Below are 117564 nucleotides of genomic sequence, written 5' to 3'. Positions count from 1 at the left end.
GGGGAGAAGAGTGGGGAGTGAAAACATGAAGCCCCCACAGGCTTACTTGCAAAGCTATTTCAAGCCCGCAGCAAGAGCTCCAGCTCCATCTGTGCTTGACGCCCAGGCATGCCACGTACTGCAAGGGTGGGACTGGGGGTGGGGGTAGAACAGGACACCGAGGCACGAAGGATGAGAACAGAAGCTTCCAGAAGGAGCCTGGTGCCACCCCAAATTAACCAATGGACTGGACATGCACATAGTGATGGCCAGCAAACTCTGTCTAATTATCCTAGGCACTGACTTCTGACCTAAATGGTACAGAATTTGTCCCAGGATGCCACAGACAATTCATGACTGAGATTGTTTTTCCTCCAGGATAACATACAAGTTTTGGTCACTTATGTCAGCTGTCATGAGATAACTGTCCCATCCCCATGTGCCTGCACTTGGAGGTCACATTGCCAGAATATTTCACTACATTTTTTAGCTTCTGACCCTGGGAATAACTGAAAACACAATAAAAAGTCTGTCTAAGCTGGGCACCGGTGGCTCACACCTGTAATCCTAGCTACACAGGAGGCTAAGATCTAAGGATCAAGGTTCAAAACCATCCTGGCCAGGAAAGGCCATGAGACTCTTACCTCCAATAAACTACTCCAAAAAAGCCTGAAGTGGTGCTGTGGCTCGAGTGGTAGAATGCTAGCCTTGAACACAAAGGGACAGCAGCCAGGCCCTGAGTTCAAGCCCCAGGACCAGAAAAAAAAACAAAAAACAAAACATAAAATAAAACAAAAAACCTGTCTGCAGAAGCAGCATGCTTACTGTACAGACTCAGGGCCAAATGAGACCAGACTTTACCAACACTGATTTCCTTCCCTAACTCCCTCCTAAACAGAGCCCTGAAGTTACCCCTGGGATCTACTTGTCCACCAGAGGGGTAGGTATTGCCATGTGCTGTGGTTCTCACCTATAATCCTTTCTGGGAGGTGAAGATTTAGAGGATTATGATTCAAAGCCAACCCCGGCAAAAAGTTCATAAGCCCTCCCTATCTCAATTTGTAAAGACTGGGCACCCTGATACACACCTGTCACTAGAGCTACATTGAAAGCATAAATAGGACAATCATGGTCCAGGTCAGCCCAAGCATAAAAACCTAAGACCTCATTCAAAAAGATAACTAAACCCAAAAGGGCTTGGAGATATAGTTGTGGAAGGCCTGTCTAATGAGTGCAAAGCCCCAGTACTAGCCGGGTACTGGTAGCTCACACCTGTAATCCTAGCTACTCAGGAGGCTGAGATCTGAGAATCACAGTTCAAAGCCAGCCCAGGCAGGAAAGTCCATGAGACTCTTATCTCTAATAAACCACCAAAAAACCAGAAGTCTCACTCTGGCTCTAGTGGTAGAGCACTGGTCTTGAACCGAAGAGTTGAGGCACAGTGCCCAGGCCCAGAGTTCAAGACCTACAACCAACAAAACAACAACAGAAAAAAAAACAGTACTGCCAAAAGTAACAACAACAACAATAAAGCATATTATTAATGAAACATTATGTACTTGACACTTTCCTAAATTCTTTTCATTATTAATTCAAGAAATCTGTGCAACTCAATTAGACATTGTTTCCTCTGGCATGCAGATGAAGAAATGGAAGCATAGAGAGGTTAAACAACTTGCAGAAGGTCACACAGCTCTGGGTCATCTCAGCTCAAGTCTGAGTTCATAGCCACAGTGATTCTTCAGGAAGAAGAGACTAGAACCTCTCTGGCTCTTCAAATACCTCGCTCCAAGGAAGCATGAGGTACCCTAGAGTCTGTATTCTCTGCCTGTCCCCTCCACCAGAGAGGAGATATCTGGAAACTGTCCTCCTTTCTTTCCCCCTTCCTTCCTTCCTTCCTTTCCTTTATTTCCTTCTGTCCTTTCTCTTTTCGTTTCTTTCTCTCTCTTTCCTTCCTTTCTTCCTACCTCTTTCTTTCTTTCTTTCTTTCCTTCTTTCCCCAGTCATGGGGTTTGAACTCGCCTGGGCGCTGTCTCTGAGCTTTTTGCTCAAGGCTAGCACCCTACCACTTTGAGCCACAGTGCTGCTTCCTGTTTTCTGCAGGTTCATTGGAGATTAGAGTCTCATAAACTTTCCTACCAAGGCTGGTTTTGAACTGTAATCCTCAGATTTCAGCCTCCTGAGTAGCTAGAACTACAGGCATGCGCCACTAGCACCTGGCTTTTTCCCTCCCTCCTTCCCTCCCTCTCTCCCTCCCTCCTTCCCTCCCTCCCTCCCTCCCTCCCTTCCTTCCTTCCTTCCTTCCTTCCTTTCTCCCTCCCTCCCTCCCTCCCTTTACCTCTCTTTTCTTTCTTTCTTCCTTTCTTTCTTTCTTTCTTTCCTTCTTTCCCCAGTCATGGGGTTTGAACTCGCCTGGGCGCTGTCTCTGAGCTTTTTGCTCAAGGCTAGCACCCTACCACTTTGAGCCACAGTGCTGCTTCCTGTTTTCTGCAGGTTCATTGGAGATTAGAGTCTCATAAACTTTCCTACCAAGGCTGGTTTTGAACTGTAATCCTCAGATTTCAGCCTCCTGAGTAGCTAGAACTACAGGCATGCGCCACTAGCACCTGGCTTTTTCCCTCCCTCCTTCCCTCCCTCTCTCCCTCCCTCCTTCCCTCCCTCCCTCCCTCCCTCCCTCCCTTCCTTCCTTCCTTCCTTCCTTCCTTTCTCCCTCCCTCCCTCCCTCCCTTTACCTCTCTTTTCTTTCTTTCTTCCTTTCTTTCTTTCTTTCTTTCTTTCCTTCCTTCCTTCCTTCCTTTCTTTCTTTCTCTTTCTTCCTTCCTTCCTTTTTTGTGCTTAATTGGAGATAAGAGTCTCACAGACTTTCCTGCCCAGGCTATCTTGGAACCATGATCCTCCGATCTCAGCTTCTTGAGTAGCTAGGATTACAGGCATGAACCATAAGCATCCAGGAAATTTTCCTCTTTCTTTCAAGCAAAGGCAGCCAAGCATTCATTGGTGGCAAGAGGTTAGCAGCTGTCATTACTGACATGCGTATTAATCACATTACCATATATATTTTTTTTTGGTCAGTTGTGGGGGCTGAACTCTGGGTCTGGGCACTGTCCCTCAGCTCTTCAGCTAAGGCTAGTGCCCTACCACTTGAGTCACAGTGCCACTTCCGGCTTTTTTCTTCTTATGTGCTGCTGAGGAATCGAACCCAGGGCCTTATGCATGTGAGGCAAGAACTCTACCACTGAGCCAACTTTCCAGCCCAACATTACCAAATTAATTTTATGAATCATTATGTGGGCTCCCTGCTCACCCTGGTCAATCTTGGTCCCCAGTAGTTCTGAAACTCATCTCCCAGCTCTTCTGTCTGCCTCTCCACAGAACAAAGGTTTAGACTCCTCCTGAAGTCTAAGAAACCAAGCTGTGCAATTGCTACCCTAGCTACTCAGGAGGCTGAGATCTGAGGATCAAGGTTCAAAGCCAGCCTAGGCAGACAAATCTGAGACTCTTATTTATTTCTAATTAACCAGCAAAAAGCTGGATGTGAAAGTTGGCTCAAGAGGTAGAGTGCCAGCCTTGACCAGAAAAAGCTAAGAGAAAGCATAAAACCTTGAATGCAAGCCTCAGTACTAGCACCAAAACAAAAATAAAAACCAAGAAACCAGAGCTGAGCTTCCCCCTTCCCCCCCTCCTCACCCCCTTGGACCTGAGCCCTAACAGCAGAAGGGTAGAAGACAAAGAAATCCAGGAAGTAGAGAAGTAGTAAGGAGGAAATGCCATTTAACTCAAGAATCTGGTGGGGTTGAAGAACTTAATTTCCAACTCTCTCTCGGCTCCAGGGAGAAAATATTCTAAAGTAACACTGAGTGAATGAGGTTAGATGTTTCTGGATGCCAGAGATTTAAGAGAACACAGTCTCCCAGGAGGACTTAGAAAGTGGGCCAGTGATCTGTCTTTTCAGGCCAGGGTTTCTCAACTTCAGCTTCAATCTCAGCAGTCACTTCTAAAACAATTAAGGACCAGATAATTCTATAGGCAAGGCGACTGTCCTGTGCACTGTAGCAGGTGCAGGGCTGTCTTTGGTCTCTGTGCGTTAGCAGCACCTCCACCATTGATCTAGGCTGAGCAATGGCTGGAGGCAGGGGATGAATGGGCTGACTTCTGTGTGTGTGTGTGTGTGTGTGTGTGTGTGTGTGTGTGTGTGTGTGTCAGTGTGTCTGTGTGTCTGTGTTGGTACCAGGGCCTAAACTCAAGGCCTTGAACTCTTGCTCAGCTTTTTCACCCATGGCTAGTGCTCTACAACCTGAGCCACTCTTCTAGTCCAGCTTTTTTTGCTGGTTAATCAAAGGTGAAGTCTCTTGGACTTTTCTGCCCTGGTGGGCTTCAAACCATGATCCTCAATCTCATCCTCCTGAGTAGGTAGGATTACAAGACAGAGCCACTGGTGCCAGGCTTATATTTTGTTGGTGGTATTGGGGTTTGAACTCAGGTCCTGTTGATGCTCTACCACTTGAGCCATGTCGTTAGTCCAAGAGAACTAATTCCAGAATCCCAAGGTCAAACTCTACAAGAGGGTTGAACAAGATGCTGGGAATGGAAGGAAGGCAGGGAGAAGAGGGGAGACACCCAGGCCTCTCCAGCCCAGCTGCCAAATCACACAGCAAGGAACAGAGCCCCAGAGATAGGCACAGACCCAAGCTCCAGCACCTACAAGCTCTGTCATGCAAATCACTCACCCGGGGTGCATCCAGCAACTCCTCTGAAACAGATCTTCTAGGCTAAGGGAAGTTGAGGCCCAGGAAGAAAATTCCAGTGCCTAATCTTAGAAGCCCTCCAGTTTCTATGATTTTTCTGACTAGCATGGACTCAGAGCTCTATCACTTCCTGTGTGACTTTAGGCCACTCATTCTATCTTTCTTGTCTTTATTTATGTAACAGAACTAATAGTGCCAAACACATAGAAGTTTTGTATCCCTGGCTTCATTTCAATCCTTCTTCCAACTCTATGAGGTTCATATTAGCATTGTTACATTGGACCTGGATAGAATTCAATGTAAGCACTGGCTTAGCATGCATGAGGCCCTGGGTTTGAACCTCAGCATTGTAAAAATAAGTAAGTAAATAAATATTCCTACATTGTAACCAAAGAAATTGAGGAGCAAGAGATTAAGTAACTTTCCTTGGGTCACACAGCTAGAATTCAAGCCCAGGCCTGGTGACTCAAACATCACAGCTTCCTATCATAAATCATACAGTGCTTGGCACAGGTGTAGCAAGAATATCTCTGTCCTCAACTGCAAGTGGCAGGAAGTCAGTAATGACTTGTGTATAACTCAGTTTAATCCCAGTCAGTTTAAAATACTCCCTCCACAGCAGGATTTTGTCAGAAGGAATGTCACTAAGGGCAGAAGTAAAGCACTCAGCTTCCAGGTCATCTGCCTCTGGGCTATCCACTGTCCATCAGGTTATCCACACATGTAGATTACTACTGAGATGTCTTTGCTTGTGGCCTGGTGGCATTTTTGTTTGTTTGTTTTGCCTGTCCTGGGTCTTGAATTCAGGGCCTAGGCACTGTCCCCGAGCCTCTCTATGCTCAAGACTAGTATTCTACCACTTGAGCCACAGCACCACTTCTGGCTTTTTCTGAGTAGTTTATTGGAGATAAGAGTCTCAAGAACTTCCCTGCCTGGGCTGGCTTTGAACCATGATCCTCGATCTTAGCCTCCTGAGTAGCTATGAATACACCCAGCATTTTTTTTTCTTTCTCTACTTATACTCCCCCGCCCCCCAACCCCAATGCAATCATACCACCATTCATTCCTATTCTACTCCCCTCCCTCCAGGTACTGACCCCAGAAACTCAATAGAGTCCCTCTTGCTAGGACTCATGGTCACTCAAGATGTCTGTCCAGCAGCTAGGAGAAGCATCTTTTAAAGCTGGTCAGATAGACAGCACCCATACATACTGAGGAAATATTGTCATGAACTAGTTTAAACATGCTGAAGCAGGAAGTTAGCTAGGAGGATGGTCATTGCCAAGGACTGAAAGATCAGACCATGGAGCTTTTGGACCTAGCCAGGGGCTCCCCAGGATAGGCTCAGCAGTGTTGCCCAAGGGTTTGGGCTGGAACTCCTGTCTGTCTTTCAATGCTGTAATCCAGGGTCTCCTCAGAAGTGTGGAGGACCAGGAAGTAGATGCCAGATATACTATGGCCTGAGGGGCAAAGAGTCATTCCTGGGACTAGAAGCAGCAAATGCAACTCTAGCTATTACTTAGATGCTTCCTTATACCACACAGGTATGCACATGTGCATGTGCATTGCGTGTGTACGTGTGTGTGTGTGTGTGTGTGTGTGTGTGTGTACGTGACAGAGGCTCCTGCCTTTCCAATTAACCATTAAAAGGTAGGCGTGGCCTAGATCTGGGGTGAACAAGCTGGAATCTGCATTTTTAACAGCACACCCTAAATGATTATGATTTGGTGGCCAGTGCATCACACTCTGAAAAGGCTAATTCTATGTATCTTTTTTTTTTTTTTAATTCAGAGTTTTCGAGTGGAAAGTGGGACCTCTAGTCCCCTGGGAACTGGCTTTCAGGAGTGGGCCAGGAATGAGGGTGATCGGGGCATAGACCTGTGCCCCCTGGTGGTCAGAGATGAGAAATCAGTAGTGCAGCCAATGTTTTCTGGTCAACAGCACAAATGGGAGCAAATGAGAGTTTTTCTAGAATTCTATTCAGACAACCTTCTTTTTTTTTTTTTTTTTTTGCGGTTGAAGGCTTGAACTCAGGGCCTGGCCTGGGCTTTTTTGCTTAAGGCTGCGCTCTACCACTTTCTGCCACAAGACTACTTTTGGTTTTCTGGTGGTTAATTGGAGATGAGTCTCAAGGACTTTCCTGCCTGAGCTGGCTTTGGACCTTGATCCTCAGATCTCAGCCTCCTGAGTAGCTGTCATTAAAGGCATGAGCCACCAGCACCCTGCCAGCCAACTTTATTGAGATGACACTACAAGCCAGCATTGAGCCAGGGTCACTCACAATGCACTTGACAAAAACCAGACTTTAGGGGTCAGATTTTTTTTTTAAGTAATTGCTCAATTGTTTTCATTCACTGATACAAAGATTCAGGTCAAACTGAAGTTGGGTAAACCTTATATATGGATCCTATATATGGATATAATAAAGATGTAATAACCTCTTAGAATGATACCTGGCATGTGATAAAAGCTCAAAAAAACCCATAGAGACATACTTTGTGATTATATATGGTGAAGTATACAAGATTCATGCCAAACCAGTTATGTGATGGCACACGTCTGTAATTCCAATTACTTAGGAGAATGAGGTAGGAGGATCTTAGTCCAAAGGCAAAAGGCAGGCCAAGGCAAAAGCACAAGACCCTATCTGGAAAGCAAACTTAACAGCAAAAGAACTACAGGGGTGTTGCTCCAGTGGTAGAGCCCTTATCAGAAAGTCCAAGGCCCTGAGTTCAAAACTTCAGTATCACCAAAAGAAAAGAGAGGTATTAAGAGAATCTCCAATCAGTTTAAATTCATTTACCTTGAAAAGGACTGTGACAATTACCCAGTGTAATTGAAGGACAAGATCTGTTTTGGCTCTGAATCCTCTGATACGTGACCCACAGACATCAAAACAGATTAGTAAATGTTGAAAATTGATTTGGCAATGTCTGCTAAAAACTGAGCATATTGAATACTCAGCAATTCCATTCCTAGGAATATAACCTAAATAAAAGAATATACATTAGCCAGGCGCCGGTGGCTCATGCCTGTAATCCTAGCTATTCAGGAGGCTGAGATCTGAGGATCTTGGTTCAAAGCCAGCCTGGGCAGGAAAGCCTGTGAGACTCTTATCTCCAATAAAACCACTTGAAAACCGTAAGTGGCACTGTGGCTCAAGCAGTAGAGCGCTCACCTTGAGCTGAAGAGTGCAAGGACAGTGCCCAAGCCAGAGTTCAAGCCCCATGACCGACAAAAAAATAAATAAATAAATATATATATATATATATATATATATATGTTAGCCAAAACCTGTACAAAACTGTTCATAAGAATTCCATTCATAATAGCCCCAAAGTGAGAAAAATACCTGTAATTAACAACACTAGAATGGATTGTCCTAGACAGAATATGGTACAGTGATGAGAATAAACAATTGAATGTCAGTGATCATAGATAGAATACTTACTATACAAGGATGAGAACAAACAGCTGTATGTCAATGACATAAGTAAAGCTCACCAACATTACAAGAGAAAGAAGACAGACACTAAAGAGCATACACAGTACAATTCCAAGTATATAAAGTATAGAATGAGCTGGGCCCCAGTGGCTCACACCTGTAATCCTAGCTACTCAGGTACCTGAGATCAAGGATCACAGATCAAAGCCAACCCAGGCAGGAAAGTCCAAGAAACTCTTACCTCTAACTAATCATCAGAAAACTAGAAGTGCCACTGTGGCTCAAAGTGGTAAAGCACTAGCCTTGAGCAAAAAATGCTCAGGGACGGTAACCAGATCCTGAGTTTAAACCTCATGACTGACAAAATAAAATAAAATAAATACAGAATGGTTAACAGGGATTTATGCTGTTAGAAATGGAAGAGTAGGGGCTGGGAAGGTGGCTCAGTGGTAGAGTGCTTGCCTTGCATGCATGAGGCCCTGGGTTCAATTCCTCAGTACCACATAAGCAGAAAAAGTCAGGAGTGGTAGAGAGCTAGCCTTGAGCTGAAAAGCTGAGGGACAGAGCCCAGGCCCAGACTTCAGACCCCACGACCAGCAAACAAAACAAGAAATTGGAATAGTAGTTACCTTTCAGGCAGGAGCTTGAGGAGGTTTTAGGGATGGAGAGAGGTTGCCAATAATGGTGACAGTTGTACCAGTGTATCTGCTTTGTAAAAATTCTTGAGATGAATGGCTCAAAATCTCTACTTTGTGTGTGTATGTGTGTGTGTGTGTGTGTGTGTGTTCATGTGTGTGTGCGTGTGCATATGCCAGTCCTGAGGCTTGAACTCAGGGCCCAGCTCTGTCTGTAAGCTTTTTTGCTCGAGGCTAGCACTCTACCACTTGGGCTATTGCTTTACTTCCACATTTTTGGTGGCCAATTGGAGATAAAAGTCTCTCAGTCTTTCCTGCTTGGGCTGGCTTTGAATCACAATCCTCCTCCTGAGTAACTAGGATTATAGGTGCAAGCCATCGGTGGCCAGCTTTATTTGTACATTTTTAACAATATGTATGTTAGAATGCAAATGAGAAGTTTGCCTGAAAGTCCTTGGTTGCTCACTGTGATGTCTCAGGGCTCATTTATCCCATCTTGTATGGTTTCAGAGTCAGGAATTCACTGCCCCCTGAGGAGGAAAGATGTGGCCTCTGGTACAGGAGCTGGAACCAGATTTCCTACTCAAAGACAAAAACAAAAAGGCTGTCTTGTAGTTAAAACAGGTTATAGAATAATTATGCCCCTGACTGGGCAATGGAACACAGCAACAGGACTAGGGATTGGCCTGAAGTTTGTGAAAAGAAAAATCAGGCTTCCAAAACTGCCAAAGGCAGAAATAACACCTGAATACATATGAGATTTGCTGAGACATTAGAAAAAACAAACAAATAAATAGAAAATTAGTAAAAACTATTCAGAAGCGTAGAAACGCGCGCACACTGCGCGTGCATGTGTGTGTGTGTGTGTGTGGGTGGGTGTGGGTGTGGGTGTGTACATAATGTCAAAGAAAATGACCTGCAAAATTTACATGCATGGCCGGGCGCTGGTGGCTCACGCCTGTAATCCTAGCTACTCAGGAGGCTGAGATCTGAGGATCGCGGTTCAAAGCCAGCCCGGGCAGGAGAGACCGTGAGACTCCTATCTCCAATAAACCACCAGAAAACCAGAAGTGGCGCTGTAGCTCAAGTGGTAGAGCACTCGCCTTGAGCTGAAGAGCTGAGGGACAGCGCCCAGGCCCAGAGTTCAAGCCCCATGACCAACCAAAAAAAAAAAAAAAAAATTTACATGCATGTGTATCATATGGACTGTATGGTATATTCTTCCTTGTTTTTGTTTTTGTTTTTGCCAGTGTTGTGTTTTAACTTAGGGCTTCTTTCTTGCTCAGCTGGCTGCTCATGGCTGGCATTCTGTCCCCCTCACCACCTCCAGCCTGGCTTTTGCCTTGTTATTTTAGAGATGGAGTCTTGGGGACTTTTCTGCCCAGGCTGGCCTGGAACCTTGATTCTGTGATCTCAGCCTCCTGAGAAGCGAGGATTATAGGCATGTCAGTGACACTTGACTTACTTCCTTTTTTAAATATTTTTTAATTTTTTATTGTAAAGATACTATACAGAGGGTTACAGTTACATGAGTAAGGTAATGAGTACACTTCCTATTGAGCATTGTTACCCCCTCCATTGTTTCTTTTTTTTTTTTACAAAATAAAAACACTACACAATATAGTTTTGTAAGTAGGCAGTAAAAAATATCCAGGGCCTGGGGCTAGGAAGGTGGCTCAGTGGTAGAATGCTTGCCTCCCATGCATGAGGCCCTGAGTTCCACTCTTCAGTACCACATGAACAGAAAAAGCCGGAAGTTGTTCTGTGGCTCAAGTGGTAGAGTGCTAGCCTTGAGCTGAAGAGTTGATGGACAGCTCCCAAGCTGAGTTCAAGCTCCACTACTGCCTCCCCCATTATATATATTTATTATATATATATATATATGTGTGTGTGTGTGTGTGTGTGTGTGTGTGTATATATATATATATATATATATATATATATATATATATATATACAGGGCCAAACATATACTCCAGTTGTAGAGGACATTGGTTAAAGCCCTGGGTTCAATCCAGCAATGCAAATATATTCAAGTAAATTTATGTGCATAGGTATGCAAATATGGTAAACATTCACATGTTTACACATAAACACAGGAGGAAGAATATGTACCAACTTCTACAGAGGGAAAAAGGAGAATAAGTTTGCTATTGAGTGAAGTATATAGGAATTCTTTTTTTTTTTTTTTTTTGGTAATGGGGGCTTGAACTCTGGGCCTGGGTGCTGTCCTGAGCTCTTCAGATCTTCAAGCCAAGCACTCTACCATTTGAGCCATAACACCACTTCCAGTTCTAGTGGTTAATTGGAGATAAGAGTCTCACAGACTTCCTGCTCTGGCTGGCTTTGAACCTCGATCCTCATATCTCAGCCTCCTGAGTAGCTAGAATTATAGGTGTAAACCATTGGTGCCTGCTGAATTTTTACCTTTTTTGGGGGGGCGGGGGGGTGTCTGGTCGTGGGGCCTGAATTCTGGGCCTGGGCGCTGTCCCTCAGCTCTTCAGCTCAAGGCTAGCGCTCTACCACTTGAGCCACAGAGCCACTTCCGGCTTTTTTCTTTTTGCTTATGTGGTGCTGAGGAATCGAACCCAGGGCCTCAGGCATGCAAGGCAAGCACTACCACTGAGCCACCTTCCCAGCCCCTGAATTTTTACTTTTATCTCTTAAGTTTTGTGGGGTTTTTTTGGTTTGTTTGTTTTGTTTTGTTGCCAGTTCTGGGGCTTGCACTTTGGTCCTGGGTGCTGTCCCTGGGCTCCTTTTGGCTCAAGGCTAGCATTTTACGACTTGATCCACAGTGCTACTTGTGGCTTTTTCTGTGATTAATTGGAGATGAGAGTCTCCCAGTTTCCTGCCTAGGCTGGCTTCAATTTCAGCCTCATGAGTAACTAGGACTATAGATGTGAACCACTGGTGCCCAGCTATCCTTGTTTTCTTCAAAAGAAATTTTTAAAAAGATCTAAAGCAAATACAAAAAATGTTATTAACTCTTGTTAATTTGATCAGTAAGGCATGAGACTTATATTATTAGAGGCTGCTGAAGAGGTTCCTAATTGTTCTTCAGAAAGTCATAGGGAGCTTCTCTCTCTCTTTTCTCTCTCTCAGCCCCAGTTGCTACTGGAAAATACTGCGCAATCATGAAAACAATTAGCCTTAGAAGGAATTCAACCCTGAAGTCAGAATAGGATGGAAAAACCCAAATCACCAAAATATCACTGGATCCACCAAGCCCAAAGCTTACCTTACTGCATTTAAGGCAATTTGCATTGGGGTTTCTATTACTTGTAGCTAAGCTTACAGTAGCCAATGAATTTGTGTTGTTTTAAGTCATGTTTGTAGTATTTTGGTAGAAACTAATCAAAGCTAAAATCAAGGACATTTCCTAGAAGTCAGGGGAAAAAAAGATGAAGAATCCGTTTTTGGCTTTTGGATAAGATCAAGTATAGTATCTATTCTGACCAGTTGAATATCTAGTTTAATATCTGATACACCTTCTATCCAAAGCAATTTACTAAATGGGCTTTGGGAGCAAGGAGATAAAATAGAAACTTGCTCCATCTACTCACAAATTGACCTAGTATTGCAGAACCTCTAGGAATGGTGCCTCTTCTTCCACAGGAATTAAAAAAGAAACATGGGGTTGGAGGCATGGCTCAGTTGGTAGATTTCCAGCCAATGAGCAGAAGTGTCAGGTATTGAGTTTGAGTTCAGTTCCTGGACAAGGAAGAAAGGAAGGAAGGAAGGAAGGGAAGGAGGGAGGGAGGGAGGGAGGGAGAAAGGGAAGACAAAAGGACATAAAGTAGAGGAGAAATATAGTATTGCTGTATTAATTCAGGAGACCAATATCCAGCCAACACAAGTCACAAACAAAAAGAGGCATATTGAAAAGGGATGAAAAAATGATCAAAGAAATAATACAAAAAAGGATCAAAAGACACATATTCCCTTAGCACTGAAAGCGTCTACCAGATACCTAGAAGGAAAAAAGGATTTTCACTAATGCATAGCCACAGAAGCTTCCAGAAAGAAAAAAAATAGTCATACTAAGAACCAGGAAGCAAAATGGCCTCATACTTTCCCATAGCAGCAGCACAAAGAAAACAAGAGAAAATATGTTCAGAGTTCTGGAATTCTTCATCCAACCAAAGCTTTAATCACAGGACTCTACAAAAGTGCATTTTTAGATGTTTTCACTTCAAGTGCATCATTTACATGTACCATTTCTCAAGGCACTATTAGAGAATATCCTTTTTTTTTGTTATTGTTCATGAAGCTTGAACTTGGCTTGGGTACTGTCCTGGAGCTCTTCAGCTCAAGGCTAGCATTCTACCACTTGAGTCGGTGCCTGGCTAAGAGAACATCCTTTACTAAAACAAAGGGATGCAGTGCCAGGTGCCTGTGGCTCATGCCTGTAATCCTAGCTACTCAGGAGGCTGAGATCTGAGGATGGTGGTTCAAAGTCTGCCCGGGCAGGAAAGTCCCTGAGACTCCAAAAAACTACTCAGAAAACCAGAAGTGATACTGTGGCTCAAGTGGTGGAGCACTTGCCTTGATTTGAAGAGTTGAGGGACAGTGCCCAGGCCCAGAGTTCCAGCCTCACAACCTACAAACACACACATACACACACACACACACACACACACACACACACCCCAAAACAAAAAAAGGGACACTACAAAAGAAAAAACACAGGAACTGGGTGCTGGTGGCTCATGCCTGCAGTTCTTTGCCCAAGAGGATTACTGTTCAAAACTAGTCAAGGGAAGAAAGTCCATGAGACTCTTATTTCCATTTAACCACCAAAAAGTGAAAAATAGAGCTGTGGCTCAAGAGATAGAGTGCATCTTGAGACAAAAAGCTAAGGGAGAGAGCTCAGGTCTGGGGGCTGGCACTGGACACGAGAATAGAAAGAAGATCGGGGGGGGGGGGAGAATAGAAAGAAGATGGGGGGGGGGCCAGATTAGAGCTGAAAGATATGAGCTCACAGAACATTGTATTAAAGACTGCTATCTGCAGACCAAAGACAAGGCTTCAGATGAAACCAGGCTGAGGGCACCTTGATCTTGGATTTTCAGCTTCTGAACTTCAACAGAAGGGAAAAACCAGTCAAGGCAGAGTGTACCACTGGAGCTCCAGCGCCACTTCAGCTTTTTCTGTTCATGTGGTGCTGAGGAATCAAACCCAGGGCCTCATACAGGCAAGGTAAGCAATCTACCACTGAGCCACCTTCCCAGCCCCAAAATACTCAATTTCTATCTGAAATCAAAATCTGAGCCAAGTGTCTTATATTTTTCTTTGCTCCATTCGGTGACCCTACACGAGACACAGTTAGACTTCTCCACTCTTGTAGCCTGAGCAGAGTCCAACAGGACAAGTTTCATATAAAGACCTAGTTTTCTAAATATTTCAAGAGGAAATGAAGCCAGGTGCTGGTAGCTCATGCTTGTAATCCTAGCTACCAGGAAGCTGAGATCTGAGGATCACAGTTCAAAGCTAGCCCATATAAGAAAGTCTGTCAAGCCAGGCGCCAGTGGCCTGTAACCCTAGCTACTCAGGAGGCTGAGATCTGAGGATCGCAGTTTAAAGCCAGCCCAGGCAGGAAAGTCTGTGAGACTCATATCTCCAGTAAACTTGCCTTGAACTGAAGAGCTGAAGGACAGCACCCAAGCCCAGAGTTCAAGCCCCAGGACCAAAAAAAAAAAAAAAAAAAAGTCTGTCAGACATCATCTCCAATTAACCACCAGAAAACCAGAAATAGATCTGTGGCTCAAATGGTAGAGTCCTAGCCTTCAGCAAAACAGCTCAGTTACAGCTCTCAAGCCCTGAATTCAAGCCCCACAACCAAAAAAGAAAAGAAAAGGAAGGAAGGAAGGGAGGGAGGGAGGGAGGGAGGGAGGGAGGGAGGAAAAAAATGAGTTGCAGAACAGAAAATTTAAAGGCTAAATGAATTGAAATGCTTGTAGGAAACAGACATCAGAATCTGGCCAACAGCACCCCATCTCAGGCCCTTTTCAGGCTGGTATTCATTTTGCCTGAAAGCAGAGGAGTAGATGGCTCAGAAAGGGCCAGAGAGAACTGGAGGCTCAAGATGCCTCCCAAGTTCTCCCTCAGTGCTTGCCTTTTAAGCCAGGCCCCAGCTCTCCTGCCTATTTAAAGAAGTAGAAAGGGACAGAGCATAAAAGGCTCCCCAGAGGCAGGCCCTTGTGGGGGAGGGAGGCTGGCTGAACGCTGACTGGGTCCTTTGCTTTGTACCCATCCTGCTTATTCCCAAACAACAAAAGTGCTGCTCAGCCGCCTGGCTGGCCCCATTGTGTGCTCACCACAAAGTGCTGAGTCCAAGGGCTCCCCTGGCCCCATGACCTCACCTCTACTCCCTTTGCCTGGGCCCAAAGGCAAAGCCAAGGGGTCCATACCACCTGTACATTTCTATTGAGCCCTAGCCAACGTTGGCATGTGCCCTCATGTCAAGAAGCCCAAGAGTCAAACTGCCCACGTTACATTTGGCAGGTACTCATGATCACCTAATGTCAGTCATCTAAATCTAACAACTCATCCCACTGGACAGACAGCTGTTCCACAGCTTGGGCAATAACTGTGGTTCATAATCCATGTCCCCAGTGGACCTTCAGAAAACTAGACAAACAAGGACTAGGGCTTAGCTCAATAGTGGAGCATATGCCCAGTATACACTGAGCCTTAGGTTTAATTCCAGCACTGTAAAAATGAAAGAAAGATCCAGGTGCTGGTAGCTTACTCTTGTAACCCTAACTACTCAGGAGGCTGAGATATGAGGATTGTGGTTCAAAACCAGTCCAGGCAACAAAGTCCATGAGACTCTTATCTCCAGTAAACTGCCAGAAACCCAGAAGTTGCACTGTGGCTCAAGAGCACTAGCCTTGAGCTGAAGAGCTCAGGGACAGCACCCAGGCCCAGGATTCAAGCCCCATGACCGATGAAAGAAAGAAAAGAAAGAAAGAGAGAAAGAAAGAAAAAAATGAGAAAGAAAAGAAAACTAAACAAGGACTAAGGTTTAGCTCAGTAGTAGAGCATATGTCCAATATACACTGTGCCTTAGGTTCAATTCCAGCACTGTAAAAATGAAAGATCCAGGTGCTAGGGCTTACACTTATAATCCTAGTTACTCAGGAAGCTGAGATATGAGGATAGACGTTCAAAGCCAGACAGGAAAGGCCATGAAGCTCTTATCTCTAACTAACCACCAAAAAGCTTGTGGTAGAGGTATGGATGAAGTGATAAAGAGCCAGGAGAGCCAGCCTTGAGTGAAAAAAACACAGGGACAGCATTCAGGACCTGAGTTCAAGCACCATTACCAACACACACACATACACACACACACACACACACACAGAGAGAGAGAGAGAGAGGAAGGAAGGCTAGACTAATGAAATATGCAGCTACTATTAATGAAAAATATTAGAAAGAAAAAATAAATGAGGGCTGGGAAGGTGGCTCAGTGGTAGAGTGCTTGCCTTGCATGCATGAGGCCCTGGATTCAATTCCTCAGCACTACAAAAAGCTGGAAGTGGCACTGTGGCTCAAGTGGAGTGCTGGCCTTGAGCTGAAAAGCTGAGGGATAGCGCCTAAGCCCAGAGTTCAGGCCCATGACCAACAAAAAAGAATGTGATCTTTTCTGAGTTCAAAGACAAGTTTTTCTAAACTCATTGCTGCTTGCTCCTACTTGTTTCTCTGAGAATCTGGCACAAGATAGTATCTGATTTGACACAATCAATAAAGCAGTTCATTTCCTGAGCTCTCCTCTTTATCTTCTTTCTTCTGACAGCAATGGGTGAGGTAGGAATTATCACCCTACTTCATGTGTGAGAGTCAGATAAACAAACACACTAAAGTGGCTACTGGATTCCCTGGCATGGTTTTCTGCCTCTCAGAACCTAAGATTACTCATCTGTAAAATGGGTATTGCAATGATCTACCTTGTAGGGTGGTTGTGAGGATTGAAAAGACACTATTTGGCTCAGTCATTGCTCTGTGAGGGGTAGGTGTGATGAAAGGTGAACAGAAGAGATCTAAACCCAGTTTGGACAAAGAGATAACGTGATTCTCTTCCTACCCACTCCTTCAGCAAGCCTCGATCTAACTTTCATTGAAGGAGATGGGGTCTGGAGCTCTGAGGTCAATGATCAGTGTGGGCAGGTGAAGCAGCAGTTCCAATGTCAGAGAAGAAACCTCTAGAAGTTGGTTAAAGCCATATTGAGGTGTGTGTGTGTGTGTGTGTGTGTGTGTGTGTGTGTGTGTGTGTGTGTACGAGCACACATCCGTGCGCACACCTGTGTCAATATTGGGCTTGAACTCCAGATCTGGATTTTTTTTTTTCATCGTGGTGCTTGAACTCAGGGGCTTGAACTGTCCCTGAGCTTTTTCACTCAAGGCTGGCATTCTACCACTTAGAGCCACAGAGCCACTTCCAGTTTTCTGGTGGTTAATTGAAGATAAGAGTCTCATGGAATTTCCTGCCAGGGCTAGCTTTGAACTGTGATTCTCAGATCTCAGCCTCCTGAGTAGCTAGGATTACAGGTGTGAGTCATCAGTGTCATCAGTGCCAGAATGTCCCTGAGTTGTTTTTACTTTTTTTCTTTTTTTTTCTTTTTTTGCTTATGTGGTGCTGAGGAATCGAACCCAGGGCCTCATACATGCAAGGCAAGCGCTCTACCACTGAGCCACCTTCCCAGCCCCTGAGTTGTTTTTTCTTTGTTGTTTTTTTTCGGTCCTGGGGCTTGAACTCTGGGCTTGGGTGTTATCCCTCAGCAATTCAACTAAAGGTGAGTGCAATACTGCTTGAGCCACAGCCGCCACTTCTGGTTTTTAGTGGTTTATTGGAGATAAGAGTCTCATAGACTTTTCTGCCCGGGTTGGCTTTGAACCGTGATCCTCAGATCTCAGCCTCCTGTAGCTAGGATTACAGGCATGAGTCAACAGTGCCCAGCATCCCTGAGTTTTTATAAGAATATACCTTTTGGGGCTGGGAAGATGGCTCAGTGGTAAAGCGCTTGCCTTGTATACCTGAGGTCCTGGGTTCGATTCCTCAGCACCAGATAGCAGAAAAAGCCCGAAGTGGCGCTCTGGCTCAAGTGGTAGAGAGCTAGCCTTCAGCTGAAGAGCTGAGGGACAGCGCCCAGGCCCAGAGTTCAGGCCCCATGACTGGCAAAAAAAAAAAAAAAGAATATACCTTTTTTTTTTTTGGATCCGGTCGTGGGGCCTGAACTCTGGGTCTGGGCGCTGACCCTCAGCTCTTCAACTCAAGGCTAGTGCTCTACCACTTGAACCACAGCACCACTTCCGGCTTTCTGTTTATATGGTGCTGAGGAATCAAACCCAGGGCCTTATGCATGCAAGGCAAGCACTCTACAATTGAACCACCTTCCCAGCCTCCACTTCCAGCTTTTTTTGCTGGTAATTTGGAGATAGAGTTTCCTGGACTTTTCTGCCCAGTCTGGCTTTGTACCTCAGCTTTCGGCCCTAGGAGTATTTAAGATTATAGACATGAGCCACTGGGTAAAAATGGGGTAAAAGCCCCATTTGACAGCAAAAATTATAAATTACTTAAATAAGTCTACATTGTACCAGTAACCCAGTAGAGTGTAAAGCTCCCAAATAAAATGCTGATTTAAAGCGTGTGAAGAACAAGCAGACCCGTTGTAGCTGGTGTGAGCACCCATATTCAGCAGGGGGCTTAGAGGGAGCAGTAAGAACTATACTACAATTACCTCTGTGTTCCTAGAGTCACAAAGCCCATTCATTTATTGTTCATTCACACAAAATATATTTATCAAGCTAGCTAGGAGCTATGCTCAGGGTTGATATTAGAGCAATGAAGAAGAATAAGGAGGACTTGCCCTCACAGTGAATGGGAGCTAATCAAAGTAATTAAGTTTATTTTCAAAAATAATTTATTTTCATAGAAAATATATATTTTTAAAAGTTATATTAACATATATAACTTGAACAATGGAGGGATTAGAAAATATGTTCTTAAAAAAGAAAAAGAATACCTGACTTATGTAACTATAATCCCTCTGTATATCTCCTTCCTTCCTTCTCCTTCTTTCTTTCTTTCTTTTTTCTTTCTTCTTTCTTTCTTTCTTTCTTTTTTTGTGGGTCATGGGGCTTGAAATCAGCGCCTGGTGCTATCCCTGAGCTTTTTTTTTTTTTTTTGTCGGTCATGGGTCTTGAACTCTGGGCCTGGGCGCTGTCCCTCAGCTCTTCAGCTCAAGGCGAGCGCTCTACCACTTGAGCTACAGCGCCACTTCTGGTTTTCTGGTGGTTTATTGGAGATAGGAGTCTCACGGTCTTTCTTGCCCAGGCTGGCTTTGAACCGCGATCCTCAGATCTCAGCCTCCTGAGTAGCTAGGATTACAGGTGTGAGCCACCAGCGCCCTTCTTCCCTGAGCTTTTTTGCTGAAGGCCAGTGCTCTATCACTTTGAGCTGTAGCACCACTTCCTGCACATCACCTTTATTATAACAATAAAGTAATTTTTTTAAAAAAAGGAGGTTTGGATCAATAAAACTTTGACCTAAAAAAAAAAAAAAAAGAAACAAGGGGCTGGGAAGGTGGCTCAGTGGTAGAGTGCTTACCTTATATACATGAGGCCCTGGGTTCAATTCCTCAGCATTACATAAGCAGAAAAAGCTGGAAGTGGTGCTGTGGCTCTAGTGGTAGGGTGCTAGCCTTGAGCTGAAGAGCTGAGGGACAGCTCCCAGGCCCAGAGTTCAGGCACCACAACTGACAAAAAAGAAAGAAAGAAAGAAAGAAAAGAATAAAAGAAACAAGGAACAAGAAAAAGAAAAAAAGCCAGGTGCTGGTGGCTCACACCTATAATCCTAGCTACTTAGAAGGATGAAATCTGAGGATTTTGGTTCAAAGACAACTTGAGCACAAAAGTCCATGAGACTATTATCTCCAATTAACCACCAAAAAGCCAAAAGGGAAGCTGTATGTGGCTCAAGTGGTAAAGGAAAAAGCCAAATGAGAGTGAGAGACCCACAGGGTTCAAGTCCCAGTACTGGCACATACACAAAAAGAAATATGTTCTTGAGGTACAACGAGAGTACAGAAAAATATACTGTAAATTTTTTGTCCTGTACTTGAGTTCTAAGTGCTTTATTAGCCCCTCTTTGGAGTGTAATATATCTCATTCCTAAAGAAATTTCTACAGTATGATCAGTGTAGGAACTGGAGAAGTATAATCATGTTATGAAACTACCTAAGGACCATACTTAGCCCAGAGTTGGGGAGTGAATAGCCCAGGAATTAGGTAATGAATGAATGAACAGTTATCAAAGAACTGTTTCTCTACCCCAGTTTTTTGTTTTTTTTTTGATCCGGTCATGGGGCCTGAACTCTGGGCCTGGGCACTGTCCCTCAGCTCTTCAGCTCAAGGCTAGCACTCTACCACTTGAGCCACAGCGCCACTTCTGGCTTTTTTTTTCTGCTTATGTGGTGCTGAGGAATCGAACCCAGGGCCTCATGCATGCAAGGCAAGCACTCTACCACTGAGCCACCTTCCCAGCCCTCTACCCCACTTTTGAGGAGAAAAAATAGAAGGAAGAGAAAGAAAAGGAAAAGCCACATTCCATGAACAGCAACTGTTTCACCACTACCAGGGGGCTAAGCTGAACAAGGTCCCAGCAACTCAGTTTCTTGCTAGACATTAATTCAGACTTCGGCAATTAATCAAGGTGGCAGTAACATCCTTGAAGGAGTGGTATGCTGATCTTAGCATCAGACTTATACGCTTATTCTATCCAAATATGCACAAATATCAGACTTTGTCCCCTGTCTTTTGGTTCTGAGAGAGAGGGCTCTGCTGAAACTTGAGCCATAGGCTAGAGTAAAAACGGACTAGAAGAGCATTTTTTATTTTTTATTTTCTCTTTCATTCTCTCTCTCTCTCTTTCTCCCTCCCTCCTTTCCTCTCCTCTTTGTGTTGGTACTAGGGCTTGAACACAGGGCCTTGTGCTCTTCCTTAGTTTTTTCCACTCAAGGCTGGCACGAGACCACTTAAACACAGCTCCATTTCTGGGTAGTTTTTTTTTTTTTATGGTTTATTGGAAGTAAGAGTCTTGAGTTTGTCTTCCTGGGCTACCTTTGTACCTCAGTCCTCAGTTTTCAATATCCTAAGTAGCTAGGATTACAGATGTGAGCCACCAGTACCTGGCTTTAGGAGAACTTTCTTCCTGTCTCCAAGGTGCTGTATGATTTGCTAGCATCTGCTACTGGGAAGAGAGAGAGGTAAGGGATGAGAATCATGGACCTACATTATATGAGATAGGTCTACTCTTTATTGAGGTTGAGTGACTTGCCCAAAGTCACCCAACGAGGGGATCTGGACCCTCATCTGCCTGATTCAAAGTCCTCTCCACCCCCCTGCCCTCTTGCTTCTCTTAGTAGCTGTGACTTCAACAGTATATAGCATTGTCAGGGCCACTGGTGAGGCCCATAATCCCCAATCCTCAATTCTTACCAACTGCCCTAATTTATAGAGAGTAGTCATTTTGCCCTTTAGGGTACTAGGGGAACAGTTTCTTGGGCTTGTGAGGTTTTTCTCAAGCCTAAAACAATACTGGTGGCTCACGCCTGTAATCCTAGCTACTCAGGAGGCTGAGATCTGAGGATCGCGGTTCAAAGCCAGCCCGGGCAAGAGAGACCGTGAGACTCCTATCTCCAATAAACCACCAGAAAACCGGAAGTGGCGCTGTAGCTCAAGTGGTAGAGCGCTCGCTTTGAGCTGAAGAGTTGAGGGACAGCACCCAAGCCCAGAGTTCAAGCCCCACGACCGACAAAAAAAAACCAAAAACCATTGAAGGTTGGGGCTGGGAAGGTGGATCGGTGGTAGAGTGCTTGCCTTGCATGCATGAGGCTCTGGGTTCGATTCCTCAGCACAACATAAACAGAAAAAGCCAGAAGTGGTGCTGTGGCTCAAGTGATAGAGTGCTCTCCTTGAGCTGAAGAGCTGAGGGACAGCACCCAGGCCCAGAGTTCTGGCCCCACGACAGGCAAAACACATATACACACACACACATACACACACACACACACACACACACACACACACACACACACACACACACCACAGAAAGTTGATTAGTTCCAAATTTTTAAAAGCAAACTGTAACATTAAAATGAATATTTAATAAAATAGCTATAGTGAGATTCACGTCTCCTAGTTAATAGTAAGTGAATTCAGCTCTTAAATAGTCATATATAGCTATAGTAGAATAGAGTTTCAAGAACACAGTGAGCCATTTATCTTTTCTCAATGAAACTCAGAATTTTAATAATCCTTTCACTTAGAAAAAAACAACAAGAAATGTAAATCAGCTGCACATTGATGGCCCACACCTGTAGATACTCAGGAGGCTGAGATCTGAGTATCATGCTTCAAAGCCAGCTAGCCTGGGCAGACAAATCCAAGAAATTCTTATCTTCAATTAACCAGCAAAAAGCTGGAGGTGTGGTTCAAGTAGTAGTGTACCAGCCTTGAGCAAAAAAAAAAAAAAGGCTAAGCAAGAGCACAAAGCTCTGAGTTTAAACCCCAGAACTGGGAGGAAAAAGAAAAAAAAAAAGAAGAAAAAGAAATTAAGAAGCCAGGCTCTGCTGGCTCACACCTGTAATCCTAGATACTCAGGAGACTGAGATCTGAGGAATGCAATTCAAAGCCAGCCTGGGCATGAAAGTCCGTGAGACTCTTATTAACCACCAGAAAACAGGAAGTGGCACTGTGGCGCAAGTAGTAGAGTGCTCGCCTTGAGCTGAAGTGCTTGGGACAGCACCCAAGCACAGAATTCAAGGTATACGCCCAACAGCAACAACAACAACAAAAGAAAGAGAAAGAAGAAGAAGGAGAAGAAGGAGAAGAAGGAGAAGAAGGAGAAGAAGGAGAAGAAGGAGAAGAAGAAGAAGAAGAAGAAGAAGAAGAAGAAGAAGAAGAAGGAGAAATGTATATATGGAAATAAGGTTCATTTTGATATATTTGATAAGACCTCCCAAGATGTCATGAAAGTCCTGGGTGACTTGAGGATCTGGGAGAAGGACAGAGAACAAATATTCATTGCAAAGACCTCCTGTCCTCAGCAACCATTTCAGATGAATACCACATAGCCACGGCCTGCAATAGCCAGCCTAGCCCAAGCAGTGGGCCTCTCTGTACTTCTGTAACCCTGGTTTAAACAAAGGCCAGAGGGATGCCTGCCTAGTAGGCTGAGCCACCAAAGCTCTTGGGATCAAGGGAAACAAAGGGAGAGGGAAAGCAAAGTGCTGACCAGACCATCAACCATTGGTCATAGGACTATAAAGAGGGGATCCACAGAGGAAGTGGCACCAGATGGAGACCCAGACTGTGCAGCGGGAGCTGGGTGAGTAAGGCCTGGGAGTGTCCCTACCTTTGCCATTCTTCTCCTTCCCCTAAACAAATACATGCAGGAGAAGGCCCAGTTTTGCTGCCTAAAGGCCAGAGCCTTTGAAGGTAGTGGAGAAGAGTAGCGGACTCTGGGGGTAGGGGGAAGGAAGGTAGCCTCCTCTTGACATGGTAAGAAGAGTCACCTATATGGCAATAACCACTGCCCTGGAAACTATGACTGTGGGCAGGGGTAGCAAGAAAGGAGCAGATACTGGACACAGGGACAAGGTAAGAACAGCAGAAGCTTAGAATAGAAAGAAATATGAAGCTGGCATTGGTGGCTTATGCTTGTAAATCTTTGCTACTCAGGAGGCTGAAATCTGAGGATTGTAGTTCAAAGCCCATCTGGGTAGAGAAGCCCACGAGACTCTAATTAACTAAGAAAAAAAAAAAGCTGGAAATGGAGATGTGGCTCAAATGTGGCATGCTAGTCTTTAGGACAAAAGCTCAGAGACAGCATCTAAACCTTCCTGAATTCAAGCCCCAGGACGAAAGAAAGGAAGGAAGGAAGGAAGGAAGGAAGGAAGGAAGGAAGGAAGGAAGGAAGGAAGGAAGGAAGGAAGGAAGGAAGGAAGGGAGGGAGGGAGGGAGGGAGGGAGGGAAGGAAAGAAAAGAAAGGAGGAAAGGAAGGAAGGAAGGAAGGAAGGAAAGGGCTGGGAATGTGGCTTAGTGGTACAGTGCTTGCCTAGCATGCATGAGGCTCTTGGGTTCAATTCCTTGATACCGCATAAAAAAATAAATAAAATTTAAAAAAAGAAGGAAGGAGAAAGAAAAAAAAGAAAAAAGGAAGGAAGGAAGGAAAGAGAGAAAAAAAGAAATACAAGTTTACATCAACTAATTTCTGGGCCTGATACCAGCCAGGAGGAAGGGCCATGAGTATCTTTCCTGAATCAAGAAATCTGTGCACACCTGCCTTTCATTCTTCCTTCCCTTTCTCTTCCTTCCCCGTTCCTTTCCTCCTATCTTTCCTTGTTTTACTCATCCTACCATCTTTTTTTTTTTTTTTTTTTTTTTGGTCGTGGGGCTTGATCTCTGGGCCTGAGCACTGTCCCTCAGCTCTACAGCTCAGGGCTAGTGCTTTACCATTTAGGCTACATCGCCACTTCCGGTTTTCTGGTGGTTTATTGGAGATAAGAGTTTCACGGACTTTCCTGCCCAGGCTGGCTTTGAACCGAGATCCTCAGATCTCAGCCTCCTCAGCTAGGATTACAGGCGTGAGCCACCGGTGCCCGGCTCATCCTACCATTTTTAGGTCTGTTTAAGATGGTAGTTCACAAAACTTCCATGTCCATCAGAACCCACATCTGTAAAATGGAAATAATGATGGCATTCATCTCAAAGGCTTTTTGTGCATGTAAAACATTTAGAAAAGGGTCTGACCTAGAGTGAGTTATTATTATATGTTATTACTATACTTTTTTCTTCATTTTCCTTCAATAAATCTTTTTCAATATCGCCATTTCTATTTAAGTATGTAATGGGTATTCTATCAATCACCCAAAATTCCTGGGCCCTACCATTGAGGATCCTCAGCTAGGAGCTAGTCAGTAGGAACACAGATCAGCATTGTGATGAGTACTAAACAATCAGGGGAGAAAGAAAGTGGGTAGTTACAGGCTAGAGAGGACAGAAGAGTTTCAGGCGCAGCAAGGTAAAGACCAATTGGGGATTCTGGCATTGCTACCCATGTGACCAGTGTCATGAGGGGTCTTGAGAAGACAGTTGCCAAGGAGTTGAGATCATAGCTTGTACTTCAGTCAATGCTGTTACAGGCAAGCTAGAGGATAGAAAGTACATTTGTCAAGAGGTCATGATGCTTGTGCAGTACTTTACCTGCATTATTGTTTCTAATTATTAGAATGACTGCATGCAGAAGCTTTGCCAGTGGAAAACTTGCAGCTCAAGTAGTAAACCACAAGGTCCCATCAAAGTCTATTGGACTTTGGGCCTCTTTTCCTTTCCCTGTGCATTCTTGCCTCTCCTCCTACCTTAGAAGGCATATCACTGGTTTGTGTTCTGTCTTTCAGAAACTCTTCCAACCACCAAGATGGCTCAGACCAACCCTATGCCAGGGTCCTTGGGACCATGGAAGGTAAGCCCGTCCTGATCACATGGAAAATGGGAGACTAGGACAGCACATGGATGAGATGCTGTCTTAGAGCAGACACCAGGGTTGCACTTGCCATGAGATGAGATGTGAGCAATAAATATTAGTATAGAGGGGAAGGGTCTACCCCATTGACACTGTTGAAGAATCTGTCAGGATGGAAGGATAATCTGGAAGCCTGTCATAGGTGAGAAAGTAATAGTAATTTCCTTGGTTGATTCCCCTCCACACTGGTAAAATCATTTTATTTTATTTGTCGGTTGTGGAGCTTGAACTCTGGGCTTGGGTACTGTCCCTGTGCTCTTCAGCTCAAGGTGAGTTCTCTACCGCTTGAGCCATAGCACCACTTTCAGTTTTCTAGTGGTTTATTGGAGATAAGAGTCTCACAAACTTTCCTGCCCGGGCTGGCTTTGAACCATGATCTTCAGATCTCAGCCTCCTGAGTAGCTAGGATTACAGGTGTGAGCCACTGGCACCCGGCATAAAATCATTTTTAAAATAGAGAAACCCAAGAGGGAACTACACCAATGGACAAACTGAAGGCCCCAAAATGAAGAGGTTTAGTTCTAAGTCATAGGATCCAGGCATTGATTCTGACTGAAGTTGGTTAACTTGGGCAGAAGTGGCTGTTCTCCACGCCTTCCTCTGCTTCTCCAAAACACTTTACCTTCTACCTTGGTCACCTCTGAGGCTAGTTCCCAGCTTTTCAAATTGTCCTTTTGTCAGATTGAAGAGTCAAATTCTAATTAAAGAAGTACAAGAGGGTTGTGGCTGAATGTGGCTGAAGCTGCCAAGAAAAAAGTCCAGTTTCTGGGATACATATGCAGGAAGTTTGATGTAATTACAGCCCACAAGCCCTTTGTCCATTGGGCTGGTCATCATCCCTGGTGGCTATTTCTAGTATAAACCAATTCCCCCAGATCTTACCCCCTAGCCCAAGCATGCAGATACCACCAGCCAGTGGCATTAATTTGAACTCTTTTGTACCATTTATTCTGACTGAATGTCGGTATCAAGATTTTTGGAGCTAGGTGCCAGTGGCTCATGCCTGTAATCCTAGCTATTCAGGAGACTGAAAGCTGAGTTTGTAGTTTGAAGCCAGCCCAAGCAGGAAAGTCCTTGAGACTCTTCTCTCCAATTAATCACAGAAAAAGCCAGAAGTGGCACTGTGGATCATCTGGTAAAGTGCTAGCCTTGAAAAAAAGAAGCCCAAGGACAGCGCCCAGGCCCAGGCCCAGGCCCCACAAAAACAAAACAAAAGAAAAGAACAAAGACACCCAACCATTTCCCCTCCCCTCCCCCTACACACACACTTTGGACCACAACTGGTGATGGAAAACACAATGTAGATGTAAGTTAAGCTGTTAACTTAGTCTCTGCTCTTCTTGCTGTACCAGGTTCTACTTTTCTTGCCCTATTTAATCCCATTACAGATAACCATCTATGACCAGGAGAATTTCCAGGGCAAGAGGATGGAGTTCACCAGCTCCTGCCCAAACGTTGCTGAGCGCAGTTTTGATAATGTACGATCTCTCAAGGTGGAATGTGGCGCGTGAGTATGGACCTTGGCTAAACCTCAGCCTTCTGAATTCTAGGTCCCTTTAGATACATGGGTAGGGAAGGAGGAAGGAAGAAATGTTCCCTAGACATTAATCATTTTTTGGAGAAAATCCTGGAATAATCTCAAAATGAAATTACTATATGCATAATTTAGTAACTCAAAGCTAGAAAGGACATGAGGTTCTTCAGGATTCTTGGTATGAAACTTGGGAGTTAAAAAATGTAAATTCATACTGGGCATTGGTGGCTCACACCTTTAGAACCAGCTATTCATGAGGCTGAGATTTGTGGATCTTGGTTCAAAGCCAGCCCAGGCAGAAAAGTCCCTGAGACTCTTATCTCCAATTAACCATCAGAAGTGGCACTGTGACTCGAAGTGGTAGAGTGCTAGCCCTGACCAAAAGAGCTCAGGGACAGTGCCCTAAGTTCAAGCCCCAAGACTGACAAAAATAAATAAATAATATAAACAATATAATTTTAATTTATAATAAGTTTTAATTTGTAATAAATTCTAATTTATAATTTTTTTGCCCCTCCTGGGGCTTGAACTCAGGGCTTGGGCTTTGTCTCTGAGCCTCTCTGTGCTCAAGGCTAGTGCTCCACCACTTGAGCCCCAGCACCACTTCTGCTCTTTTTTTTTTTTTTTTTTGTCGGTCGTGGGGCTTGAACTCTGGGCCTGGGTGCTGTCCCTCAGCTCTTCAGCTCAAGGCGAGTGCTCTACCACTTGAGCTACAGCGCCACTTCTGGTTTTCTGGTGGTTTATTGGAGATAGGAGTCTCATGATCTCTCCTGCTCGGGCTGGCTTTGAACCGCGATCCTCAGATCTCAGCCTCCTGAGTAGCTAGGATTACAGGCGTGAGCCACCAGTGCCCGGCTTCTGCTTCTGCTCTTTTTGTTTATGTGGTACTGAAGGATTCATGCATGCTAGGCAAGCACTCTACCACTAAGCCACATTTTATTTTATTTTATTTTTATTTTTTTGGGGTCTGGTCATGGGGCCTGAACTCTGGGCCTGGGCGCTGTCCCTCAGCTCTTCAGCTCAAGGCTAGCACTCTACCACTTGAGCCACAGCACCACTTCCGGCTTTTTTCTTTTTGCTTATGAGGTGCTGAGGAATCGAACCCAGGGCCTCATGCATGCAAGGCAAGCGCTCTACCACTGAGCCACCTTCCCAGCCCCTCAGCCCCAATTTTAATTAATTAATTATTTTTTGGGGGGTCAGTTGTGGGGCTTGAACTCTGGGTCTGGGCACTGTCCCTCAGCTCTTCAGCTCAAGGCTAGCGCTCTACCACTTGAGCCATAGCACCACTTTCAGCTTTTTCTGTTTATGTGGTGCTGAGGAATTGAACCCAGGGCTTCATGCATGCAAGGCAAACACTCTGCCACTGAACCACCTTCCCAGCCCCCCCCCAATTTTAATTTATAATAAATAATACAAATCATTTAATAATAGATATAAATCTCTATGTGAATAAACATATATTGACATCTATGTATATCAAAATTCAACGGGGATGATGGTTTTTTCAGTAATCAGATCTGTGCATTTGGAACCCTGAGTTCAACAAAAAATATAGATGTATATGTAAGTACACACACACACACACACACATACACACACACAAAATTCAGTGGGGTGGGGCAGTGACTGTAATCAGATCTGTGCATTTGGAGCCTTAAGTCTACCTAGGATTCTTTCAGAACAGCCACAGAACCCTCTTGCCTATAGAAAACAGGTAAAGAGATAACTGTCATATAGCAGCCTCCCCCGGAGGTCATATAGGCTTTAAACACCATGAATGAACACAACTGTCTTTGGCAGCTGGATTGGTTATGAACATACCAGCTTCTGTGGACAACAGTTTGTTCTGGAAAGAGGAGAATACCCTCGCTGGGATGCCTGGAGCGGGAGCAATGCCTACCACATTGAGCGTCTCATGTCCTTCCGCCCCATCTGTTCGGCTGTGAGTTTGAAACTTGTTTCTGGGCACAGGGATGGGGCAAAAGAAGGTGCAAACTCTTCAATTATGCTGGATGTGGCAGGGAGGATGAAAGTACAAAAGAGAAAAAATTGTTCTTTTTCTTGAAGTCTGTCATTAATTGTACTCTACTAGATAGTATTTTCTTAAGCTGAAAGTATGGATTTTCTTACAGGTAGCAGGAAGCACATACTCAAGAGAACAGTCAAAAGTGCTATAGGACAACTAGTGGAAGACTTATCATGTAGTGCACAAAGGAAATCTTTGGCTAGTTAAATATCAATCTGTGATAATACACACAGAGAAATATGCCAGGCATGAAGGTGAGGAGATGATGGCAGGAAGATGGCAATCTATGTTGGAGGGACAGAGAAAGAGGAAACTCTGTGAGACTTTTTTTTTTTTTTCCGGTCCGGTTGTGATGCCTGAACTCTGGGCCTGGGCGCTGTCCTCAGCTGTTCAGCTCAAGGCTAGCGCTCTATCACTTGAGCCACAGCACCACTTCTGGCTTTTTTCTTTTTGCTTATGTGGTGCTGAGGAATCGAACCCAGGGCCTCAGGTATGCAAGGCAAGCGCTCTACCACTGAGCCACCTTCCCAGCCCCCTATCTGTAATTTCATAGCATTTTTTTCACTTAATGTATAACTGACATATAATAAAATGCAAAGTGTACACTTTCATCAGTTTTGAAAAATATACTCATTTAACCAACAACCTAACTGCATACAGAATAATGTCATCACTCCATAAAATCCTGATACTGTTTTCAAGTCAATTGCTCCCCCACTACTTTCTATCCAAGATATACCAATATTCTATACCAAGACTAATTTTGCCTTCTTACTTGATGTTATTTCCAACACATGTACATATATGTATGTTTTGCTTCTTGTATTGCTCTGTGAGGTATTTTTCCACATTAGATATTGTCACAAAATAATCAGTATTTTAATATTTTAACAGGATTGTTTTTCTTATAAAGAAATCTCTGCATTACCTGACTCTAACATATACTAGTTGCACAAAGGTGTTTCATTGTGACATTTCCACTCATGTATAAAATGGATCCTGAGTTACCTGAATCTTTTAATGGCTATGTACTTTCTTATAGACCAGAAAGTGTTTTAATCTTGAAAAATGTGTCATGAATCAAAAGATGATAACCTTAACAGTACTTTCTGAATTACAGAATCATAAGGAGTCTAAGATTACCATCTTTGAGAAAGAGAACTTCATTGGACGCCAGTGGGAGATCTGTGATGACTACCCTTCTTTGCAAGCCATGGGTTGGTTCAACAATGAAGTTGGTTCCATGAAGATACAATGTGGAGCGTAAGTTGAAAAACAGAGTTCAGGACTGGGAATGTGGCCTAGTGGTAGAGTGCTTGCTCCTAGTATGCATGAAGCCCTGGGTTGGATTCCTCAGTACCACATAAACTGAAAAAGCTAGAAGTGGTGCTCTGGCTCAAGTGGTAGAGTGTTAGCCTTGAGCACCTGAAGCTCAGGGACAGTGCCCAGGCCCTGAGTTCAAGCCCTAGCACTGGAGAAAGAAAGAAAAGTTAAGAAAGAAGAAGAAAGAAAGAAAGAAAGAAAGAAAGAAAGAAAGAAAGAAAGAAAGAAAGAAAGAAAGAAAGAAAGAAAGAAAGAAAGAAAGAAAGAAAGGAAGGAAGGAAGGAAGAAAAGGAAGGAAGGAAGGAAGGAAGGAAGGATGGGGGAAAGAAGAAAGAGGGAAGGAAGGAAGGAAGGAAACAAAGAAAGAAACAAAGAAAGAAAAAAGGAAGAAAGAAAAAGAAAGAGAAAAGAAAGAACAGAGTTCAAGTACATTTCAAGTTCCTATGGGTGTAAACCTTGTGAATATTAACACATTAAATTGTCATAGTATACCAGATTTCAAACACTGGCATTGTACTGGTTTGCTTATCACATTGTAGTTATTATTTTGAATCTCAAGTTGTGCCAACTAACACTTGTTAGATTCTTCTCCTAATGGAAGTATTTATGTAGAATAGTTTGCCTTTTCTTTTTTTCACTTTTCTTTTTAGTAGAAATGAGGTTTGAGCTCAGGACCTTGCATTTGTTAGGCATGAACTCTACCACATAACTCATGTTCCTATGGCTGGGGAGGTGGCTTAGTGGTAGAGTATTTGCCTAGCATTCACGAAGCCCTGGGTTGGATTCCTTAGTACCGCATTAACAGAAAAAGCTAGAAGTGGCGCTGTGGTTCGAGTGGTATAGTGCTGGCCTTCAGCAAAAGCAGCTCAGGGACCATGCCCAGGCCCTGAGTTCAAGCCCCAGGACTGGCAAAAAAAAAAAAAAAGCCGGGTACCGGTGGCTCACGCCTGTAATCCTAGGTATTTAGGAGGCTGAGATCTGAGGATTGTGGTTCAAAGCCAGCCCTAGCAGGACAGTCTGTGAAACTCTTATCTCCAATAAACCACCAGAAAACCAGAAGTGACGCCGTAGTTCAAGTGGTAAAGCGCTCGCCTTGGGCTGAAGAGCTGATGGACAGCGCTCAGGCCAAGTTCAAGCCCCATGACAGAAAAAAAATGTTCCTAGATCTTTTTGCTTTGCTTATGTTTCTGACCAAGCAAGCCAGGATTGTGATCCTTTTATCTGTGTAAGCTACATAGCTTATTGAGATAGAATCTTGTTTCCTTGAACTTGAGGGCTCTTGAATGGCTTTCTTACTCTACTACTTGAGCCACACTTCCAGTCTGGCATTTGCTAATTTCCTGCCATTGGCTTCAAACTGTGATCCTCCGATCTCAACCTCCTGCATAGTTAGGATTACAGGCATGATCCACTAGTGCCTAGTGGGATCTTCCATCCTCAAATCTGTCTTCTAAGTAGCTAGGATTACAGGCAAGAGCCACCAGTGCCTGGTTGGGATCTTTTTTGAAACCCTGTCTTGCCTCAAACCTCACTAATTCACCTCCCAAGTACCTGATAGGCAAGAGCCATCATGCCCAGTCACAAGGCTAACTAGTTGTAGCCTTACGATGTTCACAATGTCTGATATATACATATGGCTGTTTTCTAAGCATAAAAGCATGTTAATGAGGCCTAAGTTTTGGGATATTTACCAGGTTCCTAACTAATTTTTTTGTTATGAGCTGTTTTAATAAGCAATGTGCTTTCAATTTTCTAGCTGGGTTTGCTACCAGTATCCTGGATATCGTGGCTATCAGTATATCTTGGAATGTGACCATCATGGAGGAGATTATAAACATTGGAGAGAGTGGGGTTCTCATGCCCAGACTTCCCAGATCCAATCCATTCGCCGTATCCAACAGTAGTGGATTAAAAGCTCCAAGAGAATTCCTTGAGCATGAGACCTTGCTAAGCACTCTGTAGAGTTTTGTTCTGCTGAGGCACTGCTTCCAATGTTAGTTGCTGAAACCCATAATAAATGTCATTTAAAAAAACAAAACTTTGTGGACCGAATTGCACTTGTATGGTAAACATAAACTTCAGTAACTCTAATGCCCTCACCTTTTTTTGGAGGCCATGTCTCCCTATATGGTCCAGGCTGGCTGCTGGGGAGTGCACCACTCAGCCAAATTCAAATTGTTTTGTGTCCTTGCAAGTTACCAGGAGGAAAATTATTCCCCGTCTTCCCCTCCTCCCTTACCCTGGTCGTGGGCCTTTAACTCTGGGTCTGGGTGCTGTCCCTCAGCTCTTCAGCTCAAGGTGAGCTCTATACCACTTGAGCCACAGCCATTTCCGGGTTTCTGGTGGTTTTATGGAGATAAGTATCACAGACTTTTCCTGTCTGGGCTGGCTTTGAATCGCAATTCTCAGATCTCAGTCTCCTTGAGTAGTTAAGATTATAGGAATGAGCTACCAGTGCCTATTTAATTCCCCATCTTTTTTTTTTTGGTCGGTCATGGGGCTTGAACTCTGGGTTTGGGCGCTGTCCTTCAGCTCTTCAGCTCAGTGAGCGTTCTTCGGCTTGAGCTACAGCGCCACTTTCGGTTTTCTGGTGGCTTTTTGGAGATAGGAGTCTCCCGGAATTTCCTGCCCGGGCTGGCTTTGAACCTCGATCCTCACATCTCAGCCTCCTGCATAGCTAGGATTACAGGCGTGAGCCACCAGCACCTGGCTTTATTCCCCATCTTAAAAAGTACTCAATCTAAATATTACCAGTTTTGTTTTTTTTTTGTCAGTCGTGGGGCTTGAACTCTGGGCCTGGGCGCTATCTTTGCGCTCTTTAGCTCAAGGCGAGTTACTGCTTGAGTTACAGTGCCGCTTCTGGCTTTCTAGTGGTTTATTGGAGGTAAGAGGTTCACGGAGTTTCCTGCCCGGGCTGGCTTTGAACTGTGATCCTCAGATCCCAGCCTCCTGAGTAGCTAGATTACAGGCGTGAACCACAAGAACCAGGCTCAAATATTACGTTTCTATAGTAACTATTTATGTACCTTTTTTGTACAATTCCCTCCTTTGATCTTAGCAGTTATCCCTAACCTTAGCAATTAATGCTAAACAGGAAATTTCTCAACATGCCTATTGCCATACTATTTCCACAAAAGTTGCTTAAATGGTTAGCTCAACTTTGATTTTATATTTTAATTGCAAGAACTTAAGGATTAATATCCTCAAAAAAAAAAAAAAAAGCCAGACAAGCTGCTCTCATAGCTGTAAATACTGTAATAGCCTGTATGATAAAAAATAAAAGTGGGCTGGGTATGTGGCTCAGTGGTAGAACACTTGCCCAGAATGCATGAAGCCTTGGGTGTGATTCCTTAGAACCACATAAACAAAAAAAGCCGGAAGCGGTGCTGTGGCCCAAGTGATAAGAATGCTAGCCTTGAGCAAAGCAGCTCAGGAAGAGTGCCCAGACCCTGAGTTCAAGCCCCCAGGACTAACTAGCACCAAAAAAACAAAAACAAAAAACATAGTACAATTTACATTTAAGTCCTTTGTATATCTGATCCATTGGAGAAGTCATTTTCAATGTCATATTACAACAGTTTTCAGTAGACTTAAAGCACACACAAAAAATAACACAAGCACTTCATAAGCTTTAAAATTTTTTTATTCAACAATGTACACTTATTGTCTCTTAATTTGATCTACAAATCTCGTTTTTTTTCCTGATAAAATAAGGAAATCTGAGTATGGTTGTAGACTGTAATTTATATATTTAAAACACTGAACATTAAGACATCAATAAAGGAAGATCGTGTAGCTGATACTTCCTCATAATCCATGACATCAGAACAGCTATAGCAAATATCTAAGCATTTAGCAAAAGGGCAAATTTCTGGTCACTGTTCTTACATCTAAAAAAGAGCTATCTTTATTTATTTTTTTACTGGGCAAAACAACATTAAAAAGTATTTGAGGGGGCAAATGAAAAAAAAAAACAACCCTAACTGTAATCCACTAATTATCCTTTCCACAAATTAAGTAGTTAACCCAGCTCCCAAGTGCCTATGCACACTAGACAATTACTTTGCTCCTCCAGAACATTCTAATACTAAACATAAAGTGAACTACTGGCAGATGCTTAATAGTAGTCAAAGCCATTTAAGATAATGCCTTGCTACACTCCTCCATTTCTGCTTTTTAAGGCCTTGCATTCATTATGGGCCACCATTTGAATCTTGACTAGTACAGTTAGATACAGGAGGGTTCTGCCCAATTTTCAAAATCAACATATATCAAGAGCACACTTCATGAGATTAGAAACCATCTTCTATATATAGGAAAAGCTATAAAATGGAAATTTTATATCTAGGAGCATGGGGAAAATACCATTAGGAAGTCTTCTACTTAAAACTTATTAGCCTCTCTTACAAAGTTCCTAAAGAGATATACTAAGTATCTTTTAAAACATGATTTGACAAGACCTGGCCAATACATCTACACAACCTTGTAAGTACACATACATGTGAAGTAAAGCTATTTAGTACATGCAAACTGTAGCAACTGAACCAAATATGCCCAATTACTAAATTTTTTCTAATCACTTTGGGCAAATTTTTAATAAAATACACATTATCTTTAAAACAATCTGTGCTTTGATTTTTAACCAACTGAATGATACTGATATCAACATTCAGCAATTGAAAATTCATGCTAAAATAAAAAAAGGTTGGCCTACCTTTTAAACTAGCTTTTAAGACATACAAAATGTCACAAAGCTCCATGTGGCAAAGGTCTTTCCTTCATTTGTTTGAATTACTATTTTTCATAAAAGGAAAAAAAAAACTCAGGAAGAACATCCAATGGTTTGTAAAGCTGATAAAACTGCCCTGTTTCAAGAAAAGCCCTTAAAGAGATACAAGTCAAGCTCATTTAAACTGAACTTTTATTAAAATAGGTGCCAGTTTCCCTCTCTTCTAGTTCCACTGATGAGCTAGCCCAGAACTATAACTTTGAGCCATGTTTCTGAAGATGGTAAAGCTAAAAACAGTAAAATAATGATAGGTCACTTTTGGTAATGACACACGAATTAAACTTTCAAAATATGTGCATAGCTTTATTCGTCTACTTAGATCTAACCTCTTCACGGAGCTTCAGCGAAAGTGTGCAAAATGCATTTCTAAAACGTAATGCAAGCAAAGCTTTTCACATTTACACTGGCAGGAAATACAGAAAAACTAACAAGTCACATTAGGGAGAATTCAGATTTTTTTTCCTTTAATGACAAAATTGCACAGTTTATTATTTGAGACAATTGTTGCAGACATAAATATTTAAAAATTTCTAAGCAAGGTGCTTTAACAATAAAAAATTTTAAGTTAGAAAGAGCCAATAACTTGGATCAAAGCTCATACAGAATCCCAAATTAACATGGACTCCATCATCTCCCTAAATTTTGCAAACGCTTTTAATAACACTTTTTATAACACTAAAGGAGACAGCAAGCTGAAACTTTTTCAAAGCACACAAGAAATGGTGTTATCACATTATTTGAAGGTGCTGGGGAGAACGGGAAAGGGAGTGAAGAATTCTTTTTACTACTTCTCACTACAGAACAGCCACTAACAGGACTAAAAACAAAACAAAAAAACCCGAAAGTCAGTCACTTCCCTAGTTTGTAAAATAGTTCCAGTTTGAGAAGATCTGTAACTTTTGAACAGAGCACCAGTAGCGCAACAGAATGAGCTTTCCATACTGCATAAAAATTCGTGAGGTGGTGAGAACCATCAACTATTTCAGGCATTACTACATGGCCTTTCAATTTTTTTTCAATATACATGCAAGGCACATTGATATAAAAATAGATCTCTGGCCAACAAATATATTAAATAAGCAAATGAAAATTTTGGCTCTGCAATATTGGCAACATCAAAATATAACCAGATAACTTTGGACCACAAATCTTTCATATTCCTCCACCTCATCTGGTGTTCTCTCATTATTGTTCTATTATTTTGGGTTCCATCTCCTTCACGTTTGGGTATGTGCTTGAGAAATGACTTTTTCTTTTGTCAAGTAGCATTCTTAATATACTTAAGTTTATCACATTAAGTAAAAAATGCTAGAGAAGTAAAACATTTTGAAACTTTGAGTGTATGTAACTGGTACAGAACAGTATTAATTCTTCCTGCACACAAAACCTCCAGCTAATGTAAGTTAAATTGTCAATTGTTTTCTAAAAGATCAATAACAAGTCAATGATACTATTTTCTTTAGGTCATTCTTTCCAATTCTTTTTGAGAGGCAGAGAGGGAGTAATAGAAACAAAGCTAAGATTTAAAGTATTTTCAGTAGTAGAAGATATTTTAAGGCCAAAAAATGTGTTAAACAGAATTTTTATTTTCCCAAGTTATTGTCCTTCATAGACCAATACCAACGATGATTAGTTACTTGTACTAATTTCCTCCCAAAGGGCATTATAAACTTCATTTACTTTTGTTAGTGGCTGTGCTACAGAAAATGTATCAAAGCAAACTATGGTATATGTAATGTATACAGTAATGTAAAAAGTGCATCACATTCTTGATTTTCAGTTCTCATAGCAGCAGCAGGCTTAATCTAAGACAGAAAACAGTTGTTTTCATTCTAAAAATGCAACAATACCTAATGAAATGATTCAAGATCTTGAAAAGGATCCTCCTCTATAAAGGATAAATGACAACAGAATAAACAAGGGCCAAACTAAAAGCATTCAATCATATTTACATATTAAAACCACTTAACACCAGATCTTTACATCTAGCAAAAGAAATATATTTTAATAAAGCAGACTCTACTAAAGCAGTTATCCCTTTTATGAGCCTTTGTTTAGCACCTGAGGAAAAAAAGGGCTTATGGTAAACTATGTAATTTACCTCAAAAATTGGTTTGTTGATCTGTAGAGTACAATTTTGATAAACTTAAAGCAAAAACTGAACTAAAAAACCCCCAAAGCTATAGCTATTAAGGCTGTAGAAAAGGGATACTGCAGAATTATAAAATGGCTTTAGAACTGACGTAACAAAATTTTATGAGTAGGGAAGTCTGACTCAGCAATCACATCATGTATAGATTAGCTGTTCATTTCCAGCCTTTAACTGCTATTGGACATCCCAATGTAAAAGCAATATAACCTTGTTGACTCACTGGATGTTGATTACAGATGCTGGCATTCTTTAATTTAAAGCTGGCATTCTTTAACTACTTTAAGACCTTTCTTGAGCAGCAAAATAGTGTGAAATTTAACTCAGTAAAGCAGTGTTTTTGATCGGAGTCGACAGATTTATCATTCTTTAAACCAACTCAGGGTAGTCCTAGTTTTCATATACCTTAATAGCTTTTGGTTAGAAAATTTTTAAGATACCCAGAAGTCCAACTTTTTCACCATGAAATAATCCTACTTTGTCATTAAAAATAACATTGATTTTTAAGAAGTTAATCTATGTGGCTCTGACAAATTTAAAGCAGTACTTATGCTTCAACCTCATCCTCTGCCCTTTCAAAACATGAACTATTTTGAAAGGGAGATAAGCAAATCCTACCCTCTTTCCTTCAAAAATCTTTAATTATGGTAGGACTAATATACAACATCCTATCAGTTTACCTTGATGTATGTGGTATCAACATGCTTTATCATAGAAACTATTGTTCAGCGTATACATTTTCACCCCACAACAGTGTATCAGTTCTCCATGGGTAGCTATTAAGAAGGCTCAGGTATTGAGTATACATATCCAAGGGCCTAACTATACCCATAACCCTTGGAAATTTGACTTTTAACCAACTTCTCTGAAGAAAGCCTTGCAAGAATGATTCTTATTTGATGAAATTTAAAACTGAGTAAAGTCCTTTTTAGTTTCCTTGCCTGTGGCCATTTGGTATATAACATACAATGTCACACTAAATGGCTTTTTCTGTTTAAAGTTTACCATTACAAAAGAAAAATTAGAAGCAGAATGTTGAAAGCGATTACCTAAATCCCAGCACTCAGGCATTTAAGGCCAGCCTGAGATATACTGACTCTGTCCCCCCAAAAAGTTAAAGTCATTAGATGCCTCTGATATGGATTAGCAAGTTTAAACAGCCAAGTATGAAATAACTGCTGCTATGTCTTAACTTGTGAAGCATATTTTTATATTGTGGACAACTCCCATAGTTGCAGTTTACTTTCCTAAAATTTGTTATTTGAAAAAACAATGCAGCACTTTTCCTTTTATAAGTTTTTTGCAGATTGAGTGATGACTAGGTAAGCAGATGTTTAGGACAGCAAAATTCTAAAATGGAAATTCTCTTAACCTCTATTTAAAAACCAAAATAAGCTATCATTTCTTGTCTATCCTCTCAGAAAGTAGAGAAAGGCTATTAGAGATGTTGTAAATATACTTTATGTGAAGAAGAGGGAAAGACTGCAATTAACTTCAGCAAGGGGGGAGGATAGTGAATAAAGAGAAAGATAAATACACCCTGTCTTTTGTAGGGAAAGGAGATTCAAGACATCTACACAAAAGTGAGTGGTATGTGACACAAAAGCCTACAATCTTAAGACAAATTTAAAAAGAAATCTTCACCCATAATTAGTATCTTCATAGCTATTAAAAAAATAGGTCACAATTTAATTCTTAGTGCCATTTTTCAAATACTACCCCCTTTTAAGTATTTAAACCAACTGACTTTATTCTTGTAATGAAAACAAATGGCACAAAATAAATACAAGTTTCATTCTCTGAATACTAATGTCTTACACATTCATTTACTAATTCTTTATCTCCATTTGTCACACACGCGCACACACACACACACACACACACACCTGTTTCAGTCTTTTTAATAGAGGGATGTTAAAAACGCCCTCTAGACTGTATTTGGTTTATGCTACAGTACTAATACTCTGAGTTGAAGGAAAATTCTTTATACCAACAATTACATATTGTTATTTAAATGTGCTAAATTAATCACAGCTGAAGTTTAAAAAGCTTACACAAAAATAATCAGAAAACAGATCAACTCTTAAGATTTTTTTTTTAATAAGTGCTCTGTAAGGAATTGTGTGAGGACCTAAGGAGAAAGATTGCAACAAGTAGAGTTAAGTATAACCAAACAGCACAAAGGAGATTTGTCCCAAAGTCCTGCTTGTACCTAGGCAATTAAGTCCATTAAATCCAATGCCCCCAAAATACTGACAGTTAATATGATGGGGCACAAGGATTCCCAGAAAGTTAAGAAGCATTTCTAACTACTGTACACTTCTAACCATATCAAGAAAAATTCAGTGAAGAAATCAAAGTGAAATGTTGCATTGTTTCATGTAGAAGTGAGACTCAAATATCCTTTGGACAAACAGAGAAGGAATACATTCTCATTTAGGCTTCTCTGAACAAAAGAGTCCTGAGGGATATGGAAAGGGAAGTAAGAAAGTGAAAGCTTTCTAAAGGTTATGTAAATTTAACTGTTGCTTCTAAAATAAAAACCCAATTTGGGGGAGGTTTTTTTTTTTTTTGGATATATGTTCACTCACCTCCATTATGTCACAAACCCAGAGTTTCTTGTGAGTTGTGAGACAGAACTTTGAAGTTTCAGGCAAGCAAAATGGACACCGAAAAGGGGGGAAAGGGTAGGGATCTGGCCCTAAGGCGACAAGTGGTTACACAAGGCAATTGAACACACAGAAGAACTTTAAAACCTGTAAAACAAACTGGAGCCTTTTTTTCCTCTTTTAATCAAGGTTATTATCTTTTTTTAAAATTTTTTTTGAAATTTTTTATTAAAAAAAAAAAACACAAAACACAGACTTAATTCCACTTCAATATGTGGTATGTTGCATTTTCCAGTTTGTTCAATGCTTTAAAGCTCAAGGATGCCTCTGCTTTCAATTGTACATGGGCCTGAAGCATCCTAGCTTTTGGCAAGCAGGCAGGAGACTCAACAAAAATCAAAATAGGAACAAGGCAGACTAAATGCAGGGCACATCTGTAAACATATTATACATTGAAAAATTACAATATATCAGTAAAAGTGATACAGTTTACAGGTGAAATGAAAACTATCTGAAACTGGCCTACCACAAGTTTCTGAACCTGGACTGATACAATAAGTTATATATATATATATTATGTATAAAAAGTTTTGTTTACATCAAGTGGAATTGGCAATCCATGCTTATACTTTTTTTAAATCTAAGCAGGGCAGAAATCCAGACTAAAAAGATATTTTCTCTATGTTCAGCCCAACAACTTCTTTTGTAAATTACTTGTTAAAAGTCTCAATCAACAAGAAAACTCATCCATACTACAGTCGCTCAAAAACTAGACATTTCTTAAGCAAAATGATAGAGCAAAAAGTAGTTACTTTCTCTCCAAATATCAAGGGATCCAGTCTATTTTTATTAGAAGACTACAACTCTCTTTATATAAATGCCCTGCTATTTTACCAGTATTTGACATACATGGATATACTAATTTCTCTGCATGTATGTGTGTGATGTGATGCTATGTCAGGCCAGAAAACTTGTTATGTCACCAACATCACCCAATCTTAAAATTGGACCCTTAGTTTTTCTGTGCACACACATACACTCTCTCTCTCTCACACACACACACACACACAAAATTTATTTTTAGCATGCTATACACAAGCTGCAGTGCAACAGGATGGCAATGTGATGATAAGACAGGGCTAATGCTCTTCTCTGCCCAAAAGAAAATTTCCAAAATTTCACATTATTTTCCTTAAAAACCCATTTTGCTCTAATAATAAAATATATTTATTAAGATATAATTAGAAGCTAATAAGCTTAGAAGTATAATTTGCATGAAAACAGCTTCTATAAGCAGGGTTTATTACCTCCTTACTGGCTAAAAACATGAGAAGTTTTTCTGGGCTCTTTTCCTCTCCTTTTAGATTTTGCTCAGAAATTAAAGAGAATTTAAAGAAATGTACACAAATTTCTTAGATATTTGATGAAAAACAAGAAACTGCACATTTAGTGTTAAGAGACAGAGAGCAAGTCTGGAGCACCTACAGTTGAAAAGCAGAATATATTTTTGCTCCCAGTTACACAATTACATTAAAATATGGGCACAGGAGTACTTTTTCCATATCTAAGCCAATTGCTTGTTCTGCAACTTTTCTTTAAATGATACTCAATATATTCTTCAGTTGTTACCAAAGTTTAACATGTAACCAAAGCTAGTTAACTATGTATCCATCAACTATTCCAGAATTGTAGATAGAACTTGAAGCCCTCCCCTATCCCACCCCCCCAAAAGAAAAGAAAAGAAAAGAAAAGATAATATTTCCCCAACACCCCACAGAGGCTGCTTAACTTCTGGCAAGACATGCAAATTATATTCGCTAAAAAAAAATACACCCTGCAAACTTCAAGGCATTTATCCAGCATTCTAGCAGGGCTTAAAAGTAAAACCAAAAGATCAGGGAGGAGTAGGGGAAAATGTTGAATCATTCTGGGTTCCCCGTGATTAGTGTATCACTTTAGTCACAGAACAAAGACACAGAGATATTTTAAGTGGATTTGCCTTTCCAGTGGGTCACTTGTTGCCCAAAGTGATGACAGCAGGAACTTTAGAACCACGCTTGTTAAGTCTGTATTCATTAATCACTTGCATTCACACTTAAAAACAAAAACTAACAAAAGGAATAAAAACAAAAAACTATTCAGTACCGGAGATTAAATAACCATGTGTAGTCTCTTGAAATAAATTTGATTCCTTAAGAAGTCTAATTACTTTCAGTTGCCTTTTTTTTAAATAACTATATATATATATGTATATATATATATTTGTATATATTATCCTGTGATTCTACTTATGGTTCCTCTGCTGCGTTGAAGATCTAGGAGCATAAAAGCCTTGTGTCCCCCATGAACGGTGGCTCTAATGCTGCAGAAAGGTTACAAATAGGCAGTCTGGTCCTTCATTGATCTGGACTATCCATGGCTTCATTGTAAGTGATTATCCTTTTGGGATCTGGTGGGAAAATTAAAAAAAAAAAATTAAGAATGAGGGCTGGAACACCAAAATGCCATTCATGTAAAAGCAAACACCAATTAATCAATATTTAAATTGTCCTTGTTTTATGTGTTTCTCCTGGTTATGAAAGTATTTAAAAGTGAAACAAGAAAAATATTTAAATCATAATCAAATACTAAAAGCAACACTTAGATTTACATTTTGTTCTCTTTAGCAAATGAAATCAATTTTCCTTTTTGGGGAATAGGGTAGAAAAAGTAATGAAGTTAAGACAGAGTTTCACTATGCAGCTCAGGCTGGCTCAACCTCACCATTTTCCTGTTTCAGCTTTCATGTAAGCTGATATTATAGTGTCTCCATGCTCAGTTCAAATTAAAATTTGTTATTTTAACTAATATATTCTGTTCAGCAAAGTACATTTAAAGTAAAACCTAGCACCAAACATTTCAAGTTACACTAGTTTGGCAAAACTACCTATTATATAGTCCCCTAAGTATGACTTGCTTACTCTTTATTTCCCACCAAACTACTACCACAAGTCTTCATTCTCAACAAAAGTAAAAGTCGGAGCTGGAGATGTAGTTTAGAGATAAGAGCATGTGCTTAAATGTAAGAGGCACAGAGTTCAATCCCCACTACAAACAAAAAGAAAACAAATATGGATCTTCTGGGTTCAAAATATAAACTGTGAAAAGTACATTTGGACAAAGAACATGGGGCCACTATAAATTACCATTATTTAGCTAGCTACATTCTTCTTCTGGAAAGACAGTATTTTTATTAGCTTTATTTCTACTAATCCTAAAAACTTTTTACAAGTATATACACTTAACCTGACATGTGGAATAAGAACACCTTTGTACAACTACTTAATAATAATAAAGCATATATGCTGTAGTAAGAAATAGATCAGTAAAATTCAACAGAAAATTGTAAAGGTCTGAAAATTAATATTGAACTCAAGCTCATCCTAGCTTAAGAATTTAGTGTAGCTTGGTGCCCCTGGCTGAAGCCCATAAATCCCAACTACTCAGGAGTCTGAGATCTGAAGACAGTGGTTGGAAGCCAGCCGAGGCAGGTAAGTCAATGAGACTTTTGTCTCCAATTAACCACCAAAAAGCCAGAAGTGAGCCAGGTAGCTAGTGGCTCAAGCCTGTAATCCTACTCAGGAGGCTGAGATCTAAGGATTATGGTTCAAAGCCAGCCCACTCAGGAAAGTTCCCATGAGGCACTTATCTCCAATGAATCACTAAAAAATGCAAGTGGCCCTATGGATCAAGTGGTAAATCACTAACCTTGAGCACAAAGAGGCTCAGGGACAGTGCCGAGGCCCTGAGTTCAAGCCCCACAAATGACCAAAATAAATAAATAAATACCTGAAGTGGAGCTGTGGTTCAGGTGATAGAACATCATTCTTGAGCAAAAAGCTCAAGGATAGTGCCCAGGCCTTAAGTTCAAGCCTCAGAACTGGCACAATAAAAAAAATAAATATAAAATCTTCTAGAGTTCAGTATGGAAGTTCAAGGGTCACAACTGGCAACTTGCTATGAAGGTAATATTCATAATAGTTTTCATTCTTAGTGGTATTAGTACAGACATTAGATATTTCTACTTTTACAGGGTGTAATATCTTTTAGGTTTTTTTCCCATGTGTTGATTAAAAAGGTTCATAGACCCAGGTGCCCGTGGCTCATGACTACTCTTATCTCCAATAAACCGAAGTGGTGCTTGTGGTTCAAGTGATTGAGCACTAGCCTTGAGCTGAAGAGCTGAGGACAGAACCCAGGCCTAGAGTTCAAGTCCCCGGACTGACCTTCCTCCCCCGCCAAAAAAAGGTTCGTAGAAAGCATTCAAAATGACTTAAGTTTGCTAAGTTATCTTCAAGCTACAACCGTGTTAGACAAAAGACTTGATATTACAAAGTAAGGAGAGCCAAGTGCCAGTGGTTCATCCCTGTAATCCTAGCTACAAGAGGCTGAGATCTGAGGACTGTGGTTTGAAGCCAGCCAGGCAGGAAAAGTTGGCAGACTTTTGGTACTCTTCTACAATTAATCATAAAAAAAGAGCTGGAAGTGGAGCTGAAGCTCAAGTGGCAAAACACTAACCTTGAACAAAAAGCTCAAGGACAGCACGCAGGCACTGAGTTCAAGCCCTAAGACTGACACAAAAAGAAAAAAAAAAGTTGGGCACAGTGGCTCACTCCTCAGGAGACCAAGACCTGGAGGATAGATATTTGAAGCCAGCTGGGGAATAAAAGTACTCCAGACTGCATCTTGACTTAGTCAGCAAAAAGACAGCCTGAAAGTATGGCTCCATCTGGTAGAGTAGCACCAACTATAAGATCAATAAGCTCAAGACTTTGAGTTCAAGCCCCAGAACAAAGCAAAAATAAAGAGAAAGCAATGTTAAGCAATCAGAGGAACTTGTATTTTAGCCCTAGATCTAATTTTATTATATAGTAAGCTCTGTGGGCCTCAATATAATGTCTTGTGGTTCAAATAAAATTCTAATATTCTAGAAATTTCATATTCTTTGAAACCTATTTACAGATGGGTATATGATTTAATTTTGTTACATGTTTCTACAAATCTGAACCCATTAGTCAGTAACTAGTTATCCAATCAAAATCTGAACTCTATTCATATTCCATACAACATCACATTTTAATATGAAGGCAAGTGATTAGTATAACTAATTTTAATTTCTTGAAAATTCTAAATAGGAGGTTCAAAAGAGGGAAAATATGCTATTCTTTATATTCCTGAGCACCTTTTCAGAGAACATAGTCTAGAAATGTTTTCTGTAATAGCATATCTTAGGGCTGGAGATGTGGTTCAGGTAGTAGAGCACTTGCCCAATACGCAGAAAAATGGTGCCTAGTTCAATCTGCCCTAGGACTGCAAATAACTAAATAACTAAATAAAATAGCAAATTTTTCTTAAACTGTAAATTTCAGTTCTTAGGCTATCACTTGTATCACTGGTCAAAGTAGAAAAACATTGTTCCTAGATTACAAATTATATATTCTATCATTGAGCTACATCTTAATCTTCACAATCAGAAGCAGAAAAAATTTAAGTTCTTCATTCAGCAGATGAAAAAGATTCTTTTATCACAGTTTTTTTTTTTTTAAACTTACAATGGTACCCCATCCTTAGCAGTTCTGGTATGGCAGCAGCTAGTGACTTTTGACTAGTTATTAAATTAACACAAAATATAAAGTCTATTAGGTCACTATTAAACTAAAAAATAATGAGTTTTGGTTAGTATTAGCATTTCAAGTAATCTATTCTTACCTTGCTTCTGCAAATTCCAAATAGACTCCATTTCTGCAAAGAAAAAAAAAAAGACTTTCATACACCAAGTTTCAAAGGAGTCTATGAGGCTATATATTTTCATTTTAAATCTAAAAAGTCTAGATTGATTACTGCTTGGCTTGAGATAGGGTTGGAAAATAGCATAATTCTATGAGGTGCAAACAAAGCACTGAAATTTTCAAGTAATTCTTAAGTGTCATCAAGGGTGTCTTAAGTGTGTTGATTACAGTCAATTATCTAAAATTAGCACAATTTTATCTTCCCAAATAACCAATACATGAAGAAATAAGCTATAGGGGGCAAGGAAGGTGGCTCAGTGGTAGAGTGCTGGCCTTGCAGGCATGAGGCCCTCGGTTTGATTCCTTAGCACCACATAAGCAGAAAAAGCCAGAAGTGGCCCTGTGGCTCAAGTGGTAGAGCACTAGCCTTGAGCTGAAAATCTGAGGGACAGCACCCAGGCCCAGAATTTAGGCCCAGGACCAGCAAATAAAAAAAAGAAAAAAAGAAAAGAAAAGAAAAAGATATAGATCAAATGCTATTTCTTAAAACAGCCTGGTGTTGATTAAATTTTCTGTTTCATTAGTTCAAGCACCTAGGAAAGCAAGTAGAACTGACCTCTAAACTATACCTCCACTCTTTATTTCAAACAATAAAGTTAAAAATGTTCATCCATATCCACTTGTTAATGACACTATCCTCATCTGCTCCAGTTTCATCCACGTATCTTCCTCCTTACTTTAACATTGCACAGTAAGGAAATATATACATGGCCAAACAGTAGTGAAACTAAGTCTACTTAGCTAGCACACAAAGTTTCACAATAGGCATCTTGGTAACAACAGCAAATGGCTATTAACACTTCAAAAGCTAAAGAATTGTACCTTGAAAGGAAATAGAGATTAAACAAAACCACTCAGTAAAAGGAAAACTAAGCCATACATTTTTTGGGGTAGGGGTGGGGGTGAGGGCTTGAGCAGTTGTTAGGAAAGCACTCTATTTCACTTAATCCACTCCACAACCCCTTTTTGTGTAGGTTAGCACCTAGGCTGGCCTGAATTGGGACCATATTTGTACTGCCCTGCACATAGCTGAGGATGACAAGGGGGCGCCACCACACCCAGTTATAACTTGAAATGGAGTCATGAATTGTCTTTTGTACAGACTGGCCTTTAACCAATATTGCCTTCCAAGTAGCCAGGATTACAAAGCTTCAGTCACTGCTCAAGACATACAACTATCATTTTAACAAAAAGACTATTATTCTCTATATAACTCAATCCTATGTAACAATATAGTCTGATTTATTAGCAATAAAAATAAAACTGGAGCATTAAGATGGCATATAGTTGGACATAGATTGCAATTATGTCATAATATAACCTCTCCAGAAACCGAAAACAAAAAACAAAAACTATATAATTAAAAATTATAATGTTCTTGTGATGGTACACATCTGTAACCTCAGCTACACAAAGGAAGATAAGGATCAGGTCCAAAGCCAATTCAGGGCAAAAACATAAGACTTTATCCCAAAAATAATTTGGCTTGGCTCAAGTGACAAGACTGCTTGCCTCATAAGTGAGAGACCCTGAGTTCAGACATCAGTATCAACAGAAAATTTTCTTCTCCTGAGAGGCCTAAAAAGGGAAAAGAAGCCAGGTGCTGGTGGCTCATGCCTATAATCCTAGCTACTCAGGAGGCTGAGATCTGAGGATCACCCCAAAGCCAGCCCGGGCAGGAAAGTCCGTGAAACTCCAATAAACCACCAGAAAACCGGAAGTGGCGCTGTGGCTCAAGTGGTAGAGCACTGCCCTTGAGCTGAAGAGCTGAGGAACAGTGCCCAGGCCCAGAGTTCAAGCCCCAGGACCCACCAAAAAAAGTGAAAAGAACTATCATCAATTTAATCTTTAAGAATATACTCCAAATATTGTTTCTAATTTTATTAGTTTTAGACAGTATCCTAAAGATAAACCTTGTCTTGGTTGATATAGCTGAGACAAAAAAACCAAGATATTCATTTTTAAGTTTGCTTACAAGGATAAATCTATACCTAATAATTAAATCTTTCATTTCAGCACACTGAACTTACTATAACAGTTCCCTTTTCCTGTCTTTGCCCTGTTTCTGGAGGAGGAAGGATATTCAGTCACAAGTTATTGTACAAATCATACTACTTTAAAAACAAATGAGCTGGGCTCATTCCTATAGTCCTAGCTACTCAAGAGGCTGAGATCTGAGGACTGTGGTTTAAAGCCAGTCTGGACAAGAAAAATCTGTGAGACTCTACTCTCCAATTAAGCACCAAAAAGGCTGGAAATGGAGCTGTGCCATAGTAGTAAAATGCTAGCCTTGAGAAAAAAGCTTAGGGAGAGCACCCAGGCCGAGTTCAAGCCCCAGGCTTAGTCCATGCACATACACACAGCATTTAAAAGAAACAAAAATTTGCATTGGCAAATACCCAGTTTCCACAGTTTAGATATTTTCTTTTTTCTTTTCTTTTCTTTTTTTTTTTTTTTGGGGGGGGGGGGGTCCAGTAGTGGGGCCTGAACTCTGGGCCTGGGCACTGTCCCTCAGCTCTTCAGCTCAAGGCTAGAGCTCTACTACTTGAGCCACAGCGCCACTTCCGGCTTTTTTCTTATGTGGTGCTGAGGAATCGAACCCAGGGCCTCGAGCATGCAAGGCAAGTGCTCTACCACTGAGCCACCTTCCCAGCCCCTAGTTATTTTCTTACACTAACTAGAACATTTAGCTTAAGGATTTACTTGAATGCTAAGAAGTTTAAATGATTGCTGTTAAGAAAATTTTATTGTCCTCAAATAGAGGCCTTGATACACATGTAATCCTAGCTACTCAGAAGGCTGAGATTTGAGGACTGCAGTTTGAGGCCAGCCTGGGCAGTAAGTCCATGAAACTTACCTCCACTTAGCCATCAAAAAACTGGAAATGAAGCTGTGGCTCAAGTGGCAGAATGCTAGCCTTGAGCAGAAAAAAGCTCAAGGACAGTGTCCAGGCCTTAAGTTCAAGCCCCAGGACTAGCACTAAACTAAACCAAACCAACCAACCAACCAACAAATAAGTTCCCATGAAACATTAAGATCCAAAAGAGAAATAATATCAGTTTAAAAAACACAACAATGAAAGCACATGTATTTGTCACCTCTTAGGTTTTAACTATCCTAAAGAACCTATAGGCCGGGCGCTGGTGGCTCACGCCTGTAATCCTAGCTACTCAGGAGGCTGAGATCTGAGGATCTCGGTTCAAAGCCAGCCTGGGCAGGAAGTGGCACTATAGCTCAAGTGGTAGAGCGCTCGCCTTGAGCTGAAGAGCTGAGGGACAGTGCCCAGGCCGAGTTCAAGCCCCACAACTGACAAAAAAAAAAAAAGAACCTATAGAAGGTGTTTTCAACTATATGAAGGCTAATAAGAGTATCTTTGTGTTTTTTCTTTACCATGCTCCACTAATAATGGACATTTAAATTGTTAATTACTGCTTCTCAATCAAAATTTTAACCTGCCAGTTCTTTTTTGAAGGACCACAGCATCTAATTAGGTAATTACTGGTGGTTTAAGCCCAGGTTTCACTCTTTCAATATATGCAAGTAGACAATTATGCTAAAAATCTGTAATCTAGGTCATTACCATACAATTTGAAATTTTTATACACCAAAACCCTAGGGTGCGGGCTGGGAAGGTGGCTCAGGTGCTTGCCTTGCATGCATGAGGCCCTGGATTCGATTCCTCAGCACCACATAAGCAAAAAGGAAAAAGCCGGAAGTGGCGCTGTGGCTCAAGTGGTAGAGCACTAGCCTTGAGCTGAAGAACTTAAGAGACAGTACCCAGGCCCTGAGTTCAGGCCCCACGACCGGACCCCCCCCCCCCAAAAAAAAAACAACCAAAACTGGTGGCTCACACCTGTAATCCTAGCTACTCAGAAGGCTGAGATTTGAGGATTGCAATTAAGCCTGCCTGGGCAGAAAACTGAGAATCTTATTTATGTCCAATTAACCACCAAAAAGTCAGAAGTGATGGAAGTGGCGCTGTAGCTCCAGTGGTAGAGTGCTCGCCTTGAGCTGAAGAGGTGAGGGACAGCGCTCAGACCCAGAGTTCAAGCCCCACAACCAAAACAAAACAAAACAAAAAAAGTCAGAAGTGAGCACAGTGCCAGCTGCTCATACCTGTAAATCCTGCTCAGGAGAATTAAGGTAAGAGAGATCCCAATTCAAAGCCAGCTTGGAGAAAGAAAGTCCATGAGACTTATCTCTAATTAACCACCAAAAAGCCAAAAGTGGAGCTGTGGCTCAAGTGAAGTACTAGCTTTGAGCACAAGAAGTTCAGGGACAGTGCCCAGGCACTGAGTTCAAGCCCTAGTACCCACACACATGCAAATGCACACACATACACATACGAGTGGAAATGTAGCTCAAGTGGTAGAGCTCTAGACTTGAAGGGAAAAAAATGGAGGAAGATAGCTGGGAAGGTGGCTCAGTGGTAGAGTGCTTGCTTTACATGCATGAGGCACTCGGTTCGATTCCTCAGCACCCTATAAGTAGAAAAAGCCCGAAGTGGGGCTGAGGCTCAAGTGGTAGAGCACTACAGCTGAAGAGCTGAGGGACAGCACCCAGGCCCCCGACCGACCAAAAAAAAAAAAAAAAAAAAGGAAGAAGAGTGCTGACAGAGTTCAAGCTCTAGTAGGCATATACAACAGCAAAATACAATAACAAAAGTAGCTCATGCCTACAATCCTAGCTACTCAGGAGGCTGAGATCTGAGAGACTCCCAGTTCAAAACCAGCCCAGGCAGGAAAGTCTTATGTCCAATAAACCATCAGAAAAGCAGAAGTGGTGCTATGGCTTTGAGCTGAAGAGCTGAGAGACAGTGCCTAGGCCCAGAGTTCAAGCCCCATGACCAAAAAAAAAAAAAAAAAGCTCTAGGGCTATCAGGAGCACACACATGAGGCCCTGGGTCCAACAAGACAAAAACAAATACACACAAGTATTTGCGCCTTTTTTTTTTAGTGCTATAAAGGACTTCATACTTGCCAGCAGATATGCTATTTTGTTTTGTTTTTGTCAGTTGTGGGGCCTGAACTCTGGGCCTGGGCGCTGTCCCTCAACTCTTCAGCTCAAGGCTAGCACTCTACCTCTTGAGCCACAGCGCCACTCACTTCCAGCTTTTTCTGCTTATGTGGTGCTGAGGAATGGAACTCCAGGGCCTCATGCATGCAAGGCAAGCACTGAGCCACCTTCCCAGCCCCAGATATGCTATTTTTGAGTTGAGCAGGAAAAAGTGAACAACTGGACTGAGATTCCACCTTTGGCTTCCCACTTTTCATTGTAACTAGGATGACAGGTGTGCACTATGCTTAGGTTCTTTGGTTAAGAGTTTTGCAAACTTTTTTTCTTAAGTCACAAGGATACACACTATGAATAACAGGCCTGCCTTTGTCAGTCCTGGAGCTTGAACTCTGGGCCTAGGCACTGTCCCTCAGCTCTTCAGCTCAAAGTCATAGCTCAAGGCAAGAGCTCTACCATTTGAGCCACAGCACCACTTCTGGTGGTTAGAGATAAAAGAGTCTCACGAACTTTCCTGCCCTAGCTGGCTTGAACCGTGATCCTCAGATCTCAGCCTCCTGAGTAGCTAGGATTACAGGTGTGGGCCACCGGCACCTGGTATAGGCCTTTATTTTTGAATAAAGTGTTTTTCTTTTCCTTTTCCTTTTCTGTTTTTGCTGGTCCTGTAGCTTGAACTCTGGTCCTGGGCCCTGTTCCTGAGTTCTTCAGCCCAAGGGGAACACTCTGTACAATACCACTTCTTGTTTTCTGGTGGTTAACTGGAGATATGAATCTCACAGACTTCCCTGTGAGCTGGCTTTTTTGAATCACGATTCTCAGATCTCAGTCTCCAGAGTAGCTAGGATTATAGGCATGAGCCACTGGCGTCTGGCTTATAATCTAATTAATGGAAAATATATTTTCCAAAGCAAATACACAACTTTATTCCCACAACTTAGTGGGAATAAAGGTACTATTTTACATCTTCAGATCTCAACCTCCTGAGTATCTAGGATTATAAGTGGGAGCCACTGGTATCCAGCTTCTTTTTTGGTAGTACTGAGGGCTTCATTTACACCCAGGGGTCTAGGGCTGGGGATGTGGCTTAGTGCTTGCCTTACATACATGAAGCCCTGGGTTTGATTGCTCAGTACCACATAATCAGAAAAGGCCAGAAGTGGCACTGTGGCTCAAGTGGTAGAGTGCTGGCCTTGAACAAAAGAAGCTCAGGGACAGTGCCCAGTCGAGTTCAAGCCCCAGGGCTGGCAATAAACAAACAAACAAATCCAGGGGTCTGGCTGGGAGCTGGTGGTACATATGTGTAATCCTACCTACTCACTGATATTTGAGGATCATGTGCTTCCAAGCCAGCTAGGCAGAAAAAGTCTATGAGACTCTTATCTCCAATTAAACAGTAAAAAGCCAGAAGTGGAGCTGTGGTTCAAGTGGTAAGAACAGCCTTGAGCAAAAACTCAAATGGAGGGGTCTTGAATTCAAGCCTCAGTACTGGTGCAAAAAATAAATAAAACCCAAGGCCTCCTGCTGGCTAGGTAGACACTTAACATAACTGACATTCCCACAATCTCAGCATCCCACATAGCTGAAATGACAGGCAGTATACTATACTCAAGGACTGGTTGAAAAAGAGACTCGTGTTAATTCTGAGCTGGCTTTAAACTATGGAAATGTCGATCTCAAGTTTTCCAAATAGCTAGCATTATAGGTGTGGATCACTGGCACCTAGCCTGGCTTTAAAAAACATTAGTTAAGCCAGGCACTAGTGGTTTATACCTATAATCATAGCTACTTAGGAGATTGAGATAGGAGTTGGAGGCATGGCTCAGTTGGTACGATGCTAGCCAATCATTGACAGTGGCTGAGATCTGAGGATCACAGTTCAAAGCCAGCCTGGGCAGGAAAGTCCGTGAAGCTCTTACCTCCAATAAACCACCAGAAAACCAGAAGTGGCTCTGTGGTTCAAGTGGTAGAGTGCTTGCCTTGAGCTGAAGACAGTGCCCAGGCACAGAGTTTAAGCCCCAATATCACCAAAAAAAAAAAAAAAAAAAAGCCAGAAGTGGGGCTATGGCTTCAATAATAGAACACTAGCCTTGAGCAAAAGCAGCTCAAGCTCAAGTACAGTGCCAAGACCCTGAGTCCAAGCCCCAGGACCAGCCAAAATAAATAGGACTATGTAATGTCATATGTGGTGGTTCATACTCTGTGATGTGGCTCCAGTGGTGGTAGGGTCTTTACTTACCTAGCAAGACAGTTTAATTCCCAATGAGAGAAAACAGCTGGGTGTGGGTGACTCACACCTATAATCCTAGCTACTCAAGAGACTGGGATCTGAGGACTTAAGTTCAAATCCAACCAGGGCAGTGAAGTCTATGAGACCCATCTCCAATTAACCACCAGAAACCAGAAATGGAGCTGTAGCTCAAAGTGGTAAAGCATTAGCCTTGAGCAAAAAAAGTTCAGAGATAGCACCTAGGCCCTGAGTTCAAACCCACCTGTCTGGCGAAAGGGAAAGGGAAGAGGGAGAACTATTTAGTTCCTTCTGGGAACAAATGCTCAAAACCTACATACTACTGACCCTTAAGCAGTAAGATTAGGATCAGTACCTGCCACCATCTACTCAGAAGGTACGTTTGTTCTTTTTCCCCCACTTTGGGTGCTGTTGATTGAATCCAAGGTCGCTGTGCTATAATACTGCCCAGCTACACTACAAGCCTGTGTTCTGATTCCCAATAACACCACAAAGTAGCCACAAAATTATTAGGTACTACAATATATACTACAGTTCATTTTATAGCTATAATTAAATAAGTCATCTTTACATTTAAATTTCTCTAGACAGCGATAACATGGTATACTTTTTTTTTTTTGTCGGTCATAGGGCTTGAACTCTGGGCCTGGGCACTGTCCCTCAGTGAAGGCAAGCACTCTACCACTTAAGCTACAGCACCACTTCTGGTTTTCTAGTGGTTTATTGGAGATAGGAGTCTCACAGTCTTTCCTGCGCGGGCTGGCTTTGAACCGAGATCCTCAGATCTCAGCCTCCTGAGTAGCTAGGATTACAGGCATGAACCACCGACGCCCGGCACTCTTGTTTTTGTCTGCCCATTTGTAAGTGCTAACTTAAGACAAACTTTTTTGTTTTTGGTATTTCTAGGCTGTGTATTTTGCAAGTTTTGTTGTTAGTCTTAACACACATACACAAATTCATTAACTGGGTATTGGTGGCTCAAGCCTGTAATCCTAGCTAAGATCTGAAAATCCTAATTCAAAGTCAGCCTAGGCAGAAGGCAAGTCTATGAGGCTCTTTCTTACCTCTAATTAACCAGAAAAATATCAGAGAGGTATGACTTAAGTGGTAGAGTGTTAGCCTTGAGCAAAAAGGCTCAGGGATAGCCGGGCGCTGGTGGCTCACGCCTGTAATCCTAGCTACTCAGGAGGCTGAGATCTGAGGATCGCAGTTCAAAGCCAGCCCGGGCAGGAAAGACCGTGAGACTCCTATCTCCAATAAACCACCAGAAAACCGGAAGTGGCGCTGTAGCTCAAGTGGTAGAGCGCTCGCCTTGAGCTGAAGAGCTGAGGGACAGTGCCCAGGCCCAGAGTTCAAGCCCCACGACTGACAAAAAAAAAAAAAAAAAAAGGCTCAGGGATAGTGCCCAGGACCCTGAGTTCAGAACTGTTCCTCCAAAGCTGACTTTGAGTTCTTATATATCTTTTAGTTACACTGAATTTTACATTTAATCTTTAATCTTGCAAACCTGAGGACAAGATTAATATTGTTCCACTTATCCCAATCATGAAATATAAATCTTTATTCCTCCTTTGCCTCTGTGCACTAAGTCAAATTTACCAATATATGATTTCATTGACTATTCCAAAATATTAGCATTTCTAATACTTGACATACTTCAGAGCAATACTAACCAGCCAAGATAAAGCTACTCAGTTTAAATTAACATTTCAACCTAACACATGACTTACAACAATCTACCCTACTTCTATTGGATTTAAATAACTTTTAGACCATTTCAATCAAAAAGTCATTTTAAAAACATCTAGAGGGGCTGGGAAGTTGGCTCAGTGGTAAAGCGCTTGCCTTGCATGCCTGAGGCCCTGGGTTCGATTCCTCAGCACCACATAAGCAAAAAGAAAAAAGCTGGAAGTGGCGCTGTGGCTCAAGTGGTAGAGCGCTAGCCTTGAGCTGAAGAGCTGAGGGACAGCGCCCAGGCCCAGAGTTCAGGCCCCGCGACCAGACCTCCAAAAAAAAAAAAAAAACCATCTAGAATTCAGAGCCTTTGAAGAAAGGATACCCTAAAGTAAGCATTCTGATTATTTCAAAGGAGGCAACAGTTACATATCTCGGTATGTTCATCAAAAGCTATCAACCCTAACATTTTAAGAAATAATGGGAGGAGGCTGGGAAGGTGGCTCAGTGGTAGAGCGCTTGCCTTGCATGTCTGGGGCCCTGGGTTCGATTCCTCAGCACCACATAAGCAAAAAGAAACAAAGCCAGAAGTGGCGCTGTGGCTCAAGTTGGTAGAACGCTAGTCTTGAGCTGAAGAGCTGAGGGATAGTGCCCAGGCCCAGAGTTCAGGCCCTACGACTGGACCCTCCCCCCAAAAATAAAATAAATAAAAAAATAAAAGGCAATGTGAAATGATTTTAACTATTCTGATAAAAAATAATGGGCTTGGGGGTTTGTAGCTCACGTACAAAGCCTTGGTCTTTCAATTCTTGCCCCTCTCCTTGCAAAATAAACTAGTACATCTTTTTTTTAGATCAGAGGCTCAAACTCAGTACCTAATATTTTTGTTCATTGGCTAGCACTCTACCAACTGAGCCACACTTCCAACCCCAACTGGTAAAGGTTGATACTGGAAACTGGACATCAAAGGCACAACCAACAAAACAAAAAGCAGCCAGAATGAGAGAAAAGTATATGCACTCGTGGCTCATACCCATAACCCTAGCTACTCAGGAGAAGGAGATCTGAAGATTGTGGTTTGAAGCCAGCCTGGGTGGGAAAGTCCATGAGACTCTTATCTCCAATAAACTACGCAGAAAAAGCCAAAAGTGGCAATGTGGCTTAAGTGGTAGAGAACTAGACTTGAAAAAAAAAGCTCAGGGATTGGGGTTGAAAATGTGGCTACATGGTAAAGTGCTTGCCTAGCATGCATGAAGCCCTGGATTCGATTCCTCAATACCACATGAATGGAAAAAGTGGAAATGATGCTGTGGCTCAAGTGGTAGGCATGCTAGCCTTGAGTAAAAAGCTCAAGGACAGTGCCCAGGCCCTGAATTCAAGCCCCACAACTGGCAAAAAAAAAAAAAAAAAACAGCTCAGAGATAGCACCCAAAACTCAGGCCAAAAAAAAAAAAAAACAACCCTAACCTCAGATTTTCCTGCCCAGAAAGCAGGTTTTGGTGATTAATTGGAGATCAGAGTCTCTCGACTTTCCTACCCAGGTTGGTTTTGAACCACGATCCTCAGATTTTAGCCTCCTGAGTAGCTAGGATTATGATGCCTGGTTTTATTACCATTTTTTAAAGAATGGGAAAATAAATAAAAAATGGTATTTGCTTACTGAACTATATACATTCCAATTGAGAGACCAAGGAAGACAGGCAGACATAAAGTCATTATTTTTTCTTCTTTTTTTTTTGGTCAACTATTCTTGGGCCTGGGTGCTGACTCAGCTTTTTTGCTCAAGGCTAGCACTCTACCACCTTGAGCCACAGAATCACTTCAATTTTTCCAGTGGTTAATTGGCGTTAAGAGTCTCCCAGACTTTCCTACCAGGCTAGCTAGATCCTCAGATCTCAACCTGCTGAATAGTTAGGATTACAGGCGTGAGCCACCACCATCCAGCAAAGTCATTAACTCTTCCCTACAATCAATCTTCTCCCTTTCTTGTAGTTCCAGTTACTACTTAAATGAGCATATACAGTACAAATTGAGTATATATGCACATATTAGTGTGGCTTTGTTAAGGAAGGATAACAATAAATTGGGATACAGAAAATCTCCTACGGGGCTGTGAAAGTGGCTCAGAGGTAGAGCGCTTACCTTGTATGCATGAGGCCCTGGGTTCGATTCCTCAGCACCACATAAGCAAAAAAGAAAAAAGCCGGAAGTGGCGCTGTGGCTCAAGTGGTAGAGCGCTAGCCTTGAGCTGAAGAGCTGAGGGACAGTGCCCAGGCCGAGTTCAGGTTCAGGCCCCACGACCGGACCCCCCCAAAAAAAAAAAAAACAGAAAATCTCCTACTTGCTAAGGATTTAGTTATGCCAGTCAAGTTTTTACCTGATACAAATAAGTCATATTCTAACAAAGATATATTAGTATGCAACTCAAAAGATTTGATTAAAAAAAAAAAAATTACATGGGCGCCAGGCACTGGTGGCTCACGCCTGTAATCCTAGCTACTCAGGAGGCTGAGATCTGAGGATCGCGGTTCAAAGCCAGCCCTGGCAGGAGAGACCGTGAGACTCCTATCTCCAATAAATCACCAGAAAACCGGAAGTAGCGCTGTAGCTCAAGTGGTAGAGTGCTCGCCTTGAGCTGAAGAGCTGAGGGACAGCGCCCAGGCCCCAGAGTTCAAGCCCCATGGCCGACCAAAAAAAAAAAAAAAACAACAAAACAATACATGGGCTACTACTGGCCTCCCAACTCCCAGGCTGAAAAAATCATTTTGCCTCAGATTCCCAAGTAGCTAGGACACCACACATTTAGCATCATTTCCTTTTTTATAAGACTTTGGGACTATAAAAGCAAATTCAAAGAGCCTGATCTCTACTATGCTGACTAAATTACTTTCGCGTTAACCATGTTTTGGACTCCTCAAATTACAACTATTAAACACTTCACTAACAAAATAAGTTACCAGAATTCAAGAGAAATAAGGTCATACCTCTAGGCAAGTCTCCAGATTTCACATACATATCCCTTTAGTCTTTGAACCACAAGGTCAATTATAAAAAGAAATACCTTCACACTGAAATCCTGAACATTTCTTCTAAACTTATATACTATTTCTAAAGACCTTGAAGCTATTTATCTATACTCATTCTCAACTAAGCTCTGAAATAAAGAATCTCAATTTTTTTTGCAAACAAGCATATGTGTGTGTATTTAAAAAAAAAAAAATATATATATGTATGTATATAAAAGTTGGTCAGTAAGAATTTTTGAATAAAAAATGAGTTACCTTTAGTGTGATATACAATAGCAGCCCTCGGGTCAAAAGAACCCCAGCTATCATTCCTTTCTAGGCCTCTCTGGTATTTCTGTTCTTTGGCAGAGCCTAACGAAGTGTTCGTAGGAGAGGCCAGAGGATTTTGATTTTCTATCTCGTAGTCCTTTGAGAGAAACACTAAAGCACCTTGACTACTGGTGTCTGCTTTTTGCAGGTCACCTATATGACTGGATTCCAAGGATAAGGCTCCACTCTCATTAGTAGTCCCAGGTTTCAGAATGCTACCCAGAACTTGAGGACTAGTCCGTTTCTCCAGCTCATAAGCCTTGGGAAACACAGGATGCTCAGTTCCTGAGGGGATTATATCAGCACCCTGTGAAACCAAACTGGCAGGATATTCTCCTTGAAATGTCACCTCCATCACTTTATGATCTGATGATTTTCCAATAACAGTCTCAGGGCCAGCACTGGGCTCATTTATAAATGATAAACCCCATTGATTCTGGAAGATATCCCCCAGGTTTTGCTGATCTGTCTGAGAGGGCAGATCCACTTGTGCTGTGCTCAACAGCACAGTTTGCATATTTGAAGGGTAGATAAAAAGGCTAGACTTAATTTGTTCAACAGCTGCTGAAGTTAGACTCATGTCCTGGAGAACTGAATCAGTTCCAGAAGAGATGGGTGTTAGAGTATTAGCAGCAGTAGTTAGCAGTGGCTGAGCCCCTGGATACAAATTTGTATCAGTCCCTGCTAAAACAGGCCCATTAGAAAAGTTGGCAGAAGTAACAGATTTCAACGCTGACATAGGGACTTGGGATAACCGACTCGAAGACTGGGTCTGAGTTTCCCCAGTAGATGATGAAGAGGATGATGATGAAGATGGTGACACAGAAGAGTTCTGAATAGTTTTGTTGAGGTTTTCCTTAACTTTGCTTGCATAACTTATTTTAGGAACTATTTTAGCACTACTATTGTCCACTGGAAAAACTGGAGGTGGTTTAAACAGGGTCCATGAGTCTTCTTTGGAGGCAGCAGCTGAAGCATGCTTTCCTTTGGGCCGATCATCAAACTTTTTACTGCTCATACCAGGTTTAATATCTGAGCTTTTACGAAGCAAATCACCCATAGCAGGTTTTCCCCGGCTTGTTCCTCCAGGCCCAGTTTCATACTTCCAAATGGGCTTTGAACCATCTACTCGATTTCCCTTTTGTTCACTATAATCAGGCTTGAAAGTTTCAAGTCCCTGTTTCAAGGTTGTGACACTAGTCTCTTGTTGCATTATTTTGTCCTGTACTAAATTAAGGTTTTCACAACCCTTGGCACTATTGCGCCTAGCTTTCCTTTTTTTAGGAGTGGTATATCCACTCTCAGACCCACTACCATCATTATCTGCTCCTTTACCCATATAACCATTAGTAATATAGCCTGAATTATTTGTTATAACACCATTTGGAATTGCTATAGCATCGGTCTTATCTACAGACTGGTTCTCTCCAGATTTATTTTCATAAGATTTCCCATTCTTTTTGTCCATGCTGTTTTTCTGAATGAAATTCTTGGTTTTAATTCCTGCTTTTCCAAAGGTACCAGCCTTCACAGTCTGCTTCAGGCTAGTGTCTACAACTTGCTGGTTGCCATTGAGGACTCTGGAAATAGGATTGGCAGCATCATCAGAACTGAGGCTTTTTAAAGATATTTCTCTTTCTCCGGCATTACCATTTATTTCACCATAGCCTGTGGGAAGAAAAAGAAAGATTTCAAAAATCACAAAATTTAACTTATAGTAATACTTAACATTTGAAGGCTGTAACCTATTTTTTTCAACCTCTACAAAAGAAACTCGTCAGCCCCAATTCATAGATCAGGACTCAACATCTATTGCTAGGAAAAGGGGCAGGAGCAAGCCATGATTCAAACCATCAAAGTAAACATAACCTTCTTTTGGTTGTGGGGACTTGAACTCAGAGCATAGGCACTGTTACTGAGCTTTTCTGCTCAAGGCTAGCAATCACACAGCTCTACTTCTGGTTTTCTGCTGGTTAACTGGAGCTAAGAGTCTCATGGACTTTCCACTCCAGGCTGGCTTCAAACAGGAATCCTCACATCTCAGCCTCTTGAGCAGTTATAGAATAACAGGTGTGAGCCATCAGCACCTGGCTCAAACATGCGTTTTTTTTGTTTTCTTTTGTTTTGCTAGTCCTGGGCATGAGCTCAGGGCCTCAAAGCTGTCCTGAGCTGCTTCTGCTCAAGTCTAGTGTTCTACCACTTGAAACAACACTACTTCCTGCCTTTTGAGTCGTTTAAAGATAGAAGTCTCCTGGACTTCCCTGCCCAACCTGACTTTGAACCAAGATCCTCAGGATTACAGGTACGAGCCATATCTTTTTATTTTTATTTTTTGGTTGTGGGGCTTGAACTCTGGGCCTGAGCGCTGTCCCTCAGCTCTTCAGCTCAAGGCAAGTGCTCTACCACTTGAGCTACAGCGCCACTTCCGGGTTTCTAGTGGTTTGTTTAGTGGAGATAAGAGTTTCACGGACTTTCCTGCCAGGGCTGGCTTTGAACTGAGATCCTCAGATCTCAGCCTCCTGAGTAGCTAGTATTACAGGCGTGAGCCACCGGTGCCCAGCAAGCCATGTCTTTTTAATAAGCAGTATGCCATTAATATCTGTACATCTAATGTATCCAAAGATGCCACAAAAGCCATTACAAAATTTTCTTTGTAATTAATAGTGTTGGGGCTGAGGGTATGGCTTAGTGGCATCCATGAGGCCCTGGGTTTGATTCCTCAGCATCATGTAAAGAACTCAGTGCTACCCTCTTGGCCAAACCCAAGTTTTACTTATGTAAGTATTAAAAGAAAAAAGGAAATTAAGTACGTACATAATTTCTATGAAACCATAAATGGTCAAGCTTCCATTGTTTCTATCAAATCTCAAACAATTAACTTTTTCTAACACTCATTCTGACATAAACCACACACACACACACACACACACACACACACACACACACACACACAACACACACACACACACACACACACACACATTTGGAGAGGGGGTTGTGGGGAGGTCAGTCCTGGGGGTTGAACTCAGGGCCACGGCACTGTCCTTGAGCTTCTTTAGCTCAAGGAGCAGCGTGCGAGCCTTGAGCCACTATGCCACTTCCAGCTTTTTCTGTTTATGTGGTACTGAGGAATCAAACCCAGGGCTTCATGCATACTAAGCAAGCACTCTACCACTAAGCCACATTCTCAGCCCCTAGACTGTATTTTTAATACATGAAACAAATGGTTGTGCATCAATGTCTCTAAATATTATTAGGAATTTTAACTCTAGTATATTTGAAATCTTACTATAACAGCTATACAATTTGCCACTACTATGCTTCTTATCACTTCCTATTTAAAAAAAAATCAGTGAGAAAATACTAACAAAACTACAATGAAAAGAACTGAATTTTCAAGAGTTGTGGTATAAAGTTCAGCTACCATAAATAGTTCTATTACAGGGCTGGGAATGTGGCTTAGTGGTAGATTGCTTGCCTAACATGCACGAAGACCTGGGTTCTATTCCTCAGTACCACATACACAGAAAAAGCTGGACATGGCTCTGTGGCTCAAGTAGTAGAGTGCTAGCCTTGAGCAAAAGCAGCTCAAGGACAGTGCCAAGGCCCCAGGACTGGCAAAAGAAAGAAAAAGGGGGGGGGGGGAGAAAGAAAGAAAGAAAGAGGGAGGGAGGGAGGGGGGAGGGAAGGGGGAGGGAGGGAGGGAGGGAGGAAGGAAGGAAGGAGAAAGAATACTTCTATTACTACAACAGGCAATTTAATATGGTCAAACAACCTTTTCAACTTTTTTACTAGTTCACCTTTCTGTGAAAAGTATACAAACGTACCCTAGTCAAGTCAGATACACATTTAAGGAACTTTTTCATAGGTCATAAATAGAGATTCAACAAGAATATAAATTAGGGGGCTGGGAAGGTGGCTCAGTGGTAGAGTGCTTGCCTTGCATGCCTGAGGCCCTGGGTTCGATTCCTCAGCACCACATAAGCAAAAAGAAAAAAGCGGGAAGTGGCACTGTGGCTCAAGTGGTAGAGCGCTAGCCTTGAGCTGAAGAGCTGAGGGACAGCGCTCAGGCCCAGAGTTCAGGCCCCACGACTGGACCCCCCCCCCCCAAAAAAAAAGAATACAAATTAGTAGCCTTTACCACCTTCATTAATGCTTTTAGACTTCTCAGCTGTGAAAGCTAAAAAACACATTTTTTTGGTAGCAAGACTAGGGCTTAAACTCAGCCTGTGCTCTCAGCCTTTTTGATCAGGTGGTGCTTACCACTTGAATCACACCTCCATTCCAGCCTCTTTGCTGGTTAAGGAGTCTTGTGGACTTCTCTGTGCATACATATATGCATGTATACACAACAGTCTTTAATTTCTTATATGATCAATCCCAATTATCAATGTAAATCAAAAGGCTCTTTGGTATTCTCCATGTTAAGAGTAATAAGGGATATTCTTTTGAGTACCATTGTTTTAAAATAGGAAACAACTGGGAAGATTTATAAGGGTTTACTAAAATTTTGTCACTCATTTTACATCAGAGAAAAGGAAAAAATACTCAAGCAGTTAAAGATATCTCATGAAGAGTAAGAGTTTCCAGAAAATAATTCTTTTAAAACACTATGTACCAAGAGTGGTAGAGGCTCACACCTATAATCCCAGCAACTTGGGAACCAGAGATTGGAAGAATCTGAGGCACAGCAGCAAAAAAAGTGGGGTGTGGTGGTACTCACTTGAGAGCCTAACTATGAGAAGTCCTACAGAAGAACTGTAGTCTGTGACATGCTTCAAGCAAAAACAAAAGGCCCCATCCAAAAATAACTAAAGGGCTGGGAATCATGGCTCAAAGGATAGAGCACTTGGCTAGCAAGTATACTTGCTACCCTCAGTACTACTAAAAAAATAAAATTAGCTGGGTAGCTGTATCTTACTTATAACCCTAGCTACTCAGGAGGCTGAGATCTGAGGCTCCAGGTTTGAAGCTAGACAGGGCAGGAAAGTCCACAAGACTTTTTTTTTTTTTGCTGCTCTGTTCCTGAGCCTCTTTTGTGCTCCAGGCTATTACTCTACCACATTAAGCCACATCACCACTTCCGGCTTTTTCTTAGTAGTTTATTAGAGATGAGTCTCAACAGACTTTTCTGCCCTGGCTGGCTTTGAACTGCAATCCTCAGATCTCAGCCTCTAGAGTAGTTAGGATTACAAGTATGAGCCACCAGCATCTGGCCCATGAGAATCTCATATCCAATTAACCACCAAAACAAACCCTGAAAGCAGAACTGCAGCTCCAGTGGTAGAGTACTAGCCTTGAGCACAAAAGCTCAGGGCCAGTACCCAGACCCTGATTTTAAGCCTCCAAAAAAACAAAAACTGGCCTGGTGCTGGTGGCTCACGGCTGTAATCCTAGCTACTCAGGAGGCTGAGATCTGAGGATGGAGTTTTATAGCCAGCCTGGGCAGGAAAAGTCTGTGGAACTCTTATCTCCAATTAACCACCAGAAAACCGGAAGTGGAGCTGTAGCTCAAGTGGTAGAAGGCTCACCTTGAGCAGAAGAGCACAGGGTCAGTGCCCAATCCCAGAGTTCAAGCCCCATGACCAACCACCCTCCCCCCAACCCCACATTCCAATCATTCTTCTTGCAATAGAACAGCACAAAACTTTACCATGAGAGTGTATTTTATAAAGTTCTTAACTTCTATACATTCCTATTTTCAGTAGCTGAAAAGCTATGAAAGTCAACCCAAAGTTTTGGTGGAAAAAGTTCTATGAAAGGGAAGAGATCAGTGTTTAGGATGTTTTCTGGAAAAAAAATTTCTTTAGAAAGGCAGAATGTACCTATATAGAACTTTCTCAATGTTTTTTGGTTAGTCCTGGGACTTGAACTCAGGGGCCTGGGTGCTGTCCCTGAACTTTTGCTTAAGGCTAGTGCTCTACTACTTTGAGCCATAGCTCCACTTCCTGTTTTCTGGTGATTGATTGGAGATAGAGTCTCAAGGACTTTTCTGCTTGGGCTTTGAACTACGATCCTCAGATCTCAGCCTCCTGAGTAGGATTACAGCCGTGAGCCCTATGACCAGGGCTTGTCTCAAGTATTTTTTAACAGCTCTGTATGTAACCACTATTGTGCAACTCTGGACCAAAGACAAGAACTATCTATCCCGCTTAATACGCTAACAGGTTAACAGGTTAAACAGATGTTTATACACTCTAGCTCATTACTCATCATTTTCATATCTTAATTACAGGTGAGCCATCAATCTTACATATAAAAAAAGGTCCAAATTAGTTGAATCAAAGAATTCTAAGTTAACTAGAATAAGCTCAGGTAAAGTGTAAGAGTCCACACCTGCAATTCCAGCAACCCCAGAAACGGAGACAGGATCCTAAATTGAAGCCAAGCCTACCAAGTGAGTACAGTGTTTGTCTGGTATGCACAAGACCCTGGGTTAAATTCCTAGTAGGAGAAAGGAAAAACTCCCCAAACCTTGAACCACCATATTCCAACTCCAAAGTTTTAGTGACCAAAAAAAAAACAAAACAAAACAAAACTCATTTAACTACTAAACTTTTTCCCACGACACCTAGAGATACCTTTTAAGCATAGGTATGTAAGAAAAATGTAATATTATAGCATTTCTAGTACTTTTATTAAGGTGCCATGCTAATCGTACTTCAGCAAAACTGTGGTCCTGATAAATCTAGTTTTGGATTAGAAACTGAAATTACTCAACCCATTTGGCTACTGCACCCTCATTTGGGAAAAAACAAAATCAGTTCCTCTGGAGTTTTGAGTAATGTAATGGGTCTTCAAAAGCTCACACGACATAGTACAAATGTTTCAAAAATATTCTGAAGTTTTGGTTACTAAAATTGTACATACTGAAGCAAAAGAACTGTATGACCAAACCACCCATGAAAAACTGCTCCAGCTGAATTGTTTACATTCTCATAATTGCTAAATCCAGTTCCCCCTAATTTTTTTTATTCCAGAGTAAGACAGTATTTTGAAGTATGCCACCTTGAATACTTCAGAGGTTGTTTCTACATGTAGTGGAATCCTACAGGACTATCATAACAGCATTTTAAAATCTGAACGGTAAAATATTCCAAACAACCATAATGCAATATGGTTGTACCATAAAAATTACCAAGTCCTTATGATTAAACACTTCACAGGTTTATTTGCTGACTTCTATTCCATACAATCACTCCCCAAATGAAAAAAATTCAACATTCCAATTTCAGTGAAGTTAAATTAAGTGTGCCACCGAAAAGCAGTTTTTCTCCTGACATGCTGGGTTTAACATTCTTACATTTCCTTTAAAATATGCGTCGCTATAAACTTCACCTCATTCCCTCACATGACTTGTACCCTCTATATTTATTGCAAGTAATAGTTTGAGAATTAGTACCGCTTAAAATGCAAGAGCCACCTTTCATTTTCAACATGGAAAAAAGCCTTGTCCCATACAAGATACTGTAGTGATTCCAACCTCATGGATGAGCCACTTCAGTTCACCCTTAAGGACAAGAAAGGGGGGGGGGGGGGGGTGAAAGAATTCCCGGTCCAAACGTTTGTTCAATCGTCCCCCACAAAGACACTACCCAATGCTCAGGTCACCGTCCAGTAGGGCGACGGGTGGAGCAGGGTTTTGATTTTGGTTTTGTGCCCCCACCCCTGCCCCCATTTTGAAGAAAATTGAGCTGCTGGAAGGAAAAGGCCCAACTGAAAGCCTCAGAGGCGGAGTCGTGAACGAACCTGGCAGGAGAAGAGGTTCCTGTGGCAGAGAAACTCGTGACCAGGGAGCTGGGTTCCCGCTGGGTACCCCACCCGGCCTCAGGCACCGCCTCTACCCAAAATGAATCCCCTCACCGACCCCGTTAACTCTCACCCCGGCCCTCTTGCCCTGGAGGATCGCCGGCCCCGGCCCCGGCCGCCGCCCGGTCCTTTCCCCCCCACCCCCCGCCCCCAACACACACACACACACACACACACTCGGCCTCGCTTCGAGGCCGGCTCCCCGCCCCGACCGCCGGCGCCTCCCGCCGCACCCGGGAGCGGGAAACGCGGCGGGCGGCGCGCGGGGCCGGGCGCAGGCCTCTCCCCTCGTGGCCGCTTCCCTCCCCCACCTCAACCGCCCCCGCCCCTCACCCCAGGGACCCGCCCGGGGCCGCGCGGCCGCCACCGGGTTACACAACCCGGCGGGGGGAGGGGCGGCGGCAGGACTGGGGGCGGCGGCGCCCCGCAAGGAGTGTGGGGCCGGGGAGGGGAGGTGGAGAGAGCTCGCGTGGGGCGGTGGGGGTCCGGGAGGGGGGGGGGTCACCGGCTCCGCCCCGCCGCCGGGTACCCTTCGACACTCTTCCTCCCCCCTCCCCCCGCTCAGCGGGCCGGAGTCGGTGACAGAAATCGGCTTCCAACATGGCGGACAGGAAGCGGCCCCGCGAGGAGGAGAGAACATTCCAGCCGCGCCGGCTCCGGGGGGAGCGGGCCCGGGGCGCCGGCCTGAGGAGGCGGCTCGGGGACCAGACTGAAGGGCATTTCCCCAGCCCCACGTCCGCCACAAAGGCATTCAGGGCCGGAGATAATCTGAGAGACGAGGGGTCCCAGCCGCCCCCACCTCCTCAGACGGGGGAACCCCAAGGCCACAGGTGGGCCTGGGGTGGCGGCTGTGGGAGGACGCGTCCTCGGCTCGACCCACCTACCCCACGCCCCGGCGTCTGCTGAGGGGCTCGCGACACCGCCCGAGCCGGGATTCCCTAGGCCTGCCTGAGTTACCTACACCTCGAGGGATTTTTTTTTTTGGAGGGGGGGGGGATAGGTTCACTGCCTCACAGCACCCCGAAATGAGGGCAACTCCAAGGCGGCAGAAGGTGAACCGAGAAGGGGTATTAAGATACGACTTCCGAGGCCGAGCCTGCGGGTTTCCCTCCAGCCCGAGTGGGGGCCGGGAAGGTCACGCCGGCCTGGTTGGGCCTCTCCCATGCTGAGGGGAAGGAGAGGCGCTGCAACCCCCAAGGCCGGGCCCGAACTGGGGGTGGGGTGGAAGATGAAAAGGGGGGGGTGCTCCCGGGTTCCCGCGAGGTACAGAAGCCCCGACCCCATCCACGCTTTTCACAGAAAGCCCCACCCCCATCTCCTCAGCACCCCCCCCCCCAGCCCCCTTCCCCCTCCCCTTCCCCAAGCCCCTTCCCCCACTCGTCTTCTCTCCCAGACCTGTTTTCTTCTTCGGCGTTTCCTGGTGCTGCTGGAGGGTGTGTTTCTGGTCATGTTTCAGCGGCTTTGGCTGGGCCTTGGGACTGCCCTCGGCTCCATGCTGCAGGTACTGATGAGGCTGCTGGTGATGGTGGTGGTGGTGGTGGTTGTGGTTATGGTTGTAGAAATAATAATGGTGGTGGTGGTGCGACTGCTGTTGTTGCTGCTGCTGGGGGTGATGATGCGGATGGTGGTGGCTGTGATGGTGCTGAGGCTGTGGCTGGCCGGGCTTCTCCTCCATTGAAAAGCGGCTGGGACTCCCTGGCTTGAGGCTGCGGGCTGCTGCACCGTCAGGATCTGAGACTACTTCTCCGGGCTCTCTCAGTATAGCTGAGCGCGTCTCGCTAGAGCACTGGTTAACCGAGCGATTCTGTGAGATTGACGGCCGAGCTCCAGCAATCAGGAGGCACGCTGTGCCGCAAGCCCCGCCCCCAACCCAAATCCTCTTTCCTTCCCCTCCGCCGCTGCCTCCTGGCCAACGCCACTTACCCTATGCAACCTCACAGGGCCGGGCCTTCAACGTCAGCATTATGGCTCTCTCTCTGGTCGCTTTCTCTCCTTCACCACGCAGTTTGCGAACAGCACTTTCTACACTCTTCGCCGGCAAGCTAGCTCCTGTCGAGCGTAGCAGATTCCACGGGCGCTGGGAGCCGGCTCTGTTGGCTTTTTTTTTTTTTTTTTTAAATCCTTTTCCGGGTAACCAGAGAGGAAACTCAATTGCCTTAGTCCTGAGACCACTAAAGGGGCGGCAATACAAAAAGAAAAAAGGAAATAAATACATTTTTAAGAATACAAGAGCTTCACAATTCAGTAGATCATTTTGTATTCTGGATTCATTTTGCTTTGTATTCATATGCTAATCTCTTCCTTTCCACGAAGGGATTATTGGGTTCCACAATGGGGTATCTGTGTAATTTTCTAAAAGGGCACAAAGGGTTTAAATCATTGTTTCTTTGTAGTTGGAGGCAAGAGAGAGAGGGAGGAATGAAAATCTACACTGAGGATTTTTTTTAATTAAACTTTGCAGGTGAGGTCAACTGTGGAACCAGAAGAGTTTGAAGAGTGAAGGAAAAGGAGAAACAACACTTGAAAGTTTTTAAGTTTATTGTCCACTAACAAAACGAAATTTAAGAAATATTCTTGCATTGTCTTATCACATTACAATCTGATTTTTTAATTATAAAGGTGACCTGGAGAGGGGTTACAGTAAGCCAGGTAATGAATACACTTTTTTTGTACAGTCTGATTTTTTTTTTTAAGCAAATGTTAGTGTCCTGGTCTTGGTTATGAAGAAGAAAGGTTGTAACGAGGGACACAATGGTACTCCTGTGATAAAACATTATTTTTTGAGCTAGATAGTGATTTTCTTTGTTATTATTGCATTATTATTTATTTATTAAATATGTGTATATCTCTCTAATATGAGGGGAACTAAAATTATAAAATAGAAATTAAAAATATACCATCAAGATTTTTACGTGTCCAGTTAAGGAACATTAAATACACCCATATTACTGTGCATCCATCATCACTGTTGAACTTCAGAACTTTTTCCATCTTACAAAACTCAAACCTTCATACCAATTAAAAGAAAACTCCTCTTGCCTTCCCTTCCATCCTGTTTTCTCTAGGTACTTCATGTGATTTAAATGTTACAGTAATAGTATATTGCCTTTTTTTTTTTCTTCTGGTTTTCTGCGTGGTTTATTGGAAATAAGAGTCTCAAGGACTATCCTGCCCAGGCTGGCTTTGAACTGCACTCCTCCGATCTCAGACTCCTGAGTAGCTAGGATTACAGACGTGAGCCACCAGCACCCAGCTATTACTTTTTTGACTGCCTGTTTCACATAATGTCTTTAAAATTCATTTGTTTATCATTCATGGAATTTCTTTTTAAAACTAAAATGTATTCCATTTCATGTGTATCATATTTTGATTATCCATTTGATAATAGATATGTGGGTGATTTCCCCAATACATATTTTACAATGTTTGAACTGTGACTCAAATTCCTACAACAGGAGAACTTCAAAGAAAGTCAACAACAAAAAAACTGTGCTTAGCTAGGTGTGATGGTACATGCCTATAATCTCAGCTTCTGTAGAAGCAGAGATTGGGTGGATTCCAGTTCAAAACTAGCCCAAGTGGAGTTTATCTCAATCAATAAATCTATATTTGGTACTGCATAGCTGTCATCCCAGCTAGGTAGATAGGAAACATAAACAGAATGAGTGTGGTGCAGGACTTCCTGGGAATAAAAAGGAGATTCTATTTGAAAAATAAAGTAAAAAGAGCAAGAGATGTATAGAGTGCTTGCCTAACAAGCCCAGGGTCCTGAGTTCATCCTTAGTACCAAAAAATAAGAAGAAGAAAAAAAAAGGAAATAAAACAGTTAAACACTTACCTCTACTTCTTTTCTTTGACTTGACTTTAATAAAGTATTTTTGCATAAAATATATTTGAGATTTGTCATACATTTGAAATTTCCAATAAAATAACAATCTAATACGAAACCTCTATGAAAAAAATAAAAATGTCAAACATTTTTTTTTACAAAACATAATCTACATTAGATAGAAAATACAAGGAGGAAATACAGCATAAAACTGGTAAAATTAACAAATGCTCTTTTCTTTTTTCTCTGTTTTACGAAAGTTCTGTAACACAATTACTAACTTTTATAATAAAGCCTTTTTTGGTAGTGCTTGGAATCAAACCTATGGCTTTGTGCAAGCTACGCAAGCATTCATAGCTAGCTCAGTCCTAAAATGCTTATTTTTAAAAATGAAATTAATTTTTTGAGTCAAGATCTTGCTATGTAGCCCAGCCTAACCTTGAACCTGTGATTCTCTCCTTTCTCTACCTCACAAGTGCTAGAGTTACAGGCATATGCAATTGACAGATTTTCTTTTTAATCGTAGTTGTTTTTGTTTGTTTATTTGTTTTTGAGATGGGGGGGTTTCACTGTGTTGCCCATGCTATTCTCAGACTCCTGGGTTTAAGTGATTCTCCCAAGAAGTCTGGATTATAGGTACATACCACTGTGTCTAGTTACTTTTAAAGATTTTTTTTGGGGGGGGTCCGGTCCTAGAGCCTGAACTCTTCAGCTCAAGGCTAGCGCTCTACCACTTGAGCCACAGCACCACTTCCGGCTTTTTTTCTTTTTGCTTATGTGGTGCTGAGGAATCGAACCCAGGGCCTCATGCATGCAAGGCAAGCACTCTACCACTGAGCCACCTTCCCAGCCCCACTTTTAAAGATCTTAATTTGTACATTCCTTTGAAAATCATTCTAGTATTTTGCCTACAGTTAATGAGAGAGCTTACAATGGATAATAGGAAGTTCTTAAATGTTAGACTGTTTTATCTATCAATATAATCTTTTTTTTTCAATCTCCTTAGCAACTGTCAAAAATTGCCAATGCCGATTATATTCCAAGGCATCATGGCAGGGTATTGGGAAGGTTTTCAATTAGCAATAATAATTGTGCCTCAGATAAACCTCATTGGCTATGATACTGCCACTGCCCAAGCTATCAATACAAACTTAATAGGTCCCATTTAGTGGGTATTCAGTATATCTCAGGAACTAAAAGTATTTTATTATTTATTAATTTATTTTATTTGAAATATTAAGCCCATCCTACAAATGAGGAACTTGAGACATGAAGAAATCAAAATATTTGCCTGTAATGTACAAACCACCAAGTTTTAGTAGAGATTGAACTACATCCAGATATAGCTGGATAAAAAAAAATTTTCTTACTACTAAATGCTAAGGGCATAACGTTATTACAGTGTGTGCTGTGCTTATTATTCACAAGGCTATGAGTTTAATCATAGCACCAAAAGACAATAGAAAAGTATTTCGAGCACTATCAAAATGTAATATATTGCTAAAATTTTAATACATCTCTAAAAATCACTGAAGCTCTGTCAAATCCACCATAAAGTTGGGTGCCAGTGGTTCAGGCCTGTAATCCTAGCTACACAGGAGGCTGAGATCTCAGCATCACAGTTCAAAACCAGCCTGGGCAGTAAAGTCTGTGAGACTCTTATCTCCAATTAACTATTCAAAAAAAAAAAAAAAATGGAAGGGGTGCTATGAATAAAGTGGTAGAGCACTAGCCTTGAGCACAGAGGCTCAGGTACAGACTCCTAGGCCCTGAGTTCAAGCCCCAGGACTGGCAAAAACCAAAACCAAAACCAAACCACCATGCAGATGTATCTGATATTAAGAGACACATATACTATAAAGCTAATGAAGACACAAAATCCTGCATTACACAGCCAAAGAGCTATATGTTTTTCACTTTCTTTTCTTAATGAAAGCTATCAAAAACCTGAATCTGCCGGGCACCAGTGGCTCACACCTGTAATCCTGGCTACTCAGGAGGCTAAGATTTAAAGATCGAGATTCAAAGCCATCCCAAGTAGGAAACACTGTAAGTCTCCAATAAACCACCAGAAAACCAGAAGTGGCGTTGTGGTTCAAGTGGCAGAGCACTTGCCCTGAGCTGAAGAGCTGAGAGACAAGTGCCCAGGCCCAGAATTCAAGCCCCATGATCCACACACACACACACACAAAAAAAAAAAAACTTAAAATATTAATCTTATTCAGATGTGTTGTAACTTTAATAGGTACTTTAAAAGGTTATAGTCACATAATAAAAAAAATTGACACTATAATTCAAATGTAAAAATACATGTCAAATTAAGTTAAAAAACTATGAGGGAACTTGAAAATGAAAACAATGAAATCTTTTTCTTCATTTGTTTAGTTCCAAATACTTATTGAGCACTTTTTATTTACCAGATATTATATCTTTATTTGGATTTGGGGGTTTTCTTATTTACAAAGTTTTAAATTGATTAAATATATTTTCAATTTTTAGGAAAATCACATTTCACACAATTTTTTTACACTTTTTTCTCATACTTTGAGTATTATGACAACTTGGAAAATACAGAAACTTTTAACACTCTGGATTTTTGTTCTTAGTCATGGGGCTTGAACTCTGGACCTGGCCACTGTCCCTCAGCTCTTCAGCTCAAGGCAAAGCACTCTTACCACTTGAGTCACAGCACCACTTCTGGTTTTCTGGTGGTTTGTTGGAGATAAGAGCCTCACAGACTTTCCTGCCCGGGCTAGCTTTGAACCACAGTTCTTAGATCTCAGACTCCTGAGTAGCAAGGATTACAGGCATGAGCCACTAGCACCTGGTTTAATACTCTGGGTTTGAATTTTCAATTTCTCAGCTCTAAAATATGGAGAGTAAAGTAGATAGTTTTTAAATTTCTCTCTCTCTTTTTATTTTTTGCTAGTCCTGGGGTTTGAACTCAGGGACTGGGCACTGTCCCTGAGCTGCTGCTGCTGCTTCTTTTTTTTTTTTTTTTTTTAATTTTATTGTGAAAATACCACACAGAGGGGTTACAATTACATGGGCAAGATAATGAGTACATGTCTTATCAAGCATTGTTACGTCCTCCTTTGTTTCCTCTTCCCATCCCTTCCCATCTCCCCCACCCCCTCCCTGAGCTTCTTTTGCTCAAGGCTAGCACTCTACCACTTGAGCCACACTATTTCCAGTTTCTTCTGTTTATGTGGTACTGAGGAATTGAACCCAGGTTTTCATGCATGCTAGGCAAGCACTCTACCACTAAGCCACATTACAAACCCCTCTTTCTCTCTTTTTTTTTTTTTTTTTTTTTTGGTCCAGTCGTGGGGCCTGAACTCTGGGCCTGGGCACTGTCCCTCAGCTCTTCAGCTCAAGGCTAGTGCTCTACCGCTTGAGCCACAGCGCCACTTCCAGCTTTTTTTTTTCTTGTTGCTTATGTGGTGCTGAGGAATCGAACCCAGGGCCTCAGGCATGCAAGGCAAGCGCTCTACCACTGAGCCACCTTCCCAGCCCTCTTTTGTTTTTTGTACTGGGTCTTGAACTCAGAGCCCCCAAAGACTACCCTTAGCTTTTTCTCTGAAGGCTGGTGCTTTATCACTTGAGCCACAGCTCCACTTCTGGCTTTTTTGGTGGTTAATTTGAAGATCAGAGTCTCATGAACTTTCCTGCCTGCACTGGCTTTGAAATGTGATCTTTAAATCTTAGCCTCCTGAATATAGGATCATGGACGTGGGCCCTGGAATTTTGTTTACTTTTGTTTGAAACAGAGTCTTCCTATGTAGTGAAGTCTGTTCTTCAATTATCTATGTAGTCCAGGCTACTTTGGAACTCATGATCCTCCTGCCTCAGCCTTGCAGGGATTACAAGTATATGTTACCATGCCTGGTTTAAATTTCTCCTCCCTCTAACATTCCATTATCATATTCTCCATTCTTCCTTTCCAGACCACCCATTTATTTTATTATAATGAAACCATTAGCAGCAGGAAATTTACTGAAATTTTCTACTTTTTCAACTGTAACAACTGACTATAACTTTACAGAAATTTTAATCAAAAACAGTATTATATAGTTTTATATAAATGGAAATTGGCTCTCAGATGATAGTTCCAGTTTCAAAATGAGGCAAATCACTGATAACATCCACTGTTCTATTTCAGCAGGAAAAGAATTTTATTCATGTATATTTCTTTTAGATCTTAAAATTTTTGCCTGGAGACACTAACTTCAAAAACTTTCAAAGGAATTGTACAGAGGTATGGATAAATTAGGTTAGCCTTTTAATAACTAGGATATGGTGACTTTTCTGAATATAATTTTTTTGAAATGACATTTGCTATTATGAAAAAAGTAATGTGCCAAGAATGGAAAGAGAAACTGTAGAAAATGACTGAAAACAAGTTTTGTAGTTAGATAGAACTGAGATGAAGTCCTTATTCTGCTTAGCTTCGTACTTTATTTGAACAAATTACTTAACTTCTCTATGCTTTAGTTCTCTCATGAAAAATAGGGGCAATATTAGAACCTAATTCATTAAGTTTATTGAGATTTAAATAAGATAATATAAACAAGTTATACTAAAATTTAAATATTAGTGATGCTAAATAATATATGTGTGTATATATCTACTTATATATACACATATACATAATGGTTTGATTTTTTTTTGAGATATAAGTTTTCCTATGATGCCTATGCTGGTCTTATACTTTCAGGTTGAAGTGATCCTTCCACCTCAGTCTTCAAAGTATTGGAACAAGCTAGGTACCTCATGCCTGTAATCCTAGCTATGCTGGAAACTGAGATCTAAGAATCACAATTTAAAGGCAGCCAGACAAAGAAGTAGATAAGACTCTATCTCCAATTAACCACCAAAAAGCCAGAAGTGGAGTTGTGGCTCAAGTGGTAGAGCACTAGCCTCAAGCAAAAAAGTTCAGGGACAATGCCTAGGCCCTGAGTTCAAGCTCCAGGACTGGCACACAAACTGTAGACATGTACCACTAGACAAAATTATGGTTTGGATATTAACTGTCCCACAAAGTTTCATGTTTTACAAGCTAGGTCATCAGCCTGGACACTATTGAGAGGTGATGGAACATTTGAGAGGAAGGACAAGGAAGGTAGGTCATTGAGGGCATGATTTTAAAGGGGATACCAGGATGCCCCAACTCCACTCTGTCCTTTCCTTCTCTCTGCTTCCTACCTGCCGTGAGGCAAGCAGCTTGGCTCTACTAATGCTGCCCTCAGTGATGTTTTGCCTTATCAGCAACATAACTAAGCAATCATGGACTAAAAACATAAGCCAAAATAAATCTTCCTTTTTTTTTCCCCCTCAAATCACGTTTTGTCACAGTAATGGAAATCTGCCTAACACCATATAGAAAGCTGTACTTTGAGATTAAATTAAGGAACTGAACTAAAGAGAATGTAAATTAAGCTGGGCATGGTGGCTCACACCTGTAATCCTAGCTACTCAGGAGGATCTGATGAGATCTGAGGATCACAGTTCAAAGCCAGCCTGGGCAGGAAAGTCCATGAGACTCTTATCTTCAATAAACCACCAGAAAACTAGAAGTGTCACTAGCCTTGGGCTGAGAGCTGAGGGAGCCCAGAGTTTAAGCCCCATGACCGACAAAAAGAAAAAAATAAAAAGAGAATGTAAATTAACAAGTTAATCAAGAATAGAATATTTTTCCAAGTTTTGTTTTTTTTTTTTTGGGTCCGGTCGTGGGGCCTGAACTCTGGGCCTGGGCGCTGTTCCTCAACTCTTCAGCTCAAGGCTAACGCTCTACTACTTGAGCCACAGCGCCACTCTGTTTTCTATTGGTTAATTGGAGATAAGAGTCTTATGGGGCTGGGAAGGTGGCTCAGTGGTAGAGCGCTTGCCTTGCATGCCTGAGGCCCTGGGTTCGATTCCTCAGTACCACATAAGCAAAAAGAAAAAAGCCGGAAGTGGTGCTGTGGCTAAAGTGGTAGAGCACTAGCCTTGAGCTGAAGAGCTGAGGAACAGCGCCCACACCCAGAGTTCAGGCCCCACGACCGGACCCCCCCAAAAAAAAAAAAAAGAGTTTTATGGACTTTCCTGCCTGGGCTGGCTTTCAATCGTGATCCTCAAATCTCAGCCTCCTGAGTAACTAGGATTACAGGTGTGAGTCACCAGCGCCTCAGACTTTTTGATGGAAATTTTTTGGTAATTAAGATATTGAAATGGAGCAGGGCTTGATCTTTCACAAATGTAATTCCAGCGGCTGGGAATCCGAGGCAGGAGGATTGAGAGTTCAAAGTCTGCCTATGGAAAAAGTTCTCAAGGCCCTATATCAACCAATAAAAAGGTGGCTGCAGTGGCACACTGCAGCAATATGGGAAGTATGAATAGGAGTATCATGGTCCAGGTTGGCCTGGGTCAGCATAATAGAAAACACTATTCAAAAAAAAATGAGAGCCAGGCACTGATGGCTCCCAACTGTAATCCTAGCTACTTAGGGGGCTGAGATCTTAGGACTGAGGTTCAAAGCCAGCCTAGGAGAAAATGTTGTGAAATTTCTATCTCCAATTAACCACAAAAAAGCCAGAAGTGGAGTTGTGGCTTAAGTGGTAGAGCACTGGCTTTAAAATATAGTCCTGAGATCTCAGCCTCCTTAGTAGCTAAGATTACAGGCATGAACTACCAGAGCCTGGCTTTTTCTTTTTTTTCTTTTGATCATGGGGTTTGAATTCAGGGCCTGGGTGCTATCCCTGAGCTTTTCTGCTCTAGGCTAGCACTCTACCACTTTGAGCCACAGCTCCACTTCCAGTTTTCTGGTGGTTAATTGGAGATGAGTTCATGGGCTTTCCTGCCTGGGCTGGCTTTGACTATAGTCCTCAGATTTTAGCCTCCTGAATAGCTAGAATTACAGGTGTAAGCCACCAGCACCCAGCTGTTTTTTATTGTTTGGTTTTGATTTTTGTTTTTTTTTGTTTTTTTGTTTTTTTGCCAGCCCTGGGGCATGAACTCAGGGCCTGGGCACTGTCCTTGAATTTATTTTGCTAGCACTCTACCACTTGAGTCACAGCACCACTTCCTGCTGTTTCTGTATATGTGGTACTGAGGAATAGAATACACGGCTTCATGCATGCTAGGCAAGCACTCTACCGCTAAACTACATTCCCAGCTCTCAATTTTGTTTTGTTTTGTTTAATCACTCATCTAAGACTGATGATACAGAATCATTTATCTCGGGGCTGGGAAGGTGGCTCAGTGGTAGAGCACTTGCCTTGCATGCATGAGGCCCTAGGTTCAATTCCCCAGCACCACATAAGCAAAAAGAAAAACTCCGGAAGTGGCGCTGTGGCTCAAGTGGTAGAGAGCTGGCCTTGAGCTGAAGAGCTGAGAGAAAGCGCCCAGGCCCAGAGTTCAGGCCCCACGACTGGACCCCCCCAAAAAAATGAAACAGAATCATTTATCTCCATAGGCTGAAACAGCTGCAGTATCATGGATCTTAGTGAAACAATATTTTCCCCCATGCTCAGGAAAGTTTCACACTGACTTTGACAGAAATTTCATAAGGAATTAAAATCATAAACTATAGGAAGGACTAATTGCTTAAAAGGAGTTGACCCTGGAAAGTTTCTCCTAGGCAAGATGAGGCTCTCTTTAAACTTCTGAGGTAGTTATACAGATGTTTTGTTTTGCACACTTTCAAATCATTCTATAAAAATAGACAACATCTGCTGCCTATGCTAGCCAGAAGTACAAAAGTTGTTTATGAACGCATAATTAACGTCTTCCGATGTCCTCATTGCCATAAAGAGGAGTCAAACTAACCAGATTAAACCAGGCATAGTAATTTGACCTAACAGAAAAGAGGGGCTGCATTGATCCTTCTGTTCAATCTTACACAGTATGGCACTGTCCAAAGTTAGTGTCTTCCAGCTACACTTTAGAACTGCTTTGCAGTTCCAGCTTCGCAGCAAGCATTTTTGTCCCTCAAGTCTTTAGGTTACCTTGAAAGTGCTCAAAGTTATAATAGCATCCAGGCAATTATAGAAAGCCCTTAGATTCCCTTAGTGTCTATCTTTGAACAGTTCAAAGAGCTTCCACATTTTTTTTTCTGATTCTTTCCTTGTCACACTATGACGTAAGATGATTGGTGATTAGAGAGCCCAAAGTTCAAATAGTCTGTTCAAAGCCACAGTAAAATTATATATCACAATCAAACTCCATTTTCCCAGCTCACATTATACCACATAGCTTCCCAAGAGATTTGAGACCTTTTTATGCAAAAATTTTAAACTACATATAATTTATGAGTCTTGGGCATTTTTTCTAACCCTCTTAACACAGAGAAAATATGTTAGTTGGTAGTTTTTAAAATAAGAAATCTGTGAGGACACAGTTCTAAATTGACTCATTCTAAATTCACATTGAAATACTCAAAGGAATAAAAATAGAGGAGAAACCTTCCATGTGCCAGAAACTTTGAGGAATTCCTGCTAATTAGAATGTAGAAGGCCCCAATCAGAAGGGTCAACTTAAGATTCCCCTTCCAACCTGGGTGCTGATGGCTTATCCCTGTAATCCCAGCTACTCAGGAAGCTGAGATCTGAAGACCACAGTTGGAAGCTAGCATAGGCAGAAAGGCCTATGAGACTCTTGTCTCCAAGTAACCACCAAAAGAGCTGGAAGTAGAGCTGTGGCTCAAGTGGTTAAAGTGCTAGAACAAAAAAAAAAAAAGGGCTGGGAAGGTGGCTCAGTGGTAGAGCGCTTGCCTTGCATGCCTGAGGCCCTGGGTTCCATTCCTCAGCACCACATAAGCAAAAAAAGAAAAAAAACGGAAGTGGCACTGTGGCTCAAGTGGTAGAGTGCTAGCCTTGAGTTGAAGAGCTGAGGGACAGTACCCAGGCCCAGAGTTCAGGCCCCACGACCGCCCTCCCTCCCCAAAAAAAGCTTAGGGATAGTGTCCAGACCCTGAGTACAAGCCCCAGAATTGCCCCCCACACACACACACACAAAGAGATTTGACTTTCATAAACACCTTAGCACTCCAGTAGAATCTCATGAACATCTTCTCATTCAGGTTTAAAGGCTAGGGGAGAGCAAGTAGGGTGGTGAGGATATACTCAATTTCATTCAATGTTTAAAACAACCTATTACAATTTCTACCTACATATTAACCAAAGCTGGACTAGCATGGGCCACTCTGTTATGTTATGATACACAAATAGAGAAAACTCATGGGACTATGAAAATATGTTATAGGAATAATATTTCTCAAAGGAATGAGATTCCCTTGAAAAGATAGAACAAAAATAAGTGACAGAGGAGAATGAAAAGTTTCAATGGGTTAAAAAAAACAACAAAGTTTTTAGTTCCCTAATGATGCACCCCCAAAACCCAAAATAGTGCCTCACATAGAATAATTGCTTAATAAATGCTTGTTGAATGAGTATGTTAGGAATCTCAAAAGAAGAAAAGAGAATGGAAACAATAATTTAATAGTATTCTTAAACCAAGTGAATGAAATGAATGAAAATAAATCAACTTCTAGTCAAGTGATTGTTTTTTGGGGGGGTGATTACTGGGGTTTAAACTCAAGACCTCTTTTTTGTTAGACAAGTACTTGAGCCTTTCTCTAGCCCTAAGTAACTTTTTTTTTTTTTTGGTCGGTCATAGGCTTGAACTCTGGGCCTGGGCGCCTTCCCTGAGCTCTTCAGCTCAAGGCTCCTGCTCTACCACTTGAGCCACATTGCCACTTCCAGTTGGGTGCTGAGGGACAGCACCCAGGCCCAGAGTTCAGCCCCCCCCCAATAAATAAATAAATAATAAAAACAACTAACTACTTCAAGCTGGGTGCTGGTGGCCCATGCCTATAATCCTAGCTACTCAGGAGGTTGAAAGCTGAGGATCATGGTCCAAAGCCAGCCCAGGCAGGAAAGTCCATGGACTTCTTTCTTTCTTTTTTTTTTTGCTTGTGTGGTGCTGAGGAATTGAACCCAGGGCCTCATGCATGCAAGGCAAGCACTCTACAACTGAGCCACCTTCCCAGCCCCTCCATGGACTTCTTATCTCCAATAAACCACCAGAAAACTGAAAGTGGCTCTGTGGTTCAAGTGGTAGAGTGCTAGCGTTGAGCTGAAGAGCTGAGAGACAGTGCCCAGACCCAGAGTTCAAGCTCTATGACAAAAAAAAAAATTCAAAGATAAAGATAAAAGCCTTCAAGAATCTATGCAGGAAATGCTTGCTTCAACAGTATGTACACTAAAATTGCAAGACTACAGAGATTAGCATGGCTCTTTTCTTTTCTTTTCTTTTCTTTTGTTCCGTCGTGGGCCTGAACTCTGGGTCTGGGCCCTGTCCCTCAGCTCTTCAGCTCAAAGCTACCACTTGAGCTACAGTGCACTTTGGGCTTTTCCTGCTTTATGTGGTGCCGAGGAATCGAACCCAGGGCCTAATGCATGCAAAGCAAGCACTCTACCACTGAGCCACCTTCCCAGTCCGAGATTAGCATGGCTCTGCACAATGATGACATGGAAATTCATGAAACATTCCATGTCTTCATGTTACATACTTACACAACTTCTCTTTGTGTGTATATATACATATATATATACATATATATATATGCACTTATATTTTTCTTTTTCTTTTCTTTTTTTTTTGTTGGTAATGGGTCTTGAACTCTGGACCTGGGCGCTGTCCCTCAGCTCTTCAGCTCAAGGCTAGCACTCTACCACTTGAGCCACAGGGCCACTTCAAGTTTTCTGGTGGTTAATTGGAGATAAGAGTCTTGCGGACTTTCTTGCCCAGTCTGGCTTTGAACCACAATCCTCAGATCTCAGCCTCTGAGTAGTATATCCTCTTGTTGAGGGTATAGCTAAGTGGCAGAATGCTTGCCTAGCCTATGTGAGGCCATAGGTTCAATCTATAGCACAACAAAAATAGTAACAAAAATAAAGGTTTCTAGGATGTATGCATGATATAACTGTATTCCAATGATTAAAATAGCTTTTGTAAATACAAAAGTACATAGTGTAAAAGAAAAATCTTTTTCCAGGGGGAACAATGTGTTTAAAAGGACAGATTACATAAACAAAGCCAAGTTGGGTAGTAGGAGAATAGAGGTTTAAGAATGAAGAGAAAGGGGGTCTGGGATGTAGCTCAGTGGCAAAGCGCTTGCCTAGCAAGTGCAACGTCCTGGGTTCAATCCCCAGTACCAAAAAAGAAAAGACCCCCCCCCCAAAAAAACCCAAACAAGAATGAAGAGAAAGGGGCTGGGAAGGTGGCTCAGTGGTAGAATGCTTGCCTTGCATGCCTGAGGCCCTGGGTTCGATTCCTCAGCACCACATAAGAAAAAAGCCGGGAGTGGCACTGTGGCTCAAGTGGTAGAGCCCTAGCCTTGAGCTGAAGAGCTGAGGGACAGCGCCCAGGCCCAGAGTTCAGGTCCCACGACCAGACCCAAAAAAAAAAAAAAAAAAAAGAATGAAGAGAAATAAAAACATGCTGAATATTCCCAAGGAAACCTTATATCTGAGAGATCAAGATCTATCATTTCATTATAGTGTTGAAAATAAAATGAGTTTTGTTTTTTGGGTTTTTTGGGTTTTGTTTTTGGTCAGTCATGGGGGTTGAACTCTGGCCCCATGACCAACAACAACAAAAAAAAAACAACTTTATTGAAAGTTAGCATTTTAAAAATAAAAACAGGATATATAACTTCCAAAGCATCAAATAGGATACCATATATATATATATATATACGGAATATACAGAATGTATGTATGTATATATACATATAGATATATAGAATGTATATGTACATTTATTTTATTTTTTTGGGGGGGGGGGGTCCGGTCGTGGGGCCTGAACTCTGGGCCTGGGCGCTGTCCCTCAGCTCTTCAGCTTATATGTACATTTATATATACATATTTTTGTAGTAGTGAGGTTTGAATCAGGACCTTGAGTTTGCTAGGCAGGTGCTTGCATTTGAGTCACAGCTTCAGCCCTTTTTGCTTTTGTTACGGGGTTTAGAAAAAAGATAAAGATGTGCATCTCAGATCTAACATAGTAACTACATGACACATAAACTATATTCTCAGCCTCAATTTATTTGTTTTTAAGTGAGGATGATGATGATGATGATGATGATGATGATACAGATCTTTTCATGAAACTATATTGAGATAATATATGTACATCAAGGTATCTGCTGTACCCAGTAAATTATAACTATTGCATATGTTTGCATGTGTTAACTATTATCAAAATGTACAAGCCAAGCACTGGTGGCTCAAGCCTGTAATCCTAGAAACTCAGGGGGCTGAGATCTAAGGATCATGGTCTAAAGCCAGCCTGGGAAGGAAAGTCTGTGTGACTCTTTATCTCCAGTGAAATACCCCAAAACCAGAAATGGACCTGTGACTCAAAGTGTTAGAGCACTAGTGTTGAGCAAAAAAATTCAGCTCCTGCAGGGTGTTGGTGGCTCACACCAACAAGAATAGAAAGAATATGTTATAACCATCCAAAAGCAATACCCATTCTTGGATGCCTAAAATGCACAAAATTATCTATAAAAGCAGCAGTGTCTTTCATATAGCTTGAGTTCAGTTTTAGCAAAACAAAACAAATGTCTTTTCCATTGAATGATGAATGCCTTGGAGTTACTCCAGAATAATATTGAATTATTCACACTGAATAGTGAATGCCTGGAGTTACTCCAGAATAATATGAAATCAGCTTTAGTTCAGTAAGAACTTTTAAGCCTGCAATCCTATAAATTGAATCAGTATTGGTATATGTATCTGTTTCCAAAACTCATCTCCAAATTTACAGATATTAGGACTTGGCACTACAAGGTTAGATGTACTAGATAAATGCTCCTTGGTGGTAAGGATAGAGACTGGAAGGAGTAGAGGGTGCTACAATCCAACATCAAGGGCAAGATCATCCAACTGTAGGAACATACTAGAATGCATGCCGAACGTGCATAAGGCCCTGAGTTCAATCCACAGCATAGAAGGAATAAACAAATAAGTAAATAAAGACCCAAACACTAAAATATTATAGTTCATGTTTCATTCATTCTCTTCAATCAATATTTATTTAAGAGCCTGTTACATGTGCAGCCCTGGGTTAGGCACTGGGTTTCCAGAGGAGAACAAAACAATGGGGTCCCTGCTTGCATAAATCTGGGAGCCTGACCCATTGCAACAATGAGATGTACAAGTCGTTATGTCGAAAACGAACTTTACAATCTGGTGGCGGTGGGGGGGGGGAAGGGGGGAGGGAAGGAAAGGGGAAACAAAAGAGGAGGCTACAATGCTTGATAAGAAATGTACTCATTATCTTGCCCATGTAATTGTAACCCCTCTGTACAGCATTTTCACAATTAAAATCTGGGAGCCTAATGGAGAAGGTAAATATGTCTTAGACAAACATACTTGCCAATGGTGATGAGGGTGTATAAGAAAGTACAGAATGCTATGAAAGAGAAAGTAGGGAAGAGTTAGGGTGGGAGGGAGTTAGTCAAACATGATCTCTCAAGTGGTACTTTAGCTGCATTCTAAAAGAGTTAGAGAAAGGGGCTGGAGGAAAAGCTATGGTAGAACAGTAGCATGTATAAGAGAAAATTGAAACAACAACAAATTGGAGACTTAGGGTAATTGAAAGAACTGTGTAATCTCTTTGTGGAAAGGCATGTCTATTCCTAACCTCAGTACTGTGTTCAGATGGCACAGGTCATATTCAGGTCTGTCATCCATTTAACTTCATTGCTGGGTCTTATTTCAGCATCTTCAAAGTAAGAATTATGAAGCCATGTGTGGTGGTGTATGCCTGTTATCCCTGCACTCAAGAGACAGAGTCAGAAGACTTGGAGTTCAAGGTCAGCCTGGGCTATGTAGTGAGTTTGGATCCAGCTTGGACTATTTAACCAGACCTTGTACATGCATACATATAGACACTCATACACTTGCGCAAATGTATGTGCACACACAAACACACACACATACACACACCAATGAGAATAATAGATTTCCTTCCTTAATGCTTTGTGAAAATTCATTGCATTTCATCTGTAAATACCAGCCCTTTTATGATATTAAATAGCATGTGTGTGATATAATAAATGAGAAAATGTGGCATTTGTGCTATTAGAATTCATGTTCTGAGGAAAAAGAGTAGGAATTCATATCAGTGTAGGAAAGTGAAAGGAGAAAGCTAGAACCACTCATTTGCAATTGTCATTCCAGAAGGCTAATTATGATCATGAGCTAGGTCATCTATTTTTGTGAAAGTAAACTGTTATTTGCAAGGAAATGGTCTATTTGAAGCTTTCTCAAGGGAAATCCACTGACTTAGCCTGAGAGTTCTGTTGTGAACTTTTGAGATTCATGGCTCTCACTTAAATATACTCCAGTGGTACCTAAACTGCCAAAATCAAATTAACAAGAATATATCCAGAGTGAGTCTAACTGTCATTGCCACACTGCACAACTCTAATCCTCGTGTGCTAGATACTGTGTGAATAGTTGCATATAATAGTTCACTTAGACCCCACAAAAACTTTAAATGATATAGTCAATTCCCATTATTAGTGGTAGTTAGGTTTCATAGAGTTGCTATGAACACTGAATTAATTAATATAAAATAATTTTTCCTAGGGGACATAGGGAGTTTCTTTCCTGAGAACCTCTGCAATATTTTCATGAACTGGTCAAAGATATTATATATATTCAATATATGTGGTTGACTTTTTTTTTTTTTTCGGTCATGGAGCCTAAACTCTGGGCCTGGGTGCTGTCCCTGAGCTCTTCAGCTCAAGGCTAGCACTCTACCACTTGAGCCACAGCACCACTTCCAGCTTTTTCTTCTTATGTGGTGCTGAGGAATTGAACCCAGGGCCTCATGCATGCAAGGCAAGCACTCTACCACTGAGCCATCTTCCCAGCCCTGTGGTTGACTTTTTTAACATTGAACTCATGATTGCCAGTAATATAACTCATACCTGAACAAAACATATCTAACATGCATATTTTCTCCATCACAGTTTTCATGTTCTAAAGAACAGTAGGCAGGCGGGGTGCTGATAGTTCATGCCTATAATCCTAACTACTCATGAGGCTGAGATCTGAGGATTAAGGTTTGAAGTTAGCTCAATAGTGAAGTCTGTGAAACTATTGCCTTTAAATGAGCCAGAAAAACGCCACAAGTGGAGATGTGGTCTTGAATGGAAAAGCTAAGGAACATTACCCAGGCCCTGAGTTAAAACCCCAAGACCATCACTATATATATATACAGAAATTAGAAAGAGCAAAGAGTATCATATATCACAGATATTATCCCCAAAGAATGAAATGTTTCATTGAAATTTTTGTAACACATCAAGCAAAGCAGCTGAGATGATGGGAAGCATCAAATCAAAGGCTTTAATTCCAGTTGGTGCAATACCAATAAGTTTCTAGAAACTTTGTATATGAGCTAAATCACTGTTCAGCTCTGTGTTTTTTCCAGGAGCCTAAACTGCTTCTACCATCATAGAAATAAGATATGTGTATGGGCTGGGAAGGTGGCTCAGTGGTAGAGCACTTGCCTTGCATGCTCGAGGCCCTGGGTTCGATTCCTCAGCACCACATAAGCAAAAAGTTAAAAGCCAGAAGTGGTGCTGTGGCTCAAGTGGTAGAATGCTAGCCTTGAGCTGAAGAGCTGAGGGACAGTGCCCAGGCCCAGAGTTCAGGCCCCACGACTGGACCCCCCCCCCAAAAAAAAAAAAAGAAATAAGATATGTGTTAGTTTACCCTAGGCAAAGATCTACTTTTCTCTTTTTTTTTTTTTTTTTTTTTGGGTCCCGTCATGGGGCCTGAACTCAGGGCCTGGGCGCTGTCCCTCAACTCTTCAGCTCAAGGCTAGCGCTCTACCACTTGAGCCATAGCGCCACTTCCGGCTTTTTTCTTTTTGCTTATGTGGTGCTGAGGAATCAAACCCAGGGCCTCAGGCATGCAAGGCAAGCGCTCTACCACTGAGCCACCTTCCCAGCCCCGTACTTTTCTCTTACAGTTAGGAAAATCTGTCTTAGAAAAATCTGTGAACTAAAAATTTGTCTTGGCTATCTTCCTTCCCTCCTTTCCTTCCTTCCTTCCTTCCTTCTTTCCTTCCTTCCTTCCTTCCTTCCTTTTATTTTGTCAGTCATGAGGTTTGAACTCTGGGCCTAAGTTCTGTCCCTCAGCTCTTCAGCTCATGGCTAGTGCTCCACCACTTGAGCCACAGCACACTTCTAGTTTTCTGGTAGTTTATTGTAGACAAGAGTTTCACAGCTTTTCCTGCCCAGGCTGGGTTTGAACCGAGATCCTCAGATCTCAACCTCCTGAGTAGCTAGGATTACAGGCGTTAGCCACTGCACCCAGCTTTTGGCTCTCTTAAGTTGCTTTACTACCACTACCATTACTACCACGATTCAAGTTTTATCCACTGACCCAATAATATTCTTTGTAGTTGCAGGATTCTACCAAGATTATATGTTGCATATGGTATCAGAATGTCCTCAGTCTTTCTAATATTTTAATTTGTTATACTTTTTATTTTTGGCAGTTCTGGGTCCCAAACTCAGGGCCTGTCACTTGCTAAACAAGTGCTTTACCACTTAAGCCACACTCTTAGTCCTTTTGCTTGTAAGTATTTTGTTTTTCTCTTTGTCTTATTGGGGTTTGAATTCAAAGTTTTGCATATGCTAGCCTGGTGTTTTATTACTTGAACAATGCTTTGAACCATTCTTTTTGCTTGGTATTTTGAAAATAGAAGCCAGGTGCCAGTGGCTCATGCCTGTAATCCTAGCCATTCAAGAGACTGAGATCTGAAAATTGGGGTTCAAAGCCAGCCTGGGCAGGAAAGTCTATGAGACTCTTATCTCCAGTTAACCACCAGAAAACCAGAAGTGGTACTGTGACTCAAAGTGGTAGAACAATAGCCTTGGACAGCACCCAAGCCCTGACTTCAAGCTTTACAACTAACAAAAAAAGAAAATAGAACCTAGTGAACTTTTCTGCTTAGACTAGCCTGTACTGTGATCCTGTGGAGATCAGCCTTCTCAGAAGCTAGAATCACAGGCATGAGCCACAGACTCCAGGCATGTTTTTCAGATGGAATCTCAAGCTTTTGCCCTGGCCTGCCTCAGAGCTCAATTCTATCTCTTCCTTTCAAGTATCTGGAATTAGAGAAGCATGCACCATTATGACCAGCTTTATTTTTAGTTTTTATGTTTTTAGATAGGTCTCAAAAACAAAGTATGTAGGAGCAGGGAATGTGGCTTAGTGGTAGAGTGCTTGCTTAGCATGTATGAGACCATAGGTTCAATTCCTTGGTACCATATAAACATAAAATTTTTAAAAATAAAAGAAAAAAAATTTAAAATTTAAAAATTTAAAATTAAAAAAAGCAGACTTTTTAAAAAAAATTACAAAAATATGTAGCTCATACTGGCCTTGAACTTGAGATCCCTCTGCTTCAACCTCCTGTGATGAGATTATAGGTCTGTATCAGTACTCTAAGCTTTTTCATATATAGATATAGATATTGATATTGATATAGATATATATGCGTGTGTGTATGTGTGTGTGTGTGTGTGTGTGTGTGTGTGTGTGTGTTTCTGATGTCATCAGGGCTTGAACTCAGGATATTGTATGCTTGATCTGCTTTTTTTGTTCATAGATGGTACTCTACTATGTTTCCAGGGTTTCTTATATTTTTTTATTATAAGTCAGTTATGTCATAGAATATTGCTCAATTTAGGTTTGTATTATGAATCTCTATAATTTATCAGGTAATACATTTTTGTATGACTACCACAGGAGTGGTATATTTTTCTTATTGTACTTTATTAGGTTATAAAACATTTCAAATTACACTGGGCATTGATGGCTCACACCTGTAATACTAGTTACTCAGGAGGCTGAGATCTGAAGATTGAAGTTCATAGCCAGCCCAGGAAGACAAATTTGAGAAACTTTTATCTCTAATAAACCAGAAAAAAGCCAGAAGTGAGTCCGGTGCTGGTGGCTCATGCCTATAATCCCAGCTACTCAGGAGGCTGAGATCTGAGGATCGTGGTTTGAAGTCAGCCCAGGCAGGAAGGTCCGTGAGACTCTTATCTCCAGTTAACCACTAGAAAACTGGAAGTGGTGCTGTGGCTCAAAGTGGTAGAGTGCTAGCCTTGAGCAAAAAAGCTCAGTGATAATGCCTAGGCCCTGAATTTAAACCCCATGACAGCTGGGCACTGGTGGCTCATGTCTGTAATCCTACCTACTCAGGAGGCTGAGATCTGTGGATTCCAGTTCAAACCCAGCTAGGGAAAGTCTGTAAGACTCTTATTTCCAATAAACCACTCAGAAAACTGGAAGTGGGGGCTGGAAAGTTGGCTCAGTGGTAGAGGGCTTGCCTTACATGCATGAGGCCCTGGGTTCGATTCCTCAGCACCACATGAGCAGAAAAAGCCAGAAGTGGCACTGTGGCTCAAGTGGTAGAGCGCTAGCCTTGAGCTAAACAGCCAAGGGACAGCGCCCAGACCCAGAGTTCAGGCCCCATGAATGTCAAAAAAAAAAAACCAAAACAAAACTGGAAGTGGTACTGTGGCTCAAGTAGTAGAGCGCTAGCCTTGAGCTGAAGAGCAGAGGGATAGCTCTCAGGCCCAGAGTTCAAGTCCCATGACCGACAAAAAAAAAAACAAAACAACAAAAAAAAAAAACTCATATGCTGAAACATAACTCCTAAGATGGTGACATTAAGAAATGAAGTCTTTATGAAAGTTCTCGTTTGTAAGAGTGGAGTCCTCATAAATAGAATTAGTGTCCCATCCCACCCCTTTCTTCTTTTTTTTTGTCCTGACAGTGGGGCTTGAACTCAGGGCCTTGAGCTCTTGCTTGGCTTTTGTTTTTTCCTTCTTATTTCTGATGCTCTATCACTTGAGCTATGCCTCCAGATCCAACTTTTTGCTGGATAATTGAAGATTTGCTTGCCTAGCTTGGCTTCAAACCTAGCTCCTCAAATCTCAGGTTTCTGAGTGGCTAGAATTATAGACACAAGCCACCATCTCCTGGTGAAGTAGTGCCCTTATGAAAAGCCTGAGGGAGATTTTCCCCTTTATCCCATATGAGCACATATGTAGAAAATACCATTTATGTGGAAAGGGGCACTTGCTAGGCACCCAATCTGCTGGAACCTTGATCTTGAATATCCCAGCCTCCAAAATATAAGCAATGGATTTCTGTTATTTATAAAATACCCAGTCCAGGCCTGGTGGAGTGGCTCAAGTGGTAGAACGACCAAAAAGAAAAAGGAAAACAAGCCGGGCGCCGGTGGCTCACGCCTGTAATCCTAGCTTACTGAGATTTGAGGATCGCGATTCAAAGCCAGCCGGGGCAGGAAAGTCTGTGAGACTCTTATCTCCAATAAACCACTAGAAAACCAGAAGTGGTGCTGTGGCTCAAGGGGGTAGAGCGCTTGCCTTGAGCTGAAGAGTGCAGGGACAGTGCCTAAGCCCAGAGTTCAAGCCCCACGACCAACCAAAAAAAAAATAAAAAAGAAAAGAAAAAGGAAAACAAAACAAGATATTTTTTACAACAGCAAATGCCAAAGCTGTGTTGCTCTTTGGGGGGTTGGGTGGGGGACTCAACTAATGTGGATCAAACCCAGGGCTTGTGCATAATAGGTAAGCACTCTATCACTAAGTATTTCCAGCCCTAATGAATGTTTTCTTGTTGAACTGTAGAAGCTCTTTATATATAATTTGCCAATATTTTTCTCCCTTTCTTTCTTTTTTTTTTTTTTTGGTCAATCATGGGGCTTGAACTCTGGGCCTGGGCCCTGTCCCTCAACTCTTCAGCTCAAGGCTAGCACTCTACCACTTGAGCCACAGTGCCACATCTGGCTTTTTCTGCTTATGTGGTGCTGAGGAATTGAACCTAGGGCCTCATGCATGCAAGGCAAGCATTCTACCACTGAGCCACCTTCCCAGCCCCATATACAGATGGTTTAAGTTGTTGTTTTGTGTGTGTGGGGGGGGGTACATGCACATGCCAATAGAGGGGTTTGAACTTAGGCTTCACACTATGATTTGGCGTTTTGATCACAGCTGGCACTCCACCCATCCAATCTTGTTATTTGAAGATAGAGTTTCTTAGACTTTTCTGTCCAGGTTGATCTCGAACCATGATCCTTAGATCTCAGCCTCCTGCGTAGCTAGGATTACAGTTGTGAGCCATTGATACCCAGATGGAAATTTTCTGTTTTCATATAGATTAGCTATGTCTATTTTTTTTTGTCAGTGATGGGACTTGAACTCTGGGCTTGGGCACTGTCCCTGAGCTCTTCAGCTCAAGGCAAATGTTCTACCACTTGAGCCATAGCAGCACTTCTGGTTTTCTGGTGGTTTATTGGAGATAAAAGTCTCACAGACTTTCCTGGTCAGGCTAGCTTTGAACCTCGATCCTCAGATCTCAGCCTCTTGGTAGCTAGTATTACAGGCATGAACCACCGGCACCCAGCCTATTCTGTTGTTGTTACCCATGAACATTAGTGTTTAATTTGCAGTTCTAGAGATGAAACCCAGTGCCTCACACTCTACTAAGTAAGCACCCTACACTGAATTATGCAGACTCACAGTCTCAGTATTTTTGTTGTTGTTGTTGTTTGTGCCTGTATTGGGGCTTGAACTCAAGGCCTGGGCACTGTCTCTGAGCTTTTGTGCTCAAGGTTAGTTCTCTACCACTTTGAGCCACAGCTTCACTTCCAGGCTTTTGGTAGTTAATTAGAGATAAGAGCCTCAGTGACTTTCCTGCCCTGGCTAGCTTCAAACTGTGATCCTCAGATCTCAGCCTTCTGAGTAGCTAAGATTATAGGCGTGAGCCACTGGCATCTGACTTATTTTTGCTATCTTTCTTGGGTTTTGCCTCCAACTCAAGATCCTCCTGCATGTACTCCCTGAGAAACTGGGATTACAGATTAACTTCTGTAGGAGCTTTATCTAAAGAGCACAATAAAGTTGGGTGCTGGTCTTGGTAGAGTGCTAGCCTTGAGCACAACAGGGCTCAAGAATAATACCCAGGCCCTGAGTCCAAATCCAACAAATAACAACAAAAAAAGAGTACAATAAAATAACCCAGTATGGTTACCATGCTTTCAAAATTATTTCCATTCTTTTCCTTATTATAAAAGATCAGCATTTCAATTTCAAAATCAGACAAATCTATATTCAAATATCATACATACTGGCTAAGTAATCTTGAGCAAGATTCTTAAACTCTCTGAAATTGGGATTCTATTTTTGGAGTGCTGGAGCTCATAAGTTTTGGAATAAGAAAACCTAACCTTGAATGCAGCTTCTATTTCCTCTTACCTATGTAGCTTTAAGCAACCTCATTAAATCTTTCCAGCCCTCAGTAAAATATAGAAGACTCTCATGAGAAATGCATGTCAAGTTCTTAGCACAGTGTCCTAGCACAGGTCATGCATCCAATTGTTAACTCTATGTCTTGTTTTGTTTTTGCTAATAATAGGATTTGAACTCAAGGCCTTGCGCTTACTCTACTCGCTCACTCAGCTGACACTCTACCAGATGTCCAAGTGATTTTCTGCTGGTTATTTTGGAGCTGGAATCTCATAGACTTTTCTGCCAGGACTGACATCTGCTAGCTTCAGGTGTGAGGCACCAGCACCTGATTTATGTTCTTTTTAAACTTTTGAAATAAGAATAGTAAATACCTACAGCAAAAATAGTTTTGAGGATTTAGGAAAGATAATAGAGTCTGAACAGTGTCTGGCACAAAATAGGTGCCAGTAGTATTTTGTTTTATTTTTAAGCTATTCTACACTTTACTTAATTGCTCATTTTATCACTTATTTATACTAGAGGATGCCACAAAAGGCAGAAATTAAATATTTCAACTCAGATTATACATAGCAATAGTCCTTTGATCCTAATGTGCTTAAAATAGCAGCATATTTTTTTATTTGCCAGTCCTAGGGCTTGAACTCAGGGCCTGGGCATTGTCCCTGAGCTTCTTTGTGCTCAAGGCTAGCACTCTGCCACTTGAGCTACAGCACTACTTGGCTCTTTCTGTTTATGTGGTACTGAGGAAGTGAACTCAGGGCTTCATGAATGCTAGGCAAGCACTCTACCATTAAGCCACATTCCCAGCCCCAGAACCCATCTATTTCTTCCAGATATGTGAATAGAATTTGACTGGAAAATGGAAAAAGAAATGTAGGTGGAAATATACTAAACTTTTCTTTAAGACTGACAACAAGTGGGGCTGGGAAGTTGGCTCAGTGGTAGAGTGCTTGCCGTGCATGCTTGAGGTCTTGGGTTTGATTCCTCAGCACTACATAAGCAGAAAAAGCTGGAAATGGCTCTGTGGCTCAAGTGGTAAAGCGCTAGCCTTGAGCTGAAGAGCTGAGGGACAACTCCCAGGCCCAGAGTTCAGGTCCCAACACCACCACCACCACCACCAAAAAAGATTGACAACAAGGACTATATCTACTTAGGAAAAGACTTTTTTTTAAGGCCATGGCAACAGGGTACCAGTAGCTCATGCCTGTAATTCTAGCTATTCAGGAGGCTAAGATCTGAGGATCCCAGCTCAAAGCCAGCCTATGGAGGAAAGTCCATGAAACTCTTATCTCCAATTAATCACCAAAAAGCTTAAAGTGAGGGCTGGGAAGTTGGCTCAGTGGTAGAGCGCTTGCCTTGTATGCATGAGGCCCTGGGTTCAATTCCTCAGCACCACATAAGCAAAAAGAAAAAAGCAAGAAGTGGCGCTGTGGCTCAAGTGGTAGAGCACTAGCCTTGAGCTGAAGAGCTGAGGGACAGCGCCCAGGCCCAGAGTTCAGGCCCCATGACCCAACCAAAAAAAAAAAAAAAAAAGCTTAAAGTGAGCTATGGCTCAAATGGCAGAGTGCTAGCCTTGAACAAAACAACAAAGTCAGGTGCTCGTGGCTCACGCCCTTAATACTAGCTACTCAGGAGGCTGAGATCTGAGGATCACAGTTCAAAGCCATCCCAAGCAGGAAAGTCTGTGAAACTCTTATCTCCAATAAACCACTAGAAAACTGGAAGTAGTGCTGTGGCTCAAGTGGTAGAGTGCTGGCCTTGAGCTAAAGAGTGCAGGAATAGCACCCAAGCCCAGAATTTAAGCCCCACGACTGACAAACAACAACAACAAAACCCTCATGGACAGTGTCCAGGCACTGAGTTCAAGCCCAGGCCCGTGTGTGTGTATGTGTGTGTGTGTGTGTGTGTGTGTGTGTGTGTGTGTGTGCGCGTGTGCGTGCGTGCACACGTGCACGCGCACACACACACACACATACAGAGTATAATAGGGGCAGTGGAAGGAACAGCAACTGGAATTTTGCAAATAAATACCTCAACTTAGCTTGTTTCTCAAACTGACCTATTCTTTTCCATTATTTGGTACCTCTCCTAGTTCCTCATCCTCTCTTCATTAGTATATACTCATTTCTATCATAACTTAGAAGGAAAGGAAAAGAGCTCCCGTTTTTTTTTTTAGAGTTCTCCTTTCCAATAAAGTAAAAACTAAACAACATATCAGTAGACATTTGTTTACTGACACAGAAAGTATGCCTATTATCTGTCAGGAACCCTGTGCCTTTGTGGATGCTGTCATCTTGAGCTCCGCAGAGTTATGGTAGGCCAGGAACACCCTCCCCCCAACCCTGACAATGAAAATGACACTAGTCTACTAGTCATTGCTGAGTCACCAAATTTCTTTAAATTTTCCTTTCCCTGTGTGCATGAGGGAAATGCTGTTCTAAATTATAGGAAATATGGGCAAGATTTGGGTCATTTGTATTCTTATTCAACTGACCCAGTTTGGACCCTGTCTCCTTTTCCAGACTATGCTCTCACTGGTCTCCTGTGCATTAGCCAAACACGTCTGCTTGTTCCTGGCACACATACTTCAGTGCCTTGGCTCTTGCCATTTTCTGCCTGGAATGCCCTCTCCCCTTCTCTCCATTTCCACCTTTCATTTTTTTATCATCAGAGTTTCATCTATCTCACTATATGTTTTTTTTTTTTTTTCTTGGTATGGTTGTGGAGCCTGAACTCTGGGCCTGGGCACTGTCCCTCAGCTCTTCAGCTCAAGGCTAGCGCTCTACCACTTGAGCCACAGCGCCACTTCCGGCTTTTTTTTCTTTTTGCTTATGTGGTGCTGAGGAATCGAACCCAGGGCCTCATGCATGCAAGGCAAGCACTCTACCACTGAGCCACCTTTCCAGCCCTACTTCCAGCTTTTTCTAAGTAGTTTATTGGAGATAAGATTTTCATGGACTTTTCTGCTCAGGCTGGCTTCAAACTACAATCCTCAGATCTCAGCCTTCTGGGTAGCTAGAATTACAAGTGTAGGTACCCACACCTAGCCTTTTTTAAAAAAAAATAAATTTCATTGTACAAAGTAGCCAAAGCTGGTCTAATATTTTTCAAGTTGTTTCTGAAAATAGGTGCTCTATAAATATTATTTTTTTTTTTTGATCCTGTTGTGGGGCCTGAACTCTGGGCCTGGGCGCTGTCCCTCAGCTCTTCAGCTCAAGGCTAGTGCTCTACCACTTGAGCCACAGTGCTACTTCCAGCTTTTTTTCTTTTTGCTTATGTGGTGCTGGGGAATCGAACCCAGGGCCTCATACATGCAAGGCAAGCACTCTACCACTGAGCCACCTTCCCAGCCCCTCTATAAATATTATAATTGATGACTGTGGCATTGCTCCTATAAAAAGCATATTTAAAAGTAATTACTGGTCTGGGAAGGTGGCTCAGTGGTAGAGCGCTTGCCTTGCATGCATGAGGCCCTGGGTTTGATTCCTCAGCATCACATAAGCAAAAAGAAAAAAGCCAGAAGTGGCGCTGTGGCTCAAGTGGTAAAGAGCTGAGGGACAGTGCCCAGGCCCAGAGTTCAGGCCTCACGACTGGACTCCACTCCCCAAAAAAGAATAGCTGTGTGACCATATGATATTCAAGGCTTATAACACCAAATTTGGACACTTTTGTTTCATCTTTGTCCAGAAAGCTGAATGTCTTTTCTACTGGATGAAGTATTAACGGCCATCTTGGCACCATGCCAGGAGAGATTGCCTGAGAATGAAATAATCTTCACGGAAGAAGATACCACTGAAGTCCTGGATCAAACTCCATCAACAGAAACAAGAAATTGCTGGGGCTGGGAAGGTGGCTCAGTGGTAGAGTGCTTGCCTCGCATGCATGAGGCCCTGGGTTCGATTCCTCAGCACCACATAAGCAAAAAGAAAAAAGCCGGAAGTGGCGCTGTGGCTCCAGTGGTAGAGCACTAGCCTTGAGCTGAAGAGCTGAGGTACAGCACCCAGGCCCAGAGTTCAGGCCCCACGACCGGAACCAAAAAAAGAAAAAGAAAAAGAAAAAAAGCTGGAAGTGGTGCTGTGGCTCAAGTGGTAGAGCGCTAGCCTTGAGCTGAAGAGCTGAGGGACAGCGCCCAGGCCCAGAGTTCAGGCCCCACAACCGGAATCAAAGAAACAAGAAATTGCTTGCCTGGTGTGTGACCCAATAAATGGTCTTTTTTTTTTTTGTCGGTCAAGGGGCTTGAACTCTGGGCCTGGGTGCTGTTTCTCAGCTCTTCAGCTCAAGGCGAGCACTCCAGCACTTGAGCTACAGCGCCACTTCCAGTTTTCTGGTGGTTTATTGGAGATAGGAGTCTCACGGTCTTTCCTGCCGGGGCTGGCTTTGAACCGCAATCCTCAGATCTCTGCCTCCTGAGTAGCTAGGATTATAGGCATGAGCCACCAGCGCCCGGCTTAAATGGTCTTTGTATTTGTGTGTTTGTTCTGGTTGGATTTTCTGCATTTTGTGTATGTGTGTACTGGGACTTAAACTCAGTGCCTTGAACTCTCGCTTGACTTTCTTATTCACAGCTGCAGCTGGCCTCATGACTTGAGCCATAGCACCAGACTGACTTTTTGCTGGTTAATTGGAAATGGAACTGCTCAGATTTTTCTGCCCAGGCTGGTTTCAGTTTTCAGGACCTCAGCCTCTGAGAGGCTAAGATTTACAGGTGGGAGCCACCAGATCCTGGTTGATTTTCTACCATTTATCACATAAAGAGTCCTAACTAATACAGATAAATTCTATCATCCAAGACTACAGTAATCAATTTTTTAAAATATTGGTCTGTATTATTATTATTAATATTTTTTGTTATGGGGCCTGAACTCTGGGCCTGGGCGCTGTCCCTGAGCTCTTCAGCTCAAGGCTAGCACTCTAGCGCTTGAGCCACTGTGCCACTTCTGGCTTTTTCTGCTTATGTGGTGCTAAGAAATTGAACCCAGGGCCTCATGAATGTAAGGCAAGCACTCTACCACTGAGCCACCATCCCAGCCTCAAGAATGTCCTTTTTGAAAAGATATTCATTTTGGAAATTGTTATGACTTGGCACTCATAGCTTTCTTTTGTTTTTGGTGGTACTAGAATTTGAACTCACGGCCTTGTGCTTCCCAGGCAGGCACTCTATTATCATTAAACCACACCTTCAGAGCCTTTTCTTAGAGTTTTACTTCTTGTCAGGCCCATGTCTGGACTGTGAGATCTGCCTATTTTACCCTTCAAGTCGTAGCTAGGATGACAGGTATGTGCCACCGTACCCAGCTTCTTCAATTGACATGGAAGATTTCTTTTTTCCTTTGCTTGGGTTAGCCTGGAACTAAGATCCTTCTGTTCTCAGCCTCACAGGTTGGTAGGAATACAAACATAAGCCACCAGCACCCGGGTATAACACATTTTTTTTTGTTTCATGCAAGTACCAGGGCTTGAACTCGAAGAAGCCTTGAGCTCTTAATTGGTTAAAAGCTAGTTGATTGGACATAAAGTCTCATGGACTTCTCTATCCCACCTGGCTTCACACCTGGATTCTCAGATCTCAGCCTCCTAAAAAGCTAGAGTTATAGGCATGAATCACTGGTGTGTTTTCAGTTATACTTTGGTATGACAAAATGCGACTTATGAAGCAATCGCTGCATATCAAAGGCTAATGGATGACTGTCCTGAGCAGGAAGATTTGTGAGCAGGAAGAGAGTATAGCTCGGTAGTGGTAGTCTGTATAGCCAGCTTGGTAATGGAGTGTGCAGTTAGCATGAGGCTCTGTGTTCAATCCCCAGCAACAAAACAAACAAACCATATTTTTATGACTCATCAAACTGTGAGCTAAGCTCACCAATTTTCTCATTAACCACCATTTTTATTTGAAAAAAATGACTAAGACATTTCATATTTAGCATTCAGCTAAAATTTTACCCCAAAAGATGAATAAAGAGAGCTTGAACTGTAAAGAAAATAACCGAGAATGGTTCTTGCCAGTGATAAGCTTTTAGTTTTCTAACAAAAATTAGAATTTTAGAATACTTGTATCCACCACTGTGAGCATGACAGTTTCTCAAAAGTTAAAAGAATTTCCTGAGAATAATAAATGTGACGTTCTGATATAATGAGGGCTGGGGTTGTAACTCAGAGATAGAATATGTACTTAGCATGCACAATGCCCTGGGTTCAATCTCACACACACACACACACACACACACACACACACACACACACACACACACACACACACACACAGAGTGCCTGCCAGCAATTTCCATGTAGTATAAAAACATAATCATAATTAAAGGCTACTAAATATTTTTCTTTTTCCAAAAGGTATCATAGAGCACATCTATAATTCTAGCTACTCAGGAGGCAAAGATTAGACAAGTGAGACCTCCATCACAACAAATAAGCTGGGCATGGTGTATGCTTATAAACCCAGTAACGTGGGAGGCATAGATTGGCAGTCCCAGGCAAATCCTGGAGACTCTACCTGAAAAATACTAAAGCACAAAAAAAAAAAACAAAACAACAACAAAAAACCCCACTGGGCGTTTAAGTAGTAGAACACCTCCCTAGCAAGCATGAGACCTGAAGTTAAAACCCCAGTATTTCCCAACCCATTTTTTTTTTCTTTATCCAACTGTATATCTGTGCAGGCTTATTTTTGTTTGTTTGTTTTTGTTTCAAGCTCTTGATCTGCTTGTTTGCTTAGCTAGCACTCTACTACTTGAATCACACCTCCTGGCTAGCCTGACTGCTGATTAATTGGAATTGCAATCTGGAGCACTTTTCTACCTCGATTGGCTTTGAATCACAACCTTCCAAGACTAAGACTTCTTTTTTTTGTTGTTGTTAGTTGTGGGGCCTGAACTCTGGGCTTGGGCGCTGTCGCTCAGCTCTTCAGCTCAAGGCTAGTGCTCTACCACTTGAGCCACAGCGCCACTTCCAGCTTTTTCTGCTTATGTGGTGCTGAGGAATCGAACCCAGGGCCTCATGCATGCAAGGCAAGCACTAAGACTAAGACCAAGACTAAGACTTCTGAGCAGCTAAGATTACAGGGGTAGACTGATTGATGCCTGGCTAGGCTGTGTGTGTGTGTCTGTGTGTGTGTGTGTGTGTGTGTGTGTGTGTAAGCATGCATGTACCAGTCCTGGGACCTGAACTCGGGGCCTGGGCACTGTTCCTGAGCTTTTGTGCTCAAGGCTAGCACTCTACCACTTGAGCTACATCTCTGTTTCTGGCTTTTTTTTTTTTTTTTTTTTTTGTGGCTCATTGGAGATTAAAGCCTCACAGACTTTCCTGCCTGGGCTGGCTTTGAACTATGATCCTTAGATCTCAGCTTCCTGACTAACTAGGATTACAGGCATGAGCCACCAGCAGCACCTGGCCTACAATAAATTTTAATGAAGTTCAAACAATATATTGCAACAGACTCGATGCAGATTGGTATATAATGATATACTTAAAGCAGATGTTGATGGGCTAGGAATGTGGCTCAGTGGTAGAGTACTTGCCTAGCATGCATGAAGCCCTGGGTTAGATTCCTCAGTACCACATACACAGAAAAAGCCAGAAGTGGTGCTATGGCTCAAGTGATAGAGTTCTGGCTTGGATGTGTGATTCAAGTGGTAGATTGCTAGCTGAGCAAGCAAGCAGAGCAAGAGCTTGAAGCAAAAACAAACAAACAAAAATAAGCCTACACAGATATACTCTATTGAGCAAAAGAAGCTCAGGAACAGTGCCCAGGCCCTGAGTTCAAGCCCAGGACTGGCAAAAAAAAAAAAAAAAAAGCAGATGTTGAAAAAATTTAGAAAAATGTACAACATCTATATTCTTCTCATTATGTTTTTATTGTTTTGAAAATTATGGCTATTTTTTGTAAAAATTGTTTTTTGTGCTGACATGTAATAATTGTATTTTAATTTCTAGTAGGGAAAATATTGATACTTTGCAATTCACATAAACAAAAGCTAATTACTTTTTAAATGTTTTTGGTTTGAAATTGCTGCTCTAGAATTTTCATTTAAAATTCAAAAAGGCCTAACACCTTAAGACGGATAAGATCCAGAGATCTTATCCAGGAATGAATTAAGTGAATGCATTTTTTTTTTGTCAGTCATGGGGCTTGAACTCTGGGCCTGGGCATTGTCCCTCAGCTCTTCAGCTCAAGGTGAGCACTCTACCACTTAAACCACAGTGCCACTTCCTGTTTTCTGGTGGTTTATTGGAGATAAGAGTCTCACAGTTTCCTGCCCAGGTTGGCTTTGAACTGTGATCCTCAACTCTCAGCCTGCTGAATAGCTGGGATTGGAGTCATGAGGCACCAGCTCCCAGCTTTGAGTGCATTTTTTTTTTTCATGAAAAAAATGTTTTGGTCCTGGGTGTGAACTCTAGGCCTGGGCACTGTCCCTGAACTTTTTATTGCTCCAGGTTAACACTCTACCACTTGAGCCATAGCTCTGGTTCTGGCTTTTTGGTAGTTAATTGGAGATAAAAGTTTCATAGACTTTCCTATCCAGGCTGGCTTTAAACCATGATCCTTAGATCTCAGCCTTCTGAGGAGCTAGGATTACAGGTATGAGCCACTGGTGCCATATATAAATAAAAACTTTACAAAAGTAACTTTGAATGGCAGTGAATTATAGATTCTACTTTGTTTGTTTTTTTCTGTTTGTTCTGTTTTTCTGTGCTGATTCTAGCTCTTGAACTTTATGTCTTGCATTCTTGGTCAATTTTCTTGCTTATAGTTGGTGCTCCACAACTTGAGCCACACTTTCAGTGTGGCCTTAAGTTGGTTAATTAGAGATGGAGTCTCATAGACTTTTCCCTGTTGACTGGCTTTAAATTGCAATCTTCTAGGTTGCTAGGATTACAGGAATGAGCCACCAGCACATGACTAGATTCTACTTCTGACAAGACATTGGAGTACAAAATTCTGAACCTTACTATAGAGGAATTCAAAACAACTCTTAGAAGTTCAAATCCTAGCTCCTTAATACAACATAGAACACATCCTATAAAAAGCATAGAATTAACTAATTTTTGACAACTCTATAGTAGGTACTCTTATTATCTGTTATTTGGAATGAATGAAGAGGTGAGGAAATAAAATTAAGTAAATTTTTTTGCCAATGGACAAAGCCTGCTTAGAAAAGAGATTCATTCTCAATATATCCCTATTCATCCAATTAGTAATCACTGTCAAACTTCTTTTTCCTCATTATTTGCCTATCTACAGTTTTTTTTTCTTCTTCTTTTCTTTCTTTCTTCTTTTTTTTTGGTTGGTCACGGGGCTTGAATTCTGGGCTTGGGTGCTGTCCCTGCACTCTTCAGCTAAAGGCGAGCACTCTACCGCTTGAGCCATAGCGCCACTTCCGGTTTTCTAGTAGCTTATTGGAGTTAAGAGTCTCACGGACTTCCCTACCAGTGCTGGCTTTGAACCACGATCCTCAGTTCTCAGCCTCCTGAGTACCTAGGATTACAGGCATGAGCCACCAGCGCCCGGCTTTTTCTGTGTTTTTACTGTCACCTGCCTCTTCTCTGTTTCATCTCCACAAAGTCATAATTGAGGCTGGATGCCCGTGGCTCTTGACTGCAATCCTAATTACTCAAGAGGCTGAGATCTGAGGATCACCGTTAGAAGGCAGCCCAGGAAGCCCCTAAGAGTCTTATTTCCAATTAACTACCAAAAAGAAAAGTGGAAGTGGATCTATGGTTCAAATGGTAGTGTACTAGGCTTCAACAAAAAAGATCAGGAACTGGGCTGGGAAGGTGGCTCAGTGGTAGAGCGCTTGCCTTGCATGCCTGGGGCCTGAGTTCGATTCCTCAGCACCACATAAGCAAAGAAAGAAAAAAGCCAGAAGTGGTGCTGTGGCTCAAGTGGTAGAGCGCTAGCCTTGAGCTGAATTGCTGAGGGACAGCGCCCAGGCCCAGAGTTCAGGCCCCACAACCGGACCCAAAAAAAAAAAAGATCAGGTACAGCATCCACACCCTGATTTCAAGCCACATGACACACTACCCCCCACAATAATAATTAATCATCATCATCATTACAACTGTAGTTTCTATCAACTAGTCCTACCATACTTTTTGCACCCTAGCTCTCTTACCCAGGTCCATATGGGTCATGTGCTCAAGCGGATCTCCTTACCATCTCCCAGTAACTCTAATAATAACAAGAGCTAACCGAACTGAGTAACCACTTTACTGAGTAAATGCTGCCTCCTTACTGCATGACCTTACTTAGTCTTCATTGGGTAGCTGTGCTACTATTTTTATCAACTCTGTTTTACAAGGATGGGAAAATGGAAGACAGCAGAGCCAAAATAACTTGTCCAAGTCTCTTAGCTGTATAATAGTAGAAGCAGGATTTGGTTTAAATTAAGCTTTTTTTTTTTCTCCCACACCTTTATTTAGATAGAATTTACTAGCCAATGATTTTTAAGTAAATTTATTGTCATGTAACCAGTACCAGAACTTGGTTTTTACTGTTTCCCTCACCTCCAAAAAGTTTTCCTGGGCTCATTTGCAGTCGATTCCTGCTCCCACCCATAGCCCCAGACAACTACTAATCAGCCTTCAGTCTCTATAGAGTGGTCCTTTGTATATAAATGGAATCCTACATTACATGTAAATTGAACTTTTTGTGCTTTTTTTTTTTTTTTACTTAGCATGATGTTTTGAAGTTCATCTATGTTACATAGTGTGTCATTCTTTGTGATGGCTGAGAATTTCATTGTCTGGATATACTATGTTTGAAGTTTGTCCATGTTTGTACCATGTTTATGCTTGATGTATATTTGAATTGTTTCCCTTTCCTCTGTTTACTATGTAGTTATCTGTGTGTGTTGTTTTTTTTTTTTTTGCTATCACCACATTTATTCAAACTGACATCACATGGCTTCTGTTAATATACACTGAGAAAAACACAGAATTCCCAAAAATGCATAGATTACAAAGAAACATCAGACAAACTCAAACTGAGAATATTTCACAAAGAAACCAGTTCATCTTCAAAATGCCATGCTATTAAACACAGAAAGAAGCTGAAGAACTGCTGCTGCTCCACACTGAAGGAAATGAACAAAACCATCATGAAGTCTATAATCTTCGATCAAATCCAGGACCCATAGACAGCTTTCTGGGACAATCTGCAAAATCTGAGTTATGGTCTGCAAATAGTTATCACTGCTGGTTTCCTAATTTTGAGGGTACATATTATGGGTATATAAAAGGGGACTTTAAAAAAAAAGAGAGAAAGACAGAGTGCTCATCAAAACCAGAATAGCATCAACACTTTCTGGTTCTGTGGGACTTGTGGATTCAAATGGGCAACTTAATCATGATTCTGTTACCTGTATGTAATCCTTCATGAAAGGATTGAGGACATGGGATAATGTCTTGTGCTAAGATGAAATTCTCTGAGCAAAAAAAAAAAAAAACAAGGTGAGTGGTAAATGGATAAAAAAAAAAAAATCAAAGATATAGGGAATATAGAGTATTTAACAAAAAGCACTCAAAAAAGAACAATTATCCTGCTGGTATTGGTTTGGGGCAGTAATCAAGGATAACATAAATGAGGGACATAAAAGAAAGTGCTAGCTTCTAAATGGTCTTTTTATTTCATTTGCTACTTGTTTCACTAAAAACAAACTGTAGGTCTGTGAGGGTAGCATTGTGGAAGAGTGCTTACCTAGCAAGCACAAGATGTTGGATTCAATCTCTAACATGAGCCGGGCACTATTGGTTCATGCCTGTAATCCCAGCTACTCAGGAGGCTGAGATCTGAGAATTACAGTTAAAAGCCAGCCTGAGCAGGAAAATCCATGAGACTCTTATCTCCCATAAATCACCAGAAAAACTGAAGTGGTGCTGTGGCTCTTTGAGCTGAAGAGCTGAGGGACAGTGCTCAGGCCCAGAGTTCAAGTTCCACAACCAACCAAAAAAACAAAAACAAAAACAAAAAACTCTAACATGAGAAAAAGTAAAAAATTTAAAAATATAACTCTAAATGCTATCCAGTAACAAAAAAGGAACAAAATACTCATATATGCTACAAGACAGGTGACCCTCAAAAAAACGTCATGGTAAATAAAGCAAGGCAAACACAGAAGACATCATACTTTATGGTTCTATAAAGATGAAACCATAAATATAAATGTCCAGGGACCTAAACTATAAAGACAGAATTAGGGCTGGGAAGGTGGCTCAGTGGTAGAGCGCTTGCCTTGCATGCATGAGGCCCGGGGTTCGATTCCTCAGCACCGCATAAGCAAAAAGAAAAAAGCCAAAGTGGCGCTGTGGCTCAAGTGGTAGAGCGCTAGCCTTGAGCTGAAGAGCTGAAGGACAGCGCCCAGGCCCAGAGCTCAGGCCCCACAACCGGATTCCAAAAAGAAAAAAAGACAGAATTAGAATAGTGATGGCCTATTACTGAGGGGTAAGAAGGGGGTTTAACTCTTAACTGTTCTATGCCTCAATTTTCTCATCTGACAGTGATAAGTGTCTGTTTTATAAGGCTTCTTTTAAAGATCAAATGAGATAATACAGATAAGAGTGATGTACTCTCTACAGAAAGGACTAGGGCTTTGTAATTTAGTACATGTGTGTTACAACACATTTCTTGCTAGGTTCACTCAGCCTAAAAATCGGGGAAATAAATTTCTTCCCAAGCTAATACAAAGTTTTTTTAAAATAAATAAAACTAGAATGTTACTGTAATATGCATGTACTAACTTACAAACAGAGGAATACATATGCATATAGTTAAAGTTTTTGCAACAAACAATTTCACCCTAGGCCTGTTTCTTAATCAACGCAGACAGCTTAAAATACTTGGGGAAAAAAATTCAAGATACACACATGAAGTGTAAGCCCCAAAGAAAATAAACTAAGTTAACCTTATTTCTCTAACATCTGGAGTCATAGGGAAATGAAGAGATTCTTCTCTAGTCTCCTTACCTTGTTTCCATTTCTTTACAGAAGAGGAACTTCAATTGTCTAATTTTTTACTACATTATTTTTTATTATTATAAAGAGTAAGATGGTATTCTTGACAATATCCAAGACCAACAAATTCTGCAAGTAATTAGTACTGGGGACAAAAGCACCTATCTCACTGACAGCCTACATTTTCCCATATCATTCTGTCTTTTGTAACATATGCTATGGTATTGGAGGATGTAGAGGGATGGGAATTTATTCTTCCCAGTAGGTGTCAAATAATGATAAAGACATTATCTCCTGAACTCAATCCTTTCAATACAGGTATACAGAGTGAAAAGTTGCTAATCCACCACTCTATCAGACAAATAATTTGTTAATTTTTGTTTTGTTTTTGAGATAGAGTTTTGCTATGTAGCTCTGGCCTTGATCTCCCAATCCTCCTGCTTTCACTTCCCAAAAGCTAGAATTATAGATATTTACCACCATGCACAAATCTAGGTAAGTATTTTCATTACTCTGGGATAAGTATTTGGGAATAAAATTGCTGAGTCAAATGGTAAGTTTATGGTGAATTTTTCAAGATACTTCAAATTCTTTTTCAAAGTGACTCTCTTACTTTATCTTCCAATAATCTACATCCCCTCAAACTTGGCATTGTTATTTTAAAATTATTAATAACATTATTATTATACTGTTCTACTGAGTCTAATAGTCTCAGATAAGCAGTGGTGTTGAGTATATTTTCCTGCTTTTGTTTATTTGTTTATGATGTTGGAGATTGAAGCTGGTGTTTACACATGGAAGGCAAATGTTCTTCCTCTGAGCTCTACCTCTCTCCTTGCATTTGTTGCTTTCCTACATTTTTTTTTGGGGGGGTGCTGTTCCTGGGTCTTAAAGTCAGGGCCTTTGCCAGGCACCAGTGGCTCACGCCTGTAATCCTAGCTACTCAGGAGGCTGAGATCTGAGGATCACAGTTCAAAGCCAGCCCGGGCAGGAAAGTTCGTGAGACTCTTATGTCCAATAAACCACCAGAAAACCGAAAGTGGCACTGTGGCTCAAGCAGAAGAGTGCTCACCTTGAGCTGAAGAACACAGGGACAGTGTCCAAGCCCAGAGTTCAAGTCCCACGATGGACCAAAACAAAAACAAAAAACAAAAAACTCAGGGCCTGGACACGATTCCTGAGCTTTTTTTTGCTCAAGGTTAGTGTTGTACTACTTGAGCCCCAGCTTCACTTTTAGCTTTTTGTTTGTAAACTGGAGATAAGAGTCTTACAGACATTCCTACCAAGACTGAGCTTGACTTGAAGCTTAGTTTATATATATATTGACTATATCTATTTTGTTGTTGTTGCCTGTGAACATTGGTGTTTTGTTTTGCAATTCTGGAGATGAAACCTAGTGCTCACACTCTACTAGTTAAAACATTACCAGTGAATTACGCAGATTCATGTATTATCAGCAATTTTTGTTGTTTTTGTGTCAGTCTTAGGGCTTGAACTCAACGCTTGGGCACTGTCCCTGTGCTTTTGTGTGTTCAAGGCTAGTGTTCTGCCACTTTGAGCTGGCTTTTTGGTAGTTAGGGATGAGAGTCTCATGGACTTTCCTTCCTAGGGCTAGCTTTAAACCTCGATCCTCAAATCTCAGATTCCTCAATAGCTAGGATTACAAGCATGAACCACAAGAATTCCTATATCTGTGAAGAGAACTTAATGTGTTTTGGTTTGAATATGAAACAGGTTCCCATGTTGAATGCTTAGTTTCCAGCTGGTGGTGCTATTTTGAAAGGTGGTAGAAACTTTAGGGGTGGTGCCTAGATGGAAGAAGTAGGTTACTGGGGGTGTGCATTTGAAGTTTTATACCTGGTCTCTAGTTTTCCCTCCCTCCCCATCCCCCCCCTTCCTGTCTGGTATAAGGTGAACAGCCTCTTCCACAAGCTCCTGGCACCGTGATGTTTAGCCTCAACATGGACTGAAACTATGACCCAAAAAAATACATAATCCCCCCTTTAAGTTCTTCTTTCAGATATTTTGGCCATAGCTACAGAAAGCTAACACTTCTGACTACAATTAATGTCCTTTAAGCAATGCTTCCCAGATACACCAGAATCAATCTTGTCTTCTCCTTTTGATTGTACCTTTCTGAACCTAAATAGCCCTGTTCTTTTATGGTCTCAAATTTATACTTTTACAACCTTAGCTCCAGACTTGTATCCCCTATAAAACTAATCCCAGCCCAACCTTTTATACTTCCTATCTTTCACAGTGTTCTGTATATAGCAAGAACTCAATAAATGTCTGTTTAAGTTTATGATGGACTTTACTGCAGTTAAAACTTAGAAATCTTACTGCATTTCTGGTTGAACAGATCCTCAACATATATGTCTTGAAGACTGATCCTGTGGAAGATACAAAAATAAATAATGAAAAAAATAAAATGAGAAGGAAGGAAGGAACAAAGGAAGGGAGGGAAGGAGGGAGGGAGGGAGGGAAGGAGGGAAAGAGGAAAGAAGGGAGGAAGAGAGAAAGAAGCTGGGCATCTGTGACTCATACCTGTAATCCTAGCTACTCAGGAGGCTGAGATCTGAGGATCATGGTTCAAAGCTAGTCCCAGCATGAAAGTCCATGAGACGCTTTTTTTTTTTTTTTGCCAGTTGTGGGGCCTGAACTCTGGGCCTGGGCACTGTCCCTCAGCTCTTCAGCTCAAGGCTAGTGCTCTACCACTTGAGCCACAGTGCCACTTCCAGCTTTTTTTGCTATGTGGTGCTAAGGAATCGAACCCAGGGCCTCATGCATACAAGGCAAGCACTTTACCACTGAGCCACCTTCCCAGCCCCTCCATGAGACTCCTATCTCCAATAAACTACTCCGAAAAAGCTGGAAGGGGTGCTGTGGCTTGCTCATGTAGTAGAATGCTAGCCATGAGCACAAACAGAGGCTCAGGGACAGTGCCCAGGCCTGAGTTCAAGCCTTAGGGCCAGCAAAAAAAGAAAGAGAAGGAAAGAAAGAAAGAGCGAAGACTGGGAGGGGGAGAAAGGAAGGAAGGAAAGAAGGAAGAAACTGAGGCATGGCTCAAGTAAGTGGTAGAGTTCTTGCCTTGCAAGCACAAGACTGAGTTCAATCCTCAGGGAAAAAAACTTAAGTCTTTTTTTTTAATTTAATTTAATTTAATTTAATTTTTTTGTGAACATACTGTACAGAGGGGTTACAATTACATGGGCAGGATAATGCGTACATTTCTTATCAAGCATTGCAGTCTCCTCCTTTGTTTACCCTTCACATCCCTTCCCAGCCTTCCCCCCCCACCCCCCCCCCACCCAATCCTCCCCCAAAATTTAAGTCTTAAAATTAAACAAAACAAAACAAAACAAAACTGGGCACCTGTGGCTCATGCCAGGAAAGTCCATGAGACTCTTATCTCCAATAAACCACTAGAAAACATGGAAGTGCCACTGTGGCTCAAGTGGTAGAGCACTTGCCTTGAGCTGAAGAGTTGAGGGACAGCACCCAGGCCCAGAGTTCAAGGCCCATGACCAAAAAAAAAAATTAAAAAGACTTAAGAAAAATAAAGTGCCTTTATCTTCTCGTATGATGTAGAAATATGAGTTCAAATAATGTAAACTGTGTCCTCTGCAATTGATCATTACCTCAGGTCTAAATGACACCCAAAGACCCAGTATCTATTTACCCATTAAAACAATCATTTGTTATTTATCTCTAATGTTTCAGACATCATATAATTGCTATTGATATAAGAATGGACATACATAGGATATGATTCTTTTAGTTATTCATAGCAAATGATGGGAAATGATGGATATTAATAGTTCTAATATAACAGTGTTATAATAAAGGTAGTTATAATGTAGGACCACAGAAGAAAATGTCATAATACTACACACACACACACACACACACACACACACACACACACACACATTTTAAGAAGAAAATAACCGGGGCTGGGAAGGTGGCTCAGTGGTAGAGCGCTTGCCTTGCATGCCTGAGGCCCTGGGTTCGATTCCTCAGCACCACATAAGCAAAAAGAATAAAAGCCGGAAGTGGCTCAAGTGGTAGAGTGCTAGCCTTGAGCTGAAGAGCTGAGGGACAGCACCCAGGCCCAGAGTTCAGGCCCCACGACTGGACCCCAAAAAAAAAAAAATTAGAAAATAACTAAGCATTGGTGCCTCATGCCTGTAATTTTAGCTACTCAGGAGTCTGATATCTGAGGGTCATGGTTTGAAGCTAGCCCAGGCAGAAAAGTCCATGAAACTTTTTTTGTCAGTCATGGGCCTGAACTCTGGGCCTGGGTGCTGTCCCTCAGCTCTTCAGCTCAAGGCTAGCGCTCGACCATTTGAGCTACAGCGCCACTTGCAGCTTTTTCTGCTTATGTGGTGCTGAGGAATTGAACCCAGGGCTTCATGCATGCAAGGCAAGCGCTCTACCACTGAGCTACCTTCCCAGCCCCTCCATGAAACTTTTATCACCAATTAAGCACCAAAAAAGCTGGAAGTGGCAGTATGTCTCAAGTGGTAGAGCACTAACCTTGAGCAAAAAAAGCTAAAACATAATGCCCAGGGCTTGAGTTCAAACCCAGGACTGGCATTAAAAAAATATTTTAGCCGGGCGCTGGTGGCTCACGCCTGTAATCCTAGCTACTCAGGAGGCTGAGATCTGAGGATCGCGGTTCAAAGCCAGCCCGGGAAGGAGAGACCGTGAGACTCCTATCTCCAATAAACCACCAGAAAACCGGAAGTGGCGCTGTAGCTCATGTGGTAGAGCGCTCGCCTTGAGCTGAAGAGCTGAGGGACAGTGCCCAGGCCCAGAGTTCAAGCCCCACGACCGACAAAAAAAAAAAAAAAATATTTTAAACTATTATTAAAGTGGTGTGGAAACAAAACCTTTTTTTTTTGGTCAGTCGTGGGGCTTGAACTCTGGGTCTGGGCACTGTCCCTCAGCTCTTCAGCTAAGGTGAGCACTCTACCTCTTTAGCCACATTGCCATTTCCAGTTTTCTGGTGGTTAATTGGAGATAAGAGTCTCATGGACTTTGCTGCTCAGGCTGGCTTTGAATCATGATCCTCATATCTCAGCCTCCTGAGTAGCTAGGATCACAAGCATGAGCCATCCGTGCCTGGCTGAAAACAAAACCTCTGATTACAATTTCAGTGGGTTTAATTAGACATATTTATTGTTTTTTTTGGGGGGGGGGGGTCCAGTTGTGGGCCTGAACTCTGGGCCTGGGCACTGTCCCTCAGCTCTTCAGCTCAAGGCTAGCGCTCTACCACTTGAGCCACAGCGCCACTTCTGGCTTCTTTTTCTGAGGAATCGAACCCAGGGCTTCATGTATGCAAGGCAAGCTCTCTACCACTGAGCCACCTTCCCAGCCCAAATTAGACATATTTAAAGGGATGAGTCAGCCTATTCACATGCAATATTAATGTAGTATATTTGAATCTTGAATTCTAACAAAAAAGTCTAAACACTCTAGAACATACCATTTATCCTCTCTGTTTTTGATAAGAGAGGCAGTATCATTTCTGGTACTAGGGCCTGAACTCAGGGCCTAGAGATCTTGCTTGGCTTTTATCACTTAGGCCATATCACTGCTTCTGGCTTTTTTTTTCTAGTTAACTGGCAATAAAAGTATTGAGGATTTGCCTCCTTGTGCTGACAAAACTGATTTCTCTCATCTTAGTCTCCTGATTAGCTAGGATTTCAGGTGTATACCACTGACACACAGCTTTGCTCAGCTTTGTGAAAGTTAAATGAAAATATTAAAACATTTAATCCAGTGCCTTAAAGGCACTCACTCACACATTTATTGTAGCAAAATAGAATTGAAATAATTATTATATGCCACTCTGTTAAAAATACTTTACGGGGCTGGGAAGGTGGCTCAGTGGTAGAACACTTGCCTTGCATGCATGAGGCCCTGGGTTCAATTCCTCAGCATCACATAAACAGGACAAAAAAGCCGGAAGTGGCTCTGTGGCTCAAATGGTGGAGTGCTAGCCTTGAGCTGAAGAGCTGAGGGACAGCACCCAGGCCCAGAGTTCAGGCCCCACGACTGGACCCCCCAAAATAAATAAATAATAAAAATACCACATTATCTCCTTTACTCCTTGAGATAGTCCTCAAAGGACTACTGAAGTTAGGGACTTTCAGAGAGCTATACAAACACCTAGTTAGCACAATCAGTCTCAGGTGTATAATTTGATACACGCATAGATGTGCATACAAATACATACTCATTGTTACATGCCTCAAAGTTCTGGAACTTCCTAAGATCCCTAGTGTGGGAAGAGCACAGTGGCTTTGGTAACTAGGTTAAAACATACTAGGACCTAAACTGCAGCTTCAGTCCTAGAAGGAATGTTTTCTTGCAAAGGGTGACACTTTACTGCATTGTGAACGACACAAGTCTGATTCCAACTTTTCCTAATAACTTGAACAACTCATTGAAATGAGTTGGGGACTCAGTTTCCTCAGATGTAAAAGGAGAGTGCTGGCTCAGCTATAATTCAGTCAGCTCTGAATCTAAACAACCCCCTAGGCCTACCACCTTGTATAGAGTTACACAAGTTCTATACAAACACTTTTCCCCCATGGCAACTGCCTGTCTGCTCTCTGCAGCACTGGTATGCAGCTCTACCCCAGCAAGAAATACTATTTCCATCACGAATTCCTGGTTGAATGGAAGGCTTGGATGGGGGGAGGATCTGTCTATTTGAAATCTCAAAGTCCCTGACTTTCAAAGAATTCCAAACTAAACTGACTATATATGTGCTAAAGCAGAAAAAGAAGTACTGGAGTTTAATTTGTAAAATTGCCCTTTTAGGAGCAAAGAAGCAGCCTCAACTGAGATAATATTTAAAAGGTCACTTGTGACTAATTGCTGACTCAATGAATGGAGATTGCAACCCAAGTTCTTGAGAACTGGAGAAGATGCCAGAGGGATATTGCTAGAGTGTCAAGAAGTGATTCCAGCATTTATTTCCAAGATCTATAGAGTAGTTACTCATATTATGATGGATATTATCAGAGCTTTATGTTAGAAGATGGGGGGGGGGGAGAATCTCTTTCGAAGAAATCAGGATACTAAAAGAAAAAGAAGATAGGAAATGTCATTAAAAGGACTATACTAGGCTTGCTCTATCCTCTATTTTCAAGACTTCTCAAAGTTGTTTTGTCTGTCACTCATTAATAGTAAAATGGTGATACTAATGATGAATGCATGGAGATGCGGAATCTTGCTTTTTCTTTCTTTTAAGTCTGAGCCAAAAGAAGCATGTTCCTTTTATAAGTCAGATGTAGAGGAGGTATATCTTACTAAAATACCAAGTTATTTATTTTTTATTTATTTTTTAATACCAAGTTTAAAGAGCTGCCTTTTGAGGGAGAAATGTACCATGCACTTTACCAAATTACCACCTGGGGGCAGCAGTGTTATCCTTTGTTAACTTGGAACTTGCTGGGGGCTGCCAACAGAGAAATCTGTACAGCAAGAACATTCAAACAAGCCCAAGAATGTAGAGTGGAAAGAGGTAGAGAATCTGGCTGGTGAGAGTTCCCAGAGAAGGATATCAATGTCAGTCAGTGCTCACACCTGTAATCCTAGCTACTCAGGAGGCTGATATCTTCAGACTGTGGTTCAAAGCCAGCCCAGGCAGGGAAGTCCATGAGACTCTCATCTACAGATAACCTGGAAAAAAGGTGGAAATGGTGGTGTGTTTCAAAGTTGTAGAGCAATAGCCTTGAGCACAAAAGCTCAAGGACAGCACTCAGGTCCTGAGTTCAAGTCCCAGGACCAGTAGGTACACACACACACACACACACACACACACACACACACACACACACACACACACACACACACAGATATCTATAGTCAGGCATGTTACTGCAAAGTCAGCACAGCTATCTATCATAGTTCTTGCATCTGTCCAGAGAATATTTCAGGCAAGACACAAAAGGTAGTGATGAGAAATTTTATCAGCAAAGAAATACCACAGAGAGGGCTGGGAAGATGGCTCAGTGGTAGAGCGCTTGCCTTGCATGCCTGAGGCCCTGGGTTCGGTTCCTCAGCACTACATAAGCAAAAAGAAAAAAGCCGGAAGTGGCGCTGTGGCTCAAGTGGTAGAGCCTTGAGCTGAAGAGCTGAGGGACAGCGCCCAGGCCCAGAGCTCAGGCCCCACGACCGGACCCAAAAAAAAAAGAAAAAAGAAATACCATAGAGAAAGAGTTTCACATGTATGATGCCATTGGAAGAATGAACTTACTTCCATTTATCTTCAAATATCTTGGAGTACACAAAGGAGCATTAGGTTTATTTATTTGTTTGTTTATTTTGCCAGTTCTGGGTCTTGAACTCAGGGTCTGGGCACTGTCTCTGAGCTTCTTTTGCTCAAGGCTAGCACTCTACCACTTGAGCCACAGTGCCACTTTAAGCTTGCTCTGTTTATGTGGTGCTGAGGAATCGAACCTAGGACTTCATGTATGCTGGCAAGCTCTCTACCCCTAGGCCACATTCCCAGCCCCAACATTAGGTTTAAATAGAGAAATAATTAGGGGCAAGGGAGCAAAGATAGAGTTTAGTTTCAGAGTCAGTTACAAGCGTGGTCTAGGTTGGTCATTATCTCAGTTTTGGTTCTCCAGGTTCAACTTCTGGATAAATTGTTAACACTGTCCTTACTTGGGGAGGTTTCTATGAGAAGATTCCTCCAGTTTCAGGGTGTAGCTTAAACGATACAGGTTAAATTGTCCTCATTTGACCTGTCCTGTCAGGTTCTGCTATTCCTTATGGATAATTTCAGTCATAAAGATGTTATTGATCAGTCCTGTCTTTCCTGGAACCCAAGGTGATTACCAAGAAACAATGAGAGAATGGTTTAGAACAAAAGCTGTACATCATGGAGGGAGAGATGCCTGGCTTTTCTCCTGTTTTTAGTTAATTCGTGGCAGCAAAAATAGTTTTAGTACCTGGCAACAAATACACCACTGAAGGTGGTTTTTCTCTAGAGTGAGAACAATAACTAGCCTTTGGAATTTGAATACTTACTGATATGGCCTGAGAAAATTGTCTTCTTAGGAACCGTCTAAATGGCTGACTTTACCTGTGAATCAAGAAATTTGCTTTTTTTTTTCCTTCAGAGACCTTGTGATCTCATCACCCATTTTAAGTTTCCTTTGCATTTACCTATTGCTCATGGATACCTATCAAGAGATGGAATTGTGTTTATGTGCTAGTGGAATCTTGGAAAGAATGGATGGTCTTTGCTGAAGGCCATTTGAGCAATGAAACTTCCTGAGAGATACAGGAACTGTGTGATCCTTGATATTCAGGGCAAATCCAATACTGGTCTACAAACCTCACAAACATGTTGAATTGGAACTTGCTGCTTTTATTCTTACCACTAGAGGGGAGAATATGAAAAGAAGATTAGAACATTTTCATCTCAAACTGGCTAGTTAGCCCTGAAGGAATAGCAAGTGTTGGGAATAAATCTTGAAGTCACTAACGTAGGTATCTAAGCTACTTTCTTTTCTCTCCTTTCCATCTCTCCTCTCCATCCCTCTCTCTCTTTTGTGCCAGTACTGGGGCTTGAACTCAAAGCATCATACTCTCAGTTGGCTTTTTCACTCAAGATTGATGTTCTGCCACTGGACTACACCTCTACATCTGGCTTTTTGCTGGTTAATCAGAGATAAGAGACTCTGAGCTGGTTTTAAACCACAGTCCTCAGATCTCAGCCTCGTGAGTAGATAAGACACGAACTACTGGTACCTGGCTTAAGTTATTTTGTTTCATATACATTTCTGATGGCTTCCTAAGTCTTCTAGAATAAAATCTGAACTGATAGAAATGGTATACAAGCCAGGTACCGGTGGCTCACACCTGTAATCCTAGCTACTCAGGAGGCTAAGAGCTGAGGATCGCAGTTCAAAGCCAGCCTTATCTCCAGTTAACCACCAGAAAACTGGAAGTGGTGCTGTGGCTCAAGTGGCAGAGCACTTGCCTTGAGCTGAAGAGCTGAGGGACAGTGCCCAGGCCCAGAGTTCCAGCCCACAACCGACAAAAAAGATTAAAAAAAAAAAGAAGAAATGGTATACAAGACTTTTTCCCTCAAAATTGTCTTTGATCTTCCTTCCCTCCTAACTGTACCTTTGCACCTACCATATAATGTTTGGATATGTAGTATATGGTAAAAAAAAAAAAAAAAAAAAAGACATGCATGTTGAAGCCAATCAGAATCATCTCATAATGAATCATCTCATGCTGCTTCCTTTCCATCACTGCCACATTCAAGTCATCACTATTTTATATGTATTCTCTTAAAAATAGGTCTGTGAGAGCACAGGCCATATCTACCTTGCTTGTTTTTGTATCCTTAGTGCATAGCACCTTTCCTGGAATTAAATATACATTGATATATGAAGCCCAATTCAGTGGGACTGTCACTCAAGAGGCTAAGGTAGGTGCCAGTGGCTCAGGCCTGTAATCCTAGCTACTCAGGAAGCTCAGATCTGAGGATTGCGATTCAAAGCCAGTCCAGGCAGGCAAGTCTATGAGACTCTTATCTCTAATAAACTACCAGAAAACTAGAAGTGGCGCTGTGCTCCATGACTGACAAAAAAAAAAGAGGCTGAGGTAAGAGAATCACAAGTTCTAGGCCAGCCTGAAACACAGTGAGACCCTGTCTCAAGAATAAAATAATAATAGTACATTAATGATTATATCACATTTATCCATATTCAAGTTATTATTTTTGCTACCTGGTCTGCTCTAGGATACCATGTAGTTTCCCTGTATTCTGTTTGGCTCCCTGGAATCCATTTTATACTCTGCAGCAAGAGCTCTCTTTCCAAAAATGCAAATTTGCTTATAAACTCTTTTTTTTCTCCCCCCCCACCCCCGCTTATAAACTCTTAACAATTTCCAATTGCTCTTAAAATAAATGTCATTGACATTGTTGTTGTTATTTAATATTGGGAATTGAACTCAAAGCCTCATGCTTGCTAGGAACTCTCCTACTTGAGCCATGCCCTTCATCTAATAACATGACTTTTTTATTTATTTTATTTATTTTGCCAGACCTAGGGCTTGAACTCTGGGCTTGGGCACTATCTCTGAGCTCCTTTTGCTAAAGGCTAACACTCTACCACTCGAGCCACACCACCACTTTTGGTCTTTTCTGGACTGCTTGGACTGGCTTCAAACTTCTGTTCTCAGATCTCAACCTCCTGAGTAGATAGAATTACAGGTGTGAGCCACTAGCACCCAGTTTTATAATTTCATTGTTAGCATCTTAGGCACTTGCTAGTTAAATGATCAGAAGAAAGTAATAAAATCTCACTGAATTAAAAATGTGTTTCTGAGCACTAATGGTAAAACTTGTAAAACTTGCTTGTAAAACTAGCTACACAGGAGGCTGAAATCTGAGGATCCTGGTTCAAAGCCAGGTTAGGAAGACAAATCTGAGAGATTTTTATCTCCAACTAACTAGCAAAAAGGGCACCAGCCTTGATTGAAAAAGCCAAGCAAGAGCATGAAGCCCTGGATTCAAACCCAATACTGGCACATACAAAAAAATGTGAACAACAAAAAAAAGAACAGAGATGGGCTGGTTTACACCTGTAATGCTACTCGGGAGGCTAAGAACTGTTATCTTGATTTGAAAGCATCAGGGCAGAAAAGTCCATAAGACTCCATTTCCAATTAACCTCAATGCCAGACTGGAGGCATGGTTCAAGTGTCAGAGCACCAGTCATGATTACCTTGAGGCCCTGAGTTCAATCCTTGATACTGACATACCCTCAGCCCTTTTTACTCAAGTTATTTTTCAAAAATTGTCTTGCTTTTTTTCTGATTACTTTGAACCACAATTCTATTTACATATCTTAAGTAGCTGGAATGAAAGGTGCATGCCACTAAACCTAGTCTCTTTCTGATCCTGGAATACATTATCCTACAAATTATCCCTACTCTGTCTCTGGTTGCAATGTGGACTTTCCTTCCATGAAAAAGCATTCCTTAGCCTTTTTTTCATGCCTGGTTCAAGGGATCCTGCAATGGGCTTGCACAGCATTCTATCTAGCAATCATTTATTACCTACTCCTGGCATAGCAACTGACATTGAGCAATCCTTCAATAAATAGCTGTTGAATCAACTTTACATTCACTGTACTTCTCTTCACCGTGCTGTTTATACTTTTTTTTCTTTTCTACCAGAGAGTCATGACTGCTACTTCCATATTTCCTTTCCAGGGAAACCTTCCTACCCACAACCTCTGTTGAAAACAGAACCTTAGGTAGTCTAGTCATGCCTCAAGGAAAAAGGAAGTCCTTTTGCCTTAGGTGACTGGACCAGAATTGTCATCTAATGCAGTATTGTTCAATCGGAACCTGATTAGCAATCAATAACATGCCTTGCACCAAAAAAGAAGTAGGTTGATCAGATTTTTCTATCACTCTCTCAAATCTGAGTTAGAAAAAGATTGCTGGAGCCGGGCGCTGGTGGCTCACGCCTGTAATCCTAGCTACTCCGGAGGCTGAGATCTGAGGATCGCGGTTCAAAACCAGCTCGGGCAGGAGAGACCGTGAGACTCCTATCTCTAATAAACCACCAGAAAACCAACCACCAGAAAACCGGAAGTGGCGCTGTAGCTCAAGTGGTAGAGCACTCGCCTTGAGCTGAAGAGCTGAGGGACAGCGCCCAGGCCTAGAGTTCAAGCCCCACGACCGACCAAAAAAAAAAAAAAAAAAAAGATTGGGAGTGCAGTTCAGGGGCAACATAATTGCTTAGAATGCTTGAAGGCTTGGATTCCATCCTATCAACACACACACACACACACACACACACACACACACACACACACACACACACACACACACAGAGGAAGCAATTGACAAGGTTAAGAGATTCAGCCAGGAGAAAACAGTTAAGTCATGATAATAATTAACCATCAGAATGAAAAACCAAAAATGCTGTATCTTGCTCTTCTGGGCTATTAAGTTTCCATATGGAAACTTAATGGAAACTTAATATATATATAGTCTGATTGTCTGAAACTAAAAATAGGAGGATCTCAGTTTGAGGCTAGCCTTAGCAGAAACAGTATTGAGTCCCCTGTCTCAACTAATAGCTGGAAAGTGCCTATCATCCTAGCTATGTGGGAGGCTAAGACTGGGAGGACTGTGGTTCCAGGTGAGGCCAAGGGGAAAGTTTATCTCAAAGAGGAAGTATGAGCCAAGGGCAGCTGGTTCACACCTGTCATCTCAAGAGGCTGAGATCTGAAGATTGTGGTTCAAAGACTGTAAGGCCTGGGAGATTCTTATCTCCACTTAAGGGCCAAGAAAGCCGGAAGTGAAAATGCTTGAGCAAAATGCTCAGGGACAATGCCTAGGCTCTGAGTTCAAGCTCTAGGGAAAAAAAAGAGGAAGTGTGGTAGTGTATGCCTGCCGTACATCTATGGTGGGAAGCAAAAAATTATAAGGGTCACAATCCAGGTTCAAGCCCTGAAAATGAGATGTTATCTCAAAAAGAACCAGTGCAGCTGGGTACCAGTGGCTCATGCCTGTAATCCTAGCTACTCAGGAGACTATAATTTGAGGATTGAACTTCAGAGCCAGCACAGGTAGGAAAGTCCAAAAGACTCCTATCTCCAATTAACCAGCAAAAAGCTGGATGTGGAGCTGTGGCT

At 41.9% G+C, this 117564-nt stretch overlaps 2 protein-coding genes, 1 long non-coding RNA gene and 2 other non-coding genes across 7 annotated transcripts; 3 read left to right on the top strand and 2 right to left on the bottom strand.

Moving 5' to 3' along the window:
• The first annotated feature begins 12212 nt into the window (after window positions 1–12212).
• Window positions 12213–12412, top strand: LOC122120443. Its single transcript, XR_006149695.1, has one exon. It is a non-coding gene; the product is annotated as a U2 spliceosomal RNA (small nuclear RNA).
• Window positions 12413–23147: 10735 nt separating this feature from the next.
• Window positions 23148–32308, top strand: Cryba1 (crystallin beta A1). 3 transcript variants are annotated; one of them, XM_042693315.1, is made up of 6 exons: window positions 23148–23193; window positions 25265–25329; window positions 26778–26896; window positions 28727–28868; window positions 30073–30215; window positions 32032–32308. In XM_042693315.1, the coding sequence occupies exons 1-6, from the start codon at window positions 23163–23165 to the stop codon at window positions 32177–32179; spliced, it is 648 nt and encodes a 215-aa protein (XP_042549249.1). In that variant the 5' UTR covers window positions 23148–23162; the 3' UTR covers window positions 32180–32308. The 3 variants fall into 3 exon arrangements, with proteins under 3 accessions (XP_042549249.1, XP_042549267.1, XP_042549260.1); XM_042693326.1 differs by lacking the exon at window positions 23148–23193 and adding an exon at window positions 25133–25156 and having other exon boundaries at window positions 32032–32277; XM_042693333.1 differs by lacking the exons at window positions 28727–28868; window positions 32032–32308 and having other exon boundaries at window positions 30073–30199.
• A 1592-nt stretch (window positions 32309–33900) lies between these two features.
• Nufip2 (nuclear FMR1 interacting protein 2) lies at window positions 33901–67494 on the bottom strand. Its single transcript, XM_042692968.1, has 4 exons — window positions 67122–67494; window positions 57864–59585; window positions 45571–45603; window positions 33901–42271 (listed from the first exon to the last, which is right to left on the bottom strand). The coding sequence occupies exons 1-4, from the start codon at window positions 67399–67401 to the stop codon at window positions 42219–42221; spliced, it is 2088 nt and encodes a 695-aa protein (XP_042548902.1). The 5' UTR covers window positions 67402–67494; the 3' UTR covers window positions 33901–42218.
• A 3058-nt stretch (window positions 67495–70552) lies between these two features.
• Window positions 70553–70694, bottom strand: LOC122120462. The gene has a single exon (XR_006149700.1). It is a non-coding gene; the product is annotated as a U4 spliceosomal RNA (small nuclear RNA).
• A 32352-nt stretch (window positions 70695–103046) lies between these two features.
• On the top strand, window positions 103047–103857 carry LOC122117138. The gene is made up of 2 exons (XR_006149096.1): window positions 103047–103124; window positions 103334–103857. It is a non-coding gene; the product is annotated as an uncharacterized LOC122117138 (long non-coding RNA).
• Window positions 103858–117564: the final 13707 nt, after the last annotated feature.

Source organism: Dipodomys spectabilis, unplaced genomic scaffold (genome assembly GCF_019054845.1).
Source record: "Dipodomys spectabilis isolate Male_0828 unplaced genomic scaffold, ASM1905484v1 ptg000004l, whole genome shotgun sequence".
Taxonomy (NCBI): Eukaryota; Metazoa; Chordata; class Mammalia; order Rodentia; family Heteromyidae; genus Dipodomys; species Dipodomys spectabilis.
Note: the sequence above shows the minus strand (reverse complement) of the source record. Positions and strands in the feature narration are given on the sequence as shown.

Excerpts from the sequence above, each read along its gene's own strand:
- Cryba1 (XM_042693315.1), top strand. The coding sequence starts at position 23,163 with ATGGAGACCCAGACTGTGCAGCGGGAGCTGG. Across the intron at positions 28,869-30,072 it reads TCCGCCCCATCTGTTCGGCT|AATCATAAGGAGTCTAAGAT; the intron begins GTGAGTTTGAAA and ends TCTGAATTACAG. Across the intron at positions 30,216-32,031 it reads ATGAAGATACAATGTGGAGC|CTGGGTTTGCTACCAGTATC; the intron begins GTAAGTTGAAAA and ends TCAATTTTCTAG.
- Nufip2 (XM_042692968.1), bottom strand. The coding sequence starts at position 67,401 with ATGGAGGAGAAGCCCGGCCAGCCACAGCCTCAGCACCATCACAGCCAC. Across the intron at positions 59,586-67,121 it reads AACGCCGAAGAAGAAAACAG|GCTATGGTGAAATAAATGGT; the intron begins GTCTGGGAGAGA and ends TTCTTCCCACAG. Across the intron at positions 45,604-57,863 it reads TATTGTATATCACACTAAAG|AAATGGAGTCTATTTGGAAT; the intron begins GTAACTCATTTT and ends TTTTCTTTGCAG.